At 43.2% G+C, this 144,179-nt stretch overlaps 3 protein-coding genes and 2 long non-coding RNA genes across 13 annotated transcripts in view; 1 reads left to right on the forward strand and 4 right to left on the reverse strand.

Annotated features, from left to right (window-relative positions):
• Nucleotides 1-8,604: 8,604 nt before the first annotated feature.
• On the forward strand, nt 8,605-72,636 carry Rai2 (retinoic acid induced 2). Of its 4 annotated transcripts, XM_076562610.1 has the most exons (3): nt 9,064-9,438; nt 70,678-70,836; nt 70,987-72,636. In XM_076562610.1, the coding sequence occupies exons 2-3, from the start codon at nt 70,702-70,704 to the stop codon at nt 72,289-72,291; spliced, it is 1,440 nt and encodes a 479-aa protein (XP_076418725.1). In that variant the 5' UTR covers nt 9,064-9,438; nt 70,678-70,701; the 3' UTR covers nt 72,292-72,636. The 4 variants fall into 4 exon arrangements, with proteins under 4 accessions (XP_006973289.1, XP_076418725.1, XP_006973290.1 ...); XM_006973227.4 differs by lacking the exon at nt 9,064-9,438 and adding an exon at nt 8,605-8,841 and having other exon boundaries at nt 70,678-72,636; XM_006973228.4 differs by having other exon boundaries at nt 9,066-9,438; nt 70,678-72,636.
• Nucleotides 34,652-39,595, reverse strand: LOC143270999 (uncharacterized). Its single transcript, XR_013048241.1, has 3 exons — nt 39,391-39,595; nt 36,221-36,451; nt 34,652-36,069 (listed from the first exon to the last, which is right to left on the reverse strand). It is a non-coding gene; the product is annotated as an uncharacterized LOC143270999 (long non-coding RNA).
• LOC143271000 (uncharacterized) lies at nt 52,725-56,345 on the reverse strand. Its single transcript, XR_013048242.1, has 3 exons — nt 55,396-56,345; nt 53,818-54,120; nt 52,725-53,312 (listed from the first exon to the last, which is right to left on the reverse strand). It is a non-coding gene; the product is annotated as an uncharacterized LOC143271000 (long non-coding RNA).
• Nucleotides 72,637-122,138: 49,502 nt separating the features above from the next.
• Nucleotides 122,139-136,808, reverse strand: Scml1 (Scm polycomb group protein like 1). Of its 3 annotated transcripts, none has more exons than XM_015992085.2 (9): nt 136,679-136,808; nt 133,891-133,945; nt 133,678-133,715; nt 132,055-132,198; nt 129,985-130,059; nt 126,917-127,021; nt 125,892-126,573; nt 124,477-124,616; nt 122,139-122,325 (listed from the first exon to the last, which is right to left on the reverse strand). In XM_015992085.2, exons 4-9 carry the CDS (start codon nt 132,082-132,084, stop codon nt 122,191-122,193), a joined length of 1,167 nt encoding a protein of 388 aa, XP_015847571.1. In that variant the 5' UTR covers nt 132,085-132,198; nt 133,678-133,715; nt 133,891-133,945; nt 136,679-136,808; the 3' UTR covers nt 122,139-122,190. The 3 variants fall into 3 exon arrangements, with proteins under 3 accessions (XP_015847571.1, XP_076417812.1, XP_006973327.1); XM_076561697.1 differs by lacking the exons at nt 133,891-133,945; nt 136,679-136,808 and adding exons at nt 133,991-134,084; nt 135,662-135,678; XM_006973265.4 differs by lacking the exon at nt 133,891-133,945.
• Nucleotides 136,809-138,299: 1,491 nt separating this feature from the next.
• Nucleotides 138,300-144,179, reverse strand: part of Nhs (NHS actin remodeling regulator) — a 336,047-nt gene continuing 330,167 nt past the window's right edge. For all 4 annotated transcript variants that reach the window (XM_006973226.4, XM_006973225.4, XM_076561914.1 and 1 more), the window contains one exon: nt 138,300-142,470. In XM_006973226.4, the coding sequence (XP_006973288.1) occupies nt 141,864-142,470 (607 nt within the window). In that variant the 3' untranslated portion in view covers nt 138,300-141,863. The remainder of the gene's footprint in view (nt 142,471-144,179) is intronic.

Consider the following 144,179-nt stretch of genomic DNA (forward strand, 5'->3'; position numbering starts at 1 on the left):
TATTATGGTACTCATGACACATGTGCCCGCCCTCAAGACCTCATGTTTCAAAGGGTAAGTAGAATCTTCTTTGAAAATCAGCTTGACAACACATGAATGTTTCTGATCCTGTCCCCAAAACATTATAGCAGTGTACTTTTCCTGATAACTCCCTTTTTTCAGGCAACATTTATATACACAGAGATAAAAATGTTTTTATAACAGCAGAATTTGTAAGTACCTCCTCCCAGTAGAAGGGGGGAAACAAGTATATATTAATGAATACACTTAAAAAATCAAATATGACCATTGAAAATGTTTGTTATGATTAGGTAATATTATTAAAATACATATTATTTAACTGTATTAAGAGACCCGAGGAGGACTAAAATTATTCGTAATGTTATTTCAGTTGAGATGATACTATAAACAGAAACACTTGAACAAAACATCCAGGTCATTGGAGGTACTTATGACTGAGTGTTTATACTGAAGCTAGGATAGCCTTCTACATGTAGAAAATTACATGTAATTTTTAAATAGGCATTATAACAAACAATCCAATTTAAAGAATACATTTTGCATATACCCCAGTACTGTTACATTAACTGTGACTTTTTTCTAAAGCCATAGTGTATTTTTCCAAAAGTCATCTCTATTTCATTTAAGAATGTTTTGTCGTCATAAAAATAAGGATCTGTCTAATAAAACGGGGGAGTGGAGGGAGAGGGAGAGAGAGAGAGCAAATGAACTCAGGTGATGGCAGTCCACAGTTTCTGCCACATGTCCACTAAGTTTGAGGCTTGCATTTCGGGAAAGATGCCAGTGAATGAGAAGCAACTCTAATGATGACAGCCATGGGATGTCAAAGACAGGTGGGGACACTTAATGGCTCTACATAGCTGATCTGAGAGCTCTGCAAATCTTCAACCCCGGGAGCCTACTTCCATGTCTCGGGCCAGTGTAGGAGAGGTCACAGAGGTGATGACTGGCAAGAGGCTGTGCCTTTGTTCTTGAGTGATGCCCAGTGTACTTCCCTCAAGAGCTTGAGAAGCCTGTGTGAAAGAAGCCAGCCTCAGCTCAGACCCAGCTCTCTGGTAGTGTGGCTCAAGGATCAAGCCAGGATAACCTTAATGGCGAAAGAGTATCAGAGACTTTGCTGAGATGAGCCAAGTTGAGCAATCTTGTGAGAGCAATTAGATGTCGACCAGTTACAAAGGCCACGCATGTGATGCATCACAATTAAAAACGCCAACCAGGCTGGACAAGACATGTTTTACACTTGTGCTTTTTTTCCACTGATAAAATGACTCAGTTCATAGGGGCTGGAGTACAGCTCAATGCTAGGGTCCATGCTCAGGATGCCTTGAGCCCCAGTTCAGTCCCCAGCACCACCCCTCCAAGTGGTTTTATATGTAAAGAAGTTCTACAGGGTGAAGAAAAACAAAATGATTAAAGTCTCTTTTGTATTAGACATTGCTATCCTGTTCAAAAATGAGTGACAGGGCTGGAGAGACTGCTGTTTCAGAGGACCCAGGTTCAGTTTCCAGCATCTATGTCAGGGGGCTGACGGTACTCTTCAATTCTATGTCCATGGCATCAAGTGCCCTCTTCTGGCCTCTGCAATGCACTTACACACGTGCAGGCAAAACTCCCACACACATAACAAAAAAATAAATATTTTTAAACGCTGAGCAGTACGACTTTGCAACTCTTTCATCTCTTAAAGACACAGTCACAGAAACACCACTGGTTACATTGGAAAGATTTTTAATGAACAAAGCAGGACAAACTTAACTGGCCTTGGACACACTGAAGTGGGGCGTTAGAATGGCATGTATGTTCCCATCTGGGAAACTGATTGCCACAGTCTCTTCATGATACACGTGCTAGCAAGATCAGACGGGCCATATCTGTGGGAGGACTGAGTACTTCCACCAGCCAGCTGGGTTGCTGGCTGACCAAGTCCTCAGCACTCAACAGCCCTCCTGTCCAGAGACCGCTGCTGGGCTCAAGTCTTGTACTACCCATAGTGCTAGGCACTAGAGGGCTGCGCTTTGGGGGTGACTGGGGTTATCCATGGGTCACAGCTTGCTACCTCATGTAACAGTAACACTGTTGCATTGGAAAGCCCTCCGCAGCTAGTTTTTAATGATCGATTTTGGATATTCTTGTTGGATAGTCTAATACTAATTACTAAGGGTACTTTCCCTAAATTTTCCTTTCTCGGAGATAAATCTGGCTCACCTGTGAATCAATTTTTTTAATTAAAAATTTTCTTCTTTACTTCTCACCTGCAGTTTCCCCTCCCTCCTTTCCTCCCAGTCCCTCCCCCTCCTCCCCTCTGCCCCCAACTCCTATGTTTCTCTCCAGAGAAGGGCAGGCGTCCCATGGATATCAAGCAAACACGGCATATCAAGTTGCAGTAAGACTAGGCACCTCCCCTCATATTAAGGCTGGACAAGCTAATCCAGTAAGAGGAGAGAGTCAGAGACAGCCCCAGCTCCCACTGTTAGGAATTCCACAAGAAGACCAAGTTACACAACTGTAACATATGCAGAAGGCTTAGAATTGTTAAGACAGGGAAGATAAATTGAACATCTGGAAAAAGAATAGGATTTGGCACATATAGACGTATGTATGAGGGTGTTGTATGCGTGTGTATGTGTATGCATGTGTCTATGCATATGTATGCACATGTGTGCATATTTCTATGTGCATGTATTCGTATGTGGGCCGTGTGTGTATGCAGTTCTCTTCTGAGTCTCCTTTCCCTCTCAGGAGTTTGCTTTCTATGGCGTCATTTCTGAGCTGTCTTGTCTTTGCTCCTTCGTGTGCCACACCCATGCTACAGTTAGCAAAGGTACTCCATCAAACAAAAGAAGTCACTTCTTCCGAACAAATCTGGGTTCATTTTCTGCTCAAAGAAAATTTACTGCCTTATTAGCTCATGTATCTGACTCCAAATCTCTATCCTGGCTATAATTTTCTTCTGGCCATTTGTTGGTGACTTTATATGGAATCTGCTATGTCTCTCAAAATCTACCTTCTCACTTGCCGTGTGCAGAGCTCTCTGCTGATGTGGCAAATCTCACAGCCTCAGATGATTGCCATATAATTCCACCCCTGGCTTTCTTTATTCATACCTCATCTTCACTCAGTAAAGGAAAGTGCATTTGGTTATAATACTTGCAGAAGGAAATGGATATCAAAGTTCCTGGGGAATAGGAGAGCAAACACAAATGTGAAGGAAGATAATAATGAATTTGACAACCACAGACCTAAGGCCTCACACATGAGAAAGTTCAAGTGGAGTTGAGGGAAGATATAAGCATAGCACCCTCCCTTGATGTTTAAAATTAAGTGAGAAAGGAAAGACATGAGGGGAAAGATGGCTATTGCAGATACAAGGAATTAACAGCCTCAAAAGAGAAGCTGCTCAAAGCCATGAGGAGCAGTGACAACAGCAGACAAATCCTTCTAGCCCCCAGCACAGGAGTCCCCCTGCTTTGTCAGAGTCAAAAACATGCGTTGAAGGTTCTGATAGAGTGAAAACCACTGGGTGTACAGATGGCCTGCCACATTCAGCACAGCCACTGATCATAACCACGTGCCTGTTGATTAATGTCTTTAAGGCCAAGTTATGCCTGCCATTCTTAATCTACTGTTTCTCTACACCTTTTCTATATCTATCTCAAGAGTAGCCCTGATTTCTGAGATAGGACTAAAACAAAGCAACAGCAATCCTAGAATGGTGTATAGATCTTAAGATGCTTTCAGTCTGCCAGCAATAGAGATCAGACCCAAAGAAATTGAACTGAAAAAGCCATGCACTCATTTACCTAACAGGATGGACAGGCCACTGGCTCTAGAGTTGACTGTTGTAATTTAGTAACAGTCATGGCCCTCAGTTCTTCATCTTGCCTGTGTTGCCCTCAGTAGCAGCATCTCCTCCTGGACCTACTTCTCAAGACCCAGGTTTGGCCCTTGCATGATTGTTAATAGGAGCTACTTTCACAGTGACATGGCCTAGACGCTCAAGCAGATGATTGCTGGCATTATTTTTTGGCTGTCAGTTGCACATGGAGTTATACTATCCTCACATCCATTGGGAGAAGAAGCAATAATCTCCTAGAGAATAGGAACTTAACCACAAACCCTCAGCAAATCTCTCTTTTTATCTATTTGACCCATCTTATACAGGAGGGATACAATTTTTCTTAGATCAAACAGATCCATCCTAAAGCTAGGATCAAATCCTAAAGCGCCTTACTTTTACAGGAGAGGGATGGGCATCTGACTATTAACGTTCTGCTAGACAAGAGAAACAGAGACTACAGAATGGTACTTCCATAAGCAAAGCCCTCTATAATGAGCTTGATTCTTAATCGCGATACTTTCTCAAAAATCTCTGTGAAATGGAAGGAGCTGATTGAGAGATCATACAGAGCGCCACCTGGGCCCCAAGAAATTTCAACACAGGAGAAGAATGTTACATTATTATTCTTTGCATTCTAGAGAATAATGTAGTGTTAAAAAATCATTGTTGTTTAGCATATGCATATCAATCACCCAACCAAAGGACAAACTCACAAATCCTTTGTTCTAGACTTTGATAATTTTATTCCAAGTGCATAATACAGATGAACAGTGAAGCCTTCACCTCTACCCCACACAGGACAACCTTAGACATTACCATTCTGTCATCATTGTCATTCTATCAAATGTCAACACCTTTCCCTTTTGCCCATGGGCTCTTCTATTTCTTATGTAAAACTGTCATTTGCACTGAACTGTTTCTCTGAATGGTTTCTATCCGTTTTCCCTAAGCCTGTATTTGGCTTCAACCCTTTGTGTTTCAACGGACTCTTGCATTTTTTTTCATTTATCACTCTCCATTGTGATTATGCTGCCAAATACTCACCTCACTCATGCACCCAGTAAACATTATTCACCCCCAAATCATTTGAAAGCACAACGTCAGCATTAGGTACATCATTTACCTTCAGTAAATAAAGTACAAATACTGTACTCCCACCCACCAACATTCTGTCGTCTGTAAATTCAGAGCTTTCATTAACTCCTTGAGATCCTCAGGTGTACTCATATAGGTCATGTCAGTGTGCCACAGGGTAATGTTCTCAGTTACTAAATCAATTCACATACATCTTCTACAGAGCTAGTTTACGAGTTCCCAGTGTCTCAACCTATACCCAGGCTCTAACAACTTTATAATCTTGGTCTCCTGCTTAGATTTTTGAACTCTAGATCTGCCTATGTGGCTACTCAGAAGACCCATGACTCAAGCCAAGGTACCCAGAACTCCCTGAGACAGACACTGGTTGGCATACCACCCAGTCATTGAATGTTACTATTTCCATGTGCTCCTCATACATGCAGCTACCACTGTCTCCCTATGCTTGACAAAGACTCTCTCAATCTGCCAGAAAACCAGCACCCCTTACCTATCTTCTCCACCTCTTCATTGAGTGCCCAAGAGTTGGCCTATGGCTTTAAGCTCCAGTCTCCCGGGGTGGAAATTACACCCTGTCTTGCACTCTTTCACTGACATCTCAGTTTGCCTTCTGTACTACTCTGCTAGTGTTCTCTTCAGCTCCCAATCAACTTTTTACCTTCCAATCCTTGTCTCAGGATCGCAATTCCTTTATCATCTCTAGCCCCAGATCTGTTTCCCGGGGACCTCTGTCTCACTAAGTACACCCTACCCGCCCTGACACATGAATCAGCCATTCCACTTTCTTCCCTCCCCTATCGATCATTAGCTGCTTCTATATCCTGAGAAGTACTTGGCTCCAGTTCCTACTTTTCATTGGTGCCTATGTTACCTTGACTTCATCCCTCAATATTGCAAATATAGACAGTCTCACTTTGTCTCCCAGCCTTCAATCTCTCCAACCCCATCCATCACCCATTAACATCAAACAACAAACATGTCAGCCCTCAATCTACAGCTTCCTTTATCGCTTCATGGCTTAACACCCTTTATTATAATGAAAAACTCCTTTGTAGGCTACACCAGGGACCTCAAGGGACACCTAACTACTTCTTTCCTCCTTTTCTGCTATTCTACGCAGCCACCATTCCAGATTCACAACATATTTACAGTGTCTAGAACATGCTTATGTTCAAGCATTGCTGCCTGCTGGTCCCTCCATTTATAATGCCTTCCCCTTATTTCAGAGAACTCCTGTTCATCTCTCAGCATTCTGTAGCTGTCATTATGCGTGTTAAACCTTTCTTGACTTCTCTGCCCTACACCATTCCCCACTCTTCTTGGTAGGTGTTCACCTAACCTATTTCATTGCTTAGTGTGTATCAAATTCTATCATGATGTGTTAAACTTTACGCAACTGTTTGCAAATTGGGGTCAGCAACCATGTGTTAACCATCTCCCTAACTGACATTTTTTAACTCAGTGACTGGGTAATGAGTATGTACTGATGTTTAAGTAAAGATTGGTTTTTTCATTATTTAAATTTAAATTGTATATGTTTATATAATTAATTTATACTATATTCATATAAATTTCTATCTGTTACTTAGAGTCACCAAATAGTAAAATGACAGATCTCAAAACACGCCCTTGACCGACCCTGGAAGCTCATTGTCACTGTTTCCTGCGGTTTTGCATGTCCTTTCTTCCCTCCGTCTTCCTCAGCACTCCTTCCACACTGATGACCCATTTCTTTCCCAAAGCACCCTCTAACCTCCAGACCAGACCAGCCCTTTAGGGGCCCCCTCCACTCCTTTTTCTTCTCTGCAAGGCCAACCTCAGTAGGAATGTAGAAAGACGCCACTGTGCATTTCTTTGGGAATGGGAGTCATGATGCCTGTTTATTACACACGGGTCTGAATCAATATAATCATTCTTGAAAGTATATATACCTCAAGGGCAGCTATATGAATCACAACTGCCAGCAAGGATCAAACATTAACCCACCATTGTGATCAAGCCAACAAAAGAAACAGGCTAGTAATTGCCTTACAGGATATATATCAAGTCTCTACCTTATTCGCACATCCCCCCACATCACACACAAAACGTTTATGGGTCTTTCATCCATGAACTTTCTCAATTATAATTGCCCAGCTGTGTCTTTAGTTGTATTCAAGCCAGGTTCTGGCAACTGAGATTTCACATATCTGATCCAAGAACTCTGAAAGTTCCCAGCTAAATGACTGAAGACACAGTCATAGGTAAATATTTCCAGAGGTACTGTGTACTTTAGGCTAGTTTGAACTCCCCAATCCTGTCCGAATCCTTATCAGCTCTCAAAATTCAGTTATATATCTTTCTGCCCCTATATCAACTGACTTTGAATTAAATGAACTCTTTTTCAAAAATGAGCAATATAGTATGGACACTAGCAGGACGACTCCCCCTAGCACTGCAGTGTTAGTGGAGGTACAGTATTTTGGGGGTACATACAGAAATAGTCTAAAGAATTAAAATCAATACAAAAAGATACTTTAGTTAAAGAAACTGAATACATGTTATTCAACTTTACACAAATGCAATTGTAGTGTAACTTTTAATATCTTTTTATGGAGAAAGTCCACCAAGTACCCACCGAGGGCATAATTTGGCCCTGGATACTACCACATTAGATTTGCATCATATCGTGGTTAGAAGGAAGCCTTTCAAATTCCAATGCAGGTTCCCACTAGTTATGACCAGGTAAGGTGGAAGCTGTCTAGGTATTCTGTATTCTTGTGGCCATCCTAAATCCTAGTAGAAAAATGCCACTATTAATACCCACAATGTTGAGGCTTGAAGGGGTTTGAGCACACAAAGGACTGCAAGATGCATACTGTTCTCTGATTTGGTTGAAGTAATTCCTGTTATATCATTCTCATTCAAATATCATCATCCTGTTTTGATTAACACGGAGACAAAATCCTATACCACTTTGAGATTCATTAAACCAATGCAGAAACTCCTTTTGCCTTCTTAAAACATTTTTTTAAAGGATTTAGACTTAAATAAATTTTGATGATCAGTAATATTGTTGATTCATACTTTTTATTTATGAATCACCAACATGTATTCCTCATGTCTGTAACTCCAGCTTTTACATAGCCCAGTATCCGACAAACACTAGGTGCATAATACATGTTAGATTAATATGTGACTCATATCTTATTTGCAAATGATATTTTGTTGCTGGACTAATTTTCTCTTCGCTAATGTCCTGCCTTGGACCTAGACCATGATCTCCTGGGGCACGTTAAGGTGGTAGCTGGCTGCTCCTTCCTCCTCACGCCCCTCTTTCCATCACCCAAACACTTTCTCTCTCAGGGCTCTGTTCTCTCTCTTTCATCAGAAGGTCTAGAATGGTCCCCAGCTCTCCTGGAAGCAGCAGGATCCCGGCTCCTCCGGGCTTTCCCAACCCGTCCTCCCAACACACACCCCTCTCCTCTAGCTCCCCAGCCTTCTGTCACCCCGCACCGCCCACAACCACGCCCTCCCCGTGGGCGAGATCACCTGTCCCTCCTCTGCCGCCGCCTCCTTGGGTACCCTTTCGCCCCCCTCCTGCTCCCCTTCCTCCGCCACCTCCCCCAAGCCCTCCCCTTCCCCGCCTCCTCCCACCCCTTGGTGTATATAGTAAAGGCCAAGCGCTGCACGCAGACACACACTCGCTGGGACACAGGCACACACGCACACGCACAACCGGCAGCGGCAGCGGCAGCGGCGGCAGCGACAGCGGCTTGGTGACAGTGGCAGCGGAGGCTCCCACCGCTGTGCACCCACTCCAGGCGGCCGGCGGCGAGGCGGCCAAGAGAGTTCCCACACCGACGACCACTCCGTGGCTTCCTGGAGGCGGCGGCCCCGATCGCGAGGTAGCGGCCGCGGCGTCCTGGTGCGGGCTGGGGTCACCCCCGCCCTCCCCAGGCAGACCTGCCACCGGGACGCAGGGGGCAAGCTGGGCTGGGTGCGCCTGGCGGAGCCCGGCGCCCGGGGAGGGGCCTGCCTGCTCCCGGGGGGCAGGACAGCGCCCGGAGGCCGGGGCCAGCGGGGAGGGCCGGGCGGGGGCGGGGACGCGGGCCGAGGCCACCACTTGTGCGGCGCGCCTAGGCCCGGCTCCCGCTAGCCGGCGCCACGCACTGGCCGGCCCGGCCGGGGACAGTCGGAAAGGCAGCGCGGGTGGTGGGGCGGGGGGCCTCCCGAAGTGGGTTTCAGGCCGCCACCCGCTCTGGCACTGGGCACAGAGGGCGGCGCGCGACGCACTCCGTGCCGGGGCACCGCACCGGGCTTGTCTCGGTATCTGCCATTCTGCCCCAGCCAGGAAAACCCGGCGCCTTCCAGGCCCTTCGAAAGATGGATTCTGTTGACGTATCTGGCGGCCCTGGCGAGCCGGGTGGAAAGTTGGGTTTTGCCAGATCGTGCTGGGATCCTCTTTGTGCCGCTCAGCTAGTCCCGCATCCCGCTGGAGCAGGGTGAGTGCGCGTCGGCGACCCGGGAGCCCCGGTGCCCCCCAATGCCCAGACCCAGGGTGGCCGCACCAGCTCCGGCTTTCTGCCATGTTAGGCACCAAGCAGCGTTGTCGCTGCCTTTTTTTTTTTTTTTTCAACGCGTGCATTTCAGTGGCGCCTTTTGCTGCGGAGGGAGTTATTGCCTCTCTGCGTGTTAGCTCTCTCTCTCTCTTTTTTTTTTTCCGGGGCTCGGGTTGTGCTCCGTGTGTTTGCTTGTTTGCCATTTAAAGCCCTACTATTGTTCAGGATAAGCTCCGCCTGGGTGGGGAAACGGCATCCCATCACAGTTGTTGGCGAGGGGTCGAAATGTTGCCAAACAGCTGCTGCTTTGTGTTTCCCTATCCGAAGTCAGTGGAGTAGGCTTGGGGCACGACGGATGGGTGGAGAGACAGATAGGGCATGAAGGAAGACGGTGGCTTTGGGAAGAGCGAATTGTCACCCGCCCCATGGCACTCAGTCAGCTTCCCCTCTGACTGCCAAACTTTTGTGAATATTCCTCTTGTGGAGGAGAGAAGCCTGACGAATTTAGCCCATTTTTGAAAGGAGGCAACCCAGCTTTAACAATGGTTTGGGAACTTAATCAATGAGAAAGGGAGGGGAGGAGGAGGAGAAGGCGCTGACACCATATCATATCGGGGATGTGGCTGCTTCTTGCAGAGCCAGGTAGAGGAGAAGTGGGCAGGCTGGGCAGGGCTCAGCGTTTGGGGGCCGCGTTCCTACAACTATTGGTAGCTCTTACCTGTATCCGCCGGTACCACCCACCCCTATGCCCTCAACCTTCTGGGCTGCCCCGGACCTGGCAATGGGCTTGAGAGGCGGCTTGCGGCAGCGAGAGGGCCAGCCTCCCTCATCTGGCGTTTTTAAGGATATGTAAATATTTTGCTGAGGATAAGTGACATCAACAGAATGATATTCCGCAGAGCCCGGGTGTGCAGCGATGATAAATAGATACAGCCAAACAAAGTTTTGATAACCGCGTATTCTCCTGGCTCACTCTGTTTCGTTTGGTCTTTGTTTTTGTTGGTTTAGCATTATCTCGTATCCTCTGGTGTGATCCCTTTATTTAGCCAATTTTGGGAGGTTCTCTTTAGAACACAGAGAAAAGCAGCCAGCAGGGAGAAAACAGTTCGTAGCCTTTTCTGCATCAGGCAAGATTTTCGGTGCTTTCCCAGGGTCTCTTTCCCAACGTTTTCTAGCTATCTTTCCTTGTCTCCTTTTTAATCCTCGCAATTGTGTGCTGGTAGACCAAGGGACTTCAGCTAACTTTGAAAACGTGTTGTGGTAGAGCCTTTGTTACAGTAGTGTACCAGGGGGACAGCAGAGAGGCTAGTGGGCAGGGAGCCCCTCCCCAGGGTGGCACTATGCACCCGCTCCCTGCTTTTTGTTCATATTTTCTCGCAGAAGCAAAGATGGGCCCAAAGGCACAGATTCATAAGCCATAAGCCTGATAGCATCACAGTTCTTCTAGCCCTTAGGAGCTCAGGGAAGTTACTCCCCAGTTACAGCTTCACCACCTCCCCACAGATACACTGTATTCTGCCAATGGCTATCCATCCCCTTCTCAGCCTGACAGATGCCCACTGCATGCATACTCAAGGTGGCCCAGGCACTTTGAGCCATCAGTTTGAAACCGTGGGGCAGGGAGGCACTGGTTGTTTTGGCACCAACTCAGGGGGTCATTCAGGCCTACCTAAGGGGGCTCCTTTATTATTCAAAGAATGTAGGACCACCTGCAGAGAGATTTGGTCCAGGAAAACCTGCTCATCCCTAGAACAAATGAGAAAGCTGTTTCCCAGGTGGTGCCAGTTGCTTGCTTGAGAGCAGGTTGATGGGCACTTAGGCAAGAAGTATAAAACCAACTACAAAATCTTTTATACAGAAAACAGAGCAGAAATAACAAGACAAGACAAAACAAAGCAAAACAAAAAGCAACCAGCCAACCAACCAACAAAAAGCCGGTAGGTTTGGAAATGTGTGAGCTGGTGTGGCCTGGAGAGCTTCAATGCCAGAAGCCAGAGGATTCTAGCTCCAGTGACCCCAGGACTGGGGAGAGTACTGGTCTCCCAAATCCTTTGAGCCGGAATGGAGCTGTTCTGTATGTGCAGACAGCCACACACATGGCGTGCTCTGAAGCTACGGGAAGAAAATAGCAAGTGTCTGTTCTCTGGCTCCTCCCCAATCCTTAGATTAGTGGGGAGGAGGGAAGTGGAGGGAAATAAATTGGAAAGGAAGCTAACATTTGTTCTTGCCCTGTCTGCCAGTCACAGAATATGTGGCAAACCTTCTCAGTGACTCTGTGACCCCAGTGAAGCATTATTTAACAGATAATTCTCAGAGAAATTGTCGGTCCTGATCTGATTCCAGACTTTGGTAGTTATGATTTAAAACACAATATTTCTCTCTGCCCCTGATCAAAGCCCCTTATTTATCTCTCCCAAAGGCCAGAGTCCTCAACCCATACCTCCTTTATAAAATATGGCACCTAATTAGTGTGTGTGTGTGTGTGTGTGTGTGTGTGTGTGTGTGTGTGTGTGTGTGTCAGGGGAGAACCTACCAGTGGACCTGTGCTGCACACATATGTGCCAAGTAGATCCAAACCAGTTCCTGACTACTTCACATGGTGCCCTTTCATTTAAGAACCCCAAGACCTATTGTTACTAGATAAATGAAAGTTGAGTGACCAAATGATGGAGTCAATGGAGTGAACAGTGGCGGAGAGGGAGCCATCAATCATTGTCAATGGAGATGGAGATGGAGCAGAAGAAATCCAGAGGTCTGTATGTTTGATGTGGACTCATAGCTTTTAGTGTCATGCCCCAGTTTGAACCCCATTGTCACAAGCCCGGGTTTAATCCCTACAGCACCTATGTGAGACTGTGAAGCCAGAACAATTTAATTGCATTATGAAGATAAGAGAACTGTGATGACCGAGGTCCATGGTGGGACCAAATGGTAGGTGAGGGAGTTTTGATTCTTTACTACCTCTCAAACACTAAATAAATATGAGGAGGGGATTTGCTATGCAAATCTGTAAACCCCCTTCCAATCATATGATAGCCTTTAGACCCTAGCGATTCCAGAGCCACCAAAGAGCCAATATTTAAATTCGTAAACGAGGGGCTTCTGACTGCCACCCCTCTGATTGGAATATGAGGAGGACCTCAGAGAATGAGGCTTTCTATGAGGGTAAAGATGGCTAATTGCCCTTTCCCCCTGCACAAAAGCTTGTGTGGGCTTCTGAATTCAGCTTGATTTGGGGATCTGGGTGACATCCTTGCTGTAGAGTTGGAAGCTCTTTGTCTTTGGAGAATGCCTCTGATTGCCACTTCTCCCTCCCACCTGATCATCTGCCTGGGTGCCATCGTCTCATTCTTTCTGCACCCATGGCCTCTCCTTTGTGACTCTCAATTTTTGATGAGCCTCTTGAGTCTACCGCTCCTCTGTCCTCTTATGGCAGCTGGCAAGAAGGGCATTTTGGCAGGCACATTAGTACTTTTGGATTTCACACATGACCCCTCTTCTCTATCTTGCCAAGAACACACAACACACACACACACACACACACACACACACACACACACACACACAAATGCACAGGCACAGACACAGGCACATGTAATTTGATCACGTTTCTGTATCTGATTCACCAAATTAGATTGCTAGCTGGCGATTGCTATTGGAAGATGTACTTGGTTTTGGGGATTTTCTTTCGAAGCCTCTGCCTTGAACAAACCAGAGTAGGTAAGATGGAGGTAGTTCAACGAGCAACTGCCTAGAGTACCACGGTGGTGGTACTTACTGGTTTCCTCACAGCTATGGAGCAGCCTCTGCAATGTAGGCATGATCCGTTTTAGCCAGTTTGGGCTACAAGCATTTTAGTAATGAAAATTTATCAGTTCCAGAGACTGAGAAATCCAGAATCAATTTGCTATCAAACTCACTGTCTGGTGAGGGCCTTTTAAAATTCATAGAAGTGACTTCTCATTGTGCTCTCCCATGACAGAAGGCAAAAGTGAATTCTCTAGATGTTTCTCTCTGTCTCTGTCTGTCTTCCTCTCTCCTCTCTGGTGCTAGGGACTGAATTAGGGCCTTGTACATGTTAGGAAAGTGCTCTCCCACTGATTCCCTTGCCTGCCCTCTGGGGTCTCTTTTTATAAAGGCCATAGTCCCTTTGATGAGGGTTCTGCTCTCATGATCTAATCATTTTTGGAGGCCCCCACCCCTTAATCCAATCACTTTGGGGATTAAGATTTTGACATAGGAGTTTCTGGTGAGGGGACACATACAAACCTTCAGATCATACATCTTTTCTGTGCATTTCTTAAATGCCCATTTTAATCTCCCCTAGGCTTCAAGAACACCCCAATCTTCACAGTTTCCATTTCTATTGTTATCATCAGCTTTAACAATTCCATACTTATGAGAATTTTGGAGCACACCCTTTTTACGCCTGTCACTGCCCTTCCCATGGCCTTTTAGCCTTTCAGCTCAGCACTAATAGGAATTCTTAATGGTCATGGAAACCTTCTATATGAGTACTGTACAATACATAAGCCATTGATTGCTACATATAGCTATGCAGTGCTTGAAAGACAGCTTGTCCCAAACAAGGTATGCTATAAGTATAATATATGTACTGGGTTTCTAAGACTACAAAAAAGAATATAAAATAGCTCATAAATCATTTGAAATTATATTGTGATGTCATGGTGAAATGATATTTTGGATATATTGGTTAAATGATATAAAATTAATATTGCTTGTTTATTTTATTTTTTAAGGTGATTACTAGTACAATGTACATTGCTTATCTATTTTGATCAGACACCAGTGCTCTGGAGCACACTACCCACCAATTTTGTCATGTCATAGCACCCCCAAATGTGCTGGGGAGCGGGGAGCTAAATACCTCTGTCTCCACGGCAGATGGGAAGGGAGGCCTTGTGCTGACACGGTAGGCACAGCGGCTGACATTAGACGATTGTGATTTTCAGTAACTGAGGTTCCATTTAGAGAGTTCTCCAGCAGGCATGCCCGTGAGCCTGCTCTGAGAAGTGTGGGCTGCAAACACCTAATGCAGAAACCAAGGCGGGGGGGGGGGGGGGGGGGGCGGAAAGGCTAGGCTAGCTTGAACAAAATGGCCTCTTCTCTTTCTTTTGGTCTCACTTCTCCAGAACACCCAGCCTGTGCTCTCAATTGAAAGAGTTATCTCCTGCCCACACCGCTGCTTTTTTTCCCCCACCTGCCCTAGTAACAGCTGAAAGGACTATCTTTCTCAGGGATTTGTGCTTGGAGAATAATGTGCCAAGTGGATATCCTCATGCTGAAAATGGGTTATTTGGGAGCTGGGGGCCATCCTTAAAGAAGAAAAGAAGACCCACACTCAGTCATCTTTTGACAGCTTCATACAAGCAATAACAAAGACATCCAGTTTCTATAAGGAACACAGAATTATTTGAAAGAAACACAATATTGAATACCCCAATAGTCCCACAGATAAAGCTACCTGAGGAAAGAAACCCCCAGGAGTGGGAGAAGGATTTCAGCTGGCACTGTGGGGTCATCTCAGCCACACATTCCTGGGCCCTTCCCTGGGTGCTAGGCAAGGCATGAATAGATGGGAGAGGGATGGAATAATGAACTTGGGACTGTGGTGATTTATAGGTCAGGCGCCTGTGGCTCTGGCTCCTGAGGGCGCTGCCCCCACAGGGAACCCTTGGCTGACCTCCTCAAGCTCCTCGGAAGGAGCTGGTTTTGTTTCCCATGGCAGAAGCAGACTGTTTACTGGAGCACAGGAAGAATCCGACATTCTGGCGAAAAATAATTCATTAACAGCCAGGGTATTACCAGTTCCCTGGAAAAGCTCCTCCAGCTGCACTAGAGCAACTGTTCTTTTTCAGCAACAGAGCAAGCCTTGCTGGCAGCCAAGACTGGGTGTGTTGAGGCTTTTTTTGTTGTTGATATTATTTTTGTCTTTGTACGTATGGCCACTTTTGCCTTCTAATTCAGAGAAAGAAGCAGAGGCCCGGAAGAGCCCAACCGATGTATCTGTCAGCCCACCTGTCTTTCACAATTCAACCCTGCAAATCTAAGCTGACTTGAAGAGCATGGTCTATTCTCCCTAGTCATCCCCCATCCCCCAAACTGGGGGCACTGCAGATCCACATAGAATGTTCGAGAACTAAAGGAATCCCGGCACCTGCTTTTACAATCCTTTGAAAGAAAATTGGCTGAAATGTCCTCCTCCAAACTTCCCACCACCACACACACCAGACAGAACTTCCTATCTTGGTTCTGTGGAATTCTTTGGCTACTATATATTGGTACAGTGGGATAAAAGCATGTTATTCATCATCCCAATTGTGAGGGCATTTGGACAGCCAAACAAGCATAACCGAGAGAATGAGCTGCATGCTTTGGTCACTAAAGAATGATTGAATCTATAGGAATCAAATGAAATGATTCCAGAAGCTTATAATGAACTGGAAAAATTGGTTTTTAAAAAAGGGTTTTGTCTATTTTTTTTTTGATGCCTCATGCTCAGAAGGGTGTTCCCAGCTAGCAAAAAAAAAAAAAAGAAAAAAAAAAGAAAGAAAGAAAGAAAGAAAGAAAAAGAAAAGAAAAGGAAAAGGATGTCATTTCCTTGTTTTAGTTCTTATAAAAGAAAGAACCCTAATTGCAGTTTAAGTGAGACACAATATATTGATTTTGGTTTTGTATGGAACATAACTAGACAATCATTTTATTTTATGAGATATTAATTTCCATCTATTTAGACTGGTGAAATACGCACTTTAAATGCCCATAGTGGTGGTATTTCTTTACTGTTCAAATATACTGGCTGAAAATCTTTCTCATGTATGTGGAAAAACAGCACATATGTCCTGAGTCAACACATATATAAACTAACCTTAGATTTTTGGAAGAAAGTAAAATTTTCCCCTTTTGTTGACTGCCATGATTATATGTGTATCTTTAAGTATCTTTAGCTTTATTGGGAGTAGTATCTCCTTCTTGGCCCTATTGACATTTGGGGGCAAGCCGGTCTTTGTTGTGGGGACTGTTCTGTGTACTGTAGGATATTCAGAAATCTTCCTGACATCTATTCACCAGAGACCAGTAGCATCACCCCTTCCTCTATCCTGAACCTTGCCAAATGGCCCATTTGTGACAAAATCACCACAGTTGAGAACCACTGGTCTAGAGCAAAATTTAATAAGTAATTTGTGGTTTTCAGAAAATTCAATTTGAAATAATCAAAGACACAATGTCCCTCCTCTGAATCTTATATATGCAGTTCAATGGGGGGGGGAGGGTGATTAATTAGCAGTTGGAAGTGGGTCATGTGCTTCATTTAATTGTGCAAGTATCTATATGATTTCTAAGTACTAGGGTGGGTTAAAAAAATAGAACTTTTAAAGGCAGGCAATTGAATAACTCATAGGTAATTAGAGGGCATGTTGTGGGAACTTGTAACTTTTCTGCCTAAGAGAACAGGCTTATTCTCCCTAATTATTTTTCATACACACCTGATTCCAGGTATGACATCAAAGCCACTAGACATTTTCTTCAACTGCCACTCCTTCCACTGTTCTTTTTTCCTGTAGCAGCTTAATTCAGAGCCAATGGATTTAGCCCTGTACTGGACTTAGGAGCACTCTGCTTCACCACATTTCAGACTGCGATATCCCTTCTGGCCACCACTACATTCTGTATTTTCTAGTACTCTTGAAAACAAGAACCAGTGGTGCAAAGGTGGTACAGTTGCCACAATTGCTGGATCTTCGGACTGAAGTGCCCCCTTGACCCTCCCATGGTTGTTTCTGTGCGGGAACGCCTCTGTTTGAGAAACTCCTCCAGGAAAAAGATGCCAGCAGAGGTCCTTTGGGTAGCAGGAAGACATGACCAATTATCACCAAGACAAACCCTGAGCCACAACTTTTTTTTGATAGTCCCTTGAAAGCCTAGAAATAGGAAATGTGCATGTTCCAGAAAGGTATTTATTGTGAGTTAAATCCATGTCTGGTCCTTATGTAGAAAGCAAAAGACAGAGGGGTGGATCCTTCTGTATACAAGGAAAACGTTCCCAGCTCACCCTGGCCATACCAGTCTCTGAGAGTGGAAAGATTGTACAGGTATACTAGCAGAGGGGCAGGTGTTCAGAAAGGAAATCAGTGGAAGATGGTATATTTTGTAGCCACTCCAATCAGGCTGATCTTTTCCACAGAGTATCTGTGGTATTCATAATGTCACATAGAGAAGGACTCCCTGGCAGGCTTAGCCAGTGTGGGAGGATGGAAAGGTGAGCATTTACTGACTTGCCAAGGTAGCAGGCCACCTTCCTTGGTGAGTTCCAGCCTCTAATAAAGAGTGTCTTGAGTCCTCCCTATTGTTGGAAAGGGAAAAGCAATAAGCTGGCAGTGATCCACAATGTGCTCGACCCAGGCGGATAAATAATTGATTTGCAGCAGGAGACACTTGGTCATACTGAGCTGCCAGCACTTGCAGATCAGGATTTGGGTGATGGTTGCAACACTGGGAGAGGAAGCAGGATCATAAATCTGGGCTTTGGAGGCTGGTGGCATGGTGCAGAGGCCACTGGGGCCACTGGTGTGTGCTCCAGAAGCAAACAGACAGGTCTGAGTGGTATGTTGTTCCTCAAAATAATGGCAATGGAAATGGCTGTGAAAAACATTTAGACCCTTGTCATAAAAATGCAAACAGTCTTCCTGCTATAGGAAAAGGCTAAATAAACTCTATTGCAGCTGTATTAAGTAGAAACAGATTTGAAAATAGCGGGTTTTTTTTTTCTTTTTCTGAGACACTTATTTATAGCAGGATGGGCAAAGGCTGCCACTATCTTTTGTGACTCCGGAAGACTGTTTTCCAGATGGTCCTTGATGTTTTTCTCTTTATTAACCTTAGCTGAACATGCCCCACTTGGGAAGGGTCATAGAAACCTGTGTTATTATTTTTTTTTCATATCACAGAAGCCATTGATTGGCTAACAAATCAATGGATGGGAATGGGCTGAACCTGCACTGATGTATTTCCTTTTGCATTTTATAAATGAGACAAATGTCAAGGAAAGCTCAAAGTGTGGGTACTCTTTTAACTATTTATAGCAGGGCTTTGAAGACCATACAGGGCTATATTTCCTATTAATTTGCATTTATTTTTTCTAATACAATGCTCTCCTCTGCTAAAACTCAGCAACATTACTGTTTCCTCTTCAACAGCTCATCACAGAAATGCATGGCTACATTTCAGATTGAGCAATTAGCTCTGGCTGCAATTTCTCTTCATGAAAAAACAAACCTCACTAACCCTTCACACTGAATATGAAATTACTGAATGTGAAAATAACAGTGTGAGATCATTTGTCTTAAGATCTTTTGTGGCTCATAACTTGTTTGTTTTTTTTTTTTAATTTGAAGAAGAGAAAGAGGATTCTTTTCTGCCCTTCCAGATAGGATACACCCAGTCCAGGACTTCCAGCTTGGTGTACACTCTTAGTAGCTAAGTAGATGGACCTGAGGTCAGCAGAACTGTCCATTTTTCTTAGTGTTAAAAATCTCTTTACAATGGATCAAGATAGCCAATGGCATTTCGTGTTTAACATCTTTATTTAACAAAATCAAAAGTTGTTTAATTCTTCTGTCACCTATTTTTGTGTGTATGTGTACTTGTGTGTACCAGAGTGAGATGTGCTCCCATGTGTGCGTCTCTGCGTGCGTGCATGCGTGTGTGTGTGTGTGTGTGTGTGTGTGTTATTATTGTCTTATTGTCCTTGTGTGTGTATGTGGAGGCCAGAAGACAACCTAGGCTGTTATTCCTTAGGTCCCATCCACCTTGCCTTTTGAGACATACTTTCTCATTGACTTGAGCTAACCAAGCAAGCAGGCTAGCTGGGCAGTGAGCCTTCGGAGTCCCCCCATCTTTGCCTCTCCAGCTCTGGGATTCCACATGCACGCCACCATGCTCTTCTTTTTTAGTCTGTGGCTTCTGGGGATCCCAATGAAGTCCTTGTGTACAGGCACTTTACTGACTGAGCTATCTCTTCAGCCTGTACACTGCATTTTAAAATCGATGTGTCTTATGTTTAGTTTTTATGTATGTGGATGTGTATGTAAGTGAATGTGCCCCTGGAAGCCAGAGGCATCAGCTGCCCCTGGATCTGGTGTTACAGGCCGTGTGAGCTGCCCACTGTAGGGGCTAGCAACCAAGTTCTGGTCCTCTGCAGGAGCAGCACACTCTCTTAACTCCTGAGCCATCTCTTCAGCCCCCATCCTCCTTAGGAAAACATGCTGTTCATCTACAATATTAAGAAGTCTGGGATTCTCCCCAGGAGACAGTGTATCAGTAAGGGTAGCCTTTGTTAAACTTCCTGAACTGTGAAGGACAAAACAAAACAGAATAAAACATGAGCAAGGGACCTGGGGCTGCTACTGCAAGTCCATTACTCAACTCTCCTGATCTCTGACCCATAGAGAGCTGGTTCTTCCTATAACCCATATGAAAGATGGACTCACTTCTTCAGAGGAATATGAGGGCATCACACACTGACATCTGCGCATGCAGCGTTCACCCTTATCTCTGGTTTCTAAATGCCAGCATTGCCGCCTGTTCCCATTGACTTAAATGTTCTTCACCTTCTCTTCAGCTCTGCCCACCACCGCTATGAATACAAACTTCAAAAGTATGCCCCCTGGCCTGGCCTGGCCTCTGCCCTGCTGTGACTGATTTGTGCTTAACTGCTATTCCATGGGCCTGTGCCAGCTTCCTTTTGCTAAAGGGCTTCTCAGGTAGCGTCTTCCCAGCTGAAGAATATGTTCCTGGTGAGTTAAAATAAAACCTCACACTTGAAGCTCTCTCTTCATTTTCCTAATCCCTTCTCATAGATCTCCTGACTGGCCTGCAATGAGGAGTCCTGATAGGTTGTTTCCAGGTTTGGACAACTGTTCTGGGATGGGTTATATTTAGCATATATGCAAGTCAGGGTGGTAAGAACTAACCAGAAGGCCTCAATATTTCTTGAGCATATTTCTAGGTAGGAAAAATCCCTGAAGTCTGGTGTCATTACGTTAGCTGTTCCAGCCACTATGAGGTTTCATGACAAAGACAGAAAGGTTGACAGACATAGAGAGAGGTGGGGAGAGGGAGAGGGAGAGAGGGAGGAAGAGAGAGAGGAGGAGGAGGAGGGAGAGGAGGAAGAAGAGGAGGAAACAAGTGAGGGAAGGAAAAAGAGAAGGCCCTCACCCCTCACCAAATGAGGTTTTCTGCCTTCAAGAATGACTAACTCCAAATCTCTCATTCTTCTGGGTCAGGATGCCACCTCTTGGGCCTGCTAGCAAGAAGTAGACTCTGCTTCCGCGTGGCACCCTTGCTTTGTCCTGTCAATGGCAGCTGCTTACACAAGCTCTGAAACTTGTGATAGAAGCACTGAATCTACCCGTCGTAGTGTAGATGATCCACCAGAAAATCCCAAGAGCAGCAACACTCCCTGACATCCACCTGTTACAGGTTGGGCAGTGGTACTAAGTGATTTCCATGTTAGGTGGGTATTTGAAGCCCCATTTCACAGAGAAGTGCTCGGGATTCCGAGAAGATTAGGAATTGGCACAAGATCATACTGCCCATAGACAGTAGAGCCTGGATCTTAGACACCCGTGCAATAGAACTCTCCTCAGTGATGGAACGATGCTGCATTGATCATTCTAGTAGCTGTCACCCATGAGCACCAGAAAGGTGGCTAACGTGCCCCTGGCCTGAAGTATTAAGTCTCCTCTCCTCATGGGGCTAGGAGCAACTGCACTGGATGGAGCAATACCGGACGGCACTGATCCTGGGCCCTACTCTTCCTCTCTGCTCTCTGTTTTCTGTAGCATGCTGAGTCTTCCTCCCCCTCCTCCAGAGCAGTCCACCCTTTCCTGGGAGCCCAGTGTGCTCCAGTGTGCATTGGAATCATCCCCCACCCCCCACCCCCACCCCATGCTGCAGATGGCAGCAGCCCCTGGCTTAGAGCAGCTGAGAGAAACTTGCTTCCTGCTGTTGTGCTAGGGAGCCGCCCCTTCTGCTAGTCCCACCTTTGCTTGGGTAGCGGTTGAATTTGGTGACTCCCTCTGACAACTGTTCTAGAAAGTATTGGGCTTTTCAGTGAGCAGCTTGGGGACGGTGACGGGGTGTTGTGGAAAGCCAGGCACAGGATGAAGGAAGAGACAAGGTCTCTAGGAATGGCCTGAGCACCCTGGTGAGTCACGGCACACCCTGCCAGAGTGACCCATTTGCTGACCCATCTGCTGCTGTCTGTGATCAAATGGGGACAGAATACTTAGCTAGGAAAGAAGATGAGGGAAGCCAGTAAGACAGATAAGGAAACTAGGTTTTCCTCCCTTCCCCCTTAGTCCTCCCCACTAATGACAGTCTGTCCATTTGGGAGGGCAAAAGCTTGCAAGCCCTGGGGCTAAAAAGCCGGATGTGGCCTTGTTGACTCTTGATCAACAGTATTTTGAGCAGTACTAGTTTAAACAATATTGAGGCTCCTCTTGGTTTTTTTTATTTTTATTTTTATTTTTTTTATTTTTTTATGACAGGTGGAAAGACACTGCTACAGTTTCTTATAAAAGGAAGTGCTAAGGGCATTTTTCTTGGGAATATGGAAGCAATGTGGAATTCTCTTCTCTTTTCTAAGTATGCACAAATCTGTTCTCTTTTTTTTCCCCCAAGAGAATCGATGCCTGCTTGCGTCCCTCTCTGTGTCTTGCCCTCTGTTTTCTTCTTTCTTTTTTGATTTTGGTTTTTGTGTTTTGAGAGCAGAACTCATGTGTCATTCCTGTGGCTTGGTCTCATACCAACATTCATTCTCTTGAGCCAGGCGGCACTTCCTAACGCCCATTTGAATCCTAATCTCTGACAGCTTAGCTTTTCCTGGCTCCTGCCAGTGTGCCCATAGCATCTAGAGGCAGAGAGCAAGTTCTCGGGGCCTCCTTTCCTTTGTCATAGGGTGTCTGTCCCCATTAGTTGGTGGCAAAATGTGAAAGTCATGTGCTTTTGAGGACTTTCCCCTTCCTACCATTTAATTCTGTACTACCTGCTCCTAAGTGAGATCAGCCAGTGCAGACGCCTTTAAATCCCAGAGCCTGGCCCTCTCCAACCTTTCCTAGCCACTGCCACTCACTGAGGCTGAGCCCACCTTCCTTTAGGAACTCCCTCTGCTTTCAGCTCCCTCACGGGATGTGGAGCACGAAGCTCTTCACCTTCCATCCACAGGAGACGTTGCTGTGCTTACTTCTAATGCACTGCTTGCCTCTTTCTTTCTATGGAAGACCACGCTCAATGCTCTACCCTGTCATTTATCACTTCCCAACATTCAGAAGCTGGAGGTGAGAGACGGCACATCCTCTAAATCCAAGATAAATTGAAAGAACCTGACCAGAATTACTTGTTAGAAACATATATTTTCCTTTGTGGATAAGGAAACCAAGGTGGCCAAAGGTAGGTATAGAGCCATGCAAAGAAAAGGTGGCCAGGCCCAGATCATAATGGTTCTTGTTGATGAAGTGTTGATCAAGAACTTGGACTTCATCCTTAGCAGTTTTAAGGATGCCAATAATGCTGTGTAACTTATGTCTTTGATCTTTCTCCTGGTGGGGAATGGACCAGGGTGAAAGCTGGGGAAGGGGTGTGTGTGTGTGTGTGTGTGTGTGTGTGTGTGTGTGTGTGTGTGTGTAACAAACAGACCCCATTTCTGTGATCCAAGAAGGGAGACACGAAATAATGGAAGCAAAATAATGACCCAGGTTGCTGGGGTGAGGTTTAAATCCAGAACAAAATTTAATAGACTAACTCTGGGACTTGGGAATGGCTGGGAGTTAGAAGAAACTTGAGACATCCTGGTTTCTATCTGGTAGGCCCTTTGGTGGGCTGGGGAACTCATAAGGGAGAGAGGGGGTATCTGCGCAACACCTCTTTCCATTTGCAGTCAGGAATAATGGAAGCCTAGTCTTAGGTTATTGGTCATAAAATCTTGCAGTGACCCATGTCACTATTTGAGACCCTAATTCTGAATAAAATATGGTAAAAAAAAATGAACAGGTCAGAAGAGTCTTTTAAAACTCCTCAGGGTCATAACCAAATTGGACAGACAGGGACGTAATCAAGAATACCTCTCATTAGCAGCCTTAAATAGACTTTACAAATACATACATTTTTTTCTCAGTAGGCCAGCCTCTTTAAAAGCTTTGGCATGCAAATGTTCTTGCTGGTTCAGGCTTTGACCAGGCCCAGCTAATAAGAGGGAGTTGGCTGGTGGCCTACCACTAGCGTGACTGGCCATCTGTCCTATTTTTTCCCCCTGATTGAGAAAGGTTCCTAAGATATGAGATTTTCAGTTTCAAAACCCAGACAGTCCCAGCAAACCAGGATGAGTGTCTCATCCCCCACCCCTTTCCAAGGGAAGCATTGCAACATGGACAGCTGAACTGGGTGGGGCGGGAGGAATGGAGACAGTTCAGCCTGGGGATTTGGCATAGGGATGCCACCACAAAGCAGAAAGGGAGTTTGGGAATAGGAAAGGCAGGAACATATCCCAAGCCCTTTCACATATCTTCTTGCTTCCAGATGAAATGCTTCTCTTGGAATAGGAGCCTAAAAACTCCATTCTGCTCCCCCAGACACTAGATTCCTTGTTACCCTGCCCTTCTGAGGCCTTGTTGATACATTTCAGGTGAATGTCAGGTTTAGTGAACAAACCCTTTGGATCCTGCCAGAGTCTAGGACTTGCAGATCTTTCATGAACACAGGACTATTTTAAACTGGGTCCTGGGTGATAAAAACAGTTTCTTTATATAGTATGTTTCTACATCTTTGAAATCGTGCTTAGAAAAGGCTTCTTTTTGTAGGAGTACCAAAAAAGCTGGCTCATCATCAGCATTCAGCCATTCAGCTCTTTATTTCTAAAGTGACTGTAGCTCTCCATTATTCATAACTCTTCTGAAACCAAATTACAATTTTGAAGTCTTCAAAAGTTTCCCCTTTCCACCCCCATCACAACTATTTCTTTTGCAAAATGAACCTCAGAAAACACATTGTAGATGGTGGGATGAGGAGAACACTTGAAATAAGAAGCTAATGAAAGGGATTTTTCTTCCCTTTGAGGCCTGGTATAAGCCTTCATCTACATTCAGCATTGGGGGGGGGGAAGTACTAGAAAAAAAAGGATTTTGAACACTTACTATAAAGAGATAATAATTGTTTGAAAAGATAGATCTATTTAATCAAATTTGAATGCTACACAATATACTCATGTATTGGAGTATCACAAGTATCTTGGTACATTGTGATACTCCAATACATGAGTACAATTTTGAGGGGTGAATCAGTTAAACATCAGAAAAAGAAAAGTCAAATTCAAAAATACATCAGAGGGAGGCAACACACTCATCTTAGAACACCAGTTCATTCTTCTTGTGGCATCTGAACCCTGCACAGTAGGAATAAATGGAGCAGTCAGTCCAGGAGCAATTCAGTTCAGAGAAATAAGAAAAAAGAGGAAATCGGAAAAGGTGCGGAAAAAGGAATAATGCAATCCCTCTGCCCACAGGCCTCAGACAGCAAAGGGTGACAAAAGCTTCAGTGAGACTTGAGTCTGTGGAAAGACACAATCCTTTAGGGCACCACAATGTCCTAAACTAAGCCTGTGGCTGACAATGAGCCTTTTCATTTATCTGTGTCCTTCCTTCTGAATTACCCTGTGAGGACCAGGCATTAATCAGGGCAAAATTGCCTACAGTATATTCTTCCCTGGGCATAAAGGACACATCGAGTGAAACCTTAAATCACAGCATCAGCATTTTACAAAGGTTTTTTAGTTCACATATAATTTAAGGAGGCCAAAAATTTGAGGGAGTGGGGCAACAAGCTCATGCCTCTGGATAATGCTTCATTTTGAAAGTATCCACCATATATATGGAAAAAGCTCTCAAAATGTTCCATCCTAGATTTTTATTTTCAGATTTTGGTCTAAAATCCTGAGAGATACATGCAGAAAAATACCCATGTATTACTAAGTGTACAGCTTGAAGAAGTCCCACCAACAACATACCCGTGTCAGCAGCACCCCAGTGGAGACGAGGCCTGTGCCAGCCCCCAGAATTCCGGCATGCCCTCTTCATCACCCTTGTCAACAGTAGCTGTGGTCTAACAGCTTAGATTAGCTATGTCACACAGGAGAACTCTTTTTGATCGTTTTGTTATGCTGCGTTGTGTTTTATGTCGGTGTCTCATACCATAGTCCTGGCTTTCCTGGAACTCACTATGTAGGCCAGACCAGCCTCAGACTTACTGCAGTTCTGTTTTCTTGCCTTGGTATCTTTGGTGCTGGGTTTCCAGGCATGAGCTATCACAGTCGGTTGAGAATTTTCAAACCGTAATTTGGGGCGTGAGTACTAAAGGAAAGGGAAGTTCTTACAATTTCTTAAAAAGAGGTGGAGAGGGAAGACAGTTTGCAATGGTTTATTTTCTGGGGCTGCTCTGAATTAAGGCTATTAAGCTAGAGGGTTCCAAATTGGGCTCTTGCTGGTATAGGATTTGGGGGTGACTGGTCTCTAATGCCTGGGATTAGAGCCAGGCTGTAATCTGGTACAACCTGCTCTTCTCAGCACCTCTATCAAAGGCAGCCACCAAGCTTGCTTCATCTGCCTTATCAAAGCCACTGTCAGATCTTTTAAAGGCACATGGCCGGAAGCACTGAGCACAGGACAACAAAATGGCCGATGGTGGCCCAAATGTATTGGCCTTTTCCAAAGCAAGGCCAGACCCAGCCGCTGAAATAGCATATCTGATGTGGACATTTTTCCTCCAACTTCCAAATGAGATTATGATTGATTAATTTCACATCCTCACAGGTCTCGTCATCTTTCTCGAAGTGCTTTCGGCTCCCTTTCCTTTTTCCTTACTGCAGGAGGCAAACAGCACGGAATAGAGCAATGGAACATACATCGTAATGTGTCTGGAGCGGCATCAGAAAAGGACTTATTTGTTCTCCTGGGCTGTGGCATGCCGAGTGATTGAATGCTCGCCAAGCTGTCAGTTTTATGAAACAAATTCCCTAACCTCCTTGGCCCAGAGCTTTGCTCAGTCTGAGATGGAAAAGAAATAACTTTTAATAGAAAACTCATTGCTAAAATCTAAGATAAGATTTCAGAGTTACTTCTCTCCTAAGAATAAAATGAAATATTGAGGCAAGCATTTGATGGCAGAGAAGGGGACAAGCTATTAGGGAACCTTATTTTTTCAGTTCTTGGTTAGCACACTGTTAATAAAAATATTTAGACTTTTGTGATGCATAATGCATTTTTATTCCTAGTGAGCTGGCCTGTTTGTATACACAGATGTTTCCTGTGCTCTTTCTATCATAGCTGCTATTTGTTCTAAAACAATATTTCAAGCAGGAAACAGAATCTTATGCTAAGAACTTAGGCCTCTCACAGACTCTGTTGGTCAGAGTAAGGATATTTTCATTTCTAGGTATAATACTTAAGGAAGTGGGATGGGGAATCTCCTTTTACTCAAGAGTGTGGAAAGCACTTTAATAAAAAGCAAATGCAAGGAATGTGGTGTATGGAGACACTAGACAGCTCTCCCTTTGCCTTCAAGATTAAACCTGACTGATTCACCCAGGCTAGTCCATGGCTGAAGGGCTGCGTGGCTTTTCTGTCTCCTTTCTCACTTTGTCAAAGCCGCTGTGAGTAATGCCTGCCCTTTCATGCAAAGCCTCAGTGTGTTCAACTGGGCTTCGGAGCCTTTCCACAGCATTGTCCTCACAGAGCCGCAGCTTCCATTCCAGCCCCAAGAATGCTGTGGCAACGCGGCGGCTCACCAGCTCAGTTCCTTTGCTGCTCTGCCGAGGCTGTGGAAGTAAATTAGAATAAAATGCACAGGCGTGTGTGCTAAGGAAGGAAAATGAGGTTTTACACATCACCACTTCAAAAACAAAGAGGTGGCCCTGTCTTAATTGAAAAATGGCAGAATGCCCTAATGAAAAGCCAGCCTTAGGATTCAGTCCCTCGTATCTCCTCTGGTGGCTGCCCTTGTGAGTGAATTCTGAAATGATCAGGCAGTGTGTTCAAATAAGATATCATTAAGTATGACTACACAAGCGACACATCACCCTGTGTGGCTAACTTGCCAATGGCTGCCTAAATGCCAGGAAAGGAAAGGATGGAGCACAAGGAAGTCTCCTTTTCTGTTTCTTTGCAGATCTATTCTCTTTAATCTCTCACTAATTCTTTATGATTCTAATATTAATATATACTTTTTACAAATTAAGTATAGAAAGATGACAGGAGAAGAATATCATTCATAGTCTCGCCACCCAAAGATTGTCTTGATCAATATTTTTGCTTTATGTTCTTGGAGTCTTTTCCCCATTCATATATCCTTTATCTTGTCCAGGAGTTTGAAAAGTGTATCCTACAGTTCAAAGTCTCCTTGTAATTAAGTTGATGTACTTTAAAACTCAGCTAACACACATTTTCCTAATCATCAGCACGAAGCGTTATCTGGCCTATTGCCTCTCCTGTGTGACCAAAATATTTAACAAATCTATTCCTCTTCTTCTATTGCCAACACGTCAATATTGTTAACTGTCAAATCCCTCAGCACCTAGAACAGCGCCTGGCATCTAGCAGTTTCTTAGTAAATACTGGTAAATTACTGAATGTATAACAAGTTTATCCTCATATTACTTTCAGGATGCACACATTGTCTCCTGAAGCTGACCTCTTCTCATCACCCTCTACTACTTCTCCATAGTAGTCAGACTGAACTGTAGCTGTCCCTTGACAGAGTGAGGCTGCTCCCTCTTATTTTCCATGTCAGGAAGTAGTTGAGGGAGGCAAGGCCCAGTCTTTGGAACTGGACATATCCAATTCTCAGATTAGTACATAAGGAAACAAGTGTCTTTCTGTGGGCCTCAACGATGCCTTTATTCAACAGACAGTGATGATGCCTGTCTGGCAGGTTGTCTAAGAAGTATGCACAAAGCCTGGTTTACAGGAGGGATCCAACATCTGAAGCTACTAGTATTTTGCCTACTTTCTAATGACAGAATAAATAGAGTGTTGGAGACCCTGGAACATTGTTTTTCTCTCAACATGCCCACTCATTTAATCTAACAAACATATGAAGATTTCTGGTGACTAAATTTGTGTCTCCATGCCAAATAAATCAGAGAAGTAGCAAAGAACGGAGAGGCTTTTCTAATAATCTTTTTATTGGCCTTCTGCTGTGATTGCACATGCTTCCTCCACAGCAAGGCATCAGCTGCACTGTACCTATGTATTCCTATAGGCAATTCTCCCATCAGTTAGTCAATGTGCCTTCCATCATGGTGTCCTCAGTCTGGGACCCACAGTGCCTGTTTCTAAAGAATTATTCAGTGCATACTGACTCAATAGGTACATGAATGAATGAGTGGAATATAACACATTGTACGTATCATTCTCTGATGTTAACTACCCATATGGACTTCATGGGATTTCCTAAATGAAATGAAAAAAATAAAACAAAGCAACCAAAGCTTGGAATTATATATTGAGCACTTGACTCTACCATGAAAGCCTCTGACACACAGACACAGAAGTATTAGTTCTGCCAAGTGCTAGCTTAAGGGCAAAATGACACTTCCTCTTTGTTTTGATGATTAAGTCCATGGATTCACTGGCTAGCATCTAAAGTTCTTTTGAGGAAGAGGTGGCAACGTGTGTTCAGTACAGTTTCCTGTCTGCACTTTTAGCTTGAGTTATATGCATGCTGGCATCTCTTTCACACAAAATCTGACGAGCTGGCATTTATTTTTGACAGCATCTCAAATCTTGTGAAAGTCAGAGTCAGGGGCTAGCATTGTTTTTTTAGGTTCATCTCAGATAGTGGCAGGACAACCTTGATAATAAAGAGAGTCTTTAAGAGATGTTTTCTTAGAACGCTTCCAGAATAATAATCTAAAAAACATAAAATAGCAGTAAAGGAAATAGCTTAGCTTCCCAGAGCAAAGACCTCCTTATATTATCAGCTTTTCTGAGACTGGCCACAAATAAACACATAGTCACTGAGATAGGTTTTCTTCCCTCATTCACAGTGGCAGTGATCGCTGGTTAGGTGCCAAAGCATATTTTGTACATCTCCCTTGACACCAAGTTAGACTACATTTCCCAGCCTTCCATGTACTTACATGTATAGCATGTGCCTGAGTTCTGACCAAAGAATGGAAGCAGAAATAATATGTGCCCTTCTGGTCCAATCACAATGCATCCTAGGTTTTCTTCCAGGTTCTTTTCTAATCTGACTGTCAGAGATGGAAACAAGTCTCATGGACATCTTGGAAGCTACTTTCAAAGATGCTAGTGTCTTCTCTACCTAGGGAGTGTCATTTCATGACATAACTGCCTAATGTGCAGTGCTCATCCTGGGCCATTACTAAGCGTGAAATTAACTTCCATTAATGAGCCATTACAAGTTGGGATCCATTTGTAAGATGGCTTGCCCTATCTTAACTAAGTCCTTATTGGGTCTTGTCTTAAAAATGGCTGTCAGTTTTTAAAGGCAAAGGCCTTGATCAGGAATTATATGTCTGCATGTATCAAGAATTGTTATGGTAATAATAATCCTTTCAGAAATTTTGCAAAGGTACCCTCCCTCATTTTATAGCTGTAGATACAATTCCAAGTGGGAAAAAGCTATGTATTGCCCACCACAGTTAGCACAGAGAAGTGGAACTGAAGAGGCTCTTTGATGAGACATGTTAACAGTGGAGGAAAAGAAAGCACTTTTGTCACATTCCCATGGTGCACAGCTAATAAATAGTGGTGGCTACTGTTGAATCTTCTACCCAGCTTCAGAATAAAGTTGCCCCTGAGAACCAATAATCAAAGATACTTAAAAATGAGTGGGGAGCCCTTAGGATAAATGTGTTAGTTTCTTACTACCTTTCTTCCTTCCTCATTTCTTCCATTACTCACTCTTTTCCTCCTTTCCTTCCTTGAGATGGGGGTATCATTTAGCCCAGGCTATCCTCAAAGTCACTATGTAACCAAGGCTGACTTCTAACTCCTAATCCTCCTGCCTCCGCCTCCCAAGTGATGGTATTGTAAGTGTAGATACAATGCCCAGCTCGTTTCTTTCATTCTTTTGAAGGAGAGTCTCACCAAGTTTTCGAGCCTGGCCTAGAACTGAATGTTCATTCTGCCTTAGCTATCTAAGTACTGAAACTACAGACATGTGCCAGAACCCCTGACATTTATTGTATGTTTTTCTGATTGGAGAAAGTAACATTATTTTGCTTTAAACAATTTTCTTGGACATTTCTATGTTAAGACTAACCAATCTGTGTCATGTTTGCTATGACAGGGCAACACTGTGTACTAACCTGTGATAACCAGTATGTCTTGATTGACATTTAGGTTGTTTCCAATCTTCCTAATGAAAAAGAGCTGTGATGAACGTGTTTGTACATGTATCTTTGGGGTAGATTCCTAAAAGAGAAGTTGTGTGTTCTAGTTTGGTTTCCATAGCTGTGGCAAAACATTCTGACCAAAAGATCTCAGAAGAGGAAAGGCTCACAGATTGCAGTCCATCAGTGAAGGCAGTTCCAGGAACTACGATGATGGTGATACCTATCAGGGAAAGAGCCTGAAGCAGAAACCAATGGAGGAACACTGCTTCCTAACTTGGTCCCCAAAGCTTGCTCAGCTGCTTTTCTTGTACGGTCTTGACGGAACTACCCACAGTAGGCTAGACCCTCCTACACCAATTACCTACTAAGAAAATGTCCTACAGACATGCTTCTGAGCCAGTCTAATCAAGGCAATTCTTCATTTGAGGTCCCCTGTTTCCAGGTTTGTCACGTTGATGATAAAACTAACTGAGACATTGTGGGTATTCTGAGAGACATGTTTCACTGTCCTTCATGTGTGGAGCTCTATTTATTCAGAAGCAGATAATCAACAGTTCTGGAAATGGACTCAATGGATTTAGTTCTCCAAATTCCAATAACTAAGAAATTGGAAGAAAGGGTGTCCAGAGTATCTGAAGGCTGCAGCTGTGTTCCAACCCCATGGCATAGGATAACAGTGAGGAGGTACACCCCAAAGGGAGAGAATGGCACCTTCCAAATATTGGTTGGATTCTCTACATACTTCTGGCAATCAAACCACCATTGTCTGGAAGGTCAGGGCTGATCTGGGCACAGGGATATGAAGCAAGGCTTCTACTTGAAAAAGCCTGTAGGATGGAGAGAGGGGGAGGGGAAGACTGTCTAGGCTAGCTGTCACTATAAGATTTCTGTTAAAGCTGAAGCTGAGGGTTTCAGGACACTTACTCCTCAGAAGAAGGCATAAACCTGATGTGTCCAGACAGATTTTATGGCTAGTAGGTGGCTCCAGGCAGACATTTTTATATGTCCAGCTGTGTGTGCTCTGAGATGTCCCTGTCCATGAGAGTTATTCCAGGAACTATGATGATGGTGATGATAATGATGATAACAGTGGTCATGGTTGCAGGGAGAAGGAGATAATTACCCAGGCAGTGCTGTGACAGCTTAAAGTGGATTACCTCTGCTATGCTTGTGTGTGTGTGTGTGTGTGTGTGTGTGTGTGATGTGCAAGGGCTATACATTAGAATGTTCTATGTAGTGTGTATGTAATGTATGTGTCCAGTGAAGGTGTGCTGCTGCTGTGGTAGAATGGAGAGTGAGTGTATGTAACACTGTAGGCTAGTGTGGAACACAGGGCAGAATGTCTGTGGATGTGTTAGAGTTTTAAAGGGGAATAGATTAAATCTCCTGTACCACTTGCGTGCCTACAAAATACTTGTTCATTTTGAAGATTTTTCTTCTGCTTTCACTATTGCCTATGGCAAAAATCAAATGCTAGCTTCACCCAAGGGAACCCTTTTAGCTAGGTTCTTCCTCAGAAGGCCAAGATCTATTGAAGGGCTTAATTTTCCATTGGTAACAGTTAGAGAGAGGGATCCAGAGCACCTTCCAGAGTAGCCTGATTTTACCTGATAATTTTTTAACTTATTATTCCGTTGTATTTTCTTATTGATATGTATAAATATAATACGGTGGAGTTTGGTGGTAATCTAACCCAGGTCCTTGCACATGCTAGGCAAGTGCTCTACTACTTGTTAAGAACTGATGGCTTGTGAGAGCATATATTTTTTCTCATCTAACCACCTCCAGATCAAAACAGAGTCTAGTTCCAGATGCCCCAGAGCTTTCCTGATACCCACTCTAGCCAAGAGCTTGTGAAAGCAAACATTATTCTGACTTCTGTCTCCATGGATTAGTTTTGTCTCTTCTATATTTTCATATAAGTGGAATTACAATGTATGCAGCCTTATGTAGCTGGCTGTTTTCACTTAGATAATGCATGTGAGATTCGTCGTATTGCTGATAGTGTTCATAGTTTCTTCCTCTTTATTACTGCATAGTGTCTGATTGTATGGGTGTATCACAGTTTGTTTATCCAGTCTCCTGCTGATGGACATCTGGGTGGTTTCCAGTTTGGGGCAATTGGAAGTAAAGCTGCTATGAATATTCTCGAACATGTCTTTTGGTGGCCATATGTAGAGCTGTCTTAATGTTGCCTGTGATAGCATTTGACAAAGATAGAGCTTGCAAAAAGTAACCCCTTGCCAAAAATCAAACAGCAACAACAACAAAACCCCTGAATACCCCAGCCAGCTTAAAAACTGAAGCAGTCGATTGTCTGGGGCCTTTCTTGAAACTGACTGCTTCTCTCCCTTGGGAGACAAGGACATTGCACAGGAAAAGATGACAGCCTCTTTGGGATACAGAGCTCTGCTGCAAAACAGACATCATCTCTGAGGGTTTCAATATTTATGGAGCCACTACATACAGTGAATAATTACTCCCTGGGTGTACATTGAGGTCTTGGAAAGAGACACTGGTTGCTTCAGATTCATTGAATTGTGACTTGGGTGCTGATGCCAAGATTTGCTTATTGGATTCTGGGTACTCTTGCAGCTCTGCTCCAAGACTTGAGGAGTGGCCCCCAAGGAACATTTGATCCATGCAAAGGACAAAGCAAGACCCCTGGTAGCTTATGACCCCTCATCCAACCTTGCAATGGAATTGTAAGCCCCAACTTCCTACTCCTCAAAGGAGAGGAACCTAGGGTTAATTTCCAGTGGCCTAGAGCATCATTGCCTATAGCAGTTAGCTGCTCATTGGCACATCCTGGCTAGGCTACTTTCTTTTCCTTTCTTCCTTTCTTCCTTTCTTCCTTTCTTTCTTCCTTCCTTCCTTTCTTTTTTTTCAGAAAGGGTTTCTCTGTGTAGCTTTGTGCCTTTCCTGGAACTCACTCTGTAGCCCAAGCTGGCCTCGAACTCACAGAGATCCACCTGGCTCTGCCTCCCGAGTGCTGGGATTAAGGGAGTGTGCCGCCATCGCCCAGCCAAGGCTACCTTCCTTTCCTGGCTTGGGTCCCCACTATTCCACAGGTACTTCTTGACAGTCTCATGTACACTAGATACACTTGGATCTTAGTATCAGCATTTGCTTTGGGGGATCCCAAATACAGCTACACTCTGTCTCTAGCTTGACACATGTATTAATACGGTTTGAGAATTTGGAAAATTCCATAGTATCCTTTGCTTTGGGGTTAAGTCGCCACCAGGTATCTTTGCTGTGGAGAAGTTTGTGATTAGTGGCTGGCCCAGGGGAGCCCCATAATAAATAGTGTTTAATTTCCAAGCTGCAATGAAGGGAGACAGGTTTGGTCCCACTGCTCCTTGTCACTGTCACCACCAATACTGTGCACGGTGGATTCATGACCACAGAAAAGTGTGAGGAAATGGAATCACTTAAGACATGGGGGATTAGGAAGGGATAGTGTGGGGGTTGGGTGTGGGGGTTGCTACTTAGGAGGATTCTAAACCTAACAAAAAATGCCTTTATATAAACCACAGAATCAAAGAGAAAGGACAAAAAATTGTATCTCTTCCATGATAAGCATTTCCTTAGAAATGTAAAGTGAACACAACCAAATAAATAGTTCTGATTTGTTGAAAGTAGAAATCTTTGTCCCTTCCCTTCCCTCCCTTTCTATCCCCCCTTCCTCCCTTCCCCTCTTCTTTCCTGACTTCCTGCCTTCTGTCTTTCTCTCATTTGTTTCTTGAGACAGTTTCTAACATAACCCAAAATGGCCTATAACTCACTTTATGCTATGCAGCCAAGGCTGGCCTCAAACTCTTTAATATTTCCTTTCTCTACTCCCCAAGTTCTGGGATTACAGGCATGTGCTACCATACCCAGCCATAGGACAGAAGACTCTGGAATGATTTGCTTTAGCTTCCATTTTTCCAAAATGCAGCTATAATATAGACATGGACATTTTGAGGAGAAAGATCATAATGCACAAAACAGTTTGTCTGGTTCCTTTAAAATCTTTCTTTGGAGGAGGATTTTTTTTCACATAATTTAAGAAAGGGAGCAGAGGGAAGGTGAGGCTCGGGGAAAAGGGATAAAATTAGTCACAGCGTTTCAATGATTGGAGTCTGAGTTCATGGTTCTGCAAGGATAAACACACGGACCCATCTCAGTGTGGGACTGGGCAGGGGAGGCCTACAGCATTTGGAGACTGCAGGATGTCCAACTGCAGATATGGAGTTTGTTTTATACACACTCAGGGCACAGCTGGATCAAGAAGGCTATGGCAGATGAATCTGAGGGCAGAGATAAACTCAGGCTGGATAGGATGTTCACGGGTGGCAGAGAGAATATGGGGGGGGGGTTTCGGAAGGGCTCTCATTTGCCTGCTGTTCCTCTTCACCTGGGGCAAGTTTGGAAGCAGCACACAAGCTGTTTAAGTTAGATTCTGTTAACCTTTCCCCAGCGGCTGTGCTTGCCTGGTCTGATCCAGCACACCACCACACGCGTTCTAATCGGTTTTGCTGTTTCACTGATTGCAGAATTAGAAGCATCCACCGTCTGGTAAAAGTGGGTCACGGGAGCTCCTGACTCTGCTATGCTGCTAATAGATTTCTGAATGGCAGTGCAGGGGTGCCTGAATGTGACATTTGAGCAGAAGAACAATGATGATCGCTCACTGATGATTTTGCGCTTGGATCATCCTTTTCTCCCGCATTACCATGTGTGGGGGAGGACTCACAGATTACAGGTGCTGGGGAAAAACAATGAATGAGGCAGTGAGATGCTCATCTGAAAGCAAGTGAGTGCTTTATCGGGCTTTATTGCGATAGCTCCCTCTTCCTGGGCCAGTATACCATTCTGCCACTTGCTTTTCTCATCGCCACTCTGGGCTTCCACCACAGCAACTTTTTCCAGGCCTACTGCCCAGTGAACTGGCAGGGCACATGAGATAAGCTCCTTCCTTCCACAGCCCATCCCCCTCTCCACCTCCAGGCCACCACCACGCAGACTCTGTTCTTTCCATGTTGCACTGTGAGGTGCATCCCTTGCTTGGTCTTCTCCTGAACCTCTTCCTTGCTCTTCTTTGTGTCGTGTTCTCTTCCCTTATTACTCTAGTTATATAATACTGTTGTCTTCATGCACTGCATAGGAAGTGAAACCACACCGGTTTGTAATGAAATAATTGAACCTTTAGGTTTCCCCCAGGACAAAAAGGAAATTGAATCAAGTGATAAAGACCCAGACATTGTCAAATTCACCATATGGGCATTGTTCTTGCCAATAATCACTTACATAGAGCAGCTGTGGGTAGCTCGCTTACTTGCTGCCTCCTCTTCTTTGTGAAAGTGCAATTTTGCTTAAACCACGTCTTTCTTTCAGCTCCACAAAATGGTGATCATAATCACGTCTGACCCAAGCCCATTGCTTATGTGTGTTCATGTTTAATTTGAAACCTGTCAACAGTGATTCCTCCAAAGCCTCCTGTTCACTCAGAGCTGCTCTCCCACTGGGTGCACTAGGATCCTAGAAGAAGAAAAAAAGAATAAATCAACATAAAATGATGTAATAAAATCTTCTTAAATAACAAGCAGGTAGTAAATTAACATATATGTGACCTTTGAAATGAGCATGTACAAGGAAGTTGAATCCAGCAAGTAGCTGGCTGAGTGCCTGCCCTTTACTAATAGGTTGAGAGATACAGCTGCTAGAAAGATATTTAAAACGTGACTTCTATAAATACACACATACACATAGACACACTCCATTTCCTTCATTTGACAAACTCTAATTTCATTGGGATTGACAGCCTTGCCTTTGTTGAGCATGCATTTAACAAATGAGATTAAACAACTCTCCCACTCAGTTTCATCTAATTCAATTTGTCAGCAAAGCAGGTAGCTAGAATAATGTAGTTCCCGAGGAGGTAGGAAGGCTTTCCTTGGGGTTAAGTGCCATAACTTCCTGGATCAGAGGTACAGCAAGTATCTCTTCTGTGTTTTTGTTTCATTTTATTTGTTAAAGTATAAAATCAGTAAAGTGAACCAATCAAGTGTACAAGTTAATAAGTTGTTGCTAATATATATATATATATATATATATATATATATATATATATACTCATTTGTAAAAGTATCCTCCAAATCCAAATATACAACATTCCTGTCTGCCAAAATGCAAAAGTTCCTTTCCTAATCAATACAGCTCCACAGCCTCATCCTCAAGGTAACCACTATATTGTCTTCTAATAGAAAAGATCAGTTTTGCCTGGGTTTAAACTTCATGTAAAGTGCAATGAGTAATATTTTTTTCCTTGTTTGGTTTATTTCACTCAGGATAATGTATTCCAGACTTATCCACACTACTGAGTATATCACTAATTCATTTTCAGTCATTGCTTCCTGTTATATGACACGGTGCTTACCAGTGGGGAACTTGACTGTTTCTGGCTAGGCTCTGGCCTCTATGTTTTATTCTTTTTTATTAATTTGTTCTTTGACAGTTACATACATGTATACAACACATTCCGGTCACACTGTTCCCTCTGCCCTTTTCCATTGTCTTTACATTTTCTAGCAGTCTATAGAAGGACTCCTAGAAATGAGCAAGGGTGATATGACTGTGAGCCAACTTGCTCCATACTAGCAGGAAACTCCACTCACCACGCATAGACACATGCTCTAGACTTGGAGTGGCGGGCCTGAGTTAGGTTTTCTTTTGTCTAAGATTCCAATTCGGCTCCAGGATATGTTGTCACATATCTGACATAAGTGTTGGGGGACCACACACTTCAGTGCTTCATCTCCTTAAACGCTGACGTGGGAAAAGGCAGGTGACCTTAAGGAACAGATGGCAGTTGAGACCTAGAGAGGGTCTTCAGGAATCCAGGAAGGTAGGAAGAGGAGCAGTTTCTCATCTGGAATGCTCAGGTATCTGGTACCGTGCCTGCCTTTGGACAGATCCAAGGACACAGCTTCGTTTTGGTTATCTTTGCTGACTATTCTGACACTTTCCATTTTCTGACTCCTGGAAATAAAGTCTTCTTGCATCTTATAAGAAAACAAACTGTCCAGATGGTATGGCTACGGTAGGCATTGGACATTTGGCAGAAGCGGGCACAGAGGGATACCCCTTCCATCTAGCTGTCAGATGAGGACAGCAGCTGAGAGTACAGCTCTAGAAGCTCCTGGGAAGGGAAGGCCAGGTATGCAAGGTGGATCTGGTGTTACGATACTGTAAGAAGATGAATTGTTTAACTGTGCCCCTTTGCCTGGGATTGTCCCGGTTCAAATACTGAACAGCCCCCGAGCCTTCCATAGGAAGCCCCTCATTCTAAGGCAAAAGCAAGATGGCTGATCACCTTAGATGAGGAAGCCATTTTCATGCACTTATTTATGCATTCAATAGACAAATGCTTCTGTGTTTCTATTATAGACCAAGCACTTTGGGGTTTGGGAGGATGGAGTGGTACCTGACAAGGCTACAATGATTCCTGTCTCCCTTCTAGGATATTTTCTCCGGAGAGAAAAGGGTGGAACTTAAAGAAGTCATTGTAATACAGTGCAATGCTTGCCTGAATAGCCATAATAAAGCAAGGAAGGCTTTAGTTGAAAAAAAAAAATACCAGGGGCTGTAGACATGGTAATCGACGACCAGTCCTTTATCTCCTAAGCATAGCCACAGAATTCCAGAGCGGAGAGAAAAGTAGCTCACAGCAAAGTCAGGTGTTCTCATAGTGAGTGTGGAAAGAGAGGGTGGGAAGATAAGGAAGCACATAGATGTAGGCCTGTGGATGGAATCCCTTTGTGCTGCTTAGGTCTCCAGGCACATAGCAATGCTTCTTTTCCTGCTCTGAGAGTCTCTGTTGGATGGTGCAAAACAGTGTGTTGTGAACAGGAGTCTTTGGCATTGTCCGTGCCCATAAATTCAGATTGACAAACACGCCCTGGCAAACTTTCCACATCCTTTCAGGTCATACAGATAAAGTGGATAGGGGCAAGGATGATGCACTGGAGCTAATAATTCAGTATGTTTGTAAACAGGGATCCAGGGTTGAAAAGCTAGTGCCAGATCTCCTACATGTTGTGTTACAACAGAACAACATGTACTTCTAGATATCTTAAACTAATGGAGATGTACTCTTGCTTAAGAGGCCCAGTTATTGTTGGTTAAAAAAAAAACAAAACAAAACCTTTTTAGTGCACTTGAAAAATATGACAGCTGTTATAAAGGCTACAAGGCCAACCTAATGCAAGCTGGCGGGTGCAAATATATCCACACACAGAGAGTGAGGGGGTGAGAGGAGAGAGGGAAAGAGATAGGAAAGTGGAAGAGAGGGAGAAGGAGAGAGCAAGAGTTAGATAGACAGACAGACAGACAAACAGATCAGAGACAGAGACAGAGAATACCTTTTGAACAGTTTACTTTCCATTCAGTAATTATACAACAAAAAAGAAATCCCTTACCTGGACGGGAAGGCCCAGCCATTTAGTTCAGTGCCAGAGGCACATCCAAGCAGGACAAGTCTTGAACCTCAGCTTTTCTTTCTTGTCTTCTTCAACCCACAGGTACTACTAATGATGTTTCCCTGAAAGGATGCGTCCTTCTATTGAGGTCTGTTGAAAACATAAGGATAGGGATGGGCGATGTTCCTGGTTTTTTTTTTTTTTTTTTTTTGGTTTTGTTTTTTTTTCCCAACCAGGAAGTTTCTGTTGTTTTCATTAACTGTTAGAAATGGTGCAGATATGTCGAGCCAATTTTTTCTTCTTTCTCTACCTTGATCACCATGCAAGGAAAATAGAGATCCTCCCAAACACTTTTTTTCCCTTTGACTGGGTGTCATCTGGGAAAGCAGTGTCACACTAGCCTTCTCTGAATCCTGACCCTTCCCGGTTTGCAACCATCACGCAGATCTTTCCAGTCTGTCTGTGACAGGTGGAGGAGGAAGCACGGCAGCCTCCCCTGGATGACCTCCCAGCTTTCCTCCGCAAAGAAGCAATAACGGAGGCTTATCCATGAGGAACGAAGTGCCTCTTCCCTTTACAGTTTCATGATGCCTTTCTTTGTAGCGTGTTCAGCACGGCTTGGCTTGATTTATGAGTTTTTTGCCATCTGGTTTATTTCTCTTGTTGTTTTGTATTGTTTTAAATCTGCTCGAGGCCATCTTTGACTGAGCCTTTTTTTAAAAAAGACAAATTACAAAAGCAAATCCTAAGAGTGTCATCTGAAGGTTAGGGATGAAAGAGAAGTTTAAATAGGACTCTGATCGTCCCTGTGAAGTCCAGTAGCTAAAAATAAAGTTCCTTTTCCTTTGTTGATTATGCAATAGAGTACAGTCTCACATGTGAGTGTGGTGGAATGTAGCAGTTGTTGTTCGGAGAATTCCTGCCTGGGCTTTCTTCAAGAGAGCTCCAGTAGTTCCGTGAATAACTGATTTCACTCAGTTAGTGATTGAGTACCCACTGGGTGCAAGGAATGCTGCTAGACACGTTGTGATGTTCCTGAGTTGTAGCCAGGCTAAGATTTTCTTTTCACGTGGTCTGGGCTCAGTTTTATCCCACGAAGGAAGTGATGTCACTGTATCTAAAGCAAAATTAAGCAAGAATGAAGTGAGAAAGGGGTCTTTCCTTCTAGAGGAAGAAAGAGTGGAGTTGTTTGAAGGAGAAGGGACTCCTTGGGTACTGGGTGTTGTCTGTGTTCTGGGAAGCCATGAAATATCAGTGAGCTGGATAACTATGTTTAAGCCATGTACTTATTAAAACCAGCAGGCCTGGCTTTACCAGACAAAGAAATTCTGAAACAATTTTGGAAATATATTTACAAGAGTGGAATTCATAAATGGAACTGCACAGCCATAGTTGTACTGTTTAAATACAAGGTTGGATGAGCAAAAGAGAATTTTACAAATATGGATCCAAAGCTCTAAAATGAACTTGCCTAATTGGTAGTAATGATGTAGAGCATCTTGCTGGAAGGCAAACAAATCTCATATCTAAAAATATTCTCTTGAATGTAATAGCAAATGGAGCGTCAAACAATGTTGGCAAAGCATCTTGGTTAAAGACGTTGGAAGGGAGTTAAGGACCGTAGGTTAGTAGCTAGTACCTGACAAGCTGCTCCACACAATTTGGAAACCTTTTCGAGAGATTCTTCAATCCATCTAACCTTAGAATCACCTTTCGAGAGTTTTGGACCTGCGTGTTCCTGAGCCCAATCTGGATGGGCTAGGTCTACTTTTGCCTTGCTGTGATGACAGTGCCCATTCTGGTTAGGTTTTTGTTTTGTTTTGGCAACTTGACACAAGGTAGATTCATCTGGGAAGAGAGAATCTCAACTGAGAAGATGCCTCTAGAGGAAGACTGGTCTATAGGCAAGTTTGTGAGGTATTTTCTTGATTAACGATTGATCTGGGAGGGCCCAGCCCACTGCGGACAGAGCCACTTCTGGGCAGGTGGTCCTGGTGGAATAAGAAAGCAGGATGAGTGAGTCATGGAGAGCAAGGCAGTAAGCAGCGCTCTTCTCTTCAGTAACCTCTGCTTCAGTTTCTACCTCCAGGCGCCTACCTTGAGTTCCCGCCCTGACTTCATGATGGGCTGTAAGCAAAATGGTGGAATAAAATTGTCTTTGTAATAGCAAAGGAACCCTAACTCTGACAGTGCCTGACAGAAACAACTTAAAAGAGGAAAGAATTGTTTTGGTTCATCATTTCAGCTCATCATGGAGGAGAAGACATGGAAGTGGGAGTGTGTGGCAGAGGCTCCCTGCGTCACAGTAGAGCATGAAGCAGAGATGTCATTGGAACAGGGAGCAGGGCTATGACTTTCAAATGCTCAGTCCAAGTATCCTACTTCTGCTAGCTTTGGATTCTTCCAACCACCAAAGGAGCCTAATACAGTGTCATCAGCTGGTGAACTAGCATTCAAAACTAGCATTCAAAACACAAGTGCCATGGAAGACATTTCAGATTCAAATTATTAACACCATTAGACTGATTGTATCATACTTTTGAGTGTCAGATGGAGAATCTGTGTGCCCAGAGAGCACTCCAAGGTACTTTGAGTTACAGAACTGCTGCCCTGTTCCATTTCTCTGTGAAAGCTCCTAACTATATCACCCTAGAAAATTTTGTCTGCAGGACAGAGGAGCATAAAATAGCAAATCTTAGGATATACAATTGACTAGATTGTACATGTGTTCATTAGCTCAAGGCCAATTTTAAAGCCCAGTCAACATTATAATTCCTTCAAAGAACTGCAAATCAAGTCACACACAATGGTTCTTAAAATTATTTGTGCTCATTATTATAGGGATGCGTTCTTAAGACACTCAGCTCCTCCTAGGTTTTGATTCCTTAGCTTTCAATGTGGTAGAAAGGATGAATAGTGATAAGTGAATAAAACGTGGAATGTTAGTGAGTGAGCAAACAAAAATTCAATAACACTCTACTGTAACCTATATGCATCGTGAGGACCTTTTGTAGCCTCCCCCTGACCTTCGCAGCATCTTTATTTAGGCGTCTGGAAGCACATTTCACAAAGGAGAAGGTTGAGTGGTGATCATAGTGACAGCTCAGAAATGGAGCCAGCAGTCAGGTCTAGACCATTAGGGTTCACTGGACCATTTAATTCCCTTCCCCTTTTCCATCCTAGGTCTGACCCTAAGGGGCCACAATCTGTTTTTTCCTTCTTCCTCCCCCCTCCTCCATCCCCTCCCTTTTCCCTCATCAAGAACACTCTAAATCGTGATTCTCGCTGTGGGGTCCAGCTTAGAGATCTGCTTTGGCTCCTGCTGGACTCATTCAGGTCCACTTTTTTCTCCAAAGACCTTGGAAATCTGTTTGAAAGTACTTGTATGTACAGTTCTCAGCTTTGGCATGCTTTAGCTAAATCAAAGGTAGGACCATTTGTTCCAGAATTATATGTAAGTTCTCTTCATCTCTAGAGTGGAATTAGGCAAAGGGGCTTTAGGGATCCCAAATTCCAAGCTGACAGCATTAAGAAGCTGCCAAAGGACATGGGTATTGGCAGCTTCTGCTATGTGCCATTTGGGGCCAGGGTTGTTCTCAGCCTCTGGGCTATGGTTCCAGAAATTAGAAGAAAAGGAGGCAGGCAGCAGGCAACTAGAAGGGGCAACCTTGCCTCTTCCCCAGAGATTTTATAGAGGTGCGGCAAGTTTCAGGCTAGAACTTCTCCGAGGTTCATGGATGACTTTACCATCTTTTTCATTTCCTTTTCTGAAAGGTGGTCCCTGCATCAAGACCAGGATGACTCCTATTCACACTACTGACATTTGGAATTGGGTGAATCTTTGCTGTAGATGGGCTAGGGTTGGGGGATCCACCCATAAGAACTTCTCTGATCTCCCCTGCCTACCAGCTGCCAGTAGACCTCCTCTTCTCCCAACTATGATAATGAAAAATAGCACCTTGCTGTTGCATCAGACAGCATTGGATCAGGCTGAGTACCACTGGCTTAGCATTCTAGTAGAAATAGGAAGGAGGAAGGAACCATGTGCTATGGTTGCAGGGACACTAAGTTGGGAATGCTGGCAGGACCCCAAAGCTCTCAACTCCTTTTATTTACTTAGCCAGCAGAGATGCCACCAGGAAGTAGCACGTAAAAGTTTATGGACCTTTACTACCCAGTGTGATACCAAGTTTGTCCACTTATGCTTTTTCATGTTGTCCTCTTCCTCGCCAATCCTTGGTACACAGTTATACGGCTCTAAATACCCTAAGTAGCCTAGGCCAGTGGTTATGATAGCTGACTTCAGAGCTAAGGCTGTGGTAGGTTTAAGTCCCAATTCTGCCATTAGAGAGCAAGTTTCTTATTATCTTCATAACTCAATGCTTTCACCTGTAATGTTGTGGTAACAATAGTATTCTCTTTGTAGGGTTGTTGTTTGTGTGGGTTGATTATTAAAAGCATTTAGCAGTGTTCTTGGCACATAATAAGTACTTTGTTTAAGTGTTTTGTAAATAAAACAAAGAATCTGGATGAATAAGATCTGATAGACACAGTCATTCAACAATTGTTTATTTGGTGTTGAACAAGGCTCCACCCTTACCTTGTAGTTGTTCTGAGTTTGGTCATGATGCCACAGTAACTTAAGTAAGGTTCTGAGCAATTGTTTTACATCCTAAAGGGGATTACAGAGTTGACTGTCTTCATTTCTGGACTAGGATCTACTCTGGGAGCAGTGCCCATGGAGGGACTATGCTCTCTTATACAGTGTCAACATCAAACGCTCTGCATCCCAGTGGACATGCCACATGGCTTTAGGGCCACATGCAGTGTTTCTTACTCATCAAAAGGCGAGTGCTAATTTACTCTGCATGGGTTCAACATCCCACACAACAATGACTCAACCCTGTCACTCTTCAGTTATATATAAGATATATTGAACCCATTACTCACTATTTGATGCCACTTGTGTGAGAAATTTGAGACATATTTTAAGCACATTCATTGGAAATATTATTCTCTCTCTCTTCCTACACCCCTCCTTTCTCCAAACAAGTACCCACTGAGTACCAGCTGCTACTATAGATGTTGGGGACAAAGTAATGAATATGGCAATGGGACTTTCATTCCAGATAAGGACTATAAACAGAAGTCAAAGGAAAGAGAATAGATTATTGTAGTTGGAGTTTTCTCCAGTCCTGCTCTGGCCCACAGCCACACAGACCCAAGTAAACACACAGAGACTTAAATAACTTATAAACTGTATGGCCATGGCAGGCTTCTTGCTATCTAGTTCTTTTTTTTTTAATTTATTTATTTATTATGTATACAGAACAGGGTGCCAGATCTCATTACAGATGGTTGTGAGCCACCATGTGGGTGCTGGGAAATGAACTCAGGACCTCTGGAAGAACAGTTGGTGCTCTTAACCTCTAAGCCATCTCTCCAGCCACTGTCTAGTTCTTATATCTTAAATTAACCCATTTCTATTAATCTATATGTTGCCACATGGCTTGTGGCTTACTGGTACTTTACTCTTGCTTCTCATGGCAGGGGCTGGCAGCATCTCCTGACTCAGTCCTCCCATTCCCAGAATTCTCTTCTCTGCTTATCCCACCTATACTATACTTCCTGCCTGGCTACTGACCAATCAGCATTTTATTTATCAATCAATCAGAGCAACTCATTCACAGCATCCCCAGCAGTTTATCAATGGGATGGTCCCTGGAGAAAAGCCATGCAGAGACTGATGTGAGAAAGAGTAACTGGGATGGAGATAGTTACAGAACCTTCCCAACACAGGGAACTGTTTTGATGTCAGATGCAAATTCTGAGGAGGATCCAGCCATGGTGAGGGCTTTGCAAGCTGAACATACAGTCTGTGGACAAGCCCCAACACAGGAGAAATCCTGGTATCTTCAAAGGAAAGATATATTCTGATCAAGGAGAAAAGTTGCTGGGAATGAGGCTGGAGAGAGTTAAAGTGGGTTCATATCAGGCAGGCATTACTTATAAAGTACAGTGAGATGCATCAGAGAGCTTTATGTGGATGAATAAACAATCTGATTTATGTTTTTTTAACATTTTTAAAGATACATACTTTATTTGTGTGTTTGTCTGTGTGTGTGTGTGTGTGTGTGTGTGTGTGTGTGTGTGTGTGTGTGTGAGAGAGAGAGAGAGAGAGAGAGAGAGAGAGAGAGAGAGAGAGAGAGAGAGAGAGAGTACCCAAGGAGGACAGAAGGCATCAGATCTGCTACAGCTTGAGTTACAGGCAGTTGTGAACCACCTGACATGGGTGCTGGGAACCAAACTCAGGTCTTCTGCAAGATCAGCAAGTGCTCTTAAGTGCTGAGCCATCTCTTTAAGCCCCTGATTTATGTTTTAAAAGGAGGGAGTAGGTAAGTTTGTTGAACACTGCTGAGCTAAGATAAGAGTAAAGAGATTCAGTATATCTGGCCACATGCAGGTCAACTTGACCTTAGCAAGAGCAATTGCAAAGTAGAAGTGGAGAGCAGCTCCTCTCTTTGCCTTTTGGTTTCAGAACACAACAGTGCTATCAAGCACCAGGCATTTGCATTTAATGAGGTTGATAAGTCAATACTATTTAATATTAATTTGGTCATCTTTTAAGGAATGAATTTCTTTTATTCTCTCCAGAAAAAAAGACATTATAATGGTCACAATGGTAGTGGTGATGCCATCCTTGGAATCCAAGATGATTTGACTGCTTGTCATTTTGTAGCTTGTCAGTGTGTCAGCACTGGCTCGCATCAACACACACACACACACACACACACACACACATCACGCCCTGATCCTCCATACCAGCAACAGCCCATGTTCATTACAAAATGGCTGCCCACTGCTAAAAGCTGCCTGTGACTTAGAATAACTACCAGGCCCCTTATAAATTGGCTATGCAAGATATAGAAGGGGCCAGGTAGTGGTGGCACATGCCTTTAATCCCAGCACTCAGGAGGCAGAGCCAGGTGGATCTCTGTGAGTTTGAGGCCAGCCTGGTCTACAGCGCAGGATCCAGGACAGGCTCCAAAACTACACAGAGAAACCCTGTCTTGAAAAAACAAAACAAAACAAAACAAAATAAAACAAAAAGATACAGAAGGGTTACCTCAGTCTCCTCAGAGATATGATCTGATGGTTGTCCTCTGTGTGGCCTTTTATTTCCAAGTCCACCCAGCCTCATAACTATGTGTGAACGTTTAAGTCCAAGAATGGTAGAAAATCCCTCAGCATAAATCCTTAATGGGGCATTTGACAAGGCATATAGAAACTCGTTCTTGGTGGAAAGTGGCTGTAGAGAAAAACATGTTTAGCACCAGCGTAAACATGAGCTGTGCTTTTTATGCAGTCTCCCACAGCATTGTGAAACCCAGACATTTTTCCTGACTGATCATTCCCTTTGATTTTTTTTCTTCCACTGCTTTGATTTCATAACACAAGAATAATATTTTTCTGGATTAAACTTCTTGTAAGTAGCCTTACCCAGGGGATATTTTAAATGATAAAGATGATTCTGTTTTCTCATAGGCACCAAGAAGAGCAAACACAAACATCTAACAGGTTCTGATGAGCTAGCTAGCTTTTTTAAAGGCATGCCTCCAAATTTTCTTTTTCTTGATTCTAGATCTTAAGTTAAGGATCCATAATTTTAGTGCTGTTGCACACACAATGGAGAAGAGCCCTCATCAACCTGCATTCTAGATAGAGGTCTGGTCTTGAGAGCTTCACACTAATGCATTGTGCCTTCAAGGTGTACTGAAAGCTTGTCAACCCCTGCAAGTTAAATACCCATCTTCAATATGCTGACTAAGGCCTCAAAATTTGACAACTTTGTTCCTCCTGGCTGAAAAAATTGAGTCACATTAACCACAGAGGCACCTTCTTTCTGCAGTTAACGCACTCTGGGCAACTGATAGCTGTCAGGCTGAAAATCAAGCATGAAGCCTTCCCTTCCTGGATTGCTGTGATGTCTATGTGCTTAACTGGCAGGGGCTTCTTATAAGCTTTCTTCTATCTACAAGAATCTCTTGTCTTGGGCCATTGAACTCTAGGTCTATGCTGAGTTTTTGTTTTTAATATTTCTTATTTAGTATTTGGCATTTCATACATGTATATTATGTGTTCTAACCATACCCTTGAATTACCTTCTTCAATCCCTCTCCTACTCCCTCCGGATCTCTTCTCTCCAAGTTTTCTTCCTATTTTAATTACACTGAGTTCTTATCTGAAAGTCTAAATCCCAAACCATAATGCTCTAAAGGGAGAAAAGCAACTGTGGGCCTTGCCTGAAGTACCCTTCTCTGTCTTCCAATGGAAGTGAGATTGTAAGACCATGGTCACCCTAGATCTCTCTTTAACCAACATTTCACATGCTTAGGAGGAGAGCCAGCTATGGACTGCATTTTCTTGGGGTGATTCCAGCAAACAGATTTTCTGGGTCAGTAGATACGAATGCTTTCAAATTGCCCTCCAGAAAGTTCTTAACCGCTTTACTTCCTTATCAACATGCATTTGTTACAGTGTGTTCTTCATCCGCTTACTCATTTATCTATTCATTCACCTATTGATTCAGCACCAAGACTGTGTACCAAGTAACAGCTACCCAGAAACAGATGCACTAATCACTTCCTACCTAGGCTTGGGCTTGGGTTTTCTTTTAACCTCTTTTAAGAACTGTTGAGACTGGGTCTGGGTTGCTCAGAGACTGGACAGACAGGATAAGCTCTCCACTTATGAGGTGGTGATTGTAGGTAGGCAGACCACAGAGAAAGAGTCCTGGCCCTGTCTGCTCCTGGCAACCACTCGAGGACTTCTCTTACATCCTGATTTCTAGGTTCCATTGTGGAAGATTCAGATTTCACGGATCTGGGCTGTGAGCTGGGCATCCTGATCCTTCAAAGCTTCCTCATCCAGGGAATGACACTCCCTCCAGATCCTTTCTCTAGGGAACTCTGGCTTATCGACCACTCTCCATTGCACCGTCATCTACTATCTTGGTTCTTGAAGTTACAACTTGTCACTTTAGATTTGATGTTTATTGTTGTTTCCTCATACACATCTTTCTCATGATGGACCATAAGAAACCAGCCAATACCAGGTTTATGTTTGAATAGATTAGCCATTGTCATGGAAAACTATTGTTGAAGAAAAAAATAACCTCCTTTTCATCATATTTATTACTTATTTATAATTTCAAATGTGTCTTGTTTTATTAAGCCTTCCACAAAAGGGTACTTTAACATTCTATCTTTTATTATAATAATGCCAACCCTATTGTATGGGTACCATGTGCCAGAAACAATTAATTCTAAGTGGTTTGAATCTGTTGCTTCATTCCCATTAACAACCCTGGGGCATCCACATAGCATCATCATTCCTTGTACCTGTGAGGTAACTGAGATGTACACGGGTAATAGGACTTGCTCATACTTACAGAGCCAGCCACTGAGCTGGATACCTCTATCTCACTTAATGACATATGGTCTCTGTTGTACAAATCCAAAGGTTTCCTCTCTATCTTGTTATGTCTTTACATTGTATTTTCCTTCTTAGGTTAGAACTACAGGAAAAGAGTGAGTATGCACCTGGGAGCCCTGAGGGTGCCCCTCAGCTAACACCATGACAGGGGGCTCAAGACAGAGTTGGGAAAGAGAATCACTGGACTGCTTAGAAGTCAATCGTTTTTGAGTCATTTATGCTGCACCCACTGTACTGAGTTGTCTCAGTCTTGTGGAGAAACAGCTTAACTAAGTAAAACCAGATGGCTATCACCTATGCCAAGGGATGCCAGTCTCTTCTGCCATTTGCACTGTCATATCTACATACTTTTAGAATAGTCTCGGGGAAAAAATGAGAGGCAAAGAAAAGTCTGGGCATGATTCAGAAACAGCTTGGATTTGTCTGCCTTTGAAAATACGAAGGGCTTCTCATCTGCTTGTTCTCCTGGGAGAAATCAGTGGCTCTCAGAAGTCAGTAATTGTGATCTCTTGAGTCACAATTTCTGCAGTTGTATCAGAGCCCTGTGTGGAGATGCAAGATGGAGACAGCACGTGGGTCTGTTGCCATAGATGACTCAGAGAGTGGAGGGGCTGAAACTGCCGCTTAGAAGGAAGGAATTAGCCAGGCTGAGAAGCAAATAGATTTGAGAAATGCATTTTGCCTGAAGGTTCAATAGGGGATGCAGGTCAGATTTACCCAAATGTCTTTAGTCACGGTTCTCTCCCCTGTTTTTATCTCACACCCAGCTCAGAGTTCCAAAAGAGAGGGCGAAGGTGAACCTTTACACCCGTGCCTTTGATAGTTCCATCCACATCGGTAGAAATAAGAATTCTTTTCAATTCCTAAACTGAAGGGGGATTATTAAAATATATGCAAAATCAGTATTCTACTTGTATATTCCTCAACTATTTTCAGCTTATTAAGATGGATTTCTACTTCTGTCTTTGTGATCATAGCACTCAATTCAAATTCCAAAGAATGTCACTAGCATACCTTTGTTTTTTCTCCTGAGAATAAATATCACCTATGATAAGAAAATAAGTTGGAAATATTCACATGGATTTTGACATAGCCCTAAGGAGTTAGTCATTAAAGAATATCTGAATCCTAATTAGCCTTCACATAATCTTTTTCATGGTAAAGCACTTCTGCTTGGAAGAACACCATTTCAATATACTATTTGTCACCTCATTACCTGAAGGCTGCTTGGAGGCATTTTGTGGAATTCAAATCATTTGAGAGCACAAAGAGGCTGTATGATGTCACAGAAGATGTATAGAACTTTGAATCCTAACTTTAACCCTGTTGCTAAGTAGCTCCATGGCTTGAGACAAGCCACCTCTCCAGGGTCATTTGTTTCCTTGTCTGTGAAACAGATTCTTCTAATTTTTGTCAAATGAAAATCAGAAGACTGTATGTGACAACTTCTCCCTGTCTTTCCTACTATTTGAATTACCAGTCCCCTTCTTTCACACACAACACATATGCGTGCACAAGCACACACCCATGTACACACACACACACACACACACACACACACACACAATCATATGCATGTACACATATACATACTCATGACCTTGCATAGCCCTCTCCTCAACTTCTTGGAGTGGGCAATTCTATCATGCTATGGTGTTTCTTTTCATTTTAGGTCTTTGTTCACAGAGGCCTTCCCTGGCCACCCTCTCTGAAGTAGTGAGTTCCCTGTCCCCCAGCTCCCTACCACTCTCAATCTGCTTTCACTGATTTACTTTCTTCCTGGTGATTAGCAACACTGGAAAGCATAATAAGGCAAGATGAAGGAACTGATGGCACAGGATAGAAAGTCCAGAGGTAGACTCAGATATTGTTCAGGTGGTAGATGAATTCACTAATGTTCATTCACTTATTTTAAATGTTATAACACTAAAAGTAAAACTTTAAAAAAAAACAAAAAAGTGATACATGAATGGAACAATGCCATGAAATTTTGTCTACATGAGGCCCCAAAATTAAAAAAGAATCTTAATGTGGTTGAATGAAGCTGCTAGTGACAGGTTGGCACAGACATCTAGAAAGTTCCTTAGAACACAGCCATGATTCTATATTGAACACTTGATAGGAATTAGGAAATTCCTACTTCCTAGTCAGTATCATTTTTCCCCTTTTACAGGCAAGGAAAACTGTAGCTCAGAAGAGCTAAATCTTTTTCCTAAAGCCACACAGTTTTCCCCAGGTAGAATCAAGGTTTGTGTGCAGGCTCAACTCACAAGCTCACATCTGTGCTAATAGATCACAAAGCTTATTATTATTATTATTATTATTATTATTATTATTATTATTATTATTATTATTTTGGTTTTTTGAGACAGGGTTTCTCTGTGTGCCTTTCCTGGAACTCACTCTATAGCCCAGGCTGGCCTCAAACTCACAGAGATCTGCCTGCCTCTGCCTCCCAAGTGCTGGGATTAAAGATGTGTGCCACCACCGCCACCACCATCGCGTCTTTTATGTTTGCTATTTGAGGGCTAAACATGGTAGATGCAAGTGACTGTGCCTAGCCTTCTAATAGAATATTCCTCTCTACCATGTAAATTAAAAGCAAAGACCTTTGCCTTTAAGGAACCTCTGACTGTCTGCCTTTCTACTACACATCTTGAGACCCATGCAAGAGGATCAGAACCAGTGCTCTGATGTTCCTGGCACAGGACCTTTAGTGGAACAGCATCCATTGTCAAAGTGACAACATATTTTGTCCCTAGCTCACTTGCTTGTGATATCCTTCCTCTCTCTCTCTCTCTCTCTCTCTCTCTCTCTCTCTCTCTCTCTCTCTCTCTCTCTCTCTCTCTCTCTCCTTTTCAAGATGCAATATTAGCATTTCATGGAAAGCAGTTTTGGCTCAGAACCTGCTATCTAGTCCACAGTCTGAGGCCAGCTTTTCTTGGGGCCTCGTTATTTACTTCAGTAAATGCTTATATCTGGGGCCTGGTGTTGCTGCTTCCTTTGTGCCTGTGGTAAAGTGCCCCTGGCAGGTGCCATGGAGGTGCCCTTCCCCCTTGCCGCTAGAAACCTCTGCTCTGTATACCCTCCTCACATATGGGTCAGGAGTGAGCAAAACCCACAATGCTTGTACAGAGAGCCACAAGGCCTTTTCTCTATCTGGAATAGTTCCATAATATCTGAACCGTCTTTCTCCTTAAAGCATGAGATACACAGCATGAAATGCAATGATGAACGAGGGGTCAGATGGTCTGTGCTGACACCTGACAAGCACCTGTGTAACTACCACTAGAGAGACAATAAAAATAAGGCCCACCCCCACAGCGGAGCACGTCAGGCCCATTCCCAATCTGTTCCCCCTTCTTCCTTCCTTTGACAACCACGTTCTGATTTCTAGTATCACGGTATAAATATTTTGGATTGTTTTTTCCCATTTGTATCAGTGAAATCCTGTAAAATGTATTGTTTTGTATGTGGCTTTTGCTCAACATAGTCTTTTGAGCTGCAGCTGTATCATCACAGGTAGCAGCAGTTCATTGTTCTAAATTGCTGAGCAGTAGTCCATTGTACAAGCAATCACAGCATAGCCTAGTTATCTATTCATCTGTTGACAAACATGTGGGCTGTTCCCAGTGTGTGGAACCTGTGAATAGAATTGCTGTAAATGTCTGTTCTAAGTAGGTGTGTGACTATATGTTTGGGTTTGGAGGAAAAGGACACATATGAATGGAATTTTAAGCATAGAGGAGGCTAGCATTGGACTTTATGGGAAGCTTCCAGGCCTGTACCAGCAGTAGGCAAGGATTTTAGCATCTCCATATTTTGGTGATATGATCACTTGTGTGTGTGTGTGTGTGTGTGTGTGTGTGTGTGTGTGTGTGTGTGTGAGAGAGAGAGAGAGAGAGAGAGAGAGAGAGAGAGAGAGAGAGAGATACAGATAGAGACAGAGAGACACAGAGACAGAGAGATAGAGAGAGAGGACAGGAGGGAGGGGGAGAGAGGTAAGTGTGTGTGCTTCTTCATCTGTCTGGGTGCAGGTGCACACCCAAAGCACATGTGTGCAAATCAAAGGGCAGGCGTGCGAATCAGAAGACAGGCTGCTCGTGTCAACTGTCACCACTCCACCTTGATCTGAGACAAGGCCTCTTTACAGCTACACTAGCCAGGCTAGCTGGCCTGTGAACATCTGAAGACACTCGGATCTCTGCATCCCCTCTCCCATAGGGGCCTGCTGGGGTTACTGTGTTACTGTGTCTGGCTTTTACACTGGCTTTGGGAATCTGAATTTAGGTCCTCAAGCTTGTGCAGCAAATGCTTTTACTCATGAACCTACCTTCCCTGCTCACTTGCTGTTTTGTTGTTTGTTTGTTTGTTTGTTTGAAGACTTTTCCAAATGTCTATCACTGCCAGCTCAGACACTGAAGGTCCTGTGGGAGGGAAATCGGGTATTAAATTTGTATGGACATGAGGTTTCTGTTCAGGATCTCTATCCCTAAAGCAGTCTTTCAGCCCTAAGGGGTATCTTGGGGCTGCCACAGGGCCAGCTGAAGGCCAAAGTGGGGGTGGGGGGGGGGCTGGCAAGATAGAGAAGAGCAAGGAGGCAGAGAAAAGTCAGGACAGAGGTGGCTCATGCATAGGAAGTACAGAGGCACACCACAGCAGCCACAGGACAAGTCTCAAGGGAAAATGGTAACACACACACACACACACACACACACACACACACACACACAGAAAATAAGAATCTAACACATAAGTAGCTAGCAGGCACAGCCCACTCCATAGGGTCATTCAGGGAGAACCATCAGGATGTCATTTTCTATTGTTATCATTAATGATTACTACAATTATTTATAATAGTTATTATTAATAACTATTCTCATTATTATTATTTTGAGATAAGGTCTCATGTAGCACAGGCTGGCCTTGTACTTGCTATGGAGCCAATGGCTTTGAAGTCCTAATCCTCCTTGTCTCCATTTCCAGAGTGCTGGAATTACAGGTGTGTATCACCATGCTCTGTTTATGCAGTGCTGGGGTCTGAAACAAGAGCTTTGTGCATAGTAAGCAGACACTCTATCAAGTGAACTGTGCAAGTCTCAAATATTGATGGGTGTGAAGAGATGAGTGGAACTTCAGTGGAGCCTTAGGATGACAGCTGCTGTGCCTCCAATGTGAGAGCTGTGGCTGACAAGGCGAAGGGCTTCACCCGAGTCAAAGACAGGACATATCCGTCTGGAAAGACAGACATCATAGCTTCTATTTCAAGTGCCTAGAGATCCAGGGATCTTATAGCTACTGAGAAATTTACCAACCTTGTTTTGGGGATCACAGAGGTGAGAATGAGTTGAGGGTCCCATTGACAAAGTAGTAATGACCCCTGTGGACTTCTTGAGATGGTGTTTAAAGTTAGAGAAGCTATTTGGATATACCCTTTGCACATACAAGCCCCACTTGGGTAGCAGATGTTCTGATCAGTTTGGTCATTCCAATGTGGCAAGAACTACTTGTGTCCTCAGATGAACCAGTATTTTTGGAGAGGAACCCAAAAAGAATGCAATACTGTTAAAAACAAGGCAAAAGTTTGCTATTGATGACACTCCCCTGGGCAATGGTTGGGGGGAGACTCTTGACTGACAATCTTTGCCTAGAAAATAAATATGTGGCACAGGAAGGAGATGGGGTCTCAGAGCATGGAGCTATAGATGGTGACCTCTCTCAGAGGATAACCCACCAAGACCCTCCTATAAAGGGTCTGGTGTGAGGAAAAGGCAGCTCATCCAGGTTTCCCTTTGCTACAGACCAGCAACCCGACAAAAGGGCCAAGGAGCAAAGGAAGTGTTGTCCTTGGAGTTTCCTCTAATGAGAAGTCAGGAGGACTGGTTTTCCAGGCACGTTTACCTGTGTTATACCAGGGTCCCCTGCTTTGTCTTCTGCCATCCCCACTGACTGGCAGAGGCCTGGCCACCTGAGGAGCTTCAGGGCTTAGGAAACAAAACTGCTGACTGCCCTGCCTCTCCCTGCTCCCTGGAGGCAACTCCCTTTGTCTCTGTAAATGCTGATGAGACACACACCTTCAGTGGCTCATTTATGTAGTAACCACACCAATAGTACAGAACCCACATTTATACATCAACTCCAATCAAGAAGGAGCAGCCCAGAGTGCTTGGTACTTTGACAGCAAGGAAGTTAGTATGATGGAAGCCTGGGATCTGGCTCGAGCAGGATACTTTCGTAGCTCTCTCTTTCGGAGGGTTTGGGAGGCTCTGAGCATAGAAAAGGAAACTCGGCAGATTTTCCCAGATGGTAAAGACAGCCTGTCTGCCCCTTACTTAGCTTTGTAAACATGATAGTGGGTCCCAGGAAGTACTGTATGGAACTGTCAACTGTTACAATGAGTCAATGAGTTGTAGTAACAAATTGAAAATATACTAAGGCTTAAACATAATGAACATTGGTTTCTCAATCACATAAAGTCCCCAATGGATGTTCCTGACGAAGGATACCTACCTCTAAGACAAGAGAGGGGCATATAGTCCTTCACATCTTGTGTTCAACTATCTTCATTAAGAGGGATTCCCAAAGGCCCCTATGAAAAGGATTGGAGCATATGGAAGGAAGATTTATATGAGCCAGACATGGAAGTGGTTCATACCACTTTTATTCCCAGTTGATTGGCTAGCACTCAGACACATGACCATCACTAACTGCAAGGTAGAAACTAGTCCAGAAAGAAGAGGAAATAAATTTGATGAACAGCCAGTCAGCCAACTGTAGATGAAATGTTCTTGGATGGGCTGATGATGAGCCCTTGATTGGGATACAGGTTAGTTCTGAGGCATAATCAGCTTTCCATTACTGTCACATATATCTGAGCCAATCTTATTAAAAAGAAGGCTTACTTTGGCATTCACCTTTGGAAGCTTCAAACAACAAGGTTCCTGTTACTGTATTGCCTGTGGCAAAGTAGCACGTTGGGGCATGGAATGCACAGAGAAGCAAAAATCATTCATCTCATAGCCAGTAAGTGAAGAAGAGAGGAAGAGGAGATCCTGGAATCCTATATTCCCTTCAAGAACATATTTCCAGTGGTCTGAAGATCTTCCATAAGGCCCCATCTCTTAAAGTTTCACTAGGCCAAAGATTAAGCTTTTAACACTTAGACCTGTGAGGTACACTTATTCAAACTATGTTACATAGGAAACAAGAATTGAGCTCTAAAACGGCGAGGGACAGCTAATTCAGGCTATATCCTTCTGAGCCCAGTAAACACTAGGGACAGTGGCGGAGAGAAGGAAACTAAGGCAGGGATTGGCCAGGAAATCAAAGTTAGGCAGGCCTGTCCAAAGTCCAGAAGAAGGGCAAACAATGCCAAGTTCTAAACTAGGAGCCCGTTCCCTACCTTGTGCTCTTCCCCACTCTCCCTGCCCCCACGCAGGCTCCTAAGAGCCTCTGCTTTGCCTGCCCCCTCTCCTCCCGGAGACCTACCTTCCCTGCGGTGAATGTTGTTCATGTTCTGGAAAGCTTTGTTCCTCTCTCCCATCAAAACAACCATTTCCTGGGGATTCACAGGGGTGGAAGGAGCTAGGAAACAACAATTCAACAAATCAAATCCCACCAAGGTGGTACCAGTCTGCCGGGGTTGCTGAGAAACAGATGAGAAAATGAATGTAGAGTGCTTTGCAGGGTGCCTGGCGCATGATAAGTCAGAGCTCAGTAAATAGTTTATCATTATCTTCCTGTGGCTGTGTGAAAGAAAGGCTATAAAGAAGCAGGTATTGAGGAGCTAGCAAAGTCCTGGGAACTAAATTGCTTCCTCCTGTCCTCCCCACCTAAGAGTCTCATTATTGAACTGAGCCCTTGCACTCATTGAAAACTGTGAAGATATAAAAATTGTATTGGTTGAGTTGGTGATCCTTTAGGGCATGAGGTTCATTGCTTAGGGTGACTGAAAATCCCTGGAAGAGCTGGACATTAGTCTCATGTTCCAAGCATCCTTGTCTCTTTCCAGAGTCCTTGCTAGTCTTGGGTTCCAGTTGCCCAGCTAGCTGGACACACCTGTCCTCTTGTGTCTTTCCTTCAGTCCTGCACTTGTACAAAACCCTCCTCCATTCTCCTATTCCTTCTGCTGAGATGCTGACAGAGTGACGAGATTCAGTGCATATTACCTATGCGACAAAGGTTTAATAATGATCAAACACTGTGAATGAAGCAGATGGGAAAGAAGAGGAGTAGACATAAATCCTGATTTGAGCATCACCCTTGTTTCATTCCTACTTGACCACACATGGTGTGTGTGTGGGGGTGTGTGTGTGGGGTGTAAGTAATCACATGCATTCAAAAGGAACTCTTTCCCATAGGAACTAATGCTTATATTCTCCATTGCCAACTAGCCAGATGTTAGAGAGCTGATTTTTTTTCCTTCCCCATCTGAACTCTGTGTTGTTTATGCTACATTAGCTTCAACCATGATACTTGCTTTAAGAAATACAATGACATTTTAGTGACTTGAAACAACTCGACATCTATGGTTGATATATTGTGCACCCCAATAAACTTATCTGGGAGTGAGAGAACAGAACAGCCATAATATTAAACATAGAGTTTAGGCAGTGGCAGCACACGCCTTTAATCCTAGCATTCCAGAGGCAGAGATCCGTCTGGATCTCTGTGAGTTCAAAGCCACACTGGAAACAGCCAGGCATGGTGACACATGCCTTTAATCTCAGGAAGTGATGGCAGGAAGCAGAAAGGTATATAAGATATGAGGACCAGGAACTAGCCTGGTTAAGCTTTTAGGCTTTTAGCAGCAGTTCAGCTGAGATTAATTCTGGATGAGGACTCAGAGGCTTCCAGTTTCAGGAAACAGGATCAGCTGAGGAACTAGCCAGGTGAGGTTAGCTGTGGCCTGTTCTGTCTCTCTGATCTTCCAGCGTTCACCCCAAAACCTGGCCCCAGGTTTGATTTTATTAATAAGATATTCTAAGATTCCTGCTACAGAAATCCCTAAGATTCTGCCAAGTGTATTGTTCTTAAGAGAGTTACCCCTAGGCAGAGGGATGCTTCTGAGAAAACAGAATTCCAGAAAGAAATCACACTGTTTAAAATATGAGCCTTCCCCACCCCATCCATGCATTGTCTGCATACTTTTCAGATCAAGGTTGTTGTTGTTGTTGTTGTCGTCGTCGTCGTCGTCGTCGTCGTCGTCGTCGTCGTCATCATCATCGTTATCATCAGGCAGTATGCACTATGAAGTGAAATGATGTTTATTCGATTTGGGTCCCTGAGTTGGAACACAGGATTACTAGAGGAGAGACTTCCTCTGTGATTTAGCCCAGGGAAATCTTGCATTCCAGATGACACAAATAATATTTAAAGACCTTTCTGGAGAGGTCCAGATACATTACACCATCTCTTGAAATTTTTGCTTTTGATATCTAGTCCTGTCTTGCCTCCTTGTGAGTCTTGCTGTTTATGCAATCTTGAATCACATTCCTCATCAGCTGATTCCTTTGAGGCATGGACATGGTTGTTTAAGGATGATGTCTTCTTCTTCACATGGGTTATAAAAGGTTCCACTTACTGGGGAAACACGTGACCCTGTATAGTGGCCTAAATTAGTGACATTATGGTCACATAATAATCATTGACACTTTTAGGGTCTTGTTGGCATAGGAGATGCTGTTGATATCCTGCCATGGTCTCTCACACTTACCTCTTACTAGATGCGCCTTACTTCCAACACCTGTGACTCTCCCTAAAGGTTTGTTTTAGGTTTGGTCTCTGGAGTACACTAGGCCTGGCCTGCATGCTGGGTTAGCTGGAAGTGTCAAAGAATGAACACATCTTCCACTAGCCCTTGACCAGTGATGGTTGGAGTCAGCGAATAAATCCCAACTTGCTAGCCTCTCAGTTCATAAAGCTCTGGAGAACGTGCTCTTCACTGTCTCTTGCCATTCTCTAGTGCAACTGAGCTCCAGTTGTTTACAGTGGTAAGTTGCTTAATAGTTTTGCTTTTTTTTTCCTTTCCAGTCTCTCTGCTTCATTCCTTCTCTGGTGTTTTCTGGAACCCTCCCCCAAATACACTATCTGCAGTGAAATCTTTGTCTTAAGGTCTTTCTATTGGGGAACCCAAGATACCTAGCCAGCTGGGCTCACTCAAAACCACCAGCCCTCCCCCAACCTTCCTCACCATACTCATCACTATTGGCAATGACCATCGAGTGTCCATTGTGGCTGGAACCTTATGTGTTATATGTGAGATATGGTCCTGTACTTCTTGCATGGTAAGGCAGAAACCAGAATATTAGGTGGCAATCAGTCCAGTGACCCAGGCCCATGAAAGAAAGGCAGTCTTGATACTGCCAAAATCTCCATACTGAAAAGCACAAAATTAGCAATTTCCTTTTGGATGAGAAATAAATGTTTGCTTATTGTGTCTATAAAGAGATGAAGAACTGACTCACCTTCATATCTTTTCTCAACTTAGAATGCCTAAAGGTGGAGGCCATCATGTTGCATTCAGGTAACTTTTAATACTGCCAGCTAACTTGGTCATTAGTTGTAAGTCTTGTCTCTATGGAAAGATGTCAGCATAGATAGAAGGTTCTTCCTGATGATTAGTGTCTTGAAGTTTCTCAATTAGAATCCCATTTCTTTTTCTGTGGCTTTATCATTCCCAAATTGCATTAATTATATCTGTAAGGGAAACATAATACTTGAGCTTTATCAGTCATATATGTAATCAAGACAGTCAAATACTACATGGAGGATTAGTTTATCAGTTTCTTTCTAGAAAATCAAATTTTGATAGGAGAAACTCAATTCTGACTGCCCAAGGTGGAACAGGGGGTGCCAGGTGTATGGATAAATGCAAATAAAGACCAGATACAGTAAGAAGGCACACAAATGTAGTTTTTCCTAGGGCTGAAAGCACAGCAAATCCCGAGTGAGTGTGCTTGGTCGTTTTAAAAGCAGTGAGAAGCTCTGACAAAATGAGGACCATCTTCCTTATGCTCTTGTGGTACTTGATCTTGTGAAGTATACCCCCAAACTCCAGTACTCCTTATGTCTCCTCCCGGCACACTGGGAAGCAGCTAAAGCTGCTGCAGCCTTTGCACCTTTGCACCTTAACACGGCCCCCTTGAAGAACGTTCATTCTGTGTTCGTTCTCTCACAGCTTTCCTTGGTGTTCTAACACTTTGGCCTAGCAAGCTCTTTCTCACTTAGGCCTACATACTTTGGAACGTCCGTTCCTTTTACTTTGGCCTAGTTATCACAGAGCATCTCTCTGCTTCCTGCTTCCATCTTATCCTTTCCTTTATCTTCCTATTCTCCAGGAATCCTTTGCTTTTGTGAGTCAGAAGATGACCCTCCTACCGCTGGTGACTGGGGAGAAAAAGCTACTTAGGGCCCTTGTGCAAAGAAGGAAAACTGTAGGATCCTAAGGGAAATTCTACATAGCTAAGTGGCAGGAAATTCAGAATCCTTGAAAGTGCCCATGCGTCCATATGTGCAAGATACATGCTTTTGCTCTTGTTCTTTCTCCTCTAGTCTTCCTGCCAAATGAGGAATAGTTTTCTATATTTATTAGTGTCTCTTCCTACTGTCTTTGATTTCTAATAGTGTGATAGTACTGTCCTCTCTTTTCACTGGGAATGTTTGATAGTCGAGTGAAGTTGGAGTTGAGTGAGCTAGGGGCTTTGCCTGAAAACCTCACTACCACGTGTAATGCTTATTTATGATCTTCCCAGTTTCTAGCCGCTGATTTTCAAGCGAACCTTTGACCAAACAGGGTTACAAATGAGCAAACCTGTTCAGATGCCATCGAAGCTTTGATGAAGCTACTCCAGGAGCTTGGAGAAAATGTGGGCAGTGGGTCCAATAAGGAAGAAAGATAAGGATGCCGGGACAAGGTGGCAACAAAGATGGTGGCAATGATGATAGCAATGGCAATGAGAATGACAACTAAGAAATCAGTGGCAACTGCACTGACCATTGGGGCAAAGATGAAGATGATGATAACAAGTGATGATGGAGCCAAAGAGGACAACGCTGACCGTCTTGATGGAGCATCCCACGTGCCAGGCACTGTAGCAAGTGCTTTACTTAAATGAGCTTCCTTCCTCATTACAACCATCCCACATGAGAGGTCTTTATTTTTCTGTCTTCATCTTACAGGGAGGGAAACTGAGGCTTGGAACTGACTTTCCCAAGGTCATACAACCGGCAGTTAGTGAAAGTTGAAGTTTGCACCTGGGCAAACTTCAGTTCCAAGTTTTTCTTCTTATCATTCTCAGCAGGGCACAGTGCCCAGAGTGAACTGGCCCCATCTCCACACCAGTAGTTGATGAGGGGCTCACAGGCCTTAGGAAACGGGAAAACACTGTGCTCAAGTCCTTTGTACTCTAGAATTCTACAGACCCTTCCTTCTATAGACCCTTAGAGGGTCTATTTCTGGCATAGTGGTTTCTGGAAAATGTCCTTCTAATGACATAGGATTATAAACAATCTTTTTTCCCAGAACAAAAATTTAACCTTTGTATCTCAATCTAATTAGAAGTATTTTCTCTTCCAGAAGGCAGGTTTTTCCCCCTCTTCATTCCAAATTTAAGAGGTTTCTTTGTTGCCAGAAAAATTTCCTCAGACCATGGTTCTTCAAGACAATAGACCTGGCCTGAGACCTTCGGCGTGACTTTTGCTTCTGTGAAAACTGCCCTTCTAGCTCAGGCACCCGAGGATGTTTGGAGGCTGGGTGTCTGGTGGAAAGTTATAGGCATTCAGCTGAATGCAGGGACCAGCCGTTGGTAGTTCACACAGTTCACTGTCTGCTTACGCATGCCCTGCCACCTCAACATTTCCTCCCGATTGTCTCCTGTGATGCCGAGGCAGTTTTCTTACCTTCTACAGAAACTCATCATAATGTGAGGAGAACATGTCTTTCCTCCTAATGGCAGTGTCAGCCCTTTCTAAAAACTAAACACTGCTTTCTACCTTAAACCTTTCCTTGTCCTTACACCGCACCCCCTACAGCTGTCTAGGAATGGGCATTTATCTTTTAAAAATTTATTTATCTTCAAAGAAATATGGTTCTTGAAGGAACCCTGGAGAAAGCAGAAAACCTTGGGAAAGGGTGGATTTGCTTCCTGTCTTTAGAACTAAGCCAATAAAGAAGGTGATGTCCCTTTAGAGAAAGTAGAAGAATGGGAAATGCAGGCCTAGCACACAGTAGGTCCCCAGGTCATTTTTGAAAGAATGGATAAATGAATGAATACAAATCTGGTTTCTTACTCCTGCTTTATGCTAGCTTAGATCTGCATGATCCCAAGAGCCATCATCCAACCTTAGGAGGCAGGCTAAAGACTGTTGGGACAGTAAATGAGAAAATAAATGGAGAGACTTAGGCATTGTTTACCAGAAAGAGAAAGGAGGTAGAATGACCTCCCCAGCCGGGGCTCCCAGATTTTATTTATTTTTATTTATTTTTTGTTTTTGTTTATTTGAGATAGGGTTTCTCTGTGTAGCTTTGATGGCTGTCCTGGATCTCATTCTGTAGACCAGGCTGGCCTCAAACTCACAGAGATCCACCTGGCTTTGCCTCCTGAGCGCTGGGATTAAAGGCATGTGCCACCACCACCTGGCGGGCTCCCAGATTCTTCTTGACCTCTTCTAGAATCCAACAAAGCCTTGGAATATCAGGCCCGAGAAATGGAGGTTCCCTCTCTTCAATCCTGCTTGGCTCACATGTTGTTCGGTGTCCTTTAGCATTTGAAACAAGGGCAATGGGTCAGATGATGTGTTTTGCTGAAAGAAGCACGGTTTTGAGCCGGTGCACACTGTGCTTTGTGAACTTGAACAAGCTACTTGACATCTGAGTGTCAGCTTCCTGCCCTGTAAAACAGGAAGGATGGATTGGGCTAATGACCAGTCTAAACTTAAAGAGAAGAGCCCTAGAAATCAAACTGGACTCTGCTTGAGAGATTCATCTCTCTTTCTGAGTGGCAGCATTTCAGTCTTATGCTGCTCTCCGGGAAAACTGAACACACCCCCACACATCCACATCAACACCATGCTTGTGTGTTCTTTTGCTTTTGTATTAACATGTTCTACAGAAATAAGAAAATAAGAATGTAAAGTATGGGATGATAAACTGAACATACATAACTTTTGTAGCGCCCCAGGGTTTGCATTTCTCTCCCTTCTTTATGATGCTTTTCACACGGTTGATGTCAGTGGCCAGTTAATGGCCCTGGATCTGTCCTCTCCATATTCTTTTAACCAGTTTAGGAGGAAATCTAATGGTTTTACTCCCTTCCTGATGGGACTTTCCACAGCCAATGCCTAGCTTCACTACAGTTGATCTCAGGTGAAATCTGGATGACCACCACAGCTTTAATAACTTAAATAGTGGGTTGGGCAACTCATTTCGAAAGTCAATTTGGAGCACCACATCCCTTTTGGAGGACCGCATAAGTCTCTGCATGTAAAATACAACCAAATGTAAGGCAGGTGACTACTTTGTGTTATTTTTCATATTGTAACCAATTTGGGAATACATTCAAGTAGTGATTATGTTCACAGCTTTGTTAAAATTAAAGGGCCTTGTGCTGATGTTTAAAGCTCAGAAAATTCAATTGCTGGGGCAAGTAATTGACAATTACTACACCCTGTGGAGAAAGAAAACCCATTTTTGAACCCAGTTGGAGTTGCTTCTTAGATAGTGCACCCTGGGTCCTAAATGGTGAAAGCATATGTATCTACGGTATTAAGGGACAAAATATGCTGGCTCATAGTTAATGGCTAGTGATTTTTATACAGAATTGGGTCATTTATTGGGGGCGTTATGGAAGTCCTAGTTAAAAGTGAAAAATAGACTAAGGAGTGAATGGAAGGGAGCAGGATTTTATCATAGGTCTCTAACAAACCAACCTTGCAAGAGGGAGAAACTTCTCTCTGCTTTATGAGATTAGGGTACATAGGGAGACAATGTAGGGGCCAAAGGGAGGTTGACAGGGTTTGGGATAATGGTTTCAGTGTTTTCTGTGACATAAGAAGGCAGATCAGCCACTATGAAAGCCAGATCACTAGCTGTCCCGTGTTCTAGCTATAGGTTAAGAGTTCCAAACCTGATTGCATATTAGAATCGCCTGATGAACTTTATGTAATCCAGGGCCCAAGCTGCATCCCATAACAATTCAATCAGTCTTGAAAGTGGGATCCAGGCATCATATTCTTTTAATAGATTCCAGGCAATTCCAGTGCACAACTCAGTTTGGGAACCAGTAATAAGCCAGTGCTTTTCAAATCTTAATATGCATACACATCACCCAAGGATCTTGTTGACATGCAGAACCTGATTCAATGAGTCTGGGTTATGGCTTCAGATTCTGCATTTCAAACAAGCTTGTGAGTGATGCTCTTGTAGCTGCTCCAAGGACTTCAATTTCAACAAAGATGCAGACAGTCCTGTAGACCAGACATAATTGATAACTGGTACTTGCTCCATATAGACTAAGGCTATTGATATTTTACCACGGAGGAAAAATATCTCTTAGGATATACAGCCATGTGCCATGTAACAATGCTTTGATCAATGATGGACTGCAATTCAGTGGTTATTCCACAGATTGTATCAAGTAATATCATAATCATATCCTGTTGTAGAAACACACTCTCCAGTTTACAAGTGACAAACTTAACCAACACTATGGATTTCAGCATATGTCACTGCCATTAAGTGACACGTGGCAATCATTTAAAGAATGATTGCTTTAGGGAAGAAACTTGTCTTGACTAGAAAAAAACATCTAGGTGAGATTTATTTTGGTGGAACAGGAGAATGAGTCACATTTGCAGCCTGTTTATGATAAAGAGCTTCCCTTGGAGCAGGAGTAGGCTTTGGTTCCTCCGTGACATCTCAACAGGGACGGAGGCCCAAAGACCGGACTTTTACATTTTTGCTAGAGCCTCTTAGCTCAGAATATGCCCAAACTAGCCCAGATCATTAAAACTGTTTTCCCTGAAGCTAAGTGTACTTTCTGAGTGACCTCAGTCCAGTAATCTCAAGGGCTTCATGGGGCCTTAAGCAACAGCCAGTTTTGGCTCAAGTTGCTATGAAATAAATCCCTGCCCTCCACACTAAAGTAGCCACTCCTACAGTCTTTGCTTAGAGGTGCTGGATTCCTCAGACCAGGCACCCTGGGCAATCCTTCAGCTAGCTTCTGTGGTGAAGATGCTTTCAATTCATAAAATACAGTCAAAGTTCATCTAGAGGGTGACCCGGGCCTCGAAAAGCCTCCTAGTGTACCCTGTGAATTCTTGGCTCAGGAATCAGGCTCTCCCAGAGTCAGGGATTTTGTCACTGGAATTCATAGCACACGCTGATGTTCCTTTAGTCTGAATTGGCACAGGGTCTTCAGGGGTGCTCTCAGTAGTATGAGTCAGGATGTGGCTGAGGACATTAGGGGTAAAGATGGTGGGATATTTGTAAGCGCTCTCTCTCTCTCTCTCTCTCTCTCTCTCTCTCTCTCTCTGTGTGTGTGTGTGTGTGTGTGTGTGTGTGTGTGTGTGGGTGTGTGGGTGTGTGTGTATGACTTAGTCTTAAATATCCACAATAAGGAAATAGATGAATTTTAGCTTCTGGAGAGTGTCTAAATTATCTGAGTGGTGATAATCAAGTAGTTTGCTTTTTAAATGAAGCCTCCTTATAAAAAAAGTATCATTTATATGAATGTATATCAGCTTAAAGAAGATTCCTATACAAAGTTATGGAAGAGAGAGCCAGAGAAGCAGGATAGCTTGCATGGGTAGATACCCAGCAAGGTACAGGTGTGAATCAGGTCATGGACTAACCATCTGGGCAATGTACCTGAGCTCATCTTCTTCATATATGTAGTTCCTTATAAAGAAAGTAGTCATACAGCAGACAAACACAGGGTGACCCCACATCCTTAGTCCACAAAATACTTTCACATATATACTGTCTCATGGGAGTCCTACAAAGTGGAGGCGGTGACCACCATTATGTTATCCTATGACACCAAGGGCCCCACCTGTCCTCTTCCCCAGAGTTCATATACCTCTGTAGTAACTGGTCTTGGTGAATGTTGGCCATTTTGAGTCCCAGTCTTGGTGAACATTGGCCACTCTAGGTCCTGGTTTCCTCACCTGTCGGAAATGTCTGGAATAGGTCAGAGAAAATGTTATAAAGTCTAATGCTCCACTTCACCATGATTCTACAAATGGCAAAGGATGACAATAGCCCAGAAACTCTTGAATATTCATTCATGTACCAATTCATCCAGAAAGCATTTCCTAAGTGTCCACTATTCACTAGACACAGTGCCAGCTACAAGGAGGAAGACCGTCTGCTGCTCCTGGAGAAACAAGGGACTAGACAAGCCCAGCATGAGGGCAGAGTCAGGACTAGACAAGGTTAAATCAGAGTCCAGGGGGATCTCAGTGAGAATGGAGGAAATGAGCCTCTAACATCTAACCCATAAGCAGAAGTTAGCTGGGTGAAGACAAAGGCCAGAGAGGACTCCAGGCTGAGGGGCAGAACCTGTCTCAGGCATCATTTGATGTTTATAATATAGCAAGTCTGTGGCTTTACAAGCATCTAGGCCCAGCTATGATCTCAGACCTTCCTTTCCCACTACCTCACATTGCCATTTCTCCCAAAGTCTACATCTGTGGTGCATATAGGCTACAGGGGTGAGGCCCTAGCAACTGGCTAAGGACAGAGAATAAAGGTAGGTCCAGATTGTCCATGTTCTACTAGGCTACATGGCCATCATCTACTGGATCTCTCTCTCTCTCTCTCTCTCTCTCTCTCTCTCTCTCTCTCTCTCTCTCTGTATGTATGTAAGTGTATGTGTCTTCTCTATTCATCTCTCTTCATCATGCCCCAACACAAGTGATAATGGACATATGCAAAATGGTTGGTGACCTCTTTAAACCCATTGAAAATGAAGTTTTACAAAACCAAAACACAAGGACACATTTCCTGCCCCTTTTGCTTGAGCTTAAATTAGTGGCTGCTGTGATGCTCTTTGATTCAAAAAAGCCCAAACCCACCCTCTGCCCACACTAATCAGCAGTCTTCTTCGAAGTCATTAACTACCTTCTGGGCTCATCCTCAGGGAGATAGACTTACCTTTTGAACCCTGAATTCATGAGCTGCTGTTTTGGTTCTCAGTGCATACATAGCCAGGGCTTCTAATAGCAACTCCTGTAGCAACAATGCCCGAGGCATCACACTCTATCACCACACCGTGTCCACTGCTAACCTGGAGCTGTAGGAGGGTATCGTATCGGTTGGCAGGTTGAACAAGGGGAGGAGGTACAAGTAGAAGAGAGAAAGAGCCTTTCTGGAATGTGGAAAGGTGGACAACGGGAAGCTGTTTGTATTTTCTTAACCTGGGTATCCCTGAGAACAGTGTTATACCTGCTAGAGATAAAGTAGCAGAAACAACCTGTCTTGGCAGGCCACTGGCCCTCCAGAGAAACAGATGGAGTTATTCCCAGGCAATCTTAGGCTGAGAACTCTTATGGCAAGGAAGGTGGAAGTGAGATTTTGTCCAGTGGCTTTCTTTCTTTTTTGCTCCTGAAATACTTCCAATTTATTTCCTCCACCTGCACTTTGGCCTGACCTGAATGCCATTTAGCTTGTCATATCTGTTCCCAGCAACAAGGAGGCCCCAGAAAAAGACCTGTACATCTTCCTCTCACTTCTGTGACATGAGGACAGGTGGGTGCCGGAGAGTAGGCTGAGGGGTGCCCTGCCATCAGTCCTCTAGTAGCATTAGCATGGCCACTTCAGGCTGCACTCCCCAAGAACAGAAACTCCAGTGAGGATGAGCTAGAGCAGCGCCGGTGGAGAAACTAGACTGATGACAGATTCATGAATTTCTTGGGAAACTCAAGGCCTCTACTTTGAATAGGTCTTATTCTCAAGTAGTCTTTGATGCAGTCCTCCTCAGGCACACCATGGACTCCACGTTGAAGCAGAGGCCACAGGGATTACTCTTGCCAGAAATTGAAAGACAGAGAGGATGCCTGGGACTGACTTGGAATTCTAATTCCAGTCTCAGAGTACCCTTAAGCTGGTGATTTGACTTCACTGTGGAATTAATTTCCCTATTGACAAAATGGGCATGATTCTCGTCCTCTGAAAAGGTCATCTCAAGGATGAGCAGTCAGTCATGTTTTGGAAATTCTCAGCAGGCACAAAGCAAATGTGCATATCTTGTTGTCTGTGGGAGGCACCCAACCCTGGAAAGGTCCCCTCTTCATGGCCTGATCAGGGTGATGCTGGAGAAGATAGCAGGCCTGTTGGGGTAGAGGCTTCTGGGAAGGACCCTATCCTGGCAAGGTCCCATGCTCACACCCTAATCAGGAGAGTTCTGCAAGAGGTAGCATGCCTAGATCAGGGCCAGGCTGAGGGAAGAAGGGGGATTTCTAGCTAGCATATGAGCTAAAGATATGTGCAAGTAACAGGTGAAGGGGCATCCAGAAAGTTGTCTTCTTTTCTTTGGGCATGGGTGAAGGAAAACTGAAAGAAGGAAGGACACACAGGGAGGGAGACTACCACTAATGGAAGTGTAAATAGACACAGTCTTCAGAGGAAGTACAGAAAACTCAAAGATGGCCCAGGACGTGTCTTGATTTCTGCTAAGTTACCCCTTAGTCGTCAGTCTTGGATGGGTGGCCATGGGTGACTTCTCCGACAGTTGCTGCCCTTGTCCTTATCAGCCACACCTAAGCTTCCCTTTATCTTTTCCTCATTCTTTCACAGGAGTTCTAGCCAGTGTGAGGGACCAGTTGGACCACTGTGGAGGAAATCTTAGATTCATAGGGCCTCCACAGGACTGTGTACCTGTGCAACAAATGTCTATCCTGCTGTTGCTTCTGCTTCCTCTTCTGGTGTGTTGGTTCCCCCTGTTCATGCTGCAAATCTTGTGTGTTGGAAGACATACAGCTTCACTAGACTGTAATGTCCATGAAAGTAGAAGCCTCATCGCTCACTTATAGCTTAAACTCTAGTCTTCGGAATATAGTAAGCATATACAAAATAAATTGGTTACATGAGTGAATGAATGTATGTACGTGAGAATGGCAGTCATGTTGAAAGTATGACGTTTTCTGGGCTAAATTAAGGACCAGCCTTCTCAAGAATAACTAAGCCCTTTTGTGAGGGTAAGTGTCCTCAGCCTTTCTAGAAGTAGGCTGCCTCCCAACTGTCCTAAGGAGATGTCTTGCCAACGTACTGGGTTAACTTGTAGTTTCCAGAGGGCATATTGCCCACAAGGACATGGGCTCTAGAGTCCTCCCTTGGAATTACTGCAATGTGTCTTGCCAAAAGCATGACACACCAGTTATACTCCACAGAGCTGTTTGCGCAACATCCTTCACGTTCCCCACCCCCTCCTTCCTCAAAGCAACTCCTTATTCTGTGCATTTGACATGTTTTGATGGCTTGAAAATTGTCATGGAATTGTTCATTTGTTAAAGCTGCATTCCTATAGTAAGACTGTATTTATTACACCATGATGTGCTGGGTCACCCCTCTCTCTTGTTTGAGAGATTGTGATGACAGTTTAGGGGTGAGAAGATAAGGACATGATGACCACAGGACCAAAGTCTGCATAGGTAAGACAGGTGAAGTCAAGAATCTGGTTTGCCTCAGGTTCTTCCAGTGAAATTGAGGATTACTGAATTATTATTAAGCCAAACCACACTCCAGGGCTGTACAGATCTCTGAGTTAGACATGGTGCCTGCCTTCTCCATGGTAACGAGGCTAAATATGGACGTGTTTCCATGGAGAGCCATACTGCAGCTGCAGCTCTGCTTCCTCCAGGAAGCATCCTCTCTGGGCTTCTTTGGCCCCCTAGGAAGTGGCCATCAGTGTTCAAGAGGTATCTCAGACATCTTTCACCTTTGAGAATTTTTGTTTCCAATGGACATTTCATTTCTCCTAGACCTAGACCCATCAACATTCCTTTCTCTTGGTAATTAGATCCTGGGAGAGGCCACAGGTCAGAAAGATGGACCCATGAGCCTGATGGGCTCAATGACCATTCATGAAAGCCATTCCATCTGCCCTTTGCTCTGAGGAGTGGAATTTCCTATTAATCAGAGCAAAGGGAATGTGATTGGAGAGTGGGAGACAGTGAGACAACAATAATGAGCTTTGGGTAAACACACTGCTCTTTCAATCTCCAAACCTTTGGAAGAATTATTGCTATAGAGTTTTTGAAATGCTTTCTGAAATTTTCCATAATTTTAAAATGTCATAATTACATCTACAAAGAATTTTTAAATGTGCCATTCTATAGTCATAGAATATTCAAATGTGACAAGGCTTTATTTTTCCTTAAGGAAAAGTAAGTCTACTGCCTTTTCAAATTTGAACTAGTTCAGATCTCTGCATTTCTTAACTGTCTGAAAGAGCAATGTGGAATGAAACTTTGTTTTTGTTGAAAGATCAAAATATAAGCTGAGTATTAGGCTTAAAAATACCCTGTTTAACATCACTTGGCTATTTAGAGATTACATCATGTGTGTTTATAACTTAATCGCCTGTTAAATTGGGTCTTTATAAGCACAGCTGATCATATGGGTGTGTTCGTGTATATTAGGACATATCCATAATGCGTATGTATACATAGGGAGCTGGGTTGTGCTGCCTAGTTAACTAAGCTATGGAAACTATTTTGAGACTGGAGAGATCTCGTAAGGCAGTTATAAATAGTCTCTTAAGAAAGATTCTTATCATGTGTTCTGTGTTGCAGGCCACGTGGCACCAGAGCCAAGTGATGGATGACCTACAGTCCCAGAACCTCTCCATGGACATGACTGACTCCCCTCCCACTTTGGCCAATAACAGACTGGAGAATGGCATGGCCCAGCTGATAACTACTGAGGCCTGGAACATCAACTCCACTGACCTGGTAAAGAAGGCCCTGGTGACCGTGCCAGCCCCATCCATTCTGAATCCCCCAGCTGAGTCTCAGAGTGGCATGGCTCTGAAGGTAGCAGCCACTGTGCTGCAGCCCCTGTGCCTCGGGGAAAGCCCAGTGGTGATGCCCATTCACATGCAGGTGGAGGGAAGCTCTGCACCAGAGCTCAACCCCAACGGCAATGCCACCTACGTTATGACGACACAAGGCCCTGTGCAGCTGCCGGTGGTGTTGGAGCAGCATGTTTTCCAGCACCTCAACTCCCCTCTGGTCCTGCCACAGGAGGCCCCGTGCTCCTCCAATGCTATCCACAACAACCTCTTCCAGGGGGCCGAGGACTCCGAGGCCCAGCCTCAGCTCCTGGACCTGAGGATCCCAAGCCAGCCGCAGGAGCCCACATTGCCATTTGAAGCTGTGCTCCAGAATTTATTCCCCACCCAAGGCTCTCTGGGCCCCCCACCCTGCCAGCCTCCTCCTGGCTATGCTCCAGTGCCTCCCCAGCCCTTTAACTCTCCCTTGTCCCCCCTAGTCCCACCAGCTACCCTCTTGGTGCCCTATCCTGTGATCGTTCCCTTGCCGGTGCCAGTGCCCATCCCCATCCCCGTCCCAGTGCCTCAGAGTTCGGAGTCCAAGTTCAGCCCCAGTTTCCCCAAGCCACCATCTTCCTTTGGCCTGCACTCCTTTAAAGGCACCCAGAGCACCCTGGGAAAGGATGAACTGAAGTCCTTAGACATCCTCCCCCCAAAAGAGTATTTCCAGCTCAGCCGCCACACAGTCATCAAGATGGGGAGTGAGAACGAGGCCCTGGATCTCTCCATGAAGTCAGTGCCCTGGCTCAAGGCTGGTGAAGCTAGCCCCCCAATCTTCCAAGAGGATGCAGCCCTAGACCTGTCCCTGGCAGCACACCGAAAGTCCGAGGCTCCCCCAGAGACACTGTATGATAACAGCAGGTCAGCAGACAGCCAGGGTCACACTGTGGTCGAGAAACTTCCCAGTGGTATGGAAAGGTCCTTTGCCCCTGCCAAATCTCATGAGGCCTCGGGCATGATGGATGGTCACATCAGTGGCAGCAATGGCAGTGAAAGGGTCAGCCAGCCCAGCCACCCCAGCAGTGAGGTGAAGGCTGAAAATAACATTGAGATTGTAAGTGAGTCCCAGGCAGCCAAGGTCATTGTCTCCGTCGAAGACACCGTGCCTACCATCTTCTGTGGCAAGATTAAAGGCCTCTCGGGGGTGTCCACCAAAAACTTCTCCTTCAAAAGAGAAGACTCTGTGCTTCAGGGTTATGACATCAACAGCCAAGGAGAAGAATCCCTGGGAAATGCTGAGCCCCTTAGGAAACCCATCAAAAACCGGAGCATAAAGTTAAAGAAAGTGAACTCCCAGGAAATACACATGCTCCCAATTAAAAAACAACGGCTGGCCACCTTTTTTCCAAGAAAGTAAATAAGGGCTTTAAAACATTTTTATGATTATGACGTGGGGAAAGGTGCATTGGTTTTTTAAAAAGTCATCTAAAACAAATTATCTTTGTTAATTATTTTGGGGCGTAGGTGGGAGGCAGAAAGGCAAATTAGAATCATTTTCTTTTTTAATTTTTGACTTTTCACAAATGAGTAAATAAGAGCAACCTATTTTTCAAGCAGATTGCACATTTTTTTGCAGCTTTAATGGAATATTGGGTGAATCAGAGGGGTAAAAGCTATTTTCATTGCCACAAAGTGCTTTGATGATGTAATACCTAATAAAGGGTAGGATGAATATTTCACAATAAATGTTTGTTTGCACTAATTGGTTGCAGTATTCTGTCATTTGTAAAATTTACATTTCTCAACTGGCATGGCTGGCCTACACTCTTGCTTGTAAAGAGCTCTAATTTATTAGTGTTTAGAGACCTAAGCTCTTCAGGCATGTTGGGAAATATTGCCTTGTGGCCCAGAGAAGGAGGATTCAGAGTGTGTACGGTCTCTAGCAAGTCACTTTTCCCTCTGGGCTTTTTGTGTGTGTGGCAAAGGAATAGGGAAGGGGCAAAGAGGTGAGTTGCAAGTACTCAAGGCCTCTTTCCGTTCACTTAGCTCGTGAGGGTGTTGAGTTTTCTTCTTGAGCTTCCCCCATGCTAAAAACATACGGCTGTAAAAGCGGGGAAAAGTGCCTTTGCTGGGCATGGTGTCCCATGCCTGTAGTCCTACCACTCTGGAGGCTGAGGCTAGAGGCTTGGGAGCTGAAGGCCAATCTGGGCTTCATAGCAGGACCCTGTCTTCCCTCCTCAAACAACACAAAACAAAAGTACCCTCCTTCTCTCCCTGGACCTCAGAGTTTAGCTGGAAATGGCTGCCCTTGGGCAAGGCAATAAGAGCATCGTTCTTAATGATTTGAAAATCTTGAGTCAAGTGTTGCAGGCCACTCAGAATCAGAGAGAAGTCCACTTCATGTGAATTTAGACCACAAGAAAGAGAAAGTCAGTCTTTGTTGGATTAGCTCAGTTGTTCTCAAATGAGAGTGATTATGTATCTCCACCCCCCCCACCCCGCCCCAACCACCACCACCACCAGGGGATGTCTAGCAATGTCTAGCAATACTTAAGGATGATTTTGGCTGTCATAATTGGAGGAGGGGCTTCCTACCATCATCTAGGAGATAGAGCAGGGACACTGCTACTGTTGAACATCTTATGATGCACGAGATAGCTCCACCTCCAACAAAGAATGACCTGAGTCACAATGACAACTGTCCTATGTGGTGATATTTTATCTGTGTACCCCAGTAAAGCTTATCTGAGGATCAAAGGAAAAAGCCAACCACTATATTAAACATAGAAATCAGGAAATGGTAGCACATGCCTTTTATCCCAGCATTCAGGAGGCAGAGATTCATCCGGATCTCTGTGAGTTCAAGGCCACACTGGGGAACAGAGCCAGGCATGGTGACACACGCCTTTAATCCCAGCACTAACCATAAAGGTCTGGAGGTCTGTACAGACAGACAGGAAGTGATGTAGCTGGGCAGAGAGAGGAAGTGAGATTGCAGAACAGAAAGGCAAATAGGAGTGGGTATACAGAAAGTAGGTTTCTTTGGAGACTGAGGTGCCTGTAAGGTGAGGGTGTCTGTGGATTTTCCTATTCCTCCCATCTCTCAGGTTTTTACCCTAATATCTGGCTCTGGGTTTCTTATCAATAAGACCGTTTAGCACTTCGTGTTACAGTGCTGAGGCTGCAAAGCCCTGGCTAAGCCACTTCTTGATGGATAGAAGCAATGCACTTGGAAGGAGAGAACAGTGTGTTGCTCTTCTGTGACAACATAAAGCCACCCACACAAACGAGGAGCTGTGAGCAAGTGTCTAAAATAGACCTGCTAGGTGGCACATCACACTTGTGTCTGAAACTGTGCTGGCGAGAGACTGATTAGAGCATGCCTGCTTGAAAACTTAAAAGTTCTTTCTTTCACTTTTTGCAATTAGTGTGTATCCAGCTGTTACTGTGAACATGAACAGGAGGGAAAGCAGTTGTAAGACTGTTCTTTTATTACCAGTCCCTCTGTGAATAGGGTTACAGTTTTAGCTGGTCCTGTATCATAGAACTGGAGTGGATTTTTTTCTCTTTCCTGCACTTTTTCTGTGCTATTAGCATTTCTTTTTGCAACGTGTGACCAAACAGCTGGTCAGCTGACTGGCCAGTCTCACTCGACATCAGCCAGACACCATCTTTTCAGGCTCTCTACATGCCATAATAGTCTTTCCCTTTTTTTCTTCCAGTGTGAATTTCTGGCCATGTTTCCTAAGCACAGTGTGCATTATAGTTTCAAATCAAATAGACATGTGCCTAGGGACTAGTGTTGCCCATTTGCTTGCTGCTGTTTTCCCCAGGCTTTGGGTAGTATCTACTGCCATGTAGCATGGCATAGACTTCCTCTCCCAACCAGAAAGGCCCATGTATTCACAATGGATTTGAACTGGTTATCTAGATTTGGGGAACAAAGCATACACAATTTGCTGTTAGACTCGAGTCCTTAAAGCAATAGACATACAAGCGGTGAGGAAGGCATTTGTAGCCTGCAATTACCTTCAGAACCTCAAACCACAATTTCCCTTGGTTCTAAGGGGATTCCCTTCTGTCTTCAGATGGAAGCTATACTTTGGTGAGGAAGAGTAACTCCATCTCTAGGTTTTGAGACAATGGGAGCCCTGGTTCGATTCCTGAAACAGCCCTTCCCCAACTGAGCCACGCCTGATGTGTGATCCTTGCTATTCATTTCTTGGGGGAAGAGGGGGAAGTGTGTATTGTGAGTGCTCATGGTAGCATTGGAAGACTTGCTCATCAAGATCCATGCGCAGAATATTCATTGTGCTGTGCAACTGAGGCAGGAACATTCTCTGCCTGTTTTTCGTCCCAGCCTTTGATGAAATCTATTTTGTTTCCTGCTGGTCAGGGAGTCAGGGAAAAGGACAGAGCTCATGTTTGTGGCCAGACTAAGCCCAGTTGATTTAATTGAACATTCCTTCCCAAGTCAGAAGTTAGCAAATTTTCACATCAGCCTTCGGGGATAGCAGCCTGGAGCTCTGGTTCCTTGTCTGAGGACTATGATCCCTGCGGGTCTCACCAAGTGGGGCACCAGCAAACTCTCCAGCCACATTGTTTTTCTGCCCAGTTCAGCCCTCCAGTCAGTCTTGTGTGCACCCATCACCACTGTATCCAGGTAACCTACTTTCAGGTTTCAGCCATGGAAGATTTCCATCAGCTTTCCCCACTGACTTCATTTTCCATCTCTTCTCACAAATATTTTGGGCCAACTAGCAGAAAGATCAGCTTTTCATTTTTGTGGTTTATAAGAAAAAAAAGCACAATTAGTGCTTGGGAATGTTGATATTTGCTAATACTTGTCAAGATGGCTTCAGCTGGCTTCAGTTCAAAACTGATTTTTTAAAAAAGGAAGATCACAAAGGTCTGTATTTGGGGGCAGAAATTCCCCAGTGGGGCAAAACTTCATTGATCTAAAGGCAAGGAAGGACTAAGATTTAAAGAGGTTACACTTACTATCTCACCAAAGGAAGCCCTGGCCAATAATTCCAAAATGTGGTTTAAAAAAAGTTTTGTTAAGACTTAAAGGCAAAACTATCATAGTTTAAGCATGAAAATAAAAGTCTTCAACTCTGAAAACTCCAAACCAAAAAAAAAAAAAAAATAGGGCGAGGCAGAAAGGAAAGGAGAAAGAGGAAGGAAGGGAAGGAGAGAGGGGAAGGAGAGAGACTATTGTATTGCTGAGAGAATTTGTCAATAGCCTCATTATCTTCATAAACAGCATAATTAATAAAACAGCAGGAAATGATTTAGATTCCATTTTACAAGGGAGGAAATAGAGGCTCAGTAGTTTTCTGCTTTCAGTTTTTAAGCATCAACAACTCAAAAATATGCACTTTGGGGTTATTCTTAAATATTGGGTCTTAAACCCAATGAACCCACAGGAATTTGGACTCTTTGGGGGCAAAACCCAGTATGAATTAGTGATGATTCTGAATTACAGATTCTTTTTCAATCATTCTAGACAGCATTCCAGTTAGCTGGAATGCTCAGAGCGCTTGGCACAATAGCTAAGGGGAGACTTCAAGCTGGAGGGTGGAGATGCCAAGCCTCTAAAAGCCACACTTAAAAGCTGCTAAGCTGAAAACTTTAACAGCAGGGAAAAAGTGTTAGAGGTCATTCTGGCAGACTTTACTCCTCATTAAATGAAAAAGGCAGTTTTCCACAACACTCTCTTCCACCAGGTCAAATAACTGACCTCCCGCACCAGTGAGACAAAGCAGGGTGTGTTGGGAGCCCTTAGGGTACTATCCCAATAAATCTGTCATTTTGTTAATGAACATATTGGTGGATTTGATTTCATTCTCAAACACTGCAAATAATCCACCTGCCATTGTTATAGACCTGGGGATTTTTAAGCCAAGTGAGATATTAGTTATGTGCTGTTAAGATTATGAGTAATTCCAAGGTAAAGGTGATGAACTGCTGAGGATTACCATATTAACTCAACAATTAGGCTATTTCTCACTCAGTCCTATTCTCTATGTCCGTGCAGACAAAACCAGGCTCCCTCTACTGACGAGGATAGTGAAGGTCACTGGATAACAGTCCCTCTTCTGTTCCTTTGCAAAGCTAAGATTTACTAGGCCAGGCAATTAATAAGAACGTAACATATCTTTTCCACATTAATAACTTTATGAGGTTTTCTTTATGGTGACTTCAAATACAGTCTTTAGTTTTTCTCTCAGACACATTTCAGGGAGTATGAAGAAATGCCACAATGGGCAGACTGAAGTTCTAGGGAGCAGACATTGACTCTCATTTCAAGCTTTCTCAACCTCAGCACTGCCAACAGTCAGGGCTTGATATCTCTCTGTTGTTGAGAAGGCAGGAGGATATGCAGCAGTGGGTTTTTTTTATTCTTCCCACAAGATAACTAAAAGCTCTCTAGATATTTCCAAGTCACCTCATCTAGAACCTCCCCTTTTTCTGGACACTGTCTGACACCTGAGCCATAGTGAAATGGCAAAACACCCTTACTGAAGAAATGTACTCAACGGGTCAGGAAGATGGATATGGAGCTGTGTTCTCTGACGTCCCACTCTTCTTTCCTGGTTTCCTACCATGAGGCTGATCTAGACAGGAAACGATTACTTGCTATAACCGTTTCCCTACCCAAAAGGTTATCCCTCACCCCACCATGTTATAAAAAGAAGCTTCTCCCCAGCAAAGGCTCAGCAGGGGCACTCCACTTGACAGAAAGAGCAGACGACGGCAATCCTCACGGAAAACCGTATTATTTTACTCCCCGCTTGAGCCACACATGTTTCAAAACTCACCCTGTATGACAGTGTAACCCAGGAACTCACAAACATTGCCAGGAAGCCGCTTGTTTTAATTTCCCCGTCTTTTACCTAAGTCCTTCTTGCTGCAATCCAGACCAGCGGTTTGTCATTAATGGGAACAAAAGCCAAATCTCATCCCCCACTCCATGCTATTTTTTGTAGATCTTTAAGCACCAGATAACTTTGTAGCGTTTCCCTCTTAGATACAAGAGTCCCATGTCCTGCCCTTCCTTTAGAGTTCCCACCTTATAATACCATCCAGATTGCCATTACCCAATTCCGCCAACTACAATGTAGTGTCAAGAACTCCATCCATGTAGGTGATGAAATGTTCTGAAGTTGATTGTGGTGATGCTTGTAAGGCTCTGTGAAAATACTTTTAAAATCTTTGAATTGTACACTTCTAAATGGGTAAAATGTGAAAATGGGTATGTGAATTATATCTCAATAAAAGTATCATTTAAAAAATCAATAAAAGAACACCGGACAGCAGTTGGGAACTGATTCTGGATGTCAGCAAAGCCTCCTGGAACTGCATAGCTCCTCTCAGGGTTTGGTCAGTTACAAACAGGTTACACAGCCTTCCTTTCCAGAGGTCCCACAATCTTTAATTAGCTATTTTCCCAGTTCTCTTCAGATTCCACACACATGAACTTTACTTTGTAATCCTCTCCTGTACCTCATTTCTTGGAATCTGGAATCATCTTGCCCAGGTGGTTTGCCCCAAACAGACCTTCACAGGATTTCAGCTACTATGGGTCTATCGGGATTTAAATTGCATTTCGCCACAGGTTCCCCGATGGAAACAAAACTTCATGCCGAAGAACACTGCATTAAAGCAATTATGGAGCAGCAGCCAGGCTGCTCTTTGTCCTGTATGGGCTGCACATATGGTTGGGCAGAATTCCCTCGGGATGGTGGCATTGTACTTGCCCTGAAACTGAAGTTTTATGTCAGCTTCTCCACAACATCTCCATCAGGGCTCATGGACATGACCTTTTACTTAGTTGTCTCGTCTTTTACAAAGTGATAAAGGAACCATTTTTGGTATGTGGGTCCTATCAGCTTATAGGCTCAGAATTAGGGGGAAAAACTGGTTCCTGATCATTTCCTCCCCCTGAATGTAGCTAGTCTGGGACCCAGAAGAACAATCAGATGTCAAGCACTGTCCCCACCAAACAAGGATTCCCCGGGGCAGTTATAAGACGCTGGCAGCTGTCAGTCTAGTAGGTAGTTGCAATGGCAATGCAGGGCATTGAAATGACTTAAATGTGCTCAGAAATTCAGTGCTTGGGTTGCCAGGGCCAGCATACAAGGTTAACAATTTCTTGTTAGCAATCGATGTTTTTTTAACACATCTTTATGATTTCAAGTACTGATGGAAACCAGCTAACAAGGTCTTGCCTGGCAGAAGTCCTCGGGGGAATTGTATTAACACAGAGATAACATTATTTGGAAAGAGGGTATTAACTATTCTTGAATGAATGGGTACTCCTGAGGTACTTGACGGTGGGTGAGAACAGTCTATTTTCTTTGTATGGCTGGGAAATGCTACTCACTAAGCAGTGGGAGAGCTAGATAATGGAGGGCTAATTCTTTAAGCTCCGAGACCTTTTATTGCAACTGTTTTCAACGGGAATCTTTTCAAAAGTGCATTAACTGTCTTGGCATAAGGAAGCTTTCTTTGATTCGGCCATTGTTACAGACATTGGAGACGAGGCCTGGGCTGGGAGGACATGATACCCTCCAGGCCGCACAGAGAAGTGGGGTTTGTTGTCTCCAGGTGGTACTGGCTCTCTGACCCCAGTACCCACTCCCCACTAGTGTTTCTGTTCTCTTATTTCTTTTCGTGTGTGTGTGTGTGTGTGTGTGTGTGTGTGTGTGTGTGTGTTCTTTTTAAACTCTTTGCACATCTTGCCCCTTCCCAGCTTCCATGACAGCCATCACTAACTAACTGGCTCTTATCCAGAAACTGACCCACAGCATGAAATGGCCTTTTGTTCCCCTGTGAGTGCGTCCTCTTAGCTCCGCATCCCGGAGGTCTGTTGAGGCTGAGGACCTCTTCCCCCAGGCTTCTCTGAGGTGGGCATGGCAAAGGACAGCATTTCCCCTTTTACTGAACCAGTGTCTGCCCCTTCGGTAGTAAGTAAGCTTCCTGACAGTAGGCCCACACAGTAAGACTGAGCTCTGTCTCCTCATCTTGGCGTCCAGAGCATACGGTAGCTGGGTAAACCTCAAGAATTGCTGACCACGGCCCCTTCTCTACTTACAAAGGTATTGGCCCTGCCCCAGGCTCTGTCTGCCCTTTCTAATTTGAGCCTGTTCTGAATCCAGGTGAAAGGTGTCCGCACAGGCACCAGCTGGAGGGACCACTGTCCTTTACACATTTCACTCATAGCTCATCTGTACTATTTCCTTGGTGAGAACATGAAAGTTAAAAATCAATTAAATGAATTTCAAAGTTTTGATGTTCTGATCAGTGGCTCACTAAATAAAGTCCCCCCATCTTCGTCTTCCCTCTTCCTTTCTCTCCCCACTTTACTTTCTCTTTCCCTCTCTTTTCTTATTCTTTCCCCATTCATTTTTAACATGTCACCCTCCTAAACACTGCTTCAACTGAATTTTAAAAACAACAATAATTACCTAGGGATCCACGGTTGTCTCTCAGGCAGGCTGGACCTTTCGGACTATGTCTCTCCTCTCATCCCTTTGCCTTCCTCAAATGTGATGCTGATGTTGTAGCTTTTTCTCCATTTTCTTTTTCTCTTTCCATTGTAGGCTCTGTCCTCAAGCCATAGTCCTTCTCGTACTGCATGTTCCCTTCGGGTGACCTCACACACTCTCCTAGCTACCTTCAATGTCTTCATTGTGTTCGCTCACTTCTAACTTCTCTCCCACTCACCTGCCAACCTTCTGTCTCCACAGGGTAGGGCTTCGTACTCTTCACACCTAAGGCGAACCCCGGCAGAGGCTCCTGCCCTTCTCTTCCCAAATCCAGCACTCACACACTGGTTTCCTTCTGCCACCTTCTTCCTGGTTGCCCGAGAGGAAACATGGATCTCTTTGCCTTGATTTCTCTCTCATCTGCACCCCACAGGCTCCTGGTTTCCTTACCCAGACTCTTCGGTTCTCCTCCAGTCTATAATTTCTTCCTTCCATACTGTTCTTGACCCAGCCCATACCATCCCTTGCCAAGACTGCTAAATTGACCTCAGAGCTGAATGAGGATAATGCCTTGACTCTTCCTGCCTCATTCCTCTATACTGGCACCAGAATCCTTCTGGTAATTGGTAATTCTTACCATGTGGTTGTGGTTGACTCTCTACCCATACTCTGTGGTCTCACGTGTGAGCAGGCATTCTGAGGTCAGGCCCCAACCCAGTTTTGTGTTCACAACCCTCTGCTTCCCTCATGTGTAAACTTAGGGAACACAGAAGGGTTAGGCGCTTCCAGCACATGTCTCATACTTATGAGCACCCTCCTCCCAACACCCCTTCCCACCTCCTTAGTTTGGCCACTCCCTCAGGGTAGAGTTCAAAAGAATTCCTCCTTTAGAAAGCTTCCCTGAGTGCTCCAGCAGTGTAGGCTAAGAGCCCCCTCCCACCTTGTAACATGCACAATGCTATCACCTTTCTCAACTCATTCAACCCACAGCATGACACTCTCTAGGGCGACAGTCACAATTAATTGTATCTTACATGTCTAGTAGAGTATTGAGATTTAGGGGCCCTTGTTAAATGTGTGTGTCCTAAACTGAACCCATGAAGAAAGTACAAATGTGCCCCTCGTAGCCAAACAACACAGTACATAGAAGTCCATCCATACAAAAGGAATATATCGCAGTGCTTTCTAAACAAAAGACATTCTTCAGAAAGGACTCCGGCATCTTTATTGACGTCTTGGGAAAGGTTCTCTTGCAGTCCAGGCTGACCTTGAGCACACTGTTGTAGCCTTAGGAGACTCCTTAAACTCTTGATCCTGCTACCTCCATTTCTGATGTGCTAGGATTCCCAGTGTGTACCACAACACCCAGACTATTTCTTGCATTCTTACACAGGAATACACATAGAAAATAAAGCAAGCAATAGTGAAAAATCTCATCACTGCAATACAAAGAAAATGGTTGGATATTTGCCTTCCTAGAGTTTGTGGGTGTTTAAAATAAATTACATGCATGGACTCCTGAGCAAATATGTACATTATAAATATGTGCAAAAGCCAAAATTTGAAGTACAAACCCAGTATAAATAGGTTCAATATTTTCTTTCTGTACTCTAGTTTATCATCTTATGCAGCTCATGAGGCAATAGCGAAATGAGAATATTCTAAATCTTTCAACCAGCTGAATGAAAATGTAAATCCTCATATAGAGTCGGACATTCTTTTGTTCTGAAATATGGACAGTCCTGAAGCACAGGATGTTTCTGCATCAGAAGTCATTTTGCCCATTACACCTGACAAAGAGGTGGCTGAAAGACCCTGAGTGGGAATTCCTAGTGTTACAGCCATGGACTCTGGATTTAATTATCACCTTTGCGCCTTTCTAGCTGGGTGACTTTGTGCCAGGCATTTAATGTCTCTGCCTCCAATTCCTCATCTATACAACAGAAACAATAAAGTGACATTAAGGCTGTGGGTTAATTTATCTGGGATACCAGAAGCAGAGGACTCAAAATAGAAGTACATGATGTATGTTCAGCAAATTTGCTCATATTATATTATACTTTGATTATAGATATTAACAGTGGGCAAGGCCAAGAAAGGCCAGTCAAATCTATGATTTTCAAAAGGATTCCATTCCAGCTAGTAGACTGTCAGATTCTTTTTGCCTCCACAGAGGTGACTTTCTAGCCTGGCCCTTTCAAGCCTACCTTCAGACTACTGACTAATAGTTAATCCCATGTAGATGTCATTTTATTGTCTTTCCTGTTGGCCCGAGGGAGTAGTTGATCACTTGGCCATCAGAGAAAATTGGCTAATTGGAAAAAGGGGGGAAGATGCATGTTCTGGAAAAAAGTTCAGAGCCAGTATTGGTCACGCAAGGTATCCAAGTGGTACCTGTTGTAAAACCTCACCGGGATCTTCCTCACTGTAACTGGTGAGATAACTATGTGGACCAAGACTATAAGGAGGAGGTGTGTTCCAGCCGCAGCCCTTTGTTTGCGGTGGGTAGGCCCCCATCAAGGATGGTGCTTTCTGGCCTCCAAAGCCAGGGACAGGACCTTGTCCACAGGCTGCTGACTACCTCGGGGACCATGTCAGTGTTCCCCCATCCCTAAGGATAGCACTCTAGAGACCTTGGGGTGCTCTGCACTCTTAGAAGTCTGCCATCTAGTAAGTAAAGGCCCTGGAGCTTCCTTGAAAGCAGACTACATAGAACTCACTTTCATCAAGCCATTCTTGGAAGAATCTGGTATCTTAACACGTTAAAACGTTATTTGAACTAGACATCTAAAATTTGCTTTACAGGCCAGAAAGATATTTTTTCTTTCTCTTTTTATTTTTTGTTTTCTTTCTTTCTTTTCTTTTCTTTCTTTCTTTCTTTCTTTCTTTCTTTCTTTCTTTCTTTCTTTCTTTCTTTCTTTCTTTCTTTCTTTCTTTCTTTCTTTCTTTCTTTTTTATTAGTGAGCTTTCTCAAATGAAGTCTTAACACAACTCTAACCTATGGATACATGGGAACACATGTGCTCTGTTAAGCAGGAGGGGGGCTGTATTTGAAATAATTACCAAAAGGTTTGTGAAGTGAGTCGTGATCCATTAAGAGTTGCCAACCTCTCCACCACATAAAGAGGAGGCAGACCCCTTTGCAGCAAAGAAAGTCTCCTGAAGTCCAGCTAGGGAGAAACCTTGCTCTGTCTGCTTCATCTGCGCTGGCAGACAGTGCCCCTTGCTGGTAGAAGTCAGCAACAGCCATGGGAAACTTTTCAATTTAGTCGTCCTGACACAGATTACCTGGCCAGTGACTTTGATCCCCTGAAGGAAGCTTATCTGTGTTTTAGGACAACCCATCCAGACAGGAAGTCCCAGTGTTCAGCAGGAAAATCCTTCATCCACTATTAAAGTAAAGCCAGGCCGACTATGCCTTGGAGGCAGGCTTGCTGGCTTGTGACTGCAACATTGTCCAGCTTAAAATAAAACCTGGGAATACCTCACACTGTGGTGTGTAGTACTGCAGAGAGGGTCTCCAGGTTTCTGATGCCAGGGAAGCAAGGCATCTTGGAATCCGCGGATGAATGGAGGGGCAAGAGATCCTTGGGGGAGCTGGAGGAGCGAAGACAGCCCTTGAGAGCACCGGGCCCAGACTGGTGTTATTGCCCTTGCGTGGGGAGGCAGGCTAGGGGCTCCTCACGTCACAATTGGTAGCAGTTATGGTCTGATGGCTGTTTTTCCACACTTGCGGCACCGGGGTCACTGGGACAGCTGTAAAAACCCTATATGTCAAGCTTGGGCTATATTACTCCTGTGGCCCTGGGCAGAACAGCCAGACACCAGTGCTGTAAATCTCCAGGGACAGTCCAGACAGCCATGCCAAGAGCTGTCTGTCTTTCTATCGCTTTCTGCTGCACACGGCATCTACGCATCAAAGTGCTCCATGCCCACAGCAGCCAGGCAAAGTACGGAGCAACCCAATTCCCTGCTGCTGAGGTGAGCAACCTAATGATTGCATTGGCCAGAAGAGGATGCACTGATTTTGAAATGTGCAGGCAGCCTTCCCTGGCCATAGTTTGCACCAGTGCTGTGGGTCCACAGAGCTCTGCTCCCGCCAACCACAGGCCCAGGGGTGCCACGACTTCTGTTCCCTGCTCCAAAAATATCACAGCAGACCCGAACATAATGGCAACACACTTTTTATCCCAGTTCTCAAGGTAAGAGATAGGAATTTAGGGCCAATGTGAACCACACAGAGAGACCCTGGCGAAAAACCACAAAGCCATCCAACAACAACCCAGGGGGTCCGTTGTGATGGGCACTAAGAGTCACCACTTACAGCTGTAGCCCTTGACCTGTGAAGCCCTGTGAGGCCCACAGCTCAATTAGCAGCCCTACGCACATGCCCAAAGCCAACTCAACATTGGTCTCTCTGTTTTGCTTCCTCACTGGGTTCGCAGTGCTTTCTGTTTGAGGGGCTTAGGATTCGGGGGTCTCAGTTTTGTTTTTGTTGTTGAGATTTTTGTTTTCCTTTGCTTTAGGTTTTTTTGTTGTTGCTGTTTTATTGGCGGGATTTGGAGGTTTTATTGTAGTTTTTGTGGATGGGATGGGTCAAAAGGCCTATAAAGACCTCTATGTGAGATTGGGAGGGGCAGTGTAACCACAGGGAACAACTTGGACAAGCTCACATTTTCTTTGTCAAAACAGGGAAAGGTCTAGAAGAGGTCAAAGAACACCATGAAACTGCGTCCTAGAGTTTATTTGAATCACATTGCTTCACCAACAGGTGGTGGTAGTGGTGGTGGTGGTGGTGGTGGTGGTGGTGGTGGTGGTGGTGGTGGTGTGTATGTCCTGGGGCCGAAAAAGCAATGAGGTAGTGAAGAGTCTGGGCTCACACCTCCCCATTTTTTTGTCCTCTGGTGGATGACCACTTGCATGTAAGTTGTAATTTGTCCCACGTAAACCTAGTACTGAATACCCTATAGAAAGAGTGCTACATGTGACCTCAGGAGGCAGGATTAGAAGAGATCTGAGGGTCCACACTGACTGTCACCTCTTCCTATAGTTATCAGACAACATTGATGGCTCCCAAACACACATCTCCTGGACCATCTTCTCACCTGCTTTGTTTCTAGCGGGGAAGCATATCCCACTTGACTTCAGGAGCCTGGGATGGAGGGCAGTCTTCATCATCCCCACCCTTTCAAATACCCAAGAATGTAAGCTTCATGACACCCTGGCCTCTTGCCAGGCCCTGAACATTCTGGAGCAAGCAGTACAGGCTTCTGGTGCCTTTGTGGATCCTTAACCTAGATATTTCCATCCTGAGAAATGAGATGCAAGTGAGAAAGGCAGTCTCACATAAAAAGTTCTGCCCAAAGCCTACGAGAAGGCCACCGAAAAGAGGTAAGCACATCAGAACTCAGGCAATCTTTAATGTATTTTCTCATGGTAAAGAGGAAGGTAGCTGGATTTCCTTATTGCTTACTGGAACCAATGCCACAACCTCTACTAACTTTAGAGGACAAGTCGAAAGAGAGAGAGAGAGAGAGAGAGAGAGAGAGAGAGAGAGAGAGAGAGAGAGAGAGAGAGAGAAACAGGATGAAATATCTGGAGGTGATCCCAAGGAAAATATAAGGAAAGAGTGTACATCTCAGGTATTGCACCAAGTGACTGATCAGCTCCTGTTTCCTGAGAGCTTCCAGCCTGCCTTACTAACTATTTTATTGCTGTAAAGAGACATCATGACCAAGGCAACTGTTATACATGAAAGCATTTAACTGGGGGCTTGCTTACAGCTTTAGAGAGTTAATCAATTTTCATTATGGCAGGAAACAGACAAGGTGCTATGGCAGTAGCTGAGAACTTTACATCCTGTTTCACAGACAACAGGCAGAGAGAGAGAGAGAGAGAGAGAGAGAGAGAGAGAGAGAGACTGAACCCTGTATGGGCTTTTGAAACCTCAAAGTCCACTCTCAGTGACACACTTCCTTCAACAAGGCCACACCTCCTAATCCTTTACAAATAGTTCATCAACTGGGGACTTAGTATGCAAATATAATGAGTCTATGGGGGTCATTTCAATCCAAACCACCACATTCCACTCCCTGGCCTCCACAGGCTTGTAACCATATCATATGCAAAATTAGTCCCACTTGAAAAGTCCCCATAATCTTACACAGTCTCAACACTATTTAAAAATCTAGAATCCAAAGTCTCTTCTGAGACTCAAGGCAATGTCTTAACTGTAACCCCCTATAAAATCAAAAGCAGAAAGCAGATCACATATTTCCAACAGACAATGACACAGGATATACATTCATTTTCCAAAAAGGAGGAAAAGGAACATAGTGAGGACATACTGTACCAAAACAAGACCAAGACCCAGCAAGGCAATTTTCAAATTATGTATCAACATGTCTGACATCAAAGTGCTCTCCAAATCTCTAACTTCTTTCAGCTTTGTTGACTGTAACATGCTTCTCTCTCTTGGGGTGGTTCTACACCCTGTTAGTGACTCTCCTGGGAATGTATTCTACAGCTCTGGTGTCTCTGACATCTTGGAGTCTCCAACGCAATCAAGGCTTCACCTTCACAGCTTCACATACTGGCCTTTTTGTGCCTCCATGCAGGTACTGGCCATCCTACTAAATACCTTGCTTCAGTGGCTTTCCTTAACTGTGGAGGAAGATTCCACAACCCCTTTTCTATATCCTTCTTGACTCTAAATTCAGAAACACCTGCCCAAGATACCAAGTTCTACTTTCTGGGGTTGGAGCCTGGGCCCCTCCTTGACTTGCATTTACAAGATCAATAGCTATGTACTATGTACCAGGGGATATGTTGTTCTGCTCAAATAAGGACATCACATCTGGCACAGCAGCTGCAGTCAGAGTGACTACTTAAGTTTTCAATAGTTAACCATCATTCTCCACAATCCCTCTGTCTTCTGCACTGGCCAGATAGGAGAGTTAAATGGAGATGTGGTGGGAACCACCAACCCTGCATCTTTCAAATCCTTGATGGTGGCACTAATTTTTGCAGTTCCTCCCAGGATGTGATACTGTTTTTGATTCACTATTTTCCCTAGGGCTGAGACAACCCTAGAGGCATCCAGTTACCCTTTCTAGCCATAATAGCCCTCACTCCACAGGTCAGGGAATGAATGTGAGAATTCTGCCAACTTCTAAGTTTATCTATCCCAACTATGCATTCTGGGACTGGGGAAAGTTTGGGGGAAGAATACAGATAAGTGGCCTAGAGACCATTCTTGTGATATTTTGGCAAGAATGTGCCTGCTTTTTACCCTTGTAGTAAAAAATTGCTGGAGGATATTTTGAAGAGCTTTGGATTGATGGTGTCAGCAGAGGAGATTTCAAGAAAGCCTGATATTGACTGTGTCATGTGATTATTAGAAATCACTCTTGTGAAGATCTACAATGAAGAAGAGCACCTAGGTGTGTGTGTGTGTGTGTGTGTGTGTGTGTGTGTGTGTGTGTGTGTGTGTGTGTAAAAGGGGATTATTAGAATGGCTTACAGGCTGTGGTCCAGTCTAACAATGGCTGTCTCCCAAATGGAAAGTCCAAGAATCTAGTAGTTGTTCAGTCCATGAGGGTGGATGTCTTAGCTGGACTTCAATATATGTCAGAATCCCAAAGTAGGTTCAAGGGATGTGAGAGTGAGAGCAAGTAGGCAAAGAGCAAAAGCTTTCTTCCTTGTCCTTCATATAGGCTGCCAAGAGAAGGGGTGGCTCAGATTAAAGGTAGGTCTTCTGACCTCAAGTGACAATGGATCTAAGGTGGGTCTTCCTACCTCAAATGATCCAATTAACTAAAAATCCCTCATAGGTGTGCCCAGAGGCTTGAGGGTTTAATTATTTCTAGATGTAGTCAAGTTGACAACCAAGAATAGCCATCACAGAGCCCATATGCCAAGCATTACCAGAATGATCTGTACAATAGGCAGCTTTTACAATTCTTTAACTGCTTCCCATGGTATTGCAGGCCCATTCAAAAGTAACTGGAGATCCTTCCTGGTCTAGGCCTTGTCAGCCTCACTAAGTTCAGAATAACCCCCAGGACCCTATGTTTCAATTACTCTCAACACTTTGTAGTCTCCAAAATTCTTCTAGATTTCACATCCTGACAATGAAATGATCTGGAATACAGGCAATCTGTGTTGGACTTCATGTATTACCCTAATGTACTTGAAGCTGAGGGAATAGACTGAGGGAATCTTAGGAAGTTATGAGATTCTGCTAAGAAATTTTGTGTTTGTTCTATCTCACTGACAAGGGGCCATTCAAAACCTCAAGTTCCTAGGCTACAAAGCTCATCTAGGTGGCATATAGGGTAAATCAGTCTTACAGGAACACTTTGTTTGGCCTGTATTTTCATATTTTTAAGATATATTTTTAAATTGAGTTTGATATTTAAATGTACAGTTCTACTTTCTTTTAAAAATTGGAAGGTGTGTAACATAAGCCTAAAAATATTACATGGCAAAAATTGGAAGAATATTATCCTATTTAGGCACAAAAAGATGAGCTCCAACTAGGCATGGCCTCAGGTCACCTATGCAGACCTATGTACTATACATAGCTATTCTTAAGCCACCAATCTGGCACATCTCAAAATTCTGTCTTCCAGGCTTGGAGTGATCAATGGTAAAATACATGCTAAGCATGTCCACGGATTTGGGTTCAATACATAGCATCAAACAAACAAACCCAAACCAGAAACAAAAACAAAAGTAAACAAAGAAAAAGCCATGTCTATAATCACTTTAAACTGAAAAAGATGTTATGCCTTTTAGCAGAAACCTGATGTGTACATCACCAAATCTTTCAATTCCTTTCTTATTCTTTTGGCAGTGAGTCTTTCCAACACTTGTCTAAGTATGTAACTACTTCAACAAAGGGCCCAGGACTGATGATGCAACAAAAGGTCTCTGACCTACCTTCTAACTTCTCACTTCCCTTGATGTGGTGATATTGGAAGCTACAGAAATTCTGGGGCCCAAAAAAGAAGCAGTAGGTAGAAAGCAGATTTTTGCCTGAGAGAATAAGCAAAGCCATGGAGAGACTTCAGGGTTTGTTACTGCAGCATAGCATGGATTATGCTAGTTAATATTAGTGTGTTGGCCAATAGCTCATCTTAATCCAAAAGATTAACTTACTGTTACATAATATTAAAACTTAATGTATTTTGTAGTATCATATATGAATATGATTATAGTAGCATATATAAAATACATATGAGTCACAATTATATGGTTACATATGAATATATAAATTTAACAGATAGCACAAATATTTGACAATATCTGGAGTGGAACTTTCTGCCTCAAACTATGTCTCTTAACAGTGTCCCAATGGAGGGATACTAATATATCATTAACCCCCTCAAAGATCTCAGAAAAATCTTATACCAGGGCATTCTTTTCTGACTATAGTCATTTCTTCTGATTTGCACTTTTCCCAAAAGAATCATTGCTGTTGATTTCACAAGTGTGTATGCTAACTTCTGGAATGTGCTGATATATCAGTTCACAAAGCTAAGCACAACATTAACAACCAGGAATGCTCAGTCGATGACTACTTCTAACATTCATATACAGATTATAAACTATATCTAATATTTCCACGCAGAAATTATCAATTCATTTCATTCATGAGTAGAAGTGAACAGTAAGAATAAAGAGGAGAAAATACATGTACATATTGTTATAATTTCTTTTAAAATGGCGGAAGGTGACCTTGGCAGGTTGGAGCCAAGGGGCCCAGAAAGTCACGCCACACAACAGAACTCACATGGAGGGTTTATTGGGGAGACAAGAGTTGAGGAGAGAAGAAGAGGAAGAAAAGAAGGTACAGAGAAGGGGGCAGAGACTGGTCCCTGGGGACAAGAGCAGCAGACGAGAAAGAGATAGGGGGTGGGTAAGGCCCGCCTTTTATGAGGGAACTTAGTGAATGTGCACAGGGGGTACTCTTAGTGGTTGCAACTGAGAATGCATCCTGTCAGGACCCTAAGGACAGGCCAGTGCAGATGCCTAAATGCTAACATTCCTCCCTTTTGTTCATTATAAAAAGGTGAGGAATTAGAAAGGGGTAGCAGGTGAGGTGGGAATGAGGGCACAGCATTGAGACTGCTTCCTGCTGATCTGGGAAGCATCATTCTTTGGGGCACCTGAGAAAGCTGGGATGCTGGCTACATCCTGGGGTAGCTGGATGTTGCACTTCACTGTCCCGGATCTGTGGAACTATTAGGCACTGCTTGGACCTGGCAAAATGCTGTTCAAGGTGGATCCAAGTATACTCCCTGGAGCTCACAAGAACTTTGAGTTTACAAAAAGAGACAAATTTTAGACACTCGACCAAAGGAAATTTAAAATCCTGAGCTTGCGGCTATTGATAATGTAGTGATAAAATATAGTGTTTAGTACTCTGCCAAAGCTAGACTTCCATCAATTAATGTCAACATTGTAACAGTAACATCAAGAGAGAGAAATCTGGAACATGTTTCATTCTTTTATACATCTCAAACCACTTACTCCTTATCAGCACTTAAGGTTTCCTATCTTCACATAAACAAGCCTTAAAGCCCCTGATCCTTTCCCATCACCACAGCATCACCCTGACACCCTCTTTCTATCCCATGTACCAGGAGACACAGGTGGTTGGTTACTGAGGACGGTCAATAGTAAAATGTAAAACAGAACAAATTTGTACCAAACTGGTAAGGCTATCTCCTGAGAAGGCAAGGAAAAGTGACAGGGGAAGATCCCCAGGGCCAAATGGGAACAGGAGAAAAGGGGCCTGTGAGCAGGCACTGAGGAAGCACAGAGGCCAGCATTGCCCTTGACAAGCCATGGGGGCCTCTGCCCAAATGCCCAACTCTGGGAAAAGGGTTCTCAGGGGACCAGAAAATCCATTATAGATTATATATCTTGTTTATCAAATACTTTATTTATCAAACTTATGTTATCACTTGTTTAAATTATCTACTAGCTTAGTGTTGAACACTTGGCAAAGATATAATTACTTAGGTGTAAATCTCCAAGTTAGATTTTATTAATCTGAATAGACCTTTATAACCTTAAATTTTTATCACCATATAGAGTATATTCTAAACCAGAGTTGAATCACATGTAACTTTACATTTCTATCATCATATAAAAGTCCATACCAATCCAAAATATTTGAGGCTTGTTGCTTTCTTAGTCTAAAAAGAGATACAATGAATAGAGACTTCATTAGGACTAAGAAGTGTACTCTTTAGCATTAGTAAAAGATGACTGTTGTCCATGTAGCCGCTTACATCCTGATGAGGTCACCAGCCAAGATGGAGGAGAACCAAGTGGTTGCTGTTTAAAACATGTTTTTCTAAACAATAGTTACATGCACATATACACAGAGTTGAATCCAAGTTACATACACATACATGTAGAATTAAGCCAAGCTTATATTTGTGGTGGTATTCTAATTGTACTGAAATGTGATTTTGATTGTATGTTAATAAATAAAGTTACCTGGGGGTCAGAGCTATTAGAGCCATAGACAGAGCGTGGCAGTGGTGGCGCATGCCTTTAATACCATAGATCTCTGTGTGTTCAGGGATACAGCCAGCATTGGAGACATATGCCTTTAAGACCTGGGGGGCTGTACATATAGACAGTGACGAGGCAGTCACGTGTTTGGGTTTACAACCAATGAGAAGGCAGAACAAAAGACTATGAAAAGACAGACAGACAGGAAAAAGCTCTCTTTCAGGAAGCTGGGAGCTCGCAGGAGGAAGGGTGAGATTTTAGCTCTGAGCTCTGACCTCTTGGCTTTCTCTTTTACATTTGTTCTGTGTTTCTTATTTAATAAGACGGTTGGTTACATCTACATCTGGTGCCCAACGTGACAAGAATCCATTAAAAACTGCTTGGCTTGGCGGCAGGTCCACTTTCCCGCAAGGGCAGCAGGCCGGGCGAATGGCTTCCTAGCCCGGGTCTAGGTCTGCTTGGCCTCAGGCCGGACTAACTGTGAGCTGCTTGCTTAAAGCCTGCTTGCTTAAAGCCAGTGCTACAAACAACTCAGGCCTGCCCTGCCGAACAGGGCCCTGCCTGTAAAGCCAACGCATGTGGTTGGAGCTTAAAGAAGCCAGAGCCAAGCCTTGACTCGGCTCAAGAGGGAACACGTGGCTGGATTTAAGCTTTAGCCAGCTATGCTTTCTCGCGTGCTCTCTCTCTCTCTCTCTCTCTCTCTCTCTCTCTCTCTCTCTGGATTTACACCTCGGACACTAGGTGGCTGTTTTGAAAATCCCCTCAGATTTCTACTGTTCAACACAGATTTGGTAAGTCATAACATATCAGATATTTTAAAGGAAACTATTTAAAAGAAAACTTTTTTCCACATTAAAAAAAATTGGTTTTGTGTGTACATTGGAAGAAAATTGGGTTTTGTTCGAAATTTTAGGCAGTCTGACAATGGAACAACTATATGAGAAGATTAGTATTGTTGGAATTATGTAGTTTATCACTATGCTTATCCTCCTTTTGCAGTTTAAAAAGATAGTCAATTTAAGTGCCAGGATGACAGCTTTAGAAAAACTTGTTAAACCTGTAAAAATTCAGACAGAAGAAATTAACAGTGAAGTTGTTTCAAGTCGGGATCATAAGGTTGCAGAAAGAAAGCCTGTTTTCACACAGTCACCCTTAATTTATCCTGTAACTGTACAGCAGATGCCTGATCAAATGGCAACACAAAATATTTGGTCTCCAATTGAAATGTTGGCTTTAAAAAGGTTTAAGGAGGCAATAGTATCTTATGGCATGCATTCCCCATATGTAAAGCAAATGTTAAACTCTTGGTCAACATATAATAGGATTGTACCACAGGACTGGTGGGACCTTGCACAAGCTGTTCTGGAACCCAGCCAGAGTTTTCAATTTCTAACTTGGTTCAAGGATGAGGCTAAAAACATAGAAAAACAATGGAGGGATAAAGGAATACAAGTTTGCCAGGATTAGCTTTTTGGAGAAGGCCAATATGCTTCAATACAAACACACTGTTTATATGATGTCCAAACCCTAATTTTATGTCGAACTGCAGCCTTGAATGCATGGGACAGAGTTGAGGTACCAGGAAAAAAAATCTGAGTCATTTACAAAGGTTATGCAAGGCCCAAAATAATCTTTTACAGATTTTTTTACAAAGACTGGCTTCAGCAGTAAAGAGAATGGTCTTGGATTCTGAAGCTAGTAAGGCAATAATTGAATCTTTGGCCTTTGAGAATGTGAATGCAACATGCAAAACAATAATCAGGCCGTTAAAGGCAAGATCTGCACCTTTGGAAGATTGGATTAGAGATACAGTTAATGTTGAGGCTCATGACCATGATGATATGTGGGTAGGAGAAGCAATTTCAATAGGTTTGAGGAATATTAGATGTTTTGGATGTAGAAAGCAAGGGCATTTGAAAAGGGACTGTAAACAGGTCATTCCTAGAAACAATGTTTCTTCAAGGAACAATGGCAACAGAATGCCTCTTCCTTCTAGAGTATGCAGAAGGTGTGGTAAGGGAAAACACTGGACCAATGAATGTAGATCAACAAAGGACAGACAGGGTAATCCTTTGCCTCAGTCTTCGGGAAACTCCCAGAGGGGCCTCATGCAGGCCCCCATAGCAAATCCAGTTCAAACCTTTCCTGCAGCCATAGAGGAAATCCCTGCTCAGAGCAATTAAATAACCAAATGACTATTGGAATAAATCATGCTTGTCAGGATGATGAAACAGAGAGAATAGAAAATTCAGGAGAAAACATAAAGAAAATTTTTTGGCAAACTTCTATTAATGAACAAAGACCAAAATTAACGATAAAAATAACTGGTGTTTTGTTGTCTGGTCTGGTAGACACAGGTGTGGACATTACCATAATTGCACCAGAATTTTGGCATCCAACTTGGCCTCTTCAGGAGGTAAATGTTCAACTGTTAGGAATTGGGACATTATCTCAGGTGAAACAGAGTGCAAGATGGTGTGAATGTATAGGTCCAGAAGGACAGAGAGGAAAATTAAAACCATATGTGGCTAACATAACTATGAACCTGTGGGGTCGAGACTTGTTGCAACAATGGAATACTCAGATTAACATCCCTCCAATCTCAGAAACAAATCATAAACTAGCACATGTTACTGAGAGAAATATTAGAAGATATTGTTCTAATGAGTGGTCACCAGCCATCCATATTATACAAGAACAGGGCACAACTGATGATCTTCCAAAAACACCAACAGCTCTACCTTTAAAATGGTTAACAGACAAGCCTGTATGGGTCCAGCAGTGGCCTTTAACAACAGAGAAACTCCAGGCTTTAGAAGAGCTGGTAGAAGAACAGTTAAATGCTCAGCATATTGAAGAATCAATCAGCCCTTGGAATTCTCCTGTATTTGTTATTAAAAAGAAATCTGGTAAATGGAGAATGGTAACAGACCTTAGAGCAATTATCAACATAATTCAGCCAATGGCCTCTCTACAATCTGGGATGCCTTTGCCTACTCTGTTACCAAAAGGATGGCCTCTCATAGTTATTGATTTAAAAGACTGTTTCTTTTCAATACCCTTACAAGAAAAAGAGAAAGATTTGCTTTTGCAGTGTGTAGATGTAACCAACCGTCTTATTAAATAAGAAACACAGAAACAATGTAAAAGAGAAAGCCGAGAAGTCAGAGCTCAGAGCTAAAATCTCACCCTTCCTCCTGCTGTCCCAGCTTCGCGAAAAGAGACCTACTTCCTGTCGGTTCGTTTTTTTAAAGTATGTTGTTCTGCCTTCTCATTGGTTGTAAACCCAAACACATGACTGCCTCGTCACTGTCTGAATGTACAGCCCCCTAGGTCTTAAAGGCATATGTCTCCAATGCTGGCTGTATCCCTGAACACACAGAGATCTTATGGGATTAAAGGCGTGTGCCACCACCGCCACACTCTTGCTATGGCTCTAATAGCTCTGACCCTGAACACACAGATATCTATGGGATTAAAGGCGTGTGCCACCACCGCCACACTCTTGCTATGGCTCTAATAGCTCTGACTCCCAGACAACTTTATTTATTAACATACAATCAAAATAATAATTCAGTACAATTAGATTATCACCGCAGCAGTGCCTACTTACAATAATTCTCAAAGGGTTAAAAGATTTCAATGGAGGGTCCTCCCACAGGGAATGTTGAATAGCCCAACTCTGTGCCAATATTTTGTACAACAGCCATTGGAAGTGATACGTAAAAAATTTCCTAAATCTTTAATTTATCATTATATGGATGATATTTTACTAGCTGACTCAAATGCAGATACTTTAGAAATAATGTTTGAAAAAGTAAAGAAAATTTTGCCTTGCTGGGGATTACAAATTGCTCCTGAAAAGATATAAAGAGGAGATTCTATTCATTCTTTAGGATATAAAATACAGCTACAAAAAATTAGACCCCAAACGGTGCAAATTAGGAGAGATAGACTACAGACTCTTAATGACTTTCAAAGATTATTTGGAGACATTTCTCATCTATGAACTATTGTTGGGGTAAAAAATGATGAATTGAATAATTTGTTCAAAACCTTAGAAGGTGACAAGGACTTAAATAGTCCAAGAGAATTATCACCTGAAGCTGAGAAAGAATTGGCCTTGGTAGAAAAGAAAGTGCATGAAGGGCACGTGGATCGTATTGAACCAAAGCTGGATTGCATTTTGGTTATTTTACCTTCTAGGCGTTCTCCTACTGGAATATTAATGCAGAGGGAAGATATTATATTGGAATGGATATTTTTACCAAATAAACCAAATAAAAAATTAAAAACTTATGTGGAAAAAAATCTCTGACTTGATTTGGAAAGGAAAATTGAGACTTCGTCAATTAGCAGGAATAGACCCAGCAGAAATTGTTGTACCTTTAACTAAGGAGGACATTGAAAAATTATGGACAGAAAATGAACCTTGGCAAAGAGCTTGCAGTAATTTTTTGGGAGAAATTAGCAGCAAATATCCCAAAAGCGATAGAATTGATCTTATAAAGAGAGCTGATTGGATCTTGCCTCGAATTGTACAGCAAAAACCCATATCTGGAGTTTGTACATTTTATACAGATGCCAACAAACAAGGAAAGGCAGGTTACAAATCAGAAAATTTAAGTAAAGTGGTTCAAAATCCTTATAATTCAGTTCAAAAATCAGAATTGTATGCTTTTCTGTTGGTATTAATGGATTTTTCAGAACCTCTCAACATAGTAACTGACTCTCAGTATGCTGAAAGAGTGGTGTTACATATTGAGACTGCAGAATTTATCCCTGATGCTTCAGAATTAACTTCACTATTTATTCAATTACAAGATACAATCGGGAAAAGGAATCATCCTTTATATATAACTCACATTCGATCCCATACTGGTCTGCCAGGCCCTCTAGCACAAGGCAATGATGAGATTGATAAATTATTGATAGGAAATATACTGGAGGCCTCAGAATTTCATAAAAAGCATCATGTCAATAGTAAAGGTTTAAAAAAGGATTTTTCCATAACCTGGCAACAAGCCAAAGAAATAGTAAAGAAATGTCCTACTTGTTCCTTCTACAATCAAACGCCATTACCAGCAGGATGTAACCCAAAGGGTACTCAGAGAAATGAAATCTGGCAGATGGACGTGTTTCACTTTGCAGAATTTGGAAAATTGAAATATGTACACCACACCATCGATACTTATTCAGGATTTCAATGGGCAACTGCTTTGAGTTCTGAAAAAGCTGATTCTGTAATCACTCATTTGCTAGAAATTATGGCCATCATGGGTATACCTGCACAAATCAAAACTGACAATGCTCCATCATATGTCTCTGTTAAAATGAAACAGTTTTTTGTTTATTACAATATAAAGCATATTACAGGTATACCACATAATCCTACAGGTCAAGCAGTTATAGAAAGATCAAACAGAACTCTAAAGGATATGCTAAATGAACAGAAAGGGGTAACAAAAACCCCCAGAAATAGACTGCATAATGCTCTATTAACTTTGAATTTTCTCAATGCCAATGAGAAAGGAACAACAGCTGCAGAGAGACACTGGATAATAGAAAAAACTATACAGAATTAAATCAGCCTATATTCTTTAAGGATGTGCTGACCTCAGAATGGAAACCAGGGTATATATTACATTGGGTACCAGGTTTTGCTTTTGTTTCTACAGGAGAAGATAAGCTGTGGGTACCATCAAAATTGATAAAGGTTTGATTTGAACACGAGAAACCTCTTATTTAGAGAAGGTGATAGTTCATCAACCAGCATGAGCATCCAATTTAAAGTAACTTGTATCAGTAACACATGCCTTTTCATTTAATCAGATAATAACTTGCCAAAAAGGAACAGCCCCAAAATTAGTCTTGGGGAAAGGGAAAGGTTTTTGTTTTTGTCTTTTAGGAGAATGAAGGTTAAGGAATCTGAAGAACACTGGACAAATGAGACAACTGAAGAAAAGGGACAAATCATCTATCCCAGGAAACAGAGTGAAACGGCATATGGGTATATATCATCTAAAAAATTTTATGTCTTCCTAAATGTTTGTTTCTGCTTTTCTCTAAAGATTTAACACTATTGGTCTTCTAATAGTCCCAGTTCAATTAAAATTTAAAGCTGACTTTGGAGTTGGAGAATGGCTCTCTCCTTCTTTAAACTCAAGCACGTTGTTAAAAGGAAAATGCAAACTCCCTGTATCAGGCCAGAATAAAAAAGCCATCTTCTGCTATGGGACAGGACAAAAGCCAAATTAAATAAGCGACTATTCTATTACTAATCTCAACTCTTTGATTCTATTCTGATTCTTTAAACTTTTCTTAAAATATGAATTTTATATCAAAATTTACAAGATTAACATATATAGATATATATACATTTTAAACTTTGTTAAGATATGAATGGTCATATAGAGTACTAACTAATTCTAGAAAAAAAGGCTTCAATTAGCTGCATATATATGTCTTTGTGTTTGAGTCTCTTATCAGTTTTCTGCAGGAAATCACGGCCAGGCCTAACATCAACTGAAGTCTCCAGAAAGAAGATGGGACCCCACAACAACAACAATTCCACGTGGACAGTAATAATATCACTAAACTGACAAACATCATCTACAGATCAACTTTGAACTACAAGGTGCTCAGAGCAATTTTGAGATGACTAGCTGAGATGATCCAGTCTCAAAGACTACTTGAATAAGGACTTGAGATAAACCCTGAACTTTGGCATTATACACAGACTGAATAATGAAGGATATAGTTACCTTTCCTAGAATTTGACAATTAACCTAAAATTTTTCTTTCAGGATAAAGAAAACTTCGCCCATACCCAGCAGGAAGCAATTTTAAGAATATGTCGCCCACATTCCCAAAGAGGTGGTGTGGGGCGGGTGGTTTTTTTGGTCTTTTTAATGGGTTTTGGGTCTGGGATAATTTTCATTGTTTAGGGGGGCTGGTTACAAGTTGTTGTCAAGGGTTAGGAAAAAGGCTAAGCAAAGGAGATTAGATTTAAGGTTCTTGTTTTAAAAGAAAGAAAGAAAGAAAGAAAGAAAGAAAGAAAGAAAGAAAGAAAGAAAGAAAGAAAGAAAGAAAGAAAGAAAGAAAAGAAAAAGACAATTACTAGTTTTAAATACTTCACATTGGATTGGATTGTTTTATATTGTATACAAATTTGAAACTGATATTGTTAGAAAATGCTATATGTATATTTCTAATTGTATTCATACCATTCATTTAACAATGTAATACAATTTTCTGATCCTTGAATGTTATTATTACCAACTATTAGGATATAAAGAAATGAAAGTTAGTAGTTAGACATTACAATAGAACTTGTAGTCATATTAGATATGTTTTAAAAATTGAGCAGAGATGTTTTAGACAGGTCATCTTCAAACTCTTCAGAGATCTACAGAATATGGCATTTAAAATGTTTTAATAACTTAGGAAATTTTTTTTTTGAGACATGTCGGCTCCTGGCAGTAACAGTCTACTTCAGAGAAAATATGGGCATTGAAGAAACTGCATATGGAGTCAACTTTCATTGTGGCAAAAGTTAGCCACTGGACAACAAAGTATCCTCGAATCAACAGGACAAAATGGACAGACAGAACACGAAACAAAGGACTACTGATTCTTGCCAAAACAAGTGTGGTTATGGCTTTGTCAAAAGGCATCTTCTGAGGCCAGGACAATATGGCCCCATCCCTGAAGTGGCCTTTGCAATCCGGAAAAGGTACAGTGCCCTTTTCTTTGAAGGCAGCTTAACAGGCAGAGGGCCGATGGCTTCTGTTGTGCAATGGAACAGCAGCTGAAAGCTCATGCCTCTCGTTAGTAGACTGGCATTTAATAGAGGGATGTGGAGAAGAAGGGGATGTTGAGATGAAGCCATATATACACAGCCAAGAAGAATGGACAGCTGAATTAAAAAACTGTCAACAATTTCCAGAATTTAAAATCCTGAATCATGACAGGACACTAGTGGAATTCAGGTGTTTCTGGTACGTGGACTGTTCTCACCCAATGTGAGGTTGAACTGTTGACCTTGTGTACATCCTACTTCACAAATGAGTCTGTCAGATATGCTAAGCCTATAGGCTAAAGATGATGCCCCAACCCTGCGGAGAAACCTCAGGTGACTGCCCAGGCAGCTGGCTGTTCCTGTCAACTCAAAAATTTTTTGGAAGTTGCTTGCATGCACTTCCTGTTTTTGTTTTTGTTAGCTAATATTATTTCCTTCTTGTGTCTCTGAGGGAGTTGAAGATTAGTTAGTTATAGTTGAAAATTAATTAGGATAGAAAGTGCATTAGATACATCTTGGATTTACCAAAATAGGATAGATAATGGAATTATTTTCTCTGATTTGTCAAATACCTGTTTAGGTATTTATTACTTGTGTATATTGTATATAGTTATTGTACTTTTGCATATAGTTTTTCTTATGTTAGTTATAACCTTTTGCTTTTTTTCTTTTTATTAAAATAGAAAAGGGGAAATGTGGTGGTGTTCTAATTGTACTGAAATGTGATTTTGATTGTATGTTAATAAATAAAGTTCCCCGGGGGTCAGAGCTATTAGAGCCATAGACAGAGCGTGGCAGTGGTGGCGCATGCCTTTAATACCATAGATCTCTGTGTGTTCAGGGATACAGCCAGCATTGGAGACATATGCCTTTAAGACCTAGAGGGCTGTACATACAGACAGTGATGAGGCAGTCACGTGTTTGGGTTTACAACCAATGAGAAGGCAGAACAAAAGACTATGCAAAGATGGACAGACAGGAAAAAGCTCTCTTTCAGGAAGCTGGGAGCTCGCAGGAGGAAGGGTGAGATTTTAGCTCTGAGCTCTGACCTCTCAGCTTTCTCTTTTACATTGATTCTGTGTTTCTTATTTAATAAGACGGTTGGTTACATCTACATATATTTACATATATAGGGTTAAATCCAAGTCACATGCATACACACACACACACACACACACACACACACACACACACACACACACACACACACATTAAATAGGAACTGAGTAAATAAAAAGAAAGGAAAAACTGGTGTGTGCTGAGCAAGAGGAAGCTGGCTTCTCCATCTGACCAGCAAGTTGCAGCAAAAAGACATTGATATTTAGAGAGGGAGAGCAGACAAACACAAGCAGGTCTTGGACCAAAGAAAAAGAAAGAAAGTGAAGAATTCTTTGTTGGTTCCCTGACTGCCTGGTCCAAAGAATACTGAGGCCAGTCTCACATCCAGGGGAATGGTCAGAGTCGGGTGGCCCCACCAGAGACCCAATTGTTGGTGTTGAATGGAAGGCAAAGCTCATGGTGAATGAGAAAGCAGATTTGTTGCAGGTGGAAGAGAGCAGATCTGTTGAGGGTAGAACAGGCAGGTAGGGTCCTAGCATGAAGTGGGTACCTTTGGCTGGCCCTGCCAAGGTGTGCCACTAAGCAAACATGCCACATGCAACAGAGTTAGTACAAGAGGTTTATTGGGAGGGGGAGCATGGAAGAGTGAAAGGCTGTGTTGGAGTGGGGACCTGAGAGAGGCAAAGAAGCAAGAGAGAAAAGAAGAGGCAAGAGAGGAAATTAGAGACAAAGAGAGGAGTAAGAAGCAAGAGAAGAGGCGGAGAGAGCGAGCTTTGCCTGGAGGGCACTTTTAAAGGGTGCACATGTTACATAGCTGGCAGTAAAAAGGGACCTGGTGACATGTAGCTGCTTTGGCAGCACAGACAGGCTGCTTCTACTCCAGCAGAAACCAACATTGGAGTTCTTTAACAAAGGAAGCATGGTTAGATGTATAAAACCCCAGTTCTTTTCTCTGCTTGAGAGAGTCCAGTTAATGAAAGGGTAAAGGCAGCTTAAGAGGATTCATAGTTAGCAGGAGCTGAGTAGAGGAACAGGAAGAAGGAACAGAGAGAGGACTTGGAGCAAGGAAAAGAAAAATCTTGGATGTAGGGAAAGGGGAATCTGTTGCCATTTCCCTGATAGCTCACAGTAGTCATAAAGGTTCCAAAAGATATTGGAATCTAGGGTGCCATTATGCAGCCATTTGGATTGATTATCTAAGGGGTATTGGGGCCAAATTTGATTGCAAAGATGAGTAAGTTTAGGGCTCTTCAGGTTGGGTGCCAGGTGTAGAGACTGGAGGTTTTCTAAGAGGCATCTCAAGGAGTGGGAGGGTATAGAAGACACATTCCCATGGACGAGAGAGGGAAAGAAAAGAGTCACTGCAGCCTGTAGTTGTGGGTGGCCCCAGGACTCAGGGAGGACCAAAGGAGCACCAAGCCATTCAAAGGGTAGTCACCCAACTCAACAGGGCTCCTCTGGCTAAGCCAGAGGAGACTTGGTGCCTGGTACCAGGGCTCTCATAGAGGCCAGAAGGCATAGACGAAAACCAAGAGAGGTCTCGTCCATAGGAAAGGATCAGGAATGGGGTTGAAAAAGCCACAAGGGTCTAGAGGATCTGTGGGATTATGGGCAGCTCCGGGGAGATAAGGAAAAATGGGTCAGCAGGGAGCACAATACCCAGTTGAGCCTAATGAAATTGCAGGATTGCAGCTCCAAGGGAGGTGGGATGGGGTCAGGTCAAGAAAGCCAGCCACAGCCTTAAGGACTGTGGCTGGGGTTACCTCTGCCTCTAAGAGTATCAGAGGGGTGCCGGACAATCAATGGTCACTTTCTTGGACTCAGGGAAATGTTTAAACCAACTGATGGGGAAACTTCTGCAATTGCTGCTGATGGATGGGGTGCTGAGCGATCGGTGAGCTGGAAAGTGACCCTATTGTGGGTAACTGGGTCCAGGGTCCTGGTGTTCCTCAGACCACCTGTGAGTAGGAGGGACCCCCAGGAGAGCCTGCCAGAGTCTGGGTACCAATGCCAGTCTGGGCTACAGAGCAAGTTCTAGGAAAGGCACAAAGCTACACAGAGAAACTCTGTGTCGAAAAACAAAAAACAAACAAACAAAAAAATGGCAGAAGACGACCTTGGCGGATCGGAGCCAAGGGACCCCAGAAAGTCACACCACACAACAGAACTCACATGGAGGATTTATTGGAGAGACAGGATCTGAGGAGAGAAGAAGAGGAAGAAGAGAAAGGGCAGAGAAGGGGGCAGAGACCAGTCCCTGGGGACGAGAGCAGCAGAAGAGAAAGAGACAGGAGGTGGGCAAAGTCTGCCTTTTATAAGGGAATGTAGGACACAGGGGCTACTCTTAGTGGCTGCAGCTGAGGACATATCCTGTCAGGACCCTAAGGACAGGCCAGTACAGATGCCTGAATGCTAACACATGTAACTGTCCCCAATTCTGTTCTTCCTTGGAATTGACCTCATTCAGTCATAGGCAAACCTTGAAAGACAGGTGAAAACACAGCAGAGGTACTCCCTAAGAGAGGGGAATTAAAAATAACTCCTAGAACATGTTATACGTATCTAATATTTCAGGAACCAAAAAGAAAGTTTGTACAATTTTCTTTTCAAGAAAGTACATTCACACCCTCCAAATCTCACTGAAATTTTAGGTAAAGATGTCCAAAGTTTAGACTTAAGAGACCAAAACTTTAAACACAACCCGGTTGTCAAGAATTTTCCTTCCCACACAAGCAACATATAGCTGTCCACCAGAGTTTGTGGGTTATTATCAGTGAGAGAAGTAATCAGGGTAAATTATTTGGAAGTAATGCTTAGAGAAAAGAAAGTAATCACACAGTAATCTTTCCTTTACAAATGGCAGAAAAATCAAAAGCCCATTTGTAGTGGGTAGCCATTCCAGCTTGGATCTGGAAGTTCCAACCCCCATTGAGACTCTGGCAACTGTCACGCCTACGAGGCGAGGCAGGGCCAGGGGAGGCACTGGGGGACCCGAGAGCTGGATGGGCAAGTGCTCTCGCTGTGCGCTCTCTCGGCCGGAACGCTGAACGGTGGAAGTTGACTGTGCAGCATGTGAAGACGCTGGTAAGCCACCAGCCATGAGGCAAGGTATAGATTTATAAAAATGGGTTAATTTAAGATATAAGAACAGTTAGCAAGAAGCCTGCCACGGCCATACAGTTTATAAGTGATATAAGCGTCTGAGTGATTATTTTATACGTGGATTGTGGGACTGCGGAGCTTGGGGAACCTGGAGAGACGCCCTCCAGCAACACCCATTGTTTTAGTTATACATTACTATGTAGCAATAAACATTTAAATTAAGGAATCTAACTCCAACTCAGCCAGATGATTCTACCTCAGGGACTCTCAGAATTTTCTCAGTGGATGATAGAGTAGAAATCCACTTCCAAGTACAATCCAGGTGTTGTAGGTTGACCAACAACCTACATGTGGCATTTCAAGGACTGCAACATGACATGGCAGCTGGCTTCTCCCAGAGAAAGCAATTTGAAAAAATGTTCAAGACAGATCTACAGCCTTTGAAGCCTAATGCTAGAATTTCCATCTCACCGCTTTGGCCCTTAAAGGGAGTCAATGAGTTCAGCTCACACTCAATGGAAGGAATTAGGCAAGAGTGTGAATACTAGGGAGAAGAGATCATTGCAAATATCTTTAAAATGGGAGAATCTTGATGGCAGATGAAAGCAAATTCTAGATATTCTTAGAGTGTATGAGAGCTCAGATTTCAGAATTCTCCAGACTATTTGTGTTCAGAAGATAGACTGACAGACAAAGATAGAGAAAAGATAATTTATAGAAATCTGAAAAATTCACTGCAAACTACTCCCCGAATGAAACTGTGCAAACAGACAAGAAGTAAGTGTGATGAACTGCTCAAGCTTCAGGACATTCAAGTAGACAGCTCCATTTCACCCCATTGAGCATTCATTGACACTGGATCCTCTATCAGGTTCCTTCCATCTCCATGGTTGACATGTTGGCAACCAGTCAGCCAGGCTTCCTGGAAGAGGCAGCAGTGACAATGCCTGCCTGGGGTCCATGGTGGCATAAGTACAGAATAACAAATTGCGGCTACTCAGTTGTCAGTGAGGCCATCTGAAGGTAGAGGGGACAAAAGGTGTACCAAGGATGTGGCTTTGGGCCCCAGTGGTGAAAGAGCCGTTGAAGTTATTAGATGAACACACTAATTTAAATAGGATAAGGCAGCTGAGGGACACTGGCATTTTCTAGCATTGGATTGAAGAGACAATGAAGAAGACAGAAAAGAGTCGAGAGGTCTGTCGGTCAATGCTGGACAGCCCTGAGTTTATTTCACAGTCAGCTTATATACAGTTTTGAAGGACAGAGGTAGAACAATGCACAGCACAGGCATTCAGCCACTATCTATCCTGCCTTACGTCAAGGAGCAGGCAGTTTCTTTTTCTATCTCGATGTACCCCCGGCTGGCATCAGCAGCCTGCATCTAGCTAGTATGTTCCTTCCTGTGGGCTAATTGGGACTTTCTCACAGCCCTTCAAGGAGACTCTGTAGGCTAATCAGGACTTTCTCACAGCCCTGGAGCAAGCAAGCTTGAACTCTATTGACTCCGAATAGACTTCAGACTCAAACTGGGAAACTGAGTCACTTGTGGGCTCCCACAGGTGGGTCAACCCAAGGCCCAGCTCTAGGCCTGGGTGCTAGCTGAGCTGGTCAGTCCATGCCCTCAGGGTCAGTTCAACCTCACCTGTGGTGAGGGGTAGCTCTCCTGTGAGGGTCAGGGCCAGCTCTCCTGCGAGGGCCAGGGCCAGCTCTCTTGCTGTAGTGCCCAGCAAGAGGCGAGGCCAGCTTTTCCAGGGCCAGTGAAGGGTGGGGCTGGCTCAGCATTGCCCCCGATTCATCTTACATGGTTCTTAAGATCCCCCTGGAATGACATGGGCCACAGACATCAACACAGACCCCTGCTGCAGCTGGACCACAGACCTAGACATGGCCCTCAGTACCAGTTTGGGCCTGGATGACATCCTGGCTCTGGGTGGAAGCATCTCAAGTCAGGAAGGTTCTGGTAGCCGTATGGCTGCCATACACCACCAAGGCCTCAGGTTGTGGCACCAACCCTGGGTATCTGGGTGACCTTTTGTGGCAATATGGGACTCAGACTTCAGCACAGACCCCAGCTGTGGTAGGACCATGGACCCAGACATGATCCTTGGCAGCAGCTGGGTCTGGATGTCACCCTTACCCCAAGTGGCAACACAGGCCACTCAGATCAGCTCAGGCCCCAATGGCAATATGGCCCAAAGACACCAACATGCCCCCCTCTCTCGGGTATCTATCTGCACAGCTATCAATGGGAATAGGAGCCCTGGACATCAACACAGACCCTGGCTGCAGTGGGGACACAGACTCAGACATGGCCCTTAGCTGCAACTCTGGCCTGGATGTCACCATGGCACTAAGTAGCAACGTAGGCCACTCAGATCTGTAAGCATCCTGACCCTCAGACCAACATGAACTCAGGTGGCTGATCTGATCCTAGGCATCCTCATGGTCCTTAGTGGCAACAGGAGCCATGTATGTCAATCCAGGCCCTGGCTGCTATAGGGCCATGGACATATATGGACCAGATGACACCATGGTTCCCGGGTGGCAGCATAGACCACCCAGATCTGCATGGCCCCTGCTGTGGCGTGGCCCCCAAACTCCAAGCAGGTTGCAGGCTCCAGTCCAGATTACAGGCCTCTGTGTGGGCCTTAGTTGCTGCGGGCCGCAGGAATATATCATAAGAACTCAGCTGGTTATGGCAAAGTCACTACCTGGAGGAATCAGGGAATTCCTCCAGAGGAAGCCAAATCCCAAGGAGTTTTTGGTGTTACTTGGCTTGTTATATATCACCTGTATTCTGTTATGAAAATCATGTGTGCCTTCATAGCTTTCCCAATTGACTTTTCCCTAAGAAGGGCTAACAGTGTAGACTGATCACTCTCTGGACATACACATTCCAGGTATTTGGAGAACAGCCTCAGGAAAGGCTTTCTCTGGAATCAGATTATCTCCCTTGGCCACTTTCAAGGACTACAGGAAACACCACCCAGGTGGGCGCCCATTGTTAGTCCCAGGTGGACTAACAGTGATAACAGCCCACATGCAAGTCTCCTGACTTACGGTAAATTCCACAAGGAGACACTGCCTAGGAAAGGTGGACGTTAAGTAATAGCTTTACACAATTTAGCTCGGACCCTCCCTTTATATACCGGGACTTCCAGGGCACAAGGGGAGAAGAGAGAAGAGAATGGAAGAACTAGATGGGTAAGAACTTGAGAGGAACGAACTGAGATGGGGAAGAACTAGATTGTAGGACTAGAAGAAAGGACAAGAGGAACAAGATGGAAGATGAGGAAGAGCCAGATGGGGAAGAACAAGATGAGGAAGAGCCAGATGAGAGAGAAGGAGACGGGAGAGGAGCTGATAGGAGAAAGAACTAGATAGATGAGAACCTAGAAAGGACAGAACTAGATGAAGGAATTAAGATAGAACCTAGAGGGGATCGTAGACAAGTGTAGAGAGAAATCAGGCTAAAGATGACCTAAATATGAGAGCAGAATATAAGCTTGTAACTGTCACAGAATAATAAAGTATATGGACTAAGGAGTTTCGTGTACATAGATTCATTTCTTCTCATCAAAGGTTAATTATCAGCTGGTTGTAGATTCTTCCCGGACCCTGGGAGGGGACTATCAAGGGGCTGGACCCCCTAGTCCTTGATACCTAGTGGCATCCTGGGCCACAGACTTCAACCCAGACCCCAGCTGCAACTAGGCCATGGACCCAGACATGTCCCCAGACAGCAGCTGGGCCTGGATGACATCCTAGCTACAGTTGTTAGCCCCGCCACTCGGATCAGGATGTCTCTGGCAGCATCATGGCCCCTGGACACCAACAAGGCCACAGGTTCCAGCCATGACACTAGGCTTCATGTGGACTTTGGTGGCAACATGGACCATGGACATCAACATAGACTTCTTGGTTGTTGGTGGACCATGGACCCAGACATGGTCCTTGGCAGCAGCCTGGGTCTGGTTGTCACCATGGCCCCAGGTGGTGGTGAAGGCCACCAAGATCAGCACTGCCCCAGTGGCAGCATGGCCCCTGGACCCAATCACGGCCCTAGGAGACAGCCCAGACCACTGGAATCAGCATGGTCCTCAAAGGCAACAGAAGCCATGGACAGGAATACAGACTCTGGCTACTGACCATAGATCCAGACGTGGCTCTTGGCAGCAACCCAGCCCAGATATCATTGTGGGCCTGGGTAGCAAGCAGACCTCCCCCATCAGTCTACTCCTCACGGCTTTGACCATGGCCCCAGGTGGCAAGCAGGCCTCAAACATAAGTGCATACCTCACTGTCTTCATTTCTTCCTTTCTGCCTCCTTCCATCGTGCATAAACCATTTCTCTTCTTTCTTTCCCGTTTCTCCACCACATATTTTCTTATCATAATGAGGCCCACCTGGCCTGCTCTGCAAGGCACAGGGTGGGCCGATGGATATCTTCCCACCAGCCAGGGCCTTGAGGACCACAGCTGTCCTAGCCTTTCTTTATTCCACACATCCATCCACCAACCTGCAGACGCACTCTCTACCAGGCAACCCACAGACACCACACTTCCGTAAGATCTAGAAAGGGCAAAAGAAATCAAAGAGTGGAAGACTCATGCAACAAAAATAAGACCAGATATCAACACCTAGAGTCACCTCAATCATTCAGACTCCAGATGCCTAGACACAAGCACAAAAACACAAATATTAACAGGCAAGACAATGTCTCCACCAGAACCCAGGAACCCTGCTAAAACAGACCCTGAGAAATGTAATACAACTAAAGCACAAGACAAAGACTTCAAAATAGCAATTATGAATATTCAAAGACCCTAAAAAGGATATGAATAAATCCCTCAATGAAATCTGTGAAAACACAATAAAACAGTAGTAGAAGGAAACAATGAAAATCATTCAAGACATGAAATTAGAAATCAAATCATTAAAGAACACCCAAACTGTGATAAGACTGGAAATGAAAAAAATTACAAAATCAAACAAAAACCTTAGAGGTAAGCCTCACCAACAGAATACAAGACATGGAAGAGGTGACCTCAGACATTGAAAATAAGGTAGAAAAACCTCAGTCAAAGAAAATGTTAAATATAAACAAAATCCAAGCAAATTCACAAATAATAGGAATAGAGGAAGAAGAAGAAACCCATGTAAGCATTACAGCTAGAATGGAAAGGTATACTGGCAACCAGAAGCCAAAGAATACCATAAAGTCACACACACACACACACACACACACACACACACACACACACACACACACAACAAACCTCACACAAGAGATTTATTGGGAGAGAAAAATAATGGCTGCCTCTTCTTAGGCGAGAAACAGCAGAGAACTGAGCATGAGACAGTGTTTATATAGCTTTTCTTGGGAGTAGAGTGGGGCAGAGCTTTTCAGGGTGGGGATTGGTGGGACTTCAAGTCCAGAGCTTGGGCTTTTTAACTCTGTAGGTTAGGGGCAGGGTCCAGCGATTAGGGCAGTTAGAGTGTTCCGTGGGTGGAACCTGGCAGCTGGAGGTCCTCAAGGGAGAGAGGCCTGAGCACTGGTGTGCCTTGAGGGGCTTACATTCCCCTCTTTTTTGTTTAATGTTGATAAGCAATCAGGTTACAGGAAAGGGAGACAATGTTTTCATTAGACTACTTCCTGTTGAACTGGGGCTTCAAAGACCTTGGGGTGAACCTGAACTTTATCATCATGATATACTTGGGAATCACTGGCCTCTGGCTCTGTAGCTAGGGGCTGGTAATCTTGGAATAGCAACTAAAATCTGGTTAGAGATCTTTTGAATCTGTTACTGAAGAAATCTAGACAAGAAGTTTATAAGGCAGGGTGCAACTAGTATGATTAAGAAAAGGAGGAGCAAGGGGGTTAAGAAGGGGAGGATCCAATTCCATATTGGACTGTCAGTGAGCCACTGGCTGGAGGCATCAAGATGTTTCTTACATTTTTGGAGATCCACCTGGAGTTGTTGGATCTTGTCATTTACCATCCCCGATTGGTTAACATAGAAGCAACATTCCTCCCTGAGGAAGAGAAAGAGACCACCTTTCTCTGCTGTTAGTAAATCTCCTCACTGATTTTGTAGCATTACGGCTGCCAGTGAGTCTATTTGGCCTGGAGGGTGAGGATGGTCTGAGCCACCCATTGGAGATCCTGGATGAACTTGGATGAACAGTGATGGAAAATAGCTAGGGAAGGAGTCAGTTCTGTTGCCCCAGTGGTAACTCCAGCAGTTATACCCAGAACTGCTAGTGAAGCTATGGCCTGAACCTCTCGTTTGTCATGCTATGCCTCTATAAACACTGTGATGAGAATCAGGAGGAGTTTTTTTTTTTTTTTCACCAGGTACCACGTCTAGTTTTGGAAAAATGGAACACCGGGGCACAAGTCTCAAGCCACTCAGCAGGTAGGCAGTGATAAGCTTGAGTGCTGCAGAGAATCAAGGCACTGAGTGTTTGGACAGAGCCTGGGTGGTAGGACTAAGGGTTAGGGTATTAACACAGTCTGCAGAATCCAGGGCACCCACAAAGTGTCTTTCTGAGAAGTTAATACAGCCTGTAGAAAAGATAAGGGTTGGTAGTGATATTTGGCTCAGAGAAATTAACAAGCAGTGAGGTGAGAGAATCTAATAAGACAATGGGTGAGGCCACAAGTGGTGGGTGAGCATTTGAACCAGGAGGGAAACACAACCAGCATTCTCCAAGGTAGTCAAGCAAAGTGATATTCAACATACCCCCAGAATGTTCGTTTACATGCCTTAAAACACTTCCTTATGCATTCAGAGCTTTCTTAAGCTTTCGTGTCCTCAGACCCTTATATACTGTTTTAGATTCTCAGAACTTTCTTAAGGTTTCACATCCTCAGATCTTTACACACTTTCTTAGACTCTCATTGCAGCTGGGCTGAACTTTCACCAATGGCCCCTCCTGGGCTCTCTTTAGAGACTTCAGGCCTGTTGCACAGTGCCAAGCTTCAGTTTCTCTCCATGGCTGCTTTGTGCCTTGTTTAACCGAATCCCACCTAGGTTACTCTTATATTACAAAGTTTGGCTGCCAGTATGAGGTACATTCTTGTATGAGTACATGGAGGTGCCGCTCTAATACCTTATTAAACAAGCATTGTTTCTTAAGTCTTATAAACTCTGTTTTTATGATTTTTGTTTGCAGGACAGGAATTAACATACAAGAATAGAGAAAACAGACATGGGGGTAAGCCCCGGTGAAGGAGAGATGGATAAGGGAGTTATAGGGAACTAAATTAGCCTTTGACAGCCTGATTTAGAGCAATTTCCTGACCCTGTTAAGACAGGATGTTGGTTAAAAGTGGGGATCTCAATAGTTAGGAAGAATAGAAGAGGAGAGAGCAAGTTTAGATATAGAAGATTTTCAGGTCATTTGTTTGTGCAGTGGCAGAAGATGCCACCATTGAAAAGTGAACATTCCAATTTAGGCCATCGAAATGTACTGAGGCTAAGCTGTTTGTAGTAACAGAGTGAGGCTTTGATAAAATCCGAGTCTGTGGAGGAAAGGAGGAAGGGCCGCAAAATGAACTCTGATGGAGGGAATTTCTCTAAGTTCCAAGTGGGAGCTGAGAAGCCAGAGACAAGCCCAGGAGGGCACAGAGAAGCTGCGAGACTTCCAGGAGGGAGCTGAGGAACAGGAGGGACAAGATCACAGAGGCCCAGAAGGGTTTAAGGAAGCTGTAGTACTTAGCAGGCATCTCCTGGGCAGAGGAGGAAAGGAAACAGAAAGTGTTCCAATAGAGGGAGAGGAGTAAACATCTTAGGAACTAGAGAGTTGTCCACAGGGTGGGGCCCCTGGGGTGTAGCAGGCTCCAGGAAGACACTTACTGAGTAGGGGAGGAGAGACAGGTGGATAGAGCAGGTAGAGGGAAGAAGTGGCTGAAGAGGTAGACTCTAGAATTTGGAATCAAATGTGGTGGGTGGCAGAAGCCATCAGTAACAAATGATCCATGCACAGCTTAAGAGAGACAAATCAGCCAGGCGGTGGTGGCCCATGCCTTTAATCCCAGCACTCGGGAGGCAGAGCCACGTGGATCTCTATGAGTTCGAGGCCAGCCTGGGCTACAGAGCGAGATCCAGGACAGGCACAAAAGCTATACAGAGAAACCCTGTCTTGAAAAACAAACAAACAAACAAACAAACAAATAAACAAAAAAGAGTCAAATTAGCCACTTGAGTCAGTTTGAAATGTTGAGATGTAGGCATGGCTGAAAAGTAATTGTAGCATCCTCTACCAGTGCTGCCTGAAGAGAGAGAACTCTGCAAGGGGGTAGTGTTTGGAGACATTTGTATGTTAGGAGATGGGACAGGTGTTGAAAAGAGAAGACAGTAGTGGATGACCCAAAAGTTAACCTCTTTTATTTGCATCTAAGGAGTTCAACTACTACCAGAGTATATAGGCACCTTGGATGTGGTTTGGGTGGTTTACAAAGGTTCAAAGAGGCCTAGCCCAGTGAAACAGGGCCCCCATTTGAAACAGGGACCCTGAAGTTCTGAGGCTTTGGGAGGCTAGGGACTCTGGGCAGTTGCTATGGCCAATCAAGAGGCCTAAGCCAGCATCAGTTATTTCATCTCTCCCATAGTACACCTTAAAGGCCATTGCTAAGACTTCAGCCTATAGAGTCAGGGGTCTTTAGACTTTGAAGTTTGGCCCTAATATCAGGAAACTGGGAGAAAAAGTAGGTCATAAAGTTGTTTTCCATCTGAGATCTCAGGATCCAGATTGACATATTGTAAGAGAGCCTTTGTGAAGCAGTCTAGGAATCGTCCTGGATGACCTTTTGAATTACCACTTTAAGGGTGGCCTTGTGAAGACCAGCCAGGAGGCAGGTTACAAATTGATTCCTAGCAGGGATGTCCCCAGGGATATTGTAATTCCATTCAGGGTCCTAGTCAGGGAGTGCCTCAGCCATGACTGGGTGGGCAGCCTGTCTCTGAGGAAAGAGATAGGGATTCCAGAGAGGCTGGAGAGGGACAGAAGGGATGATGGGTTGAGGCTGGTAAAGGGGGGAGGCTCATTAGTGTGGTTAAAAATAGTGGAAGAATCATCTGGTTTGGGTATCACAGGTAGGAAGAGTTGTTTTTCCTTGGTTGGCTTATACCATGTGGTCACTTTTAATCAAGATGAGAGTGGGATCACATGGCAAAGTTCATCCTTTCCAACACTAGCAAAGATGGCTGTCAGCCCGGTGGCTGCCTCTATTCCAATGCGGGGACAGCAGCTAAGAGGGCAGCAAGCCACAGGTTTCCTTTAATATCACCTATGTATGAGAACACAGAATGTGCCCCCTGCCCCGACTTTTGTTTTTAACTCCGTAGGTTGGGGACAGGATCCAGCCATTAGGGCAGTTAAGGATGGAACCTGGCAGTTGGAGGTCCTCAGAGGGAGGGCCTGAATCCTGGCCTTGAGGGGCTTACAATCCAGGTCAGAGGCACAGAAAATATTTTCAACAAAATCAAAAAGAAAATTTCACAAACCTAAATGAAGTGCTTATCAAGGTACAAGAAGCATACAGAACACCAAGTATACAGGACCAGAAAAGGAATTTCCCATAATACATAATAATAATAATCAAAACACTAAATATACACAACAAAGAAAGAATATTAAAAGCTATAAGTGAAAAAGATCAAGACAGATCCACTAAAACAACATCTGACTTCTCATTGGAGATGCTAAAAGCCAGAAGGGCTAGGACAGATGTTCTAAAACTCTAAGAGACAAAATAGGCCAGCCCGAACTAGTATATGTTAGCAAAACATTAATCACAATAGACAAAAAGAAAAACATTCCACAATAAAAAGAAATGCAGGAGGTTGTAGAGATGGCCAGTGATTAAGAGCACTGGCTGCTCTTCCAGAGGTCCTGAGTTCAAATCCCAGCAACCACATGGTGGCTCACAACCATCTATACGGGATCTGATGCCCTCTTGTGGCAAAAAGTTGTACATGCAGACAGAGCACTCATACATAAAATAAATAAATCTAAAAAAAAAAAAAGAAATGTAAACACTATCTACAAATTCATATTGACAGAAGGAGAAATACTTCAATCAGAGGAGGCCAACCATACCCAAGAAAACACAAGAAATAAATAATCCCGTGGGGGGGGGGCATGATCCGTACAATAACAACAACATGTATTAGCCTGCTCTAAGATTGGCCATTATTGAAGGGGGTTGGAGGGGGAGGGATCCATACTATAACAACAACATGTATTAGCCTGCTCTTGGACTAGCCATTATTGAAGGTCTCTTATACTCTTTTTTTTTTTTTTTTTTTTTTTTTGGTTTTTCGAGACAGGGTTTCTCTGTGTAGCTTTGCGCCTTTCCTGGGACTCACTTGGTAGCCCAGGCTGGCCTCGAACTCACAGAGATCCACCTGGCTCTGCCTCCCGAGTGCTGGGATTAAAGGCGTGCGCCACCACCGCCCGGCGGTCTCTTATACTCTTACTTGGCTTAATTAGCATGGCTGTCGGTAACTATCTTGAGTAGATAATTTCATTTGGAGGGCCTCAGCAAGATTCCCCCATGCGTTGTCATGGGACTCAGTCTTGTTCTGGGCCTTTCCTGGCCAGGGAGAAATTTCAGTGGCGGTATACCTTGACAAATGGTCTGGAGCCCCAGTCCTCTCACTGAGTCCAGAAAGGTCCGAATGACTGCCAGGGTTCCTGGGCACCAAAACAGATACAGTCCTTTTGATACTCCTAAGGGGCACGTCTGTATAGTCAATTCAGTTCTGGTTCTGGTTGAGGACAACAAGCCCCATGAGGAGCCTTCTAACTAAAAAGGATAGGCCCTTTCTGGAGAGTCTGCTTCTAGATAAGAGAGGTAAAACTTTTAGGGGGAATCCCTCTTCTGAATGGAGAATTTGCCTGATGAGGAGCTTTCCCAAATCTTTCCACACTAAGTTGGAACTCCAATAGCAGAGGATCCAGTTTTCTGGTTCTGCCTCTCATGAGAGATTTGGTTTCAGTTGTGTTTGAAAGAATGGTTAGCCAACTATGTGAGTGACTGAATGTATACCAGGCAAGTTTGGCCCAGGGGTTTATGTAACCAATTTTCTTCATTTTGTGGTCATTTGAATGTAATTGGCCCCCATAATCTCATAGGGAGTGGCACTATTAGGAGGTGTGGCCTTGTCGGGAGAAGTGTGTCTCAGTTCACTTCCTGCTGCCTGAGATTCAAGATGTAGGACTCTCAGCTCCCTGTCCAGCACCATGTATTCCTGCATGCCACCATGTTCCACCATGATGTTAATAGATTAAACCTCTGAAATTGCCTGAGATTCAAGATGTAGGACTCTCAGCTCCCTGTTCAGCACCATGTATTCCTGCATGCCACCGTGTTGCACCATGATGATGATAGATTAAACCTCTGAAACTGCAAGCCCAGGGGGAAGATGAGACTTCTTCACATATACCAAGGGACATCAGGCCCTCCACACCTGGGCAGGATTCTCTGTTACCTCATAGCTCCTCTCTGCCAGGGGCCCTCAGAAGGACCAGGGTTCCATATAGGCCTTTAGATCCTTCCCCTCTAGCTGGCCCTGGGCTAGAAATCCCAGGCAGCACTTGGTTGAGTCCTGTGTCCTTCAACCCTCCCAACTCCCCTACCTGCCACCCCCTCCCCTGGCAGCTCCATGGCATGGCCCAAAACTATCACTGTTATCTTTTTACTGCCCCGGGGCTAGAAACCCTGGGCAGTGCAAGTGATGCCAGGGGTCTAGGCAGTAACCTATGGCCACGTGGGAGTCCAAGGGCCATGTCACTGCCAGGACCATGCTAAGCTGAGTGGTCTGCACTGTTACTCAGGGCTGTGGTGTCCCCTGAGCCAGGGATGCTGCTGAGGGCCATGTCTGGGTCCATGGCCCTAGAGCAGGCAAGGTCTGGATTGATGTTTGTGGATCTTGTTACCACCAAGGGCTGAGCAGATGCCCAGGGGCTGGTCAGCCACCTGAGACCATGTTGGTTCTGAAGGCCGTGCCACTACAAGGGCCATACTGATCTGGGGGAGCTGTACTGCAGTGGCCAGTGTCTGGGGTGATGTCTGTGGTTCCTGTTACCACCAAGGGCTCTGCATGCAGATGCTCGGGGTCTGGTCAGCCACCTGGGACCATGTTTGTGTCCAAGGGCCATGCTGCTGTTAGGGCCTTACTGATCTGGATGGCCTGTGCTGTCACCAGGGCCATGGTGATGTCTGCCCTGAGCTGCTACAGAGGGCCATGTCTGGGCCTTTGGTCCTGTTGCAGCTGGGGTCTGTGTTGATGTCCATGGCCCTTGTTGCCATGGGGGTCATGGGAACCATGCATGTTGAATTCCAAGCGCCATACTGAGCTGCCCATGCCCCTCACTGGCCCTTGGATAGCTGGCCCTGCCCCCTGCCCCCTGCCCTGCTGGACACTGCTGCAGGAGAGCTGACCATTGTACTCTGGAAAGATGGACCCAGCCCTCACCATGGGTGAGCACCTCACTTGGGCAGCCCACTAGAGCTGACCTGTTGTTGGGACTCAGGGGAGCTGACCCTGAGGTCCTGAGAGCAGCAGAGATGACCCTGCCCTCTCCTGTCTGCCAAGTAGTGGCATGGGTGAGAAAGATGCCTCCCCTCTGCCCCTTGCTACCTGTGTGGGCGAGAGAGCTGGCCCCGGGGGTCACAAGACTGGGAGAATTAGGCCTGTCCCTCACTGGAGCACATAGAGAGGTGGCCCTGCACCCTACCTGGGCAGCACACTAGAGCTGACCCTCTTGGTGGTGGCACAGGTGAGCCAGCCTTGAACAAATGAGAGTGGACACGGCCCCCATATGCTCCCTACATGCAGTGGAGAGAGGGGGTCCTGTACTTTGCCTGGGAAAGACAGTAGAGCTGGTCCTTGTGATGTGAGTGCGGCAGACCTGGGGCCTGAGAACAGAACTGGCCCTGCTCCTTGCTGCAGGCTGCGTTGGCGGGCTGGCTGAGGCAGTGCTGGAGAGCTCGCCCAGGTAGTGACGATGAGGGAGAGCTGGCAGGCTGACCAACCCAGCTACCACGCAGGCCCAGAACCAGGGCTATGGGGTGGCCACCCCAAAATCCACCCCATCTGTGAACTGTTGGAGCATGAGAAGGGGACAAACCTACAGATCCAAATCTGCAGGATCCCCAGGACACAGGACAACAAAGGGATATCCCAGAAGAGCCCCGGTGAGAGCCTCTCAAATCAATGGTGTAGCAGAGGGGAGCCTCGACCCAGACCAGTGACTCACAGCAGTGAACACTTGTGAGGGAAGCTGGAAGGACTAAGGGTGAACAGTGTGACTCACCGGGCCACACCACAGCTTCCACAACGAGATTCTTCTCCTTTTGTGTTTGTTCTTTTGCTTTGTTTGTTAGTTTTCTTTGGTTTTTGGTTTTTCTTTTAAAGTTTGTTTTGTTTCAGGGGGAGGTTGCAAGGGTGGAAGGTGAATTGCAGGGGTAGGATGGGGAGATGGGTGGGATTGGGATGCATGATGTAAAAATCCACAAAGAATCAACAAAAGTTAAATTTTTAAAAAATAGCCAGGTAGTGGTGGCGCACACCTTTAATCCCAGCACTCGGGAGGCAGAGCCAGGCGGATCTCTGTGAGTTCGAGGCCAGCCTGGGCTACAGAGTGAGATCCAGGAAAGGCGCAAAGCTACACAGAGAAACCATGTCTCAAAAAACCAAAAAAAAATCTCCTTCTCCTCCTTCTCCAGGGGCTACCAGACACCGCACACCTACACAGTTGGTGCTAGGAGCTCATCAACTCACCAGGGCCCTTATAGAGGCCTGCCATCTGTTCAAGGGGCTCTGTCAGAAGAATCATGCACACCTGAGGCTGTAGGTACTTTCACATGGGAGCAGGACCCCTCAGGGCTACAGCTGGCCTCAAGAGGACATGACACCTTCCAAATCTGTCAAAGGGGTTCCGGGGTCCTACATATATACACAGTCAGCCCCAGGTCCTGACAAACTGGCCCAAGGGCCTCTGGACACTACCTCATTTACCCCAGGGGCTGGAGCCCCTTCTTCATCTGCACCAGGGTCCTTGGAACCTTTACAGTTCCTGCAAGGGCCTTTGACAAGGGCCATGGTCATTCACACGTATGCCCTCCCAGGCAGACAAGCTCACATCATTACCTTCTAGCCAAAGAGGGCCCATATGTTCTTTCTCTAATGAAACAGGTGCCCTCAGCACAAAGGGGGCTCAGTACATCACCTTCAGATCACCATGGCTTGGGCCAGCAAACCTGTGACCCACAGGGCCTCAGCTCTGCCTTAATAGCTGAAGGAGGCCTCACACCCAATACATCTGACCAATGTGACCTTGACCCTATTCTGCTTTCCTTTAGGTTTCTAGAATGTACCTCATCTTTGGAAAAGGCTCAGGGAACTTCCAGCTATACAGGAGGTGTCCTAGAACCACCCACACATGAGGAAGGGGCTCTGAGCAATACCACATCTACACAAGGGGCTGTGGACCCTTCTATCTCTACATGTGGGTCTCGGGCCTTTGCAGTTCCTGTAAGGGCTTCGGACACTGTCCATACCTGCAGATTAGACTTTTACACCTATACCCTCCCAGGCGGGTGAGCTCACACTGTTTCCTCCTAGCAGAGGGAGCACCATACATTCCTCTTCTATGAAAAGTAGACTGAACCGGCTAGGGGGAACTCTCCTGAAAGCTTCTCTAGAGTCTGCCACCTGGTAGCACCCTTTGTATGCTATTGTTTGTTTTGTCTTTTTGTCTGCACACTCCCCAATTGTTTTCTTTCCCCTCCTAGATGGGATACTAAACTGCTCCTGGAGTTGCCCCTCTGACTAGGCTTCTCACTTGCTTCCAAACAGAGGACCTCTGACAAGTCTTACTTGGGTTTGTTGTCTTTGTTGCTAGTGCTTCTGGGTTGGTCTTATTGTCTACTTCACTGAGTCACATAAATTCTCTTCTAACATGGGAATTGCAAAATCCAAACTCTCACCCCTCTATTTATGGGAAAGAATGCTCCCAAGGATTTGGGGAGACTATGAGGGTTCACTCTTGAAGGAAAAGCTGCTTGCTTTTTGTGAGACTGACTGGCCCTCCTATGAAGCGGACCATTTATTGGTTCATAGAATCAGCCATTGTGAAATCAGTCTGGCTCAAAGCACAGGATCCCCAGGGCCCCCTGATCTATATTGGTTAATGGTTGGTACTTATTCAAAACCTACCTAATTGTCTTAAGGTTTGCACTTTAGGGATTATCCTATTGTTTTGGTTTCTAAAACGTTCCCTGTCACCTGCATCCTGCTACCTGTCCTGGGGCCCTCTGTTGGTTTTTCTCCCCCACCCCCACAACTCTTACACATCTTGCCCATCTCCTCCAGATTCATCCCTCTTTCCCCAACCTCAAGCTCCTCTATTCTTCCCTCTGTCCCTATTCCTACTTCCCCACTTCCTGGATCTGTAACTCCTGTTTCCTCCCCCTTTCCTTCTGTAACCATCACAGTGCCTCCTGATGGAGACATCCAGTCCCCCACCCATTCCTGCACTTCCCCACTTTGGCATCCTGCTTGAGGGTCTGCCACACTCCAGATTTGAGTCAGATCCTAGCCTTTGTCTTTTCCTTGCTAGAGGTCCTTTCTCTCCTGGAAGTGAGGGCATGAGCTTAGGGAAAAGGCACCACCTTTTCTTAGTCCCTGTCCCTTTCTCCACTTCACATGTCTGTATAACTGGAAAACCCAACCCTCCCCTTTTCTGACAAGCCCAAAGCCCATTACTGCCCTCCTGAAATCTGTCCTCCACAGCCATGGTCCACCCTGGGATGACTGCAAGCAACTCCTTCTGATTGTATTTACTTCAGAGGAAAGAGAACATATTGAGGCAGAGGCAAAGAAGGCATTTTTTTTTTTTACCTCAGCCACTAGTACAAATGCTGATGCAGTTTTCCCATGGAAGTGCTCTGATTGGGACCCTAATTGCTTTTGCAGTTCCCAGGCCCTGGAAAGTTTATCAGTACCTTATGACTGGAATTCTGGGCACAGCTCAAAAAACCTACTAATTTGTTTAAGACTACTGAGGTTCTCCAGGGCCCAGAGGAGTCTCAAGGTATTTCTTGAGTGATTACAATATAGATGGCCTTTTAAAAAATCCATTTTATGCTAGGCATCCATCCTGGTATCCACTAGCTCTTTGTCTCTGAATCCAGTCCATAAAAGATAAGTTCCAGTAACCTTGACTCAGTGACTGCCCCCTAATCCAAAATTGTACAGCTGTGGCTATCTACTTGTTATGTTATGACTAACTGCTTTTTGGCTTCTGTCGTCTGCTTATGCAGACATTCAAGAACTATTTTGAGGTCACCTTGACTACCAAACCTTGGCAGAGCAGAACAGCTCTTGGTTGGTGCAGATACTCAAGGTCTTCTTGTGCTTTCATCCCTTAAAATTGCCCCTCACTCACTTTCTCACAGTAGTCTCAAGTTTGGCTCAGAGATTATTGTCCTGCTAGCGATTGTGATAAATTTAACTAACTATAATCTGGATTGAGTCTATGATCTTTTTCCCAGGGGTCACCAACTCCATAACACAAAAAGCTTTCTGCATTTTCTTTACCCCCTTAGACTCACTGGCTCTGGAAAATGCTAGGACACTAAATTTGCCTTCTGTCATTCAATAAGCCCCAGATAGTCACACAAAACTCCAAAAGCTAGAGGCTTTTGCTCGAATGACTAACTCCCAGCTTATTGGAGTGGCTCAAAAGTTTTCAATAACTGACATACTGAAAAGCAGACAAGCTGCCTTGATTGCCAACTGAGCTGCAGGCCAATGTTATGATGGCTGATTTCCAGTCAACTAACCCCAAGCTCCCTACTGTTTGCCCAGAGGCTAGAAACACCCCCCCCAAACAAAAATGGGGAGGATGGAGAAGTCCCCACTGAAAAGGGATCAATGTACTTATTGTAAGGAAAGGGGACACGGAAAGGATGAATGCCTGAGCCACTGCAGACCCAGGAAAGCAGTAACCCTCTTGACCACAAGGGAGATGGATAGTGGATCAGAATGAAGGACCTGAGGTTTACCTTCTTAGGCATCCAAGATCCCTTGATTACTGTATCAATAAGAGATCATCAAATTCAGTTTTGATTAGACACTGGAGCAGAAGTATCTGTTTTTAAAAGTCCATTGGGGCTGGTTACAAATAAAAAGAATAGTAGGGGAAGTACAGTACAGGAAGTCAGTACAGGAAAACACAGACCTGATAAAAGACTATCACCTCACATCTGAAAGAACACCTGGGCCACAGACAGATGACTCACTCCTTCATGGTAGTTCCAGATTGCCCTTTCCTCCCTTCTAGGCAGAGATCTTCTTTAAAAATAGGATATCACCATGACCTTTACTCCTCAAAAACTAAAATTTCCTTTGCAGCTGCCTATCAACTTATCTTAATTGCCCCTTTACCTGAAGAATGTCTTCTAGCTCTTCCAGATTCTACAGAGGAAGCAAATCCAGAATCAGGGATCCTGCTTCAGGACTTGAAATGATAGTCTCCTAAGGTATGGGATGAGGCAAATCAGCTCAGTCTTTGTAGCAGACTGGTGACCCAGCAATCATAGTAAGTCTCTTGGCTGCAGACACAAAGATAAGGGGCTGGAAATATCCCATGAACCAAAAGGCTAGACTGGGAATTGCTCTCTTATTAAGAGGCTATAGGAAGCTAGTATACTACAGTATTATAGAGATAAACTATCCAATAAGGTTAATGATATATTCTCCCTTAATTTCTCTTCTGTGAAAAATTTTCACCACTTTAACTATATGTTATTAGTTCCTTATATTTCCTCTTTATTTAGTTGCTTTAAAAATATGTATAAAGTTATGCCGGGCGGTGGTGGCGCACGCCTTTAATCCCAGCACTCGGGAGGCAGAGGCAGGCGGATCTCTGTGAGTTCGAGGCCAGCCTGGGCTACCAAGTGAGTTCCAGGAAAGGCGCAAAGCTACACAGAGAAACCCTGTCTCGAAAAACCAAAAAAAAAAAAAAAAAAATATGTATAAAGTTAAACCCAAGTCAAAGGTGTTTTTTTGTTTTTTTGCATGAAGCATATTTTAATCTATAAAATGAAAAATCTAAAGAAGACATATGTGTATGTTAATACTAATATGTTAAATGTAACTCCAAGCAGACTATAATGTATTTTTTCTCAATTTTAATTATATTTTAGGAGAACCTTCTCCAGAACCAAAACTAATGAGCACAGGGAGTCAAGTGTGCATTAAGAAGGAATTTAATGAGAACATTTGAAGTTCTACAAACGAAAAGTTTACTCGTCACATTTTACTCCTTCTTTAAGCTTTTGAATGTAGCTGCTAAATTTCATGACTACTCCCACCTTCATCCCCATATATTTCACCATCACATCAAAATCAAGCAGCAGCAGGGCCTTCCCATCGATAGCCTATAGAGAGAAAAAGTTTAAAATGATTAACAATATTGTTATATTTGATAAGCAGCTGTTTCTTTGTATATAAGAACGTGTAAAACTAAAGCTTCTCAAGTATCTCCTGTATAAAAACTATCAAAAATACCATTGCACTGCAATGTATCATTTTGAAACTTATATATTCATATCAATTTAAGAAAAAGCAAATTTAACTTAATAAAGTTAACTATATCAAACGACCTAATTTTAAATACCGTGTGATAAATAAAAATACTGTTTATCTATGACAAAGGTAAAAAGAATAAGAGAATAGATTTCATGGCTATTAACTTTCTGATAGAGGCTAGGAATATATCAATATCAATTCAAACTGTAAATGTGTTCAATAGCGTTGTCTTTATATGAAGTTGAGTTACTTGTCTGAATCCAATTAGACATTAAGATTAATTATTGGTTTTCTTTCTATACTGAAAATGGTGTATAGATACTCTACTACTTGATAGTCACAAGGCATCTTTACAAAAATTCTTTATTGCCTTAATTTACCATCACCTTATGCTACTAAAACATAGTATTTGTTTTATAAGTTCCAGCATAAAATAAAACTTTATTCAATTACACATTCTTGTCTAAGAAGATCCAGAATTTCCTATAATAGGAAGTAAAATTAGAAAGGAAAGGAACTAGAACTTACTAAAATTCAGCTCATAACAGCAAGATAAAAGAAAGAACTAAAAAAGGAATACGAACAGGAAGGGAGAAGTCAAACTATCTCTATTTTTCAGTCATATGACCCTATACTTGAAAGAGCCTAGAGACACCAGCAGAAAATGTTGAGATCTGATTAAACTTCCAGTAGTCATAGACTATAAAATCAGTAGCTTCCCGTGTCAGTTCATCCTTCCTTAAGTGAGTCCCTGCTCCCAGAAGGTCATCATAATGATGCCCAACTTAGTGTGGGCATCCAATGGGCATAGCACACTACAGTCCAGAACTTCTGGACTCATGTGATCCTCCTAACTCAGCCTCCCAAGTAGTTGGGATTATAGGTATGTTTTGCATGAATGTTATGGGACTAGCTAACCATTTGCTGTTTGGATTTAAAGCCTGGTACATAGACAGAATTCATCTAAAATCCTATGGCTGGATAGGTCATAAGGCTCTAGGAGAGAACTTACTATGATTATTTTTCTAAATGAACATAGCAATAAATTGCCCCCTTAGTTCTTATCTTTATAATATAGATTTGTGTATCTCTGGACCCTCAACATAAAAGTTTTTTTTTTCCAGGACATGGTGATCAATACAGAGACCCACAACTCATCTGCATACAGGGATCCCCCCCTCCCCCCCGCTGCCCTGCCACCCAAGGTTCAGATCAGAAATCATCTTGGAAGAAATGACAGAAAGAGTCTTCCAAGAACCAAAAGTAGTGGACATCTGTAGGGAAATTCTCAAATCAGAATAAAAGTAGCCTGTATTCTCATTTAAAAAAAAAAAAAAGCATTAGCTTCCCTATATAACTATAAAAAAAACCTTGCCAAGAAAGGAATTAGAGAAAAAATACTTGTTCAGAACATTTTTTTAAAGGTTTACTTAGGAATCAACCAAGCCAAGAAAGTAAAAGACCTCTAGAATCAAAATTTTAAGTCACCAAAGGAAAAAGTTAAGAAAATACCAGGGAAAAGTAAAATTTAACCATGATGTTGCTTTGTAAATGGTCATCAGCATCACAGTTGTCAATAGTCACATAAGGTAAACAGAACTGACCAGCTGGAACTAGTTTCTGAATATCACGACAAGAGGGCTACTCTGGTATGCACTGTGGGTAAACTCCTCTTACTTATGAACAGGGCACAAGTATGGGGGGATTTGTGTAATTATCCTTGCATGGAAAGAGGTCTGCCTGAGACTTATAATCATGAACCACCGAACTTGAGGCTATTTAGTGTATTAGATGTTTAGATACCCATGTAAAGAAGAGACGATTAACCTACCATTTAAGCATAGAAGGATGGACAAGACAAACTTTTCACAAACAAAAAATAAATCAGATGATAGGGTTCCCCTACTGACTCAGCTGGCGACTCAGTATCCAACTGAAAGTGCACAGAGGTCATTCAATGCATTAGGCTAGCAGGAAAACTGGATTTAAAAATACATTACATGTTCTCTGATGATGGGGTAGAGCTGGTCGGCCAACGGAGGATCTAAACGGTTCAGAAATGTTATCACGTCATCCACAGACCAGTTTGCAGGGCTTCCAAGGTGTCTCACAACAGCATCATTACATTCGGATGATGAACCTGCAATTAACAATGAATGGGGGAAAAGTTAAAAAACCTGATCATAATTCTGAAAGAAGAGATGTTAGGTAGAAAGTAATGGTCTCACTCCTGGAACCTTCTCTTAAGTACCGAACTAAAGACTCAAGATTCCAACTGTAGAATCATTAGAGCCTGAAGAAAGATGATCTGAGGAGCGCTGCATTAAGTGTATCAATGGACTTCCCCCAAGGAACAGAAACAGTTTACTTTAGAAGGCACCTTAAAGCTTCAATGTTCATGTAACACTTGTAGCAATCCAAGGCCTCTTAGGTCACAAGCAAATACAGGAAAAGGTGCTAGTTGGATTAAAGTGGGATAAAATGAGCTAACTCAGTACTCTTTCTTACTTTAAGGAATTCAGTGAATTTCTTGAAAACCTCTCTTAAATGTCACATTCTCTAAATTAGGTTTACTGTACTAAACACAGTAGAAATCCCCCATGTTTACACTTTATAATTGCTTATTTTTTTAGGTATATCAACTAATTTCAATAACCACAATTATCTTGGGTAACAAAATAAGTTCTTTGGAGCAAATCTCTCCCTTATATTCAATGTTGGCATTTTTAGATTGACCTTTACTCTATAAATTCACATCTCTTGTGGTTTAAATGTTAATCTGCATTTAAAAAATATTTTCTGATGAATCTAATCAGTAGTGGTTTTGACATTTCATGCAATTATTCTTTCATGTTTAATTGAATAGCAATAAATGTTTTGGTTGAATATGCTTAATAAAGAAATGACACATGAAACCATGTAAGTGCTTACATCTCAGCAGGTTTTACCTGTGCTATTCACTAAGTTGTGTGGAAACTTCTTTGTGTTCAAATGTTACCTTAAATAGAATGTTTTACTTCCTACAGTTAATGTGTGATGACAAATGAAAGTGGATAGGTAATTTGTTGGGAGGATCTTATTTTCTAACCAAAGATAATCAATAAAAATTTCATTTTTTCTGTTTGTGAATTACCCAAAAGTACATCCCTTCTTTCTTACCACCTTATGATTATTTTGAGTATTTACTATGGGGAAAGGTAAATAAAATAGATTTCAATATCACAATGGTGTCATTATGGAGACCACCAGAGACAATCCATGTGAGTTGATTAGCACACTGCCATACCCATAATATCTGCTTAATAAACAGCCACTATTGTACATATAGCTACAAATCAACCATCGAAATAGGAAACAAGAAGCTTCTATTAGCTTACTTAGAGGATGTTAATCATTGGTGCCATCCCGAACTCACCAAAAGTGTTAGGATCAATCACAGGTGAACGCTGAGCCTCCAGTAAGGCCAATCGCCTCATTTCAGGATTCTGGATGGGGATGAGCTCCCCTGGAGGGAGGGTACTTGCTTCCCTCACTGTTGAAGTGGTAGAAGTGATGGTGTCCACGTTGGTATTTTCGAAGTCACTGTAGTAGGCCACTGGAGAGGAGCTAGGATTGTTTTTAAATCTGTAATACTGTTGGTAGGTTTGGCCAGTAGATGTAGGACTTGGTGGAGTTTCTTCATAGTCCCTCTCTGGTGAAGAATTGACAAGAATCACTTCCTGTGAATCCTCAGAATGGAAAACATCATTGTCTTCATTGTTCTGGATACTGCTGTCAATAGAATTGGCATACTTCGAAGCCTGAGTGTTGTAGAGATCATCAGAGTAATGCAAAGCTTGATTATTGTCAATACAATCAGCGTACTGGAAAGTCTGGGTGTTGTCAATAGAATTGGGGTACTGGAAAGCCTGGAGGTAATCTACAGTCTGATTGTTCTCCATATCCTCACTATCTTCATTCCTTTCGAAGACTACTGTAGTTGGACTGTAACTGTGAGGACGGGAGATCAAATTGTCATTAATGAATCGTCTCACTTTCTGAAGTTTATGTCTTCTAGACATCAGGTAATTGTATCTTCTGGATACTGCTCTAAAAGGCTTCATAATAAAAAGAGAAATAAAGAATAGTCAGGACATTAAGGTTTCTATGCAACATTATTTAACATTAAAAAATAGTGTTCTCTTCTGACCTACATTTAATTTGATGTATATTTTATAGGAACATTTTAAAATGTATATTTTCAAAATACTCATTGTTCTACATTCATCAATTCTGAACTTGATTATTCTTTCAAAAAGAGTTGTAGTTCCCATCTGCTCCTCCAGGAAGTACAGATAAGCCTCGATCCCACATTTATTAGCTCTCCATTACTTTGCAACGACTGGTATCTTTAGACAGAATATACTTATCAAAGTTGTGATAATGTTTTTGTACACTTACAGGATAACGCCAGAAGGATCTAGCACGAGAGTGATATATTTTTGTTACTTTTTCATCCAGGTCATCAAACTTCTTTTCCAGCCTTTGAACAGTTTTATATATAACCTGTTACAATAAAAGGTATTAGTAGATGCTCTTTCAAAAGAAAAGTAGCACGTAAAAATGCACAAAGCCAAGAGTTAATTGCTAGGCACTGTGGAAATGTTCTATTAAAGGCCTCGTTTTAAGGCACCCAGAACACTGGCTGAGATACTGAATCTCCACCTGCCACTGCAGTAGCTGATTCATGCATACATAGAAGTATCTTTAGTGTCATAAGGTGAGTGCATCACAGCTCCTGACAACCTCCCACCTGTGTGTGCTGCGGCTGCTTCCCATCCATGAGGGTGCTAACTTAGGACACAAGCATTCAGATCCGCTAACAATAGGAGTCAGCTTCTACACCACAGCTTGTGAACAGTGAATGTTCCACTCTGAGAATATAGAACCAACTAAAACATATGTGATGTAGGGCTCCAAACTAGTCTAAAAATTAAGTATCTAGTGATGTTCTCACAATGTCATTGAGTACACCTTACATGCCGTACCAATGAGGAACACCACCGATAACATTCTAGAAATGCTCAGAAATTTCAGAGAACATATTTATAAAATACCATAAACATTCCTTCATTCAAGGATAAATGCCTTCCTTCTGTTAGAATTGCTTTGCTAGGTTCTGAGACCATGAACTTTAAAATCATGAAAAGCAAGCAAGCAAACAACAACAAAACCTACAAAAGGAAACCCCTGTCCCAGAGAAATGCTCATCTTATCTTGAGAGCTGCACACCAAGTGACCATTTCAGCAGAGCAAGAGATAAGCAGCCTGGGGCAGAGGTTCTCAAAATGTGCTCTGGGGAGAGTCCAGTGCTAATGAATGTATCTATACAACAACTCCGGTACCTAAGGCTCAGGGAGCATTGTGGAAAACGAGGCAGAAAGATTGTAAGAGCCAAAGGATTGGGGGTTTGCTGTGATACCATGTATCCTAGTAATGCCAGAGGGTTCACCCATAAAGTATCACCTGCATGATTACCTAACATCAGCTGAACAAGAAGGATAACAATAAACATGCCAAAGCGAATGGGGGAAAGCCCACAGGGGCTCCATTCTGCACAAAGAACTACAGGCAACTAAGAAATACTGTGAGAACAATCTTCCCAGGAAAGAGCACACCACTTGGTTGTACAGTGCCAGACGCACTGAAAACATGTATACAAGTAACACTATACAGGTTGAACAGGGTGTATACTAGGTATATTTAGGTATATATATTTGCATGCAATAGCAATTGATGAAAACAGATGTCATGAATTTGAAAGAGAGCAAGGAGGGGTTTAAGAGAAGGTTTGGAAGGAGAAAAGGGAAGGGGTAAATGTTCTAATTATATTATAATCCCAAAAAGATAGTAAAAAAATACTTAAAAATAGTAAGAGACTCCTTTGTTTCTGTGTTTTTATTTTTTGAGACAGAGTCTCACTGTGTAGCCCCTGGCTGGCCTTAAACTAGCTATATAGATCGGGCTGGCCTTGAACTTGTGCCTTCAGAGTACTAAGATTACCTATTGTTACTATTATTATCTCTTACACAGACAGGTAAGGAGGGCATGTCAGGATGCTCAACAAAGTGACAGGATTCTCAAGGGCCCCTGAGGGGCATAGCTGGAGAACCTAAGCACTGCTCATCTGCAATGTCATACCCCATTCAACTTGCATAATTACTGGTCTAAGCTTCAGGGTTGCCAAGATTTGGGCACTGCAGGCCAAGCAGCCTTGCCCAGCCTCCTCTACTCCTGCACAATCTTAAGACCATGACCTGTCAGCATGGCTTCTGTCCTCACTAGTGTCAGTCTAAAAGATAAGACACACACAATCTTACTTTTCAAACTGTGGTAGTTCAGTCTATTGTAAACCTAATGGGATAAGAACCATTTCTTTGAACCTCCATTGCCTCTGGAGTATACAGCTCACAAAATCCACAATAATCACATACTTCTATCAGTCCCACACCAAAGTTCACTTTTATGATCTCCCCTCCAAATTATATAAGATAAATTCCTTGTAAAACACGAGTAGGCTGCCCATTCATCTCAGTTGTGATACCTTCATATGTAATTAATTAGGCACATATTAAAACTTCAGCCAAACACCCTAATAGTTGTGCCATAAACCCCATCCAAGGACTGAGGAATCTGGATGCAGACATCCACAGCTAGGCCCCTGGTGGAGCGCTGGGAGTCTAATTAGTGAAAAAGACGAGGGTTTATATGAGTGAGAATTGTTGAAACCAAGGTTGGATAAAGCACAGGGACAAATAACCAAACGAATGGAAACACATGAACTATGAACCAAAGGCTGAGGGGCCCCCAACTGGATCAGGCCCTCTGAATAGGTGAGACAGTTGATTGGCTTGATCTGTTTGGGAGGCATCTAGGCAGTGGTACCAGGTCCTGGGCTCATTGCATGAGTTAGCTGTTTGAAACCTGGGACTTATGCAGGGATGCTTGGCTCAATCTGGGAGGAGGGGACTGGACCTGCCTGGACTGAGTCTATCAGGTTGATCCCAGTCCTCGGGGGAGACCTTGATCTGGAGGAGGTGAGAATGGGGGGTGGGCTGGGGGGAAGGGGAAGGGGGCAGGAAGGGAGAGAACAAGGGAATCTGTGGCTATTATGTAGAATTGAATAGTATTGTAAAATAAATACAAAAAAAAACCTGCATCCAAATCTTCCAATTTCCTTTTAAAATTTTATAGTGGAAATTAATATTGGGCAATATAGATGGAAAAGACATAAGTAAATCTGATAATGTTTTTAATGTTCTAAAATGCACATATTAGTATTTCAAATTTTTACCTGAAAATATTATTCTAAGTAGAAACTGTCAAAATAATCACAATGAGGTGAATAATCACAAGTAATTTGATATGGCAAAATTTCCAGTTAATTACACACTTCCCCCTCATATGAAGTAAAAAATGTTTACAATTTAACATTCTAGAAAAACACACTGAAAGGAGACGTGTCATACCTGACAATAGTTCAGGATATCCACGGTGGCTTTTGGGTCTTCAATTTCAGAAATTTCAGGTGAGTAAGTTTCTTTCTAGAATAGTTTTTACACCACAAGTAGTTAATGCTTTATTTCAGTAAGAGTCACATCAAATAGTGACAATACCTCATACTTATCTATTTGTTTTTAACTTTCATCCATATATCAAAAGTCTTAAAGCAGAGATGAAATAAAAATTCACATTACAAGGAATGGAAATAATTGCCAGTCAAATAAAGGATAGAGGAAAGACTTTACCAGAAGATTCTAGGTTTAGGATTCCAGTGAAAAGTTGTTCAGAATGTCCTAGTACATAAGAAAAAGAAACATGTAAAACGCTAAGAGTTCACTGACTAAAGAGATTCTCAGGATAGAGTATGACCTTGAGTGACAGTTTAGAAGAACTCCATAAACTAGTTGGAATTTAAACCTTGCTCATTAAAATGGTAAGCATTGATATACTGGACATCTAGTTGCTTAATATTACTTACATAACTGAAAGGTGCATACTCATAAAGCATATTATAATTACCATCCTAAGGAGACATTCTCATATTCATATAGGAGAAAGATTTCTTAGCAAATTAAAAGGAAATATAAAGTAACAAAAAGAAAAGCTGAGGACTTTAATTTCACTTCTCAGAAGTTTTGAAAACCTATTGTATTCTCAAAGGGCCTTTGCCTGTTTTAAATGTCATGTCTGTGTAGAAAAGTATATATGAGTCAGGCATGGTAATACTCTATCCTGAGAATCTCTTTAGTCAGTGAACTCTTAGCATTTTACATGTTCCTTCTTCTTATGTACTAGGACATTCTGAACAACTTTTCACTAGAATTCTAAACCTAGACTCTTCTGGTAATAAAGTCTTTCCTCTATCCTTTAGTTGACTGGCAATTGTTTCCATTCCTTGCCAGGAAGTTTAGGCAGGTGGAGGATGAGTTCAAGGACAGCCTGGGTAGGCCAAGGACCTTGTTTCAGGAAACAAGAGGAAAAAGTCCACTTGCAGAATTGTGCTCTCATTAGTCCAGCTACACCAGAACCCCCTTTTCCAGCAAGTTTAAAACCTCCTGTGCTTCAGGACACAGGTCTTCAGTGTTGAAACTGCTTTCAGGGGAAAAAACCCAAACAAACTAACAGACAAAAAATCCCCAACAATAACAACAAAAACTGACAAAAACAACAAAAACCAGAGCATTGCACCAGTTTTGATTCCTGAACAATCCAACAGTGCCACCGTGTGGTCGAATTAGGAAACATGCAAGCATGTCGTACTCTTAATAAATTAATTTCTAAAACACCTTAAAATGTTGTTGAAATAAGACAGGGTATAAATAAGAAAAGTTGTCATGAATAACTGCTACATTTATGCAAATTAATTATTCTAAGAAATGAGTTGAGGAGATTTTACAGTAAACAGACTTGGTAGCTCTGTGTGTGATTAGCCTTCCACTGCTTAGGTTACTAAAAAACACACAATTGGGTTATATAACATTCCTTACAAAAATATAGTAGTTTATCTTCACATGGTAGTTTGTGTTTTCACATTTCCCCAAAATGACTCCCAATAATTGACAGTGAGCATTGTCTCCACTGACGAAAAACATAGCAGTTGACAGAAGTTGAAAGTTGCCTAGATTACTTCAATGGTAGTAATACACATGGCCTTATGTGACTAAATAAATGTGTTCACTGCTATGAAAAATTAAATATAGTTTAATAATTTACATTTATCTTCAATTTCAAAGAATAAGAAACTCAAAAATACAATAGAAAATTTTAAAAGGCAAACCAATTTGAAAAGCTGTTTGTCAGATTCTCATAAAGTTGAGTTTTATATTGACTACTTGTTTGCAATTCAGTTTCAGAGTATCCAGAAGAAATGTTAAGTGTATGTTCTTAAGTTTATTCACAAATTCTCGTAGAAATTTTATAAAGCATTGTCAAAACTGCACTTATTATCTATACATTTCACTTTATTTAATTTAACTCAGTTTAGCAAAAACTATAGCACAAGAAAAGAACAGAAATGATCAATATCAAATACAAACCTCATCTATTTCTCTGAAGGTAGACATCATTGCTGTGCAACAGGAGAAATTCTACTTCCTCTGAGTTGAGTTTATTATGGTTAGATTTGCTGGAAGGCTTACTTCTGAAACTGCTTAGTCATCTAAGAGGCAAACCTTCTCCTCCTGAAAAGAAATGCTTAAAAATGTTACTTCATGTAGCTAATATCTAAATCAACTTAACATGGGTGACCTTATGGGGCTGAGGGTGGAACCTAGGCTCTTATCCATGCTAGGCAAGTGCATTATCACTAAGCTACATTACCATCACTAGAATAAATCTTTATGCATAGAAGAGTTATATTATCCATGACTAGGAAGGAGCTCACAATGAAGTTAAAAGCGAGCACAATCTGTGAACAGTTGCTTCACAACTGAAAGTCTAAAAAGTGAGCACTAAAAGCCACCAAACAAGGGGATATACTGCTAACACTTTTGTAAAGAAGCTCAAAGGGGCTTTTGCTTAGGGAGACAGAATGCTGCCAAACTGCCCCAACAATCTGTTCTGATCTAATGGCAGCTTCCACTGCCACCCTCGACACCAATGATACTGTCACTACTGCCTCGGCCACTACTGTCCCTGCTGCTGCCTCTGACACTGCTGCTGTCACTGCCGCTTCCAGTCTACACTTCTGGTGTCTCTATTGCTGCTGCTGCTGCTGCTGCTGCTGCTGCTGCTCCTGTGCAGCTGGTGGTGGTTCTGGGCTGCTGGTGCTGGGCTGCTGGGCTGCTGGGCTGCTGGTGCTGCTGGTGCTGGGCTGCTGGTGCTGCTGGTGCTGGGCTGCTGGTGCTGGGCTGCTGGTGCTGGTGCTGGGCTGCTGGTGCTGGTGCTGGGCTGCTGGTGCTGCTGGTGCTGGTGCTGGTGCTGGGCTGCTGGTGCTGGTGGTGCTGCTGCTGCTGGGCTGCTGGTGGTGGTGATGCTGCTGCTACTGGGCTGCTATTACAATGTGGGTGGAGCGACCAAAGAGACCCCACCTCCTCACCTGCCCTGTAAACCCTTCTGAGGCTCATATCTCCAGGGTCCATTGCAGCTCCAAAATCATGATTGCTTTGAGTTAGACTTAAACATTAAACCTAAATAAATATATGTGAAATATAAACTGAGAACTCTAGACTTCTCAAGGCTGGATTACAGCTGTGTCATTCAGTATGGAACTAGAACCAGGCATGTCTACAATGACATGATCCTCTACCTTATATCAGAGGTCTGACATGAATTCCTGCCACATAGTTACTGAAGGGACACCCTATGCAAAAGATAATTTATTTTATTCATCCTGAGACAGAGCAGCAGGGAGAGGATCAGGATTTCATCCCTTTCCTGTTTTCCTTCAATCTGTTGCGGGGAGACAAGTGACCAGAGTCCCTAAGGACAAAATTCAAAGGGAGATTAAGATGGGAGAGTTAACTTTCGAGTTAGAAAAATGCAGACCAATGCTGTATAAAATATTCAAATTGTAATGTAACTCAATTTGACCTATAATTTCCACCACATTTTATTTTTAACTGTTTAGGATTTCCTGACTAGAAGATTGACATGACATTTGAATAATTAATCTGTAGCTGTAGCCATACAAAGAAAAACTCACAACAAAAATAACTTACTGCTGCTGCCAAGAAGGATGAACCTCACAGCCGCAACCCTGAGTAAAAGAAGGCAGACATGAATGATAGCACAGAATATGATCCAACTCAAAAAGCTCAAAATTGGGCCAAAGTAGCCTATGGTGGGAGGTCTTTCCAAGCTAACACCATGATCACTGTAACAACCTATCTTGTGAATATACCATAAAATTACTTCTAAAGTTTTACTCTTACAATTAATGTTTAGAATAGTCTTGCACTGGTACAAGTCCTTCTAGAAGAAAAGTTCCTAGAAAATGAAACAATGGGTAAAAAGTTAGAAAACAGCACTTACACATTTCAAAATCCTTCACTTTCTAAATAGCCCAACTAAAGAGGGTGTTGAAGTCAGCCAGTTGTTCAACAACATAATACAATGTTGGTTCTACCTATCATCATGAATCAGAACAAAAAAGTATCAGTACCAAATGACTTTGACCCTAAGACTTCTTAAAAACACACAAGGTAAATCAAAGCATCAGGATAACTCCAATTCAAGTCATAAAACCCAAAACAGTCCAAATTAGGAGGGTTACCTGCTAACAACATATCCCATAGCTCACAACAACTAACAAACATGGCTCAAAATAATCTTTTACATTAACAATTCATAAAGACACAAAAGCCAAATCACAGCAGCCAGAAATTTCTAAGATGTGAAACTCCAAATAAAATCAAATTGGAAGAGTAATCTGCATGAACATATCTCATTAAATACAGTTGACAATAATTAGGATGGCTAAAGTCTACCTTTTACCCAAGACTTCTTAAAGACAGACAGCAAATCACAACAATAACATCTTCCTAAGTAATAAAACCCCCAAATAGACGAAATCCACACCATCACCTGCCATCAACTTATCCCATAAGGCAGAGTTCACTAAAAAATACTTGTTACTACAAAACTTCTTAAGAACCCACAAGGCAAATCATAGCAGGCAATAGGTAAATTTCAAGTTATAAAAGCTCCAAATAGACCAAGGGGGGAGGGTCAGTCAAAGGCCACCAGTTGGTCTCACAAGGCATGGATCACAGTGGGTAGGATGGCTTAAAAGTATGTTCTACTCAGTGACTCAGTTATAAAAAGAGCCAAACAAATTAAACTGGGAGAGTCACCTGCCACCAACTTATCCCATAAGATATAGCTTACAGTGTCCAGGATGACTGAAAACTAACTTTTACACTAAAACTTATTAAAAACACAAAATATAAGTCACAACACCTATATCTTTCTATGTTTAAAAAATCCCAAAGCAGGCCAAATCCAACAAACCAAACTAGAATAGTCACCTGACATAAGGCATAGCTTACAGAGACCAGGATGGCTGAAAACTAATTTTTAAGTTAAAACTTAATAAAAACACAAAATATAAACCACAACAGTTATACCTATGTTTAAAAAAAATCCCAAAGCAGACCAAATCCAACAAACCAAACTAGAAGAGTCACTTGCTATCAAATTATCCCATAAGGCATAGCTTACAGTGACCAGGATGGCTGAAAACTACCTTTTATGCTAAAACGTCCTAAAAAAAACACAATACAATTCACAATAGCTATTATCTTTCCATGTTATAAAATCCCAAAGCAGGCCAAATCCAGCAACCCAAACTGGGCGAGTCACCTGCCATCAACTTACTCCATAGACATAGCCTGTGGTAACCAGGATGGCTGAAAGCTACCTATTGTGCTAAAACTTCCTAAAAACATAAAATACAATTCACAATAGCTGTATCTTCCTATGTTAAAAAAAATCCCAAAGTAGGCCAAATCTAGTGTCACCTACAAGAACATAAAGCATAGCTTTAGAATGGCTGAAATCTATGTTTCTTCTTAAAGAAACACAAGGAGAACTACAATAGCCAGACTGATGTGCTTCATGTAATAAAATACCCCAAATAACTTATGTGCTATTCACTTATCCCATAAGGCACAGCTAACAATTATTAGGATGACTAAAAAGTACATTTTCTCCTGATAATTCTTTAAAACACAAAAAGCAAATCAAGGCAGTGAGGTATTTCTTAGTTATAAATGCCCACACAACCAAATTGAGGTTGCTATCAACTTATCCCATATGGAATACATCACAATGACTAGCATGGCTGAAAACAAACTGTGATTCTAAGACTTCTTAAAAACACAGAACACAACTTACAGCATCTAGGCCTTTCAATGTTATAAAACCCCAAAGCAGACCGATTGGGAGAACTGCATCCCATCAATATATCCCATTTATATAGATCACACTGACTGAAGGGTTGAAATCAACCTTCCACTCTCCTTAACAACATACATGGCAAATTACAACGGTAAACTGAATATGGAGAAAAGCAGGAGAGGAGGGAACCAAATGATTCCTAACAGATTAGAGCCTTTTTTAAAAATCTAAGGAGCACAAAGCACTTAGCCAGTCCCAGAAGCATATCCCAAAACTACTGGGCCTTACAGGAATCCAGATATTTTACAGTTGTTCCCAAATGGCACATCTGCCCACTGGAAAGCAAATGATAAATACTCCGGAAGGCCTCAACACCTCTCTACATTTTTTTCTTCCTCCCCACTAACATATTTACAATAAAAATGTCGAGGCAAGCCAGGTGGTTGTAGTGGCACATGCCTTTAATCCCAGCACTCGGGAGGCAGAGGCAGGTGGATCTCTGTGAGTTTGAGTCCAGCCTGGGCCTCGAGAGAGAGATCCAGGACAGGCTCCAAAGCTACACGGAGAAACCCTGTCTCAAGAAACCAAAGAGCGAGATCACCACTGGAGACCAAAACATTATTGGAATCACCCGAGTGCAGAGATTTTGAAATTTGAGGCGGCAAAGTAGAAATTTGCCATCCCCGCCAAACGTATCTTCTCACCCCAGGGGGCGCCACTAGGCCAAATGCTTCAGACGACCGTTTTCTACATTAGTACACTCACACCCATCCACCCATGACAAAAAAGTTAAAAGGGGGTGCTAAGGTATCCATAACTTACGTATTTTGATGAAGAATCGGCTACACTAGCTTCCGGAAGCTTCCAGAAATCAATCAGCAGGGCGCTAGGAGTCCATCTAGACGCCCGGCAGCCTTTAACGACCGCTAAGATCTGTTGACGCTTTTTAACTGTCCACGTGCCGGAAATCAGGTGATCCTGACGCATTCTGTGTCGCAAAGCTCAGGATTGTAAAGCGCCTGGCCGTAAAACAATGCGTGTTCATGGCTTGTGTGACTGATCAGGCGATTGTGATAACCAATCAGTAGTCACCCATAAACATAATCTGACCATTGGCCAGTAAATCCCGTGGATGATCTAAAAGCTATTTAGAATGGGAGTTTTCACACCAGATGGAAATAGGACATAGAAAGGGAAGGTTTCCAGTGAAGAGGGTCTTTCTGTCTACTGAGAGGCAAAGCCTCTGGTTTAGAAGGTTCAAAGCTGAGCCTCGGATCCTAGATTTACATTAGCTGAGATGATTAGTAGGACAGACAGGCCTAGAGAGTCTCTCAAGCAGAGGTTTTTGTGTTTTTTCTTTTTTTTCTTTTTTTTTCTTTTTTCTTTTCTTTTTTTTTTTTTTTTGTGGAGACACTGGCACCTGGGCTAACTAGTACAACTTCTAGTCCCAAAAGTGATTCAAAGGGCCAGCTTAGTGTGTGGCAAGCACTTTTGTTTGGTTATTTAAAGCATGTTACTATTAACATATAATCACATATCCTTTTCCTTCTCCTGTAATCCACTAGAGATGTCCATAATGACTGGGTTCCAGGGATACACTTCAGTGCTAAAACTTGAATGGGGAAAGGGGCTGGGGGTCTTAGCAATGGATCTTTTCTTGGTAGCCTAGGAAGGAACACTAGTAAAGTTAATTCCAGTTTCAGCAAGCACAGACTGGAGAACTAACAATTAACATATCCCAATATCATAGTTGCTGTATTTAAACATTATGACCAACATTTACTTATTCTAAAGCAATGTGTAAGCTAAATCATAATCGTGTTGAGTTTTCTCCAGTATAAAATGGGCATATCTTGGGAAGTACACATATTAGTGTAACCTAAGTACTTAGTGCTTGCTTGAGATAGGAGTTTATAATAAAGTTGATGTGACATTAACTAGTGGCAATTTATCTTACATATATCAACACTTTTGGATATATGGCTATAATAATCCCCGAAACAAAGCAGTCAAGTGTTTCAAAATAAAGTCACAAATCTTTTTTTTTTTTTTTTTTTTTTTTTTTTTTTTTTTTTTTTTTGGTTTTTTGAGACAGGGTTTCTCTGTGTAGCTTTGTGCCTTTCCTGGAACTGGCTTTGTAGCCCAGGCTGGCCTCGAACTCAGAGATCCGCCTGCCTCTGCCTCCTGCTGGGATTAAAAGTGTATGCCACCACCGCCCAGCTAAAGTCACAAATCTTAACTTGGTGTAGAAAGGAGCCACAAGTAGCTTGGGCAATGGAAATATCGTTCCCTACTAAAAATGAAACGAGATTAGTATCTGTTATTGATACCATGCTTTCTTGCTAATAAACCCCTCCTTTATATCTGATTGCCTATGAAACACTTCCTGCTTGTGAAACCTCCAAACTATAGTTACACAAAAATAAAGAGAAAACCCAGTTCGTTAATTGCAGTCACGTTTATTTGCAGTCTCTATACACACTTTCTAGGTAATCAAACTGTTCTGATACATTTTTGAGAGGGGTTCACAATGAAACTGTCACCGCTTTTACTAAAAATAAATACAAGACTTAAAGTGTTGCACAGCTGTAAAATATACAAAGGCTTGGATTGAATGTAAACGTTGAAAACATTTTACAAAAGAAACCATCTTTGCAACAATTTAAAAAGTTCATATTTACAAATGTTACAAAAATACAAAATGGATGCAAGTCCAAAAACCATTGTCTTTTCGGCCAGCATGAACTGGTTCTAGTACCAAAATAGTTACACCATAACCTTCAGAGTTCAAACTTTGTTACTATCTCATCCTCTAAGCAACCACCACTACAGAGAATGTGCTCACTGGCAAGAGCAAACGGGATGTTTTGTTTGCCACAACTAGTCCATGTCCTCTACTTAGCCAAAAACAAAAAAAAGAAAAAAATCAAACCAGAATCACCAGAAAGCAAGAAAGTAAAACAGAATTCCCCCACACAACATAAACTTGTTGGATAAACACAGAAGAAGAAGAAAATAGCATCAGTGCAAACAACAGAAGAATAGTTTCAATTTGTTTTGGGTTTATTTTGTTGTTGTTGCTGTTGTTTGTTTTAATTTTTTTAAACAATACCTAATGTGTGTACCCTGCTTCAAGCTGACAGTGATGTTAAAGACAGCCCTGCATCTTGGTCTTATTTAGTATATTATAAAGCCGTGTAGACTATTCCAGATTTTTTAAGGATTTACTTGCTTTTAAAACTTTCATATTTAATATTTTGTCCACAGTGAATCTAAAATCCATCTTTATTTGGGATTTCTTTAAATCTATGAAATACAAAATAGAGAAACTCTGCTATAGATTTTTAGAGTAAACAAAATAAGTAAAACTATATTATAAGGGTTGGTTCTGTGATCATCACCTTAATGGTACCTTATTGCCTCACAATTCAAGTCAAACATGTATTTTTAAAAATATATGGTACGATTACTTAAATTAATGTCAATAATAAAAGGTGACATTTTTATTAAAGCCAATTTATGTGTTTTTCTATTCAAGGTTTAGAATCACTTTTAAAGCCCACATACCTTTCTTCACACTATAAAACCCCCTAGCTACACAAAAGCCATACTGCAAACGAACTGCTTTTATGAAAATTACAAATGATCACCTATTGTGACTGGAAATGATGGTTCCTTATCACATTTGTCTAAAAACTTGGATTTTTAAAATTTTGTGGAGCGGACTTCTCAAAGCATGAGACAGATTTGTGCCCGACCCCACATGATGTCAACCCATGCTGGTTGTGCGCATGTGTATGTTGTTTGTTGTTTTTGTTTTTGAATGAGTTACATGTTCCAATGATAAATGATGGTCACTTTTTTCAATCCCCAACATTTTTCTTTTAATAAAATTACAACACGTTGTATATGTTCAAACCCTTGACCAGGTAGTTTTTCTATCCCCAGCACACACTTGCTCTCTCGCTCTCTCGCTCTCTCTCTCATTCTCTCTCCCAGTTTCTCAGTCTCCTCCTCTACCCCTCCACCCCCAACACCCATTTTACATACACCAATGACAAGAACTTAACTAATACAATTTGGTAGTAAAGACAAATCATAGGAGAAGCCAGACTCCCCCCCGCCCCCAAACAAACAAAACACAAACAACAGATTCTTTAATTCTTAATCTGTAAATATTATTATAATGAATTTCTCTTGAAAGACATTGTCTTCTTAGACCAGACTTTCTCCTTCATTTAGCATGAGTTAATCCTTTCATCCATCTTCCTTTCTCCAATTCCACTTGCAGAGGCCTACAGCCAGCTGCCTATCAATCTCTTGGTAACCCTGGCGTGTTCTGTCATTGTCATCACGTTCTAGTCTTTCACAGATCAGACCTCTTCTCAGTTCTAATTTCTACTGCTCCATCAAAACCTATTCTAAGTACATAGGTGCTTATATTTCTGACATATGATTTCAAACACAGTATCAGTTCATGTTAAAATCAGAGGTGTGAGAACCACTTGCAGATTTCAACTTGTTACTATACTTTTTTTTTTTCAGTTTTAAGACAAGAAAATTCAAGTAATTTCAAGTAATTCAGCTTGTTTCCCTGCCTTCATTTTATCAGGGCACTTTCCCTGACATTTCCTTTCCCACCCACCACCCTCCCCTTTTGCCATCAAGCAGATCTAGTAAAACCAGACAAAAATTCGTTGTATGTAGCATTGTGAACCAGAGCTGCTCCCCATGCCCAGTTGAAGAGTGAATATAAATAATGCATATACACATACCTATTTCCCAACTACATTGTTCACAGTGTCATTTCTGTTAAGTTTTAGGTAGCATGAATCTCATCAGCACAGAGAGAAAGCTTCGCTGAAAACTCATCGCAGGTACTTACTGAGAATTCAATAGCTCTGTGGCATGCTTAGGTTTTATTTGTTAGTTTAAGAACCTGGAGCTAATTAAGAAGCTTAAAGAGTATATTCATTAGAGTATGACTCTTTGTCCCCAGTAGCCTTATATAAAACAAGACCTAAAATTAACTACTGGTTTCTCTACTCATTCTCCTTAAAGCAATCCATTGAAAAAATTAGATTCTAAAGGACACTGTTGAATGCTATTGGGGGAGGGGGGGTCTTTCCATTGAGAATGATGATTTCTCTCATTGGTTAAAAAAAATCAGAAGCATGCTTTTCATTCTGTTCAAATTGCCACATGGCAAATCACAGCCACAAACTGACATTAGCTTGTTTCTGCTATAATTTGTCACAACAATGATTAGGTCTGAATTCACTATTTTAAATTAATCACATTTCAGTACATGACCTCAATATTTCCATTATTTCACCAGTTTTAAATTCATATTTGAGGTTTATCACTCAGAAATCATGTTGGTGGACATTTAAATATGGTATCTGATATGAAAATGGTATTCACAGAATACAGTTATTATACTTTATTTGTGTGTGTCCTATAAACAGTTGGTGTGTGGTAGATAATTGGCCACTTGTCCACTCATCATTGATAAATCTATTTACACATTTTATCAAAAATATGGTATTTACATATGTGTAGTTCTTTCATCTAAATTTTGCTTTAGTTCATTTTAATGTAAAAAAATACCAAACCTCCAGAGTAATTTAATCTTCTTAAAGTATGACAGTGAGGGCTTTATTTTCGGAATAGGCAGCTCTGGGAAAATCTTGTCTAGGTTTCAAGAAAGTTAGATATTTTTGTATTCTCTATTATCACAAGGAATGAGATTGGGTAAATCAAACTATGCTAAAGAAAACCACGACAGACAGAACTGCTACCTAAAACATGAAAACTAATAAAAATGACTCAACCACTTTCTGTTTCTCCAACACATATTTAGAAGCTCATTGCCAAGCAATGATGCCACACCGCCCCCCTCCCGCGGCCCGCCCCGCCCTGTTGCCACTTCTCCCCCTCTATGGTGTCACAAAATCCTTTCCTTAGTAAGGGGTTAGACATCTGAGGTCAGCTTGGCCCAGGCAAACTATGTGGAGCTCTGGGAGGATCGGTCATCATGTGGGCTCCCGTCAGAGTTTTCAGTCTCTCCCTCGGAGATGGCCTGCATGGGCGTATTGTACAGGCGGCAGCGGACACTGTAGCGGCTGCTGCTGGCCACAGGCGGGGCCCGGGAACGTCCAACCCGCGATGACGCTGAGGTGGCGAAGCTTTTCGAGGAAAATCCTTCTGCATTGACTCGTGGAGAGCACGGTGACAGAGGGGACAGTGCTTCGGCCCCAGGTGTGCCCTGGTGGGCATCATCGGGGCTTTGTGGGGACTCTGAAGTGAACTCTCCAGGAGGCTTGGGCAGGATAGGGCTCTTCAGGATTTCCGTGGCAGACATGCGGTAACTAGAATCTGAGCGACTGCCTTTCTTGAGAAGCAGGAGCTTAAACTCTTCGTTGGATGTGTTGGACTTTTTGGCGTTTCGGTAGATGAGACCAGGAGACCTCTGGCTAGTCCCAGCTGTCACAGTGCTGCTGGTTGAAGGGACAGAGCTGGCGCCGCTGCTATTGCTGCCGAGGGGAACTCTGGACTTGCTTCTAACAGCCATGTCCCCAGAATCTTTTCTTCCAAGGACTTTCCTCTTGGATCTTTTAAGAAAAGAGAAAATGGGGTAAAAATCTTAGTCCACACCCAATTTTATGAACCAAGAAGTGTTCCATCTGATTCCCATATCTATTGTATTTAAAGAGCATCCTATATGGTAGAATACTAAGCTTTAGCACCATACTGAAGAAGGTTCATTACTGCCCCTCCTAGAGTTTAGGGGGGGAAATCCTGTCGACTTCTATTTACAGTGTGGGGAAAGCCTGCTGCTTTTTCCTCACTAAACCTGACTATACAATACAGAAGAATATTCTCGCACCAACAACCAGCTTCCAAATAATAAGTGCAGCAAGTGGAGAATGGCATCGGTGGGATACAGCTAGCCTTAGCTTGATACCTGATGGGCCTCGGTGACGAGCAATGGAGGTCTGTGCTGGAGACTAGCCTACACTTTACAAATTAAAACTAATTTTAATCTACTGCACATGAAAAATGAGTTAAGTGACTTTTAAAATAAATCAGTCTGCTTCTGAATACAAATACGACAACCCTTAGCTACTCAAGGACATCAACAGCATACCAAGCAGTACATCAAGTCTTTGTGAGGAATTGAAAACTCAGAATCTCTGGAGCTCTTAAAATATTATATAATCTAAGCTCTCAAGAGAGCAAAATAACTCTTGTCACTGGGATGTAAATAAACAAGACAAATCCTACACAAATACAAATCTAAGATTACCAAACTCCTTAACTCTACCTAACCTCGATTTCCATCATGAAACTATTGATCTTATTTTGAATTAAGTGGGCATAAACTCAATGAATCTTCAGCATAACTCAGTTATTCCTGACTCTGGTGGCATGATCTCTCACCAGTTGAAAACCTTGTGTGGTAAAGGGAATGTGAGCTTTGCCTTCCCAGATTCCTGAGGAGCGTGTGGCCATGCTGGCAACACTGTCAAGACTCCAACCCAACGCCTTTCTGATTCTACAACATGTGTCCTGCCCACTATTCCAGAAACACCACATAGTTCTCTGAGGGCTCATTAGCTTACATAGCAAATTAATAATTTGTGCTGAGTTTGGAGATAAAGTCTGAGGGTTAGAGGAATACAATCGGCCTTTAGACTGTGGGGAAGAACATAAACTGGCGAGTCTTGCCCTGTTTCTGGGGAAGATTGCCTGGTAAGGTACACACAGAGGGTACTACTAATGAAACCCTTAGGAAAATGTCGTTTCTAAAGAGCAGTGCTCCTTCTTTAAAGAAAAAGAAGAGCACAAACAGAAAAGAGAAACCCTTTTAAAACAGAAGCCCAAGGGGTGGCAAGAGAGATTTCTTCCAAAATCATAAGGCTGTGAAAAAGGAAAGATAATCCCCAGGTTCTATCCTTTGGGAATTCCATCTAGGTCCCCAAGGCCAGGTGGAGGAAGGGACTCATGTTTGTGGAAAGAGCACATGTAGTGTCTATCATTTGGTTCAGTGGCTATGAGTTTGCTTTCAAGGATGAGCTCTGGCTCTGCTCTTCTGGTCAGCAGCTATAATGGGTTGTTGCAGATACGGACCATTGCTAACGGGTTATAAAGGAACTAAAGAGAAAGTGTGCATGGGCAGCAAAGGTAGAACCAGGTTCTGGGAAAGCAACCCAAAGAACATCCCCTCTTCATGGGATATGGCCTTTCATTTTAGAGATAAAAGTCAGTGTCATGAAAGACATTTAATTTTTAAAAGGAAACAATAAAAGAGAGCAGTTTT

The sequence above is a fragment of the Peromyscus maniculatus genome, chromosome X (genome assembly GCF_049852395.1).
Source record: "Peromyscus maniculatus bairdii isolate BWxNUB_F1_BW_parent chromosome X, HU_Pman_BW_mat_3.1, whole genome shotgun sequence".
Classification (NCBI taxonomy): Eukaryota; Metazoa; Chordata; class Mammalia; order Rodentia; family Cricetidae; genus Peromyscus; species Peromyscus maniculatus.

What these genes read in the sequence shown, in the direction of transcription:
- Scml1 (XM_006973265.4), bottom strand. Translation starts at nt 132,084, where the DNA reads ATGATGTCTACCTTCAGAGAAATAGATGAG. An exon ending in GATCCTTCTGGCGTTATCCT is followed by an intron (nt 126,574 to 126,916) that starts GTAAGTGTACAA and finishes TTTATTATGAAG; the next exon opens with CCTTTTAGAGCAGTATCCAG. An exon ending in GATTGATCCTAACACTTTTG is followed by an intron (nt 124,617 to 125,891) that starts GTGAGTTCGGGA and finishes TGTTAATTGCAG; the next exon opens with GTTCATCATCCGAATGTAAT.
- Rai2 (XM_006973227.4), top strand. Translation starts at nt 70,702, where the DNA reads ATGGATGACCTACAGTCCCAGAACCTCTCCATGGACATGACTGACTCC.